General features: G+C 44.6%; 2 protein-coding genes and 3 long non-coding RNA genes across 12 annotated transcripts; 2 read left to right on the top strand and 3 right to left on the bottom strand.

The window, feature by feature from the left end:
* Positions 1-6,789: 6,789 nt before the first annotated feature.
* On the bottom strand, positions 6,790-9,002 carry LOC144313470 (uncharacterized). Its single transcript, XR_013379112.1, has 2 exons — positions 8,818-9,002; positions 6,790-6,851 (listed from the first exon to the last, which is right to left on the bottom strand). It is a non-coding gene; the product is annotated as an uncharacterized LOC144313470 (long non-coding RNA).
* A 14,213-nt stretch (positions 9,003-23,215) lies between these two features.
* SLC38A7 (solute carrier family 38 member 7) lies at positions 23,216-35,592 on the bottom strand. 8 transcript variants are annotated; one of them, XM_077898215.1, is made up of 12 exons: positions 35,531-35,590; positions 34,800-34,940; positions 32,860-33,281; positions 32,010-32,208; positions 31,638-31,782; positions 30,482-30,580; positions 29,835-29,892; positions 29,505-29,619; positions 28,052-28,199; positions 27,490-27,689; positions 26,616-26,670; positions 23,216-25,224 (listed from the first exon to the last, which is right to left on the bottom strand). In XM_077898215.1, the coding sequence occupies exons 3-12, from the start codon at positions 33,127-33,129 to the stop codon at positions 25,122-25,124; spliced, it is 1,392 nt and encodes a 463-aa protein (XP_077754341.1). In that variant the 5' UTR covers positions 33,130-33,281; positions 34,800-34,940; positions 35,531-35,590; the 3' UTR covers positions 23,216-25,121. The 8 variants fall into 8 exon arrangements, with proteins under 8 accessions (XP_077754341.1, XP_077754342.1, XP_077754343.1 ...); XM_077898216.1 differs by having other exon boundaries at positions 34,800-34,937; positions 35,531-35,589; XM_077898217.1 differs by lacking the exon at positions 35,531-35,590 and adding an exon at positions 35,269-35,524.
* Positions 35,593-39,504: 3,912 nt separating this feature from the next.
* On the top strand, positions 39,505-40,990 carry LOC144314278 (uncharacterized). Its single transcript, XR_013380112.1, has 2 exons — positions 39,505-39,863; positions 40,262-40,990. It is a non-coding gene; the product is annotated as an uncharacterized LOC144314278 (long non-coding RNA).
* GOT2 (glutamic-oxaloacetic transaminase 2) lies at positions 40,471-65,648 on the bottom strand. Its single transcript, XM_077898208.1, has 10 exons — positions 65,471-65,648; positions 51,961-52,117; positions 49,548-49,676; positions 48,094-48,153; positions 47,223-47,384; positions 46,892-46,996; positions 45,487-45,637; positions 44,806-44,971; positions 42,642-42,792; positions 40,471-41,705 (listed from the first exon to the last, which is right to left on the bottom strand). Exons 1-10 carry the CDS (start codon positions 65,557-65,559, stop codon positions 41,583-41,585), a joined length of 1,293 nt encoding a protein of 430 aa, XP_077754334.1. The 5' UTR covers positions 65,560-65,648; the 3' UTR covers positions 40,471-41,582.
* Positions 65,135-69,131, top strand: LOC144314277 (uncharacterized). The gene is made up of 3 exons (XR_013380111.1): positions 65,135-65,645; positions 66,991-67,329; positions 69,068-69,131. It is a non-coding gene; the product is annotated as an uncharacterized LOC144314277 (long non-coding RNA).
* Positions 69,132-109,011: the final 39,880 nt, after the last annotated feature.

Below are 109,011 nucleotides of genomic sequence, written 5' to 3'. Positions count from 1 at the left end.
ATGAGAAAACAAGAAAGAAGCTAGGAAGTAAAAGGAAAGGCCACACATCTCCTCTGGTTCATAAGTACTTTAGAACTATCTAAATGGATGCTTGCAAACAAATTGGAGCAGATCTAGGAAGCCTGCCTGGGATCTAGACAGATGAGTGAAACATAGGACAACTGACAGAATTCTGAGCTGGACAGAGTCTGTGACTCTGCTCTAATTTTTTGTGTCCTCCCTGATTATAGACCTACTGTTTGAAGTGATTACCTGTAAGCTGGACCATAAGCCCAAATCCTTTTTTAATTCTATTTTTAAGACTTTATTTGAGAAAGGGAGAGAAAGCAAGAGCAAGGGATAGGGGCAGAAGGAGAAGTAGACACCCCAGTGAGCAGGGAGCCCAACTTGGGGCTTGATCCCAGAACCCTGGGATCATTACCTGAGCCAAAGGCAGATGCCCAACAAACTGAGCCATCCAGGTGCCCCAGCCCAAACTCTTCATCTTTCACCCATCTGAGCCCCTGCCTTAGCAGATAGTTCATTTATTATTATAGACTTCTCAAAGAACTATCTCAGCCCCAATTTTAAACTTCACATTTTTTTCTCCCTTCCCCAGACTCAACTTTTTTTTTAAAGATTTTATTTATTTATTCATGAGAGACAGAGAGAGAGAAGCAGAGACATAGGCAGAGGGAGAAGCAGGCTCCATGCAGGGAGCCTGATGCAGGAACTCGATCCCAGGACCCTGGGATCACGACCTGAGCCAAAGGCAGATGCTCAACCACTAAACCACCCAGATTCCCCCCAGACTTAACATTTTTAACCTAAGATTCATCTCTACTATCATCTTAGGGACCTTAGAGATGTAAACTTATACCATATCCTGAACTTGGAGGTGGGAGGGGAGCAGTAAGTCTAAGGATTGTCCTCCAAACTCTTCAGCATTCCACATTTCTCTCTCTAAGGTATAAGTCCATCAGACATTTAATCTCTTCCAAATACAACATAGAGTCTTAGGAATCTGAGAAAAAAAGGACCCTGCCTTTAAGATGCTAACAGTCACTCTTTGGAGGAGCAAAAGATAAACCAGTTAATACGTAGTGAACAATTGAAGCCTGTATGTTACCTATAGAACAAATGGATCAAACATCTCAATGTTGGGACGCCTGGATGGCTCAGCGGTTAGGCCTCTGCCTTTGGCTCAGGATGTGATCCTGGACTTCCGGGATGGAGACCCACATTGGGCTCCTGCAAGGAGTCTGCTTCTCCTCCCTCTGCCTGTGTCTCTGCCTCTCTCTGTGTTTCTCATAAATTAAATAAATAAATAAATAAATAAATAAATAAATAAATAAATAAGAAACCTAAAAAAAAAAAATCTCAACATTGAGGGTGCCTGAGTGGCTCTGTCTGCCACACTTCAGACTCCTGATTTTGGCTCAGGTCATGATCTCAGGGCCATGAGATCAAGCCCCGCAGTGGGCTTACGTTCAGCCCAGAGTCCACTTACCCCTCTCTCTCTGCTCCTCCTCTGCTTGCACTCTCTCCCCCTCTCTCTTTTTCTAAAATAAATCAACAAACCTGAAAAAAAAAATTCTCAGGATGCCTGGGTGGCTCAGCGGTTGAGCATCCACCTCCGGCTGACGTCGTGATCCCAGGATCCCAGGATAGAGTACCACATTGGGCTCCTTGCAGGGAGCCTGCTTCTCCCTCTGCCTATGTCTCTGCCTCTCTCTCTGTGTCTCTAATGAATAAATAAAATCATAAAAAAAAACTCAGTGCTGGAAAATGTTCCAAAAGAAATACTTTTGTTGAAACTCTTCCAAGATACATACCTTAAACAAATGTAATAACCCCTTACCCAAAAAGGTGGGCTGAACAGCCAACCTGACTGACCCAAAAAGACTTCCTGTGACCAGAAATCCTTGAACTCAAATACACTACTGGGGGCCTGTGAACAGTATTTCAAAATGCATATCCTTCTTCATTCTTTTACTAAGTTCATTATTTTTGGTAGGTAAAAACTCCCAAATTCAGAACCCACAGGGAAAATAATAATCAAAGATCTTTAGAATAGGGCAGCCCTGACAGCTCAGCAGTTTATCGCCGCCTTCGGCCCAGGGTGTGATCCTGGAGACCTGGGATACATGCAGCCTGCTTCTCCCTCTGCCTGTGTTTCTGTCTCTGTCTCTCTGTCTCTCTCTGTGTTTCTCATGAATAAATAAATAAAATTAAAATCTTAAAAAAAAAAAACTGAGCTTTGGTAGCCTCATTTGCTCACCTGAAGGTAGGGATATGCCCATATTTGTCTTTGTAGCCCTGTGGTGCTTGGTCTGTTTTAGAGTAGTGAAAGATGAAAGAATGTACATGAAGAAGAAAGCATTTTGAGAAGGGTCTTAGTCCATTCACGCTGCTATAACAAAATACCAAAACTGAGTGGCTTCTAAACAACAGAAATGTATTTCTTACAGTTCTGGCGAGGGAAAGCAGACGGACGCCTTGCTGAGCGCAGAGCCCAACCCAGGCTGGCTGGATGTGCAGCTGGATCCCAGCACCCCAGATCATGACCCAAGCTTAAGTCAGATGCTTAACCCACTGAGCCTCCAAAACGCCCCAAATCATTTCTTTTTTTTTTTAATCATTTCTTTTGTAATAGGCTATTAATCATATACAATAGCTAATTCTGCCACCTGATGCAGACAATAGACACAAACAGAAACATCTGTTCAGAAAGGGGGAATGGGTAGAGATGTGGGAAAGTGGCTTTCAAATTTACCTTTACGTGATAAAGCCTCTTAAAGTGCAACCTGTGTTAAGGTTTACTCTTTCCAAGTCAATGTCAAGAATTTGGTCCTTCCCATCAGCTCTGGGAGGCAGGATATGTGCAAGAGAAGGTTTCCTGTCACTCTGCAGATGGGAATACAGAGACTCAGAAGAGATTAGTGACTCCATTGAGGTCACATAGCAAATTAGGGGCAGGACCTTCACTGGAACCCAGCAGCTTCTGGAGACTTCCAGGAGCGGGCTACTGTCTATTCTCCTCACAGGAACCTTTTTTGTCTTCCCCTTTCCTTCTCCCAGGTCTCACTATATTAGTGACAGCAGCATAGAGCTTTGGAGAAGGAAAGTGAGAGTGCATGGAAGGGGATGCACCCCAAAGGAAGCAGATTGGGTATACAGGGAGGAAGACTCCAGCCTCTGGGGAACCTTACCCACAGCTGAGGAAGAACACAAGAAGGAAGTGCTCTTCAGGAATATCTTGAATGTCTCCAGGGACCAAACCAGTTGATATTGGAGCGCTATGACACCTGAGCCCTACCCAGAAGAAAGAAACAATTATCTGTTTTTGTAGAGCAGTGTTTCTCAAAGTGTAGTTCCCTAATCAGCAGCAGCAGCAGCACCATCTGGGATATTGTTAGAAATGCACATTCCTTTATACTCCCGCTCAGACCTACAGAATCCAAAACCCTGGAGGGGGTGCCCAGTAGCACACACCCTCCTAGTGATTCTGATATGTTCAAAATTTTGAAAACCACTGCTCTAGAGTTAACATTTTATTTTTCTAAAAACATTTTATTTGAGAGAGAGAGACAGAGATAGCATGAGCTGGGGGAAAATTGAAGTAGGCTCCTCAGTGAGTAGGGAGCCCAACACAGGGCTCTATCCCAGGACCCTGAGATCATGACCTGAGTGGAAGGCAGACGCTTTCCTGACTGAGCCACTCAAGAGCCCTGAGTTAATTAACATTTTGTATAAACTTTTTTTTAAGCAGAAAAAGTAGTAGCTTTTTTTTTTTTTTTCTTATTCTACAGAGGCCTGGATAGAGAGATGGGACAGAACACTGGAGAAGTTTGGGGGTTTCTCAGGGAAGGTAGTGTTTGAATGAAGACTTGATGTCTCTAACCTCAGTCTTCCTAATAGTAGTCTCCGAGCTATGGGGCCTCTAACGCATCTACCTTCCTCAGTTCCCCAAACTGGAGCCACAGTGTTTGGGTCCCAAACCAGTCCTGAGGTCTCAAGCCAGGACTCTGGTTCTTTCTGACTGGGTCCTATTTGGCATCCTTCACTCACTGAAGGGGGACAAGCACCCCTGTCTACCCCCAGGAGGACCTAGCCCAGATGGAGTCCCAAGTCATCTCCCCTGTACAGGTTGTGGTGAGGCACTGGTGAGGAGTTGGGTGGCCCTACCTTGATTATGAGGAATGAGATCTCATATTGGGTTTTTTTTAAGATTTTATTTATTTATTCATGAGAGACACACAAAGAGAGGCAGATACACAGACAGAGGGAGAAGCAGGCTCCTTGCAGGAAGCCCAATGCAGGACTTGATCCCCGGACTCAGGATCATGACTTGAGCCAAAGGCAGACACTCAACCACTGAGCCACCCAGGTGCCCTGAGAGCTCATATTCTTTAAAGAAGCCAGCAGCCTATTTGTTCTAGTGCCAGGGATGGTGGGGGCTCACCATCTAGGAGACCAAAAAAGTGGGTAACTCAGCAACTGTGTTCTCTACAAGCTCTGCAAAGGGGTTTCTTCTTCGAGTAGTCCTCAGACCAATTGACTCCCATCTGGGTTTTCCGCCACAGTTATTGGCTCTGAGGAGATTGAGAGCTGGAGCCTCAGGTACTCCTCTATCTCTATAGCCACCACCCCTTGACTACCAGGGCAGAACTCTCATTTCTTCCACAAATAATCATTGATTAGGTATCCACTATGTCCTAGAATGTAGCTCGGAATAGTACAGGTGCTTGAGGTGCTGGTTGATGTTGCCCACAGACTAGCAGAGAAGCCAACTGTCGAAGAATTACAAGTGCATAAATGTTCATAAATGAGGAAGCACAGGGAGCTTTGGGGAGTCTACAACCCAATCTAGGGATTCAAGGGCTCTCTAAGGGTGTGCAAGGAGTAGTTTTCTGGATAGAGTGGCAGAGAGAGGATGCATCCCAGCAAAGAATTGAGCCTTACAGAGATGATACTGGCATCTTTGAACATCTTTGAGGAATTGAAAGGCCAGGAGAGATGGAGCTCAGGAGGTAGCAGGCTGCAGGTCTGCTAAAGCAGCCTTGGTCAGCCCTCTATCCTAAAGAGTCTGGGAGGAGTGCCAGGCTGGCTCAGCATGGGACTCTTGATCTCGAGGTAATGAGTTCAAGCCCCACCTTGGGTGTAGAAATTATTAAAAATACACAAACAAACACACAAAGAGACAAGCTAAGGGCTCTCAGAAGCCTTTGAAGGGTAGGGTAGAACAGGTGACATCCTAATATGGGCATTGTTTTAAGGTCACATTGGCTGTGCCCTGGAGAAAGGGTGGGTGCCCAACCAGAGAAGTTACTGGGAGACTAACCAGGAAGCTGCTGCCAATGCCAGAAGAGGGAGTGGTAGTGGTGAGAGGGAAGTGGGACCACCAGATATGTGGGAGGTAAAAGCATGGGGCTTTAGCAACTGGTGGGGTGTGAAAGATGAGAGAGAAAAAGTGAAGGATTGTGTGCTCCAGATGATTTCCCCTGTGAGGCAGGGAGACTAGAGGAGACTAGAGGAGTTTGAAAGCAGTGATGGTGGGTTCAGTTTGGGGATTGATGCTACCTGTGATTCACCCAAGTGAAGAGATTGAGAGGCCCTTGGGCTAAAGCTGCTGGAGATGGAGCTGGGAGCCTGACTTCTGCTGGGGGACTGAAGTCACCAACAAGAGAGCTGCAATGGGAGAGCCTTCAGAGAGCAGAGGGCCCAAGGCCCTGAGCAGAGCTGTCATGCTCCTGGTAGTGGAGGGAAGTGCTCTGGTGCCTGGCTGGCTCAGTCAGTAGAGCATGCAACACTTGATCTCGGGGTTGTGAGTTTGACCTCTACGTTGTGTGCAGATTACTCGGGAAAAAAAAATCTTAAAAAAAAGAAAGAAAGAAAAGAAAAGAAAAGAAAAGAAAAGAAAAGAAAAGAAAAGAAAAGAAAAGAAAAGAAAAGAAAAAAGGAAGGAAGGAAGGAAGGAAGGAAGGAAGGAAGGAAGGAAGGAAGAAGAAGAAAGAAAGAAAGAAAGAAAGAAAGAAAGAAAGAAAGAAAGAAAGAAAGAAAGAAAGAAAGAAAGAAAAAAGTTAGAGTCTAAGGACAGCGCAGCCCAGTAGGATGAGAACTAGTAGAAGCTAAGTAAGGTCACGAAAGCCAAGAGCATTGAGGGAGGCCAGCAAGAGCTTGTGCCATCCAGCAAGGAAGGGGTTGACAAGGCCTTGGGCTGTGTGACAGGACCAGTGGCAACCTTGGAGAGAACCATTTCTCAGAAGCCAGACTGGAGTGGGAGACTGGAGTGGGAGCTGTAGCTGGAATGGAAGGGAGAGTTTGGGTTTTTTTAAGATGGAGAGATTTGTGCACATTTAAATGCTAATGAACTTGTTTTGGAAAGAAGTTATCTCTCCGTTTTAGATAGCTGGAGGGACAAGGTCTCTTTCTTTGTTGTTGTTTTTTAAGATTTTATTTATTTATTTATTTATTTATTTATTTATTTATTAGAGAGAGAGAGAGAGAGAGAGGGAGAAGCAGAGACACAGGCAGAGGGAGAAGCAGGCTCCATTCAGGGAGCCTGACATGGGACTCGATCCCATCTGGATCCCGATCCCAGGTCTCCAGGATCACACCCTGGGCTGAAGGCGGCTAAACCGCTGAGCCACCGGGGCTGCCCTCTTTCTTTGTTCTCTGAAAGGAAGAAAGAAATACTTTGATTTCTCCAGCCCTCCTCTTCCTGAGGATTCTTCTCCAGGGCAGAAGGGATCAAGGGCTGCAGCCCTCCACCCTCACCTAGCATCCTCTGGGGCATCAGGTCCTCACCTGCTCCGGGGCCTCCACACACCTCTCCCCACTCAGGAAGTTGCAAGCCAGGTCAGCATCCCCTTTGTAGACAAAAGGGGACAAGGGTCACGCTCCCAGCATAAAGGGGCCATGTCACATACCACCACTGGGAATGAGAGCTAACCTGGAAGCTGCAGGGAGAAGCAGCTGGGAACTGGGATTCCCAGGGTCCCTCTTCAACCAGGAAGAATTTGCTCCTTGACATGGGCCTTCTCACCACCCCAGGATTATAGCTCTTTCTCACTTTCTCTTCCTGGACCCAAGGGCCCCCACCTCTGTGTCTTCTGCTTCCCTGCTTCCAACAGCAACAGGTGCCTCTCAACCATTTCTTCTTTCAATAAATATTGGAGTACTATGTCCAGACACTGTACATGTACTGGGATTGTAACAGTGAACAAATATCCTGCCCTCCATTTATATATTCATTCATTCATTGATTCATTCATTCATTATTTTTAGAGACAGAGTTAGGGAGAGTGAGAAAGAATCTTAAATAGGTTCCATGCCCAGCATGGGCCCTAGGAGGGGCCATATCTCACAACTCTTGAATTGTGACTTAAGCTGACATCCAGAGTCAGATGCTTAACAGACTGAGCCACCCAGGCACCCCCTGCCCTACAGTTAATACCTCTCCCCAAGAAAACCCCTCAATCTTGTTAGGTCACAGCCTCGTCGTCCTGCCTTTACTACTGGCTGCCAGACCTCAGGTTCACCGCAGGGTTCCCAGGCAGGAAGGGAATCTGGTTCAGCTGCAAGTACAGGGTGGGGCATTGCTGCATTCAGGCCCCCCAGGGCTGGAACCATTAGGAGGCTGGAAGCAGTGAATGTAGGAAGGGGTTATAAGGTAGAAAACCTCAGACATTCCCTCCCTCCATCACATTATTCCAAGCTCAGGCCCTCAAACTCAGTGTGTCTCATAGAGATATTCTTGGAATTCTACAAACTCTTTCTGTGTTTTATACTCTTGATCTGTTTCTGTAACTCTGTTCATCCCCTTCACATACAGACTAGTTTTTCCCCTTTTCTATACCTCAGAATCTCCTCTATAAAACAGAAGAGTTGGCTCAAAGGATCTTAAAATCCTTTCCACCTGGAACTCTTCTGTCACAGGAGCCCTTACTCTACTCTGTACTCCAGTGGGAGGTTCTCAGGAAGAGTTACCTGGGAAGGCAGGACGGAGAGGAGGGATGGCCAGGTCACTCCTGCATACCTGACTTTCTGCCTCACCATCACCATGCGATAGTCCCAAGAAATAAGGACACCAGAACATACCAGTTCCAGATGGGGAGTGAGCAGGGGGATGGACTCTGGAAAGGTGCCCCTGTTCCCTATTCCCACCACCCTGAGCACCACACCATCCTGAGTCCTTTCAGGCTCAGACCATGCTGTCCCACAGTCCAAGACTGCCCTGGCACAGAAGCACCCAAGTCAGACTCCTTAGAGTCATATTCCAGCTCTGCCCTATGTAGGGCAGCCTGGTCTGGTGGAAGCAGGTGGCACAGGCAGTGAAAGAATCCACCCAAGGCAGAACAAAAGAGATAGAAGTTTACCAAGTACACTTCAACAGTGCAGCAGGCAGGACAGCAAAAGAGAGATTGTCTGCCAGGAAGCAGTGGAGGAGGCTATAGCTAAGGGAGGGGAGGGGAAGGCATATGGAATTTCCCCTTTGGGTACCTGTGCCCGGTTATAAGTAGCCCATTGGTCAGCTAGGGCCTGTGGATATTTTGAGGAGGGTTGTCTGATGAACCTGTTTGCATTCAGCTCATTGTCCCTGTGGGCCCTTTGCCTCACTCAGCTTTCTTTTTTTCTTTTTTCTTTTCACTCAGCTTTCCACTGCTCAAGCCTGTTGCCTAAAATCAGCCTCTACATACCCACCTGACAGATCAACAATGGCAAATCTTTGGCATTTGAGCAGAGGTCTCATTTTTAGAGCTGCTGAAATGCTGGAAGGGGCAATGCTGGATGGGGCTTCCCTCCCCGGGGAAGAGGGGAGCATACTGTCCTTACCTAAATTTGTGGGTCCATCAGGGGTTCTGCACAGTTGTAGACAGAGCATGATATTATATTAATGTGCTGGTAGGTGTTTGAGTGAAATTCCTTGGTGGTGAGGTCCACAGTCTTTAGGGGGAGGAGATCCTCTAGTGATCTGGTCAGGAGTCCACTGAATCATCACTCCTATGTGAAGCTGTTGGATTCTAGAAGAGACACATTTAACAAAGAGAATTAAAGAGGGAGGACCAATAAGTAGGAGAACAAGTTTTGAAGCCTGGGATCCTAAGAAGGGAAGAAACCAGAATAGCCCTGACTCCTGACTAGGTTTCTTCCCAAGAAAACCATCTTTTGTGTTGCACGGTCCCAAAGGGAGGAAGCCAGTTGAAATCGAATGATGGACATTTTCTTGTATTTGTATTACAAAAAAAAGAGTTCCATGGAGGGGCCCTATCTCTTGATCTGGGACTTTGTTTGTTTGTTTGTTTGTTTGTTTTTTGATCTAGGACTTTGTACTGGGGCCAGGAAACGTAATATAAAAAAATGAGACATTTTTCCTTAGGCCTTAGGCAGCAGTGTGTGTGTGTGTGTGGTGTGAGATGTGTTCCTTTTTTTTTTTTTATCTTTTTTAAAATTTTTATTTATTTATGATAGTCACACAGAGAGAGAGAGAGAGGCAGAGACATAGGCAGAGGGAGAAGCAGGCTCCATGCACCGGGAGCCCGACGTGGGATTCGATCCCGGATCTCCAGGATCGCGCCCTGGGCCAAAGGCAGGCGCTAAACCGCTGAGCCACCCAGGGATCCCTGTACCTTTTTAAGAATACAGCCCAAGAGGAATGCCTGGGTGGTTCAGTGGTTGAGCAATTCCCTTCGGCCCAGAGCATGATCCTGGAGTCCCAGGATTGAGTCCCACATTAGTCTCCTTGCATGAAGACTGCCTGTGTCTCTGCCTCTCTCTGTGTCTCTCATGAATAAATAAATAAAATCTTAAAAAAAAAAAAAAAAGAATACAGCCCAAGGGCAAGTCCAAAGGAACAGAGGGGGTTTGTCCCAACATGGGGAAGATCAGCTATTGATTCTCAAAGGGGTGTTGCACTAAAGGGAACGGAGCTCCAACCAGTGGTCACAATTTCAGTCAGGGCACCCCACTGACCGAGAAAGGACCTTTTGCAGGGCAACTGACTCTTCCTAGGGCAGCCCACCAGCGGAAGGTCATGGTACATGGTAACTGGAATCCCTGCTGGTATGTCCCCTACAACAAGGAAGTGAGTACCATTGAGCAAACCAGGTCTGAAAAAGGAGGGGGACACTCACCACTCAGACACTTAGGAACATATTTTGCCAAGAGATCAGGGTGGCAGCTGGATCTGCGGAACAAAGGAGAAAAGGTGGGGCTCTACAGAAGCAGAGTGGCTGAAAGGCAGCCAGCATCAGGAAAGGGTTCCAACGGAGTCCAGGATGTGTGCAGATTCACCTTGGACAGACTGCTGCCGCCAAGGAAGCCACACACTGGAGGACAGAGGCCTTGGGAGGAATGGAGTGGGAGGAAAGGGGTCCTTCACCCTCACAGGCAGGGACAGTCCAATCTGCTCACCATGAGACCTCAGACCACACCTGGGAGCCACTCTCACCAGAGATCTTCAGTTGTCTGGGGAGTGGCAGGGTTAGACCACGCAAGGGCTGAAAAGAGAAAGAAGGAGGAAAGGATCCCTCCAAAGGGCAAGAGGGGGAAACCCTCACCCTTTTGGAGCAGTGGGTCTGGCGGGTTCCTCCTCGGACTTCACTGAGGAGTAGCTTCAGCTGGAGAATGTCAGTTCCCCAAGGAATACTAGAGTCAGTCAATGGAGAGGAAGTCTCCAGAAACTGCTGGAGAATCTGGGGGAAAGTCCCAGGATGGGCAGAGGGTTCCTGTGAGAGCCACCAAATGTGGGGGAGAGCCAATTGGGTGGAGGCAGGTGGCACAGGCGATGAAAGAATCCACCCAAGTCAGAACAAAGAGATAAAAATCTATCAAGTACACTGCAAGGGAGCAGCAGGCTGGATGGCAAAAGAGAAGCTGCCAGGAGGCAGTAGAGGAGGCTATTGGTGGGGAGGATGCGGAATTTCCTCTTTTGGCATCTGTGCCTGGTTATAAGTAGCCCATTGGTCAGGTAGGGGTGGTGGATATTTTGAGGAGGGTTGCCTGATGAGCCTGCTTGCATTCAGCTCATCGTCCCTGTGGGCCCTTTGCCTCACTCAGCTTCCCATTGCTCAAGCCTGTTGTGTAAAAGTGCCTTCTATACCCTAGGCAACCTTGTGCTAGGAGACCACCTCTCTAAGCTTCGGTTCCTTCACCTGTGAAATGATGGTAACAATAGCACCTGCGGTGGAGGTTCTTTGGAGGGTGAAGTGAGATGAAGTATGGAAAGTGGGATCCCTGGGTGGCGCAGAGGTTTGGCGCCTGCCTTTGGCCCAGGGCGCGATCCTGGAGACCCGGGATCGAATCCCATGTCGGGCTCCCGGTGGATGGAGCCTGCTTCTCCCTCTGCCTATGTCTCTGCCTCTCTCTCTCTCTCTCTCTCTCTGTGACTATCATAAATAAATAAATAAATGCTCTAAAAAATTAAAAAAAAAAAGAAGTATGGAAAGTGCTTAGTCCCAGGCACAGAAGTTCACGTATTCAACACATAGTCATTAGGTGCCTCCTGTGTGTGGCATTGAGAAGGTAGCAGCAAAAAAGTAAGTCCCTGCATTCACTGATCTTGCATTAAAACAGGGAGGGGCAGTGGATAAACAATAATAAATAAAGCGAGCTAGGGAATCAAAGGCTGTGAAGAGTAATGAAGCAGAACAAGCTGATGGAGTGACAAGGAGATGGGCACCTATTTTTGTCTAAGGAGATCTCTTTGAAGAGGATATGAACAGAGACCTAATGAGCTGAGGGAGGAAGCCAGGCAGGAATCTCATGGCAGAGGGTTCTAGGCAGGGGACCAGAAAGTGCAAAGACCTTTTTTTTTTTTCCTTTATCACTCTATTTCATAATGCTTTTCAGTTTAAAAAAAGTTGTTCAAAAAAAAAAAAAAAAGTTGTTCATCAGGGATCCCTGGGTGGCGCAGCGGTTTGGCGCCTGCCCTTGGCCCAGGGCGCGATCCTGGAGACCCGGGATCGAATCCCACATCGGGCTCCCGGTGCATGGAGCCTGCTTCTCCCTCTGCCTGTGTCTCTGCCTCTCTCTCTCTGTGACTATCATAAATAAATAAAAAATTAAAAAAAAAAAGTTGTTCATCTATGTGAACACATTTCTCAGATAATCAAATGATTTAACTGATTAGCTCTTTTATCTACATATTATACAATTTTTATTTTTTTAACTTATTTTTTGTACATTTTTTATTTTTCATTTTTTTAAATTTTTATTTATTTATGATAGTCACAGAGAGAGAGAGAGAGGCGCAGAGACACAGGCAGAGGGAGAAGCAGGTTCCATGCACCGGGACCCCGATGTGGGATTCGATCCCGGGTCTACCAGGATCGCGCCCTGGGCCAAAGGCAGGCGCCAAACCGCTGCGCCACCCAGGGATCCCTATTTTTCATTATTTTGTACATCTTTTTTTTTTTTTTTTTTTTTTTTATTTATGATAGGCACACAGTGAGAGAGAGAGAGGCAGAGACACAGGCAGAGGGAGAAGCAGGCTCCATGCACCGGGAGCCTGACGTGGGATTCGATCCCGGATCTCCAGGATCGCGCCCTGGGCCAAAGGCAGGCACTAAACCGCTGCGCCACCCAGGGATCCCTACATCTTTTAATTGGAGCTCGATTTGCCAACATACAGTATCACACCCAGTGCTCATCCTGTCAAGAGTCCCCCCCTCAGTGCCTGTCACCCAGTCACTCCAACCCTCCACCCACCTCCCCTTCCACTACTACTTGTTCGTTTCCCAGAGTTAGGAGTCTCTCATGTTCTGTCTTCCTCTCTGGTATTTCCCACTCATTTTCTCTCCTTTCCCCATATATCATGAGTCTGCAGGTGAGGCTGAGGCAGAGCTCTGGTGGTGGAGATGGTGGTAGTGGTGGTGGTAGTGGCCGTGGAGGAGGGGGACGAGAGGGATCGATTGGGAGATCACAGAGGAGCCAGGGCTGTGGGGCCCTGTTAGCCAGGATGAGGACCCTGGGTTTCCTCCTAGTAAGAAGAGAAGCCATCGAAGATTTTGAGCTGAGGATGATATGTGTTTTAAGACTATTGCAAGGACAAGAGACTATACAAAAGGAAGGGTGGCAGCAAAAATTTGTTTCAGAAAATCCAAGTTCAGATGCCAGCTGTTCGAAAAGCTAGTACTCAAGAGAGACAAGGTTTCTGTTTTGTCTTGCTTTGTTTAAGAGACAAGTTTTGATTGGAAAGGAATATGAGCTTTATTCAGGAGGCTGCCCACCTGGGCAAGACAAACTCTTGTCCAAAAACCAACTTTGGTATTATGCTGAGTGAAGTAAGTCAGTCGGAGAAGGACAAACATTATATATTCTCATTCATTTGGGGAATATAAATAATAGTGAAAGGGAATATAAGGAAAGGGAGAAGAAATGTGTGGGAAATATCAGAAAGGGAGACAGAACGTAAAGACTGCTAACTCTGGGAAACGAACTAGGGGTGGTGGAAGGGGAGGAGGGTGGGGGGTGGGAGTGAATGGGTGACGGGCACTGGGGGTTATTCTGTATGTTAGTAAATTGAACACCAATAAAAAATTAAAAAACAAACAAAGAAACAAAAAAAAACAAAAACCAACTTTGAGGGATCCCTGGGTGGCGCAGTGGTTTAGCGCCTGCCTTTGGCCCAGGGCGCGATCCTGGAGACCTGGGATCGAGTCCCCTGTCGTCGGGCTCCCGGTGCATGGAGCCTGCTTCTCCCTCTGCCTGTGTCTCTGCCTCTCTCTCTCTCTCTCTCTCTCTCTGTGTGACTCTCATTAAAAACAAAACAAAACAAAACAAAAAAAAAACACCAACTTTGACGTTTCTGCCTGGCCCAGAGATTTTTAAAGGAATTTTAGGGCAGTTAATCAGTAAAAGGGGAGCACAGTGGTCTGTCACACTTCTTGATTGCATGTGCACTCCATGGTGCCAGCTACAGATGTTATCTTGGTTCTCAGAGGTTCTGCATGGGGGGGGGGGGTTGTGTCAGAGGGTCTGGTTCCAAGTCCTTGTAGGAAACAATACATGATCTATAGATAATACAAAAAAAAAGGGGGGGGGGTAGTTAATCAATCACATGGGCTAAACATGCTTGCTAAAAAAAAGACTACAAAGGGGATGCCTGGGGCAGCCCTGGTGGCTCAGCGGTTTAGCGCCGCCTGGAGCCAAGGGCGTGATCCTGGAGACCCTGAATCTAGTCCCACGTCTGGCTCTCTGCGTGGAGCCTGCTTCTCCCTCTGCCTGTGACTCTGCCTCTCTCTCTCTGCATCTCTATGAATAAATAAATAAAATCTTAAAAAAAAAAAAAAAAACAATGGGGATGCCTGAATGGCACAATTAGTTGAATGTCCGACTCTTGGTTTTGGCCAGTCAGGTCATGACTTCATAGGTCATGGGATTGAACGCAACATCCACCTTGCACTGGTGTGGAGTCAGTTTCAGACTCTCTCTTCCTCTCCCTTGCCCTTCCTGCTCCTGTACACATGCTCGTTTTCTTTCTCTCAGTCTTGATATGCACATAATCTTAAAAGAAAAGAAAAGAAAAGCAAAAAAGAAAAGAAAAGGAGGGACGCTTGGGTGGCTCAGCGGTTGAGCTTCTGCCTTTGGCTCAGGGCCTGATCCCGGGATCCAGGATCCAGTACCCCATCAGGCTCCTTGCAGGGAGCCTGGTTCTCCCTCTGCCTGTGTCTCTGCCTCTGTCTCTGTGTCTCTCGTGAATAAATAAAATCAAGAAGGAAAGAAAGAAAGAAAGAAAGAAAGAAAGAAAGAAAGAAAGAAAGAAAGAAAGAAAGAAAGAAAGAAAGAAAGAAAGAAAGAAAGAAAGAAAGAAAGAAAGAAAGAAAGAAAGAAACTACTAAGTTTGGCCAGAGGGACCAAGGCAGTGGCTTCAGAATCACCAAATTAGGGGGAACCTGGGTGGCTCAGTCAATTAAGCATCTGCCTTTGGCTCAGGTCATGATCCTGGGGTCCTGGGATTGAGCTGCATGTCTGGCTCCCTGCTCAGTGGGAAGCCTGCTTCTCCCTCTTCCTCTGCCACCTCTCTGCCCTACTTATGCTCTCACTCTCTCTCAAATAAATAAATTAAATATATTTTTTAAAAAAATCACCAAATTAGAAGTGTATTATAATAGTCCAGGCAATGGGTGGTGGTGGATTGGACTAGTTGTAAAGGTGGAGAGAAGTGATACCTATAATAATTATCTCCAGACCACAGGGCATGGCTCTTCACCCTCTTATACCCCATCTGACCAACCACTTACAGTGTGGCCATGTGGAACTGGTATGTTCACAAGAGGTTGCTCCTGTTGGCAGCATCACACCCCTGGTAGCCATGTGCCCCCCAGCAGGGTGAGTAGAGGTGGAGGATGTTGAGGCAATGCCCTGAAGCATGCCAGAAGCCTTTAGGGCCCACAGAAAAGAGTCAGCCCAAGGGCTTCCCAGGGTTAAGGATAAAAACAAAATATGCTACACTTCTGGGAACAGGGTCCAATTACTTTGACACCCAATATAATGAGAATTTACAGTAGAGGACATGAGACTTGAGCTTGTGCCTTCTGGCCTCTCAGAGCTGACCCCGGGAACACCTGCATGCCATAACATGGGGAGCTGAAGGCACTGCTGCAACCCAGGAAGTTGAGTTCCAGGAAGAGAGTTCCCAAGTACCAGCCGGCTTTGACAAGCCAGTGAGCTCCATTCTGATCTAGGGGCTAGAGATTACTTTTTTTTTTATTATTATTATTTGGCTCATTCAGACAGCGGCAAAGGCTTTTGAGTCCTCTCATCCCACCTATTCCCGCTTTTTGTAGCTTTCCTTCTATCTCCACGTGGGCATGCGCAGCAGGAACTTTGCAAGTCTGCATGGCTCCCAAACTTCTTGGCAGGAATCTGAGCTAGAGTGGCCGGTAACTGCTCCTAAAGTGTTAATTCTTGTTTGAAAACCAAAGTTTGGTGACCTGTAATAGTTCCCTGTATATAGTAATCCTTTGTCAGAGGTCAAATGAAATTGTAAAAAAAAAAAAAAATATATAAGTAAGTAAACAAAACGGTGAGGCATTTCTGAACCCTGAGGCCCCAGCGTGAGCACAAGAAGCAGAGGCAGAAACACTGCTCAGGGGCACTCCTCTCCTCTGAGTTGTCACCATTCCTGGTAAAAGACCTCTTGCTCCTTATTTTGTTTTAAAAAAAAAAAATCATAGAATGCTGGGGCTCTTGGCTGGCTCAGTCGGTAGATCATGTGAGTCTTGCTCTCTGAGTCATCAATTCCAGCTCCACGCTGGGTGGGTAGCCTACTTAAAAAAAAAAAAAAAAAAATCAGGATGCCTGTGTGGATCAGTGGTTGGGCATCTGCCTTCGGCTCCAGTCGTGATCCTTGGAGTCCCGGGAATCCAGTCCTGCATTGGGCTCCCTGCATGGAGCCTGCTTCTCCCTCTGCCTGTGCCTCTGCCTCTCTCTCATGAATAAATAAATAAAATCTTAAAAAAAAAGTTTATATCAAATGCCAGTAGTCCTTGGTCCCAATTCTTCCCACCCTTGTCAAGTCCTATTCCCCGTAATCATCTCTTTTAAGCTGTTTTTCATGGCATTTATCGCAGTATTTTATTTTTAAAAACATTTAATTAATTAATTTATTTGCTATAATCTCTGTTCCTTCCATGGGGCTCAAACTCATGGCCCTGAGATTAAGAGTCACATGCTTTATTGACAGAGTCAGCCAGATGCCCCTTATCTAAGTATTTTATTGTATTTTTTTTTAATTTTAATTTATTTATGATAGTCACAGAGAGAGAGAGAGAGGCAGAGACACAGGCAGAGGGAGAAGCAGGCTCCATGCACCGGGAGCCCGACGTGGGATTTGATCCCGGGTCTCCAGGATCGCGCCCTGGGCCAAAGGCAGGCGCCAAACCGCTGCGCCACCCAGGGATCCCCTATTTTATTGTATTTTATTTTAAAGTAATTTCTATACCCAATGTGGGGCTTGAACTTACAACTCCGAGATCAAGAGTTGAATATTCCATCAATTGAGCCAGCTGGGCACTCCCCCTTGTCTCAATATTTTAAAACAATGTATTTATACTGCTATTTCTTTATTTAAAAATTAAAAGCAGTAACTATTGACTAAAGATTTAGTTTTCTTATACCTGTACCTTGAAGTCCTTTCCTCCTTTCTTAATTTTTTAAAAAAGATTTATTTATTTATTTCAGAGCGAGAGAGTGGGAGTGGGGATAGGGGCAGAGGCAGAGAGAATCCCAAGCAAACTCCAAGCTCAACATGGATCATGACCTGAGTCAAAACCAAGAGGCAATTGCTCAAACGAATGAGCCACCCAGGTGCCCCTATTTAATTTTATTTATTATTTTTTAAAAGATTTTATTTATTCATGAGAGACACAGAGAGAGAGGCAGAGACACAGGCAGAGGGAGAAGTAGGATCCACGCAGGGAGCCCAATGTGGGACCTGATCCCAGGACTCCAGGCTCATACCCTGGGCCGAAGGCAGGCACTAAACCACTGGGCCACCCAGGGATCCCCCAATTTTATTTTTAAATTTTACTTAAGTATTATTTACACCCAATGTGGGGCTTGAACATCATGAACTTATAACCCTGAGATCAAGAGTAGCATTCTTTACCTACTGAGCCAGCCAGATGCCTCTCTAATTTGGATTTTTTTTTTAAAGATTTTACTTATTTATTCATGAGAGACACACAGGGAGAGGCAGAGACACAGACAGAGGGAGGAGCAGCTCCCTGCAGAGAGCCTGATGCAGGACTCAATCCCAGGACCACGGGGTCATGACCTGAGCCAAAGGCAGACACTCAACCACTGAACTACCCGTGGTGTCCCTCTTCTTGGATTTTTAAAAATTAGGCTATCACACTTTTAATTTTTAGTTGCTAACTTTAATTTTGCTCCTTCTTTAAAAATTACTTATTTATTTATTTATTCATTCATTCATTATTTAGCAAGAGCTGGTGTGGGTAGGGAAAGGGCCTGAGGGGAGGGAGACAGAGAATCCCAAGTAGACTGCTGAGCACAGAGCCTGACCTGGGGCTTGATCTTATGACTGAGAGACCATAGCCCAGCTGCAAACAAGAGTTGGACACTTTATGAACTGGGCCACCCAGGTGCCCCTATTTTGCTTATTCTTTAAAGCATTCTTTTCTTGTTTCATAATTGTAATATCTCTTTCATTTTCTTTCTAACTTTTAAAATTTTATTTATTTACTTGAGAGAGAGCGAGCGTGAGTGGGGTGGAGGAAGGAGCAGAGGGAGAGGGAGATGCAGATCCCTGCTAGTAGGGAGCCCAATGTGGGGCTCCATCCCAGGACCCTAGGATCATGACCTGAGTTGAAGGCAGGCACTTAACCATTGAGCTACCTAGGCACTGCTATTCTTTTTAAATTTTATTCATGAGAGACACACAGAGAGAAGCAGAGACACAGGCAGAGGGAGAAGCAGGCTCCCTGCGGGGAGCCCAATGTGGGACTGGATCCCAGGATCTCAGGATCATGCCCTGATCCAAAGGCAGACGCTCAACCACTGAGCCACCCAAGTGCCCCTAAAGAGCTTCTTTTAACACTTCTTTCAAGGCAAGTCTACTGGCAACAAATTCCTTCAATTTTTGTTTGTCCATGAAAGTCTTTAGTTCTCTTTCATTTTTTTTATTTTTTTATTTTTTTTCATTTTTTTTTAAAGTAGGCTCCACATCTAGCATAGAGCCCAATGGAGAGCTTGAACTAACAACCCTGAGATCAAGACCTGAACTGAGACCAAGAGTAGGACACTTAACTGAGTCACCCAGCACCCTCTCCTTCATTTCTGAAGGATAATTTCATAGGATACAGAATTCTTTCAATATTTAAAATATTTCACTCCATTCTTTTCATGCTTATATGGTGTCTGAGGAGAAGTCAGATGTAATTCTTATCTTTGCTTTTCTGTAGGTATTCTCCCCACCTCCCTACCCAAACCACCCCCAGCCCTTTCAGGATTTTTCTTTAAAGATTGTATTTATTTATTCATGAGAGACGCACAGAGAGAGGCAGAGACACAGGCAGAGGGAGAAGCAGGCTCCTTGCGAGGAGCCCTAGATGGGACTCAATCCTGGGACCCCGGGATCACCTGACCCAAAGGGAGATGTTCAACTGCTGAGCCACCCAGGCGTCCTGAGGGCAGATCTTGTGAAAGAACACACCACTTTGCACATTTCAAAAATGGTTTCTTCTACTCTCCCCTCCTAGAAACTTAAGAGGATTATCTGGTGTTAACCATGAGAACCTGTAGAACTCCAGAAGGTAAAATGCACAAAAGTGAGTTCACTCCCATGACTGGGTCCCCTGTGTTTTTATCTCTCCGATTTGTGCACACTGAGCCTCCTGCAATTTATCTGTTATATTTCTGGTTTCCCTAAGCTCGTGCTGGTTCCTGTGCAGGTTTCTGCTGGTGAGTTCCTGCCCTGTACGTGTCTGTCATTGTCTCCAGTTTTGGGGGAAGTGGTGTGACCTGTAATCTGATATCTTACAGATTTAAGTAAACTTTTCAGTGTGTGTAGCTTTTTACTTGTTAGGATGGAGTGGCCACGCCCAAGCTTCTTATATGCTGGACTGGAAACATATCAATTTCATGTTTAATGGAAGAATGACTGAATGAGTCTTGTGCCTATTCCCTCCAAGGAAACACAAAGTGTTCCTTCACAAGACAGTGTCTCTGGCCTTCTTCCATGCCTACTGAATTTTGTTTTTCATTGTATCATAGCAGTGAATTATTACTAAATCTGGATTTGGAACTTCTAATCTATATCTAGCACATGAATCTACACAATTGGATTTTGTGATTATTTGGCCTGCTTCCCCCACTAAACTGGAGGACAGAATCTAGAGGTGGTCCTAACCCCAATATAGGGGCATCACTCATGGGTAGCAGGCAGCAGCCAAATCACCAGGACCCCCAGTGACTCAGAGTTCAGGAATCTCAGCTTTCCGAAGAAGACATTACACAGAGATGACCCCTATTGACCAAAATAAGAAACTGCAGTCATACACTCCTTCCATACAGGGAAATGATCCACATAACCCCTGCCAGCTTCCAGGCACTTCACATGTTATTATGCCATCTGTCCTTGAATTTACAATATTTACATCTACAAGGTGAGCACCATCACTATCATTCTCACTTTAGAGTTGAGAAAAACAGGGTTGAAATAAGTGAACTAATTTCATGAGTTTCTTTCTTTCTTCTTTCTTTCTTTCTTTCTTTCTTTCTTTCTTTCTTTCTTTCTTTCTTTCTTTCTTTCTTTCTTTCTTTCTCTTTCTTTTTCTTTTTTTTTTTTTATTTCATGAGTTTCCACAGTGTAACAAGCATTGCTAAGACCCACCCCAGGTCTGTCCTGAGGCTAAAGGCTTTGCTCTACCAGTCCCCTGCTACTGAAAGTGTGGTCCAAGGACCAGAGCATGGGCAACACTAGAGCATCAACAATACAGACTTCTCAGGGCTCCTGTGGGGCTCGGTCTGGTGAGCATCTGACTCTTGGTTTTGGCTTAGGTCATGATCTCAGGGTCAGGAGACTGAGACCTGAATGGGGCTCTGCGCTTAGCAAGGAGTCTAGTCTGCTTAGAGTTCTCTCTCTCCCTCCCCTTCTGCCTCTTCCCCACCTCATTCTCTATAATAAATAACCTTAAAAAAAAAAAAAAAACATCAATACAGACTTCAGGCAGGCTCCCTGAATCCACACTTGCTGAATTGGAATATGTATCCTAAGGAGATAAAAATTTTTATCTGTACCTTAAAGGTTGAGGAGTACTCTGACTCCCAGGAAGTGATAGAGAAATGCCAGTTTGCCTTCTTGAGGAGACACTGAGTTCTCCTATTTATTCTGTGAATGTGGATTTCTGGCTACAAAGCACTTCTGTCGTTTTTCATGTACTGTCTCTACATTGGCTCCTTTTTCCCCGGGAGGTAAATAAGGTCAGTGATTATCATTCTGATTTTAGAACTGGGAAAACAGAAGCCCAGAGGGGTGAAGCAATTTACCCCGAGCCACTAGTCAGCAGGCATCCCAGCACTTGACATGGATTGGCTTGGGAGTACGATCCAAGGGTTCCCAGATCTGGCATCGGCACCAGCAAGGAAGGGGACCATAGGTTCCAGAGCTTGCCTTCAGGGGTCAGAAACCACTAGAGAGGGCCTTTTGCTCACTTGTTTATCTATGCATGATGAGTGCTGAGTCCAATTTTGCTACCTGCATGTCCCTGAGCAAACTATGTGATAATCTCTCTTAGCCTTGTCTTCAGAGCTATTGTAAAGATCAAATGAGGAGGATGCAGGTGAAGTGCTGGCACAAGGTAAGAATGCACAAATATTTGTTGCTATTCAATCATTTGCTCCACAACTATAGGACACTTGCTTACTTAAGTGCCAGGCTCAAGGCTCTGGGCTAAGATACCAGATGGATACAAGTGTTCAAAAAAACCAAAGGCCCAAGGTTGAGTCCTTTGCCCCTAGGCAGCAAAATGAGACTTAGATGCAGTTTCAGCCTCCCCCAGAACTGTCTTAACTGATCAGTTAGGAATTTTCTGGTCAGCACCAAGGAGGCAATCTGTCATCTGGGCCTCTCAATCCCCCAGGGAAGATGAAGTAATCCACCTAAGCTCCCTGCCCTCCTTCCCTTTAAGGGAAGGTGACTTTGCCTGAAGCAGTCTGTTCTTTTCTTTCGCTAATAACCAGCTTGTCCCACTCCTCTTCCCATAAAAACCTTCCATTTTGCACAACTCCTTGGAGCCTCTCTATACTTGGATAGGATACTGCCCAGTTCATGAATTGCCTAATAAAAGCCTTATTAGATCTTCAGATTTACTCAGTTGAATTTTTTTTTTTCTTGAGAGAGAGGGGGTGGGGAGGGGCAGATGGAGAAAGAATCTTAAGCGGACTCCATGCTGAGCAAAGAGCCCACCAACCGATGTGCCGCTCCATCTCACAGCCCGGGATCATGACCTGAACTGAAATCAAGAGTTGAACATTTCAGCAACTGAACCACCCAGGTGCCCCTAATTTTTTTTTTTTTTTTAAAACAAGAAATATGCCCTTGCTCCCATGGAGCTTAGTGTAATGGAGGATATATGATCAAGTGCTTATAAGTAAGGTGAACAAGACTGGGAATGTCTTGAGTATCATGAATGAATGGATGATTGTTTGCTTTTAGCATAGACGTAACCTCTTCTTCTCTCTGTTCACTCAGAGAAAGTGAAACCAAACCTCAAGTTCTGGTGTCCAGAGTCCCGTGTGAGACATGGCCTGAAACTGTCTCACCCCTCTAACCCTTCAGAAGTACTGGGCCACTTCATTAGTATTTTCCCCCTGGAGAGTCTCCACTCCCACCAGGAGGGAAAGGGAGCATGGTGGGAGATAAGCTGGTTAAACTTGACCCTCCAGGCAAGTCTCTCCTACACTCACGTGATAATCCCACAGACAATGGCCACTTTTCAGTTCTTCAAATATCAAGTGCCGAATTCCAAATTCCTCCCCACAGGGCTTTTGCACATGCAGCTTCCATGGTCTGGAAAGGTTTCCCTATCTCTCTTCATTTAGTTTATCCCTACTCATCATCCAGAGGCCAGCTCAAATGTCACTTTCTCCAGGAAGCTTTCTCTCACTCCCCAAACTTCAGGCCCCCAAAAACCACATTCTGTATATTCTCTTCTTGGCACCTATCACAATTTGTAAGTGTGTACTTATGTGACCACTTGCTTAGTATCAGTCTTACACAGCAGTTTGAGAATGGAGCTGCATACAGCTGAGTATCTTGCAGCCCTGGAAAGTGCCTGGCTTCACAACCAGGACAACCAGGGCCTGCTTAACACATGCCTCTGAAGGGATGAGGGTGGTTGTTCAGGCAGGAGTCTGAAGCTCATCGCAGAATGTGAAGTCAGTGAGCCCTGCAGCATGGAGGCCAGTCTGAAGGCCTATGGTGTGGGGAAGACAGGAGGACTTGAAACAAGGCAGTGGCTGTGGGAGACCAGGGCAAACTGTCAGGTTGGCAGGTAAGGGCTGGTAGGATGTGCAAGAAAGAGGAGGCATCTAGAACCACTTGTATGCTCCCATCTTGGTGAAGGGAACATAGCAATACTCATGCCTGAGACAGGGGTCAGAGTCGATAAGGCCAAAAGTCCCCACCCCAACCCCTACCCCCGCAGCCTATTTTCCTGCTGTCAGTGGCTTGGATTCTGTCCCCAGCACCAGACATAGGCCACACAGCTCAGCAGCACAGCCTCTTTTTATTAACCACCCTCTCTGGTATGAATGCGTACAAGTAGAAAAGAAACAGTAAAATACCCTGGAGGGGAGGGCAGAGCAGGGGGCTCCCGAGGTTAGGCCAAGTGGCCAGATTCCACTCCTTTTCCTGACTGGTCTGTTTTGTGTGATGACTCCCCTCACATCCTCCATCCCTCGGCTGAAATCCAACATTAGGAAGCTGTTCAGCCCTGCTGACTGGACCATCCTAAGCTTGGAAGGGATGGGCACTGGAAGGGCCTGATGCTGAGTACAGGCTAAGAGAACACAGCAGCACTGGTCTGGCCCCAGGGGCTGTGGGTGGATCTGAGGAAAGGCAGGTCATCCAGTCTGGGAACTGAGCAAAAGTCTATCTGGCCACCAGCCAGCCAGCCAGCCTCTGCTTCTGCGATCTCACAGCCCTGAGTGGTGGGTGCTGGGTGGGGGTCCTGCTCACCCCTGGAACAGAGGTTTTGAGCAGAAGGGGCCAAGGATATGTTGGGAGTTCCAGGTGGAGGAAGCCTGATTCAATGCCTGGGATTGGTCAAAGTGAGCAGCCAAAAAGGGAAAAGTGGGACTGCAGACCTAGAAAGAAATGTCCCTCTTCTCCCCACCTGGGGCACAATCCATGTGTGACCTCAGTGTGATTGACAGACCGCTGAGGCCAAGCCTGGTGGACCTGTGATGCTGAGAAAGCTGGCAAGAGAAGGTCTTGCATACCCCCTACCCTCAGTCTTATGTGAGCAGGAAAGCCTGCACCAGAAAAATGGAGTAGGGAGTGAAGAAACGACGGAGGGAGGGAACAGACAAGATCTGGACTGGAAGGGAAACTTCCAGACTGTCATGACTACACGAAAATGTTGCCCAGTCAGTGACAACTCAGCTGTTCTTCTCTGTGGGCTATACTGCTAGGGTTGACAAGGAGAGGTGAGCAGAAGGCCAGCAGAAGAGAAGCAGTCAAAAAAAAAAACAAAAAAAAAAAAAAAAAAAGAAGAGAAGCAGTCACTGAAAGAGAAGTTATCAGAGAGGCTCACCTTGACACTGACCAGCCCAGCCTACATGGGTTTGAAAGGTTCTCAGACTTATCACCCTCCCTGTGTCTCTGAAGCATGGGGCACATCTGGAATCTGAGAGAGCAAAGTAGACTTCCTGCCAAGGGAAAAGCTAACTGAGGAGTACTCACAGCACCGTGGTGGCACGGTATGGCCCCTGGCCTCTGCTTCAGAGCCGGGCTGGCACCGTTTGTAAACATTAGACTTGATGATGTCTGGGGATAGAAGACGACAAGAATGCCTGGACTCTCAGGTTTGGGGAAAGAGGCCCCAGGCTGAGGTGGACGAGGCATGACTCTATCTACCTCTGTGCATCTGTATGACTTTTGTGCTACCTTTGGAAGCTGCCATCCCAGAGAAGCCACTGTTGGCCAAGCGGCTGACAAACTGGAGCAGGCACTGAGTCTCAGAGTAATACGCATGGTTCCTGCTCAGGACAGGCTGCTCTGAGGAGGATGGCGGTGGCCCTTTGCCCACACTCTTTCTCCAAAGGAAAGTCAAGCCAGGTTCTCTTTTCTGAGATGTTCTGACCCTCTTCACCCATGTTTTTCAGGCATGGAGAAGCTGAGAGCTGGCAGACAGGGAAGGTTCTTCTGTGATACGAGACCTCCTCCCTGCATCCTCACACTGCTGGGACCAGAGAGCAGGAGGGGAGCTGGGTTTGAGCTGTCCAGAGGTAAGAGGCCTGATTTCACTCCAAAACTGTCCCTGGAAAAGGATGTCCAGATGTCATCCCATCAGGAAAGGGGAATGATGCTGGACTCAGAGTGGTCCCACAGCTCTGAGAGATGGGCTCCTGGGTTCAGTGGCAAAGGCCATGTGTTGCCTGGGAGGCAGCTGTTACGCCAAGAGATCCACAAAGATGGCGTTGGTTGTGGTCTGGCCGAAGATGAAGGCTCCCAGGGTCACCAAGAGGATACCATAACTGACCAGCGCCCACCAGCTGTAGGGCAGAGGGAGAGAGGGACCTAGTCAGTCAACCTACCCTTGACTTTGCAGACTTCTATATATATCAATATATATCAATATATACATATATATATCAGTTAATTACTGTAATTACTTATCCCACTTCTTTACAATTAATTATTGTAATTATACCACTTCTCCTGTGGGTAGAGCACTTCCTACTTCTTTTTTTTTAAGCACTTCCTACTTCTAAGTGACTTTTCATATAAAGGTATGTGAGGCCAGGTGTGTAATCCCTAGACCATGGGCCAGAAGACCAAGACCTAATGGGATTTATTGACTGGTCATAGTAAGCCAAGGACAGAACCAGGATTAGAACACATGTCTTCTGATGGAAATAGGTTCAGGACAAAGCAGTTCACATGGAGTATGATCCACTTCATTTACAAAAGAAAGCAGACATCTGTAAATCTATGTATCAAAAACAGCAACAGGGAATTAAGAGGGTACAACAGGGCATCGAGATTAGGGTGACTTTATTTTTTTTTTTTAGGGTGACTTTAATTTTCTTCCTCAGACTTGTATTATTAAGGTTTTCTATAATGAATATTACTAGCACAATTTTTAAAAAAGCTTGCAGCAACCTGTTTTCAACCTCTGTACTATTCAAGGAAATGTGGATATTAAAACAATGTCATGTTTTTCATCTATCAGACTAACAGCAATTTAAAAGCCTGTTCTATACAGTACTGGCAGGGATGTGGAGAAGTGAGCACTCTGCTGCTAGAACTCTGACTGGTACTGCCTTTCTGGAGGGAAATTTGAACCCATGTGCAAAGTTAAAAATGAGCATTTCCCATGATCCAGAAATTTCCTTCAAAGAATTGATCCTACCAAGATCCTCAAACCAGGTGTGCCAAGATGTACATGTCTAAGAGTATTCATACATTCACCAAACAGAATCCTCTGCAGCCCTCAAAAAAGGGAAGAAGTGGACGGATCTTCTTGTGCGGACACAGAGTGAACTCCAAGACACATGGTTAAGTGAAAGAAAGCAAGTGGTAGAAAACTTTGGCCTGAAGCCATTCTTGGAAAAACCAAACTAGACACACAACCTCACATGCTTGTGTATACATACGCCTCGTTTATGTACACAAAGCTCTCTCAGGAGAAAGGATACAGTGCGGAGTCGGCTGTGGGGGCAAGAAGGACTTCCACTCTTTTCTCTAAAGTTCTTTAGTAGCAATTTGAACAGTTGGAAGCAGCATGTGCCACCTGGTCTTTTAAAACTGTATTTAGAAAACTCTTAGGTTTTTTAAGTATACAAGTTTCTTGATCCTTTCCTGTTTTAAGCCTCCCTGCCCCTACTGGACCATCCCTTGTCCAGCACCTCCCTGACAGAACCATAGATGTGCCCGGCTTTACCTGGCTGGCTTTACTTCTTCCATCTCAGAGAGTTTGGCTTGAATGAGGCACAGCCCTGGAAGAGAGGAGGTGGCCCCAAGAACTCAGGTGGGCTCCTTCACTCAGGCCCACCCACCCCCTTTACCAAGAGGTGGTGGCAATGAATGGACAAAGGCCTCTGTGTACTCGTCCAGATATTCCATCTCTGTCCTCAATCCACACACAGAGCTGGAGGCCTTGCATCTGCTCCTCCAGAAGAGGCCAGCATCTGACAGGCACCTCCTAGGCTGCACAGGAACCTCAGAGCTAACAGGGCAGCCGTGGAAGATGATATAGCAGTAGCCCCCACCATACCCGGGGCCCTTCCAGTTACTTCTAAGAAGTGGTCCCCCTGGCCCAGGCAAAGTGGCAGCAGCTTTCAAGCTGGCCTCTTGGAGAGGAATAAGCTGGGTATAGGCGGAACTCGTGGCTGGGCACACGGGACCACTTCCTTGGAGATCTGGCGGCAGAATCGTGTCTGAAACACAGGTCTCCCGACTTCTGCACCAGACCCCATGGCCATCTTGCCTATAATGGGCTGAACCAGCTCAACCCCTCACAGTCAGGCAGCAACAAGTATGTGCATGAAAGGTGATGAGTGCAGGCTGCACACCCAGACAGACCTGCATCAGAAAAGCTGTTACTCAATACTTGAGTATGTTAACTTCCTCCCATCTCACCAGCAAAGTGGAGATAACACCTGTAACTTCTTTTCAGGAGGGGCAGGGGTCAGCACAGAGCCTAAGTCGGGTGATTAATAAGCACTAGTGGTAGTTCTTCAGGCAGGAAAGCAAGGGAGGTACTGAGGCTGGGAGAGCCTGGGGGCCAATGCTGTGGGGGTACCGGGAGTGCCCACCTGGGAAGACAAAGATGAAGCAGGCGGCCAGGCCTCCAATGACCGAGATGACCTTGCCGATGTCAGGGATGAAGAGGGCCAGCAGCAGGGTGAGCAGGAACCAGACCAGCGTCTGCAGCACACGCCGCCGCCGCTCCCGCCCCACGTCCTCCTCCACCGGCATCCCCTGGTAGCGCAGCCATAGGCCTTCGACTACAGCCCTGCCCCCAAAGACAGTGGATCAGAGGCCCCTACCTCCAGCTCAGGGAGCCAGGCCTCTGAGTGGGTGGACTGGGGGTCTGGCCCTAAGCTCCCAAGCCTGTTTCCTGTTCTGTGAAGTGGGCCTGACAGGATTCTTCCGGTGGTTGCCACGGAGACTGGATGGGATGGTGGACGTGACACGCTCAGTGCCTGGCCTGGCCCCCTGGGAACTGACACTGATTCTCCTGAAAAGGAAGGGTCTGGGAACCCACAAGACTAGGTGTTCAGGAAAGGACTCACAGAAGGTCAAAGGACCATGTCCAAAGGGCTTTTGTGAGCCCTGAGAAGAGGAAGCACCCTATGGGGTAAGGAGGGAGCTCACCGCCCGCAGAAGTGCAGGATGGGGTAGGAGGTGAGCACGCTGAGGATGATGAAGGCGCGGGCAACAGCCACAGCCATGTCCTCTGAGGGGTAGGACAGGAGCACATCGGGATCCACAGCAGCCCCAAAGGTCAGGAAGCCACAGATGCCTGAGGACAGGGACAAGAGGGCTGGGCAGGAGCAACCCTGGTAGGGGAAGGGGGGGCGGCCATTCACTCCTGGGTGGCACACCAGATGGGGAGCGTCCTGGGGCAGCTCTGGAGGCTGGGACCCGAGGCCTCACAGCCCATCCGCACCACCACCTTTGTCATCTTGAGCTAGCCCAGCACGTTCTCGTTCCCGTTCCCGTGTCAGAGTGTCAACACTCATATTGTCTGCCCAGCCCTTCACACCTACATCCCCTCAGCGTTCAGGTCTCAGCCCAGACAGCCCTTCCTCAGAGAAGGTATCCACCCTGTGTGTCCACGATGCTCCTGACACTGGGCACTCACTCACATCACCCAGCTCTACTTTTCTCAGAGCACGCCTCTCTCTCTGCATTTTTTTTTTTTTTAACACTTGTTCACTGTGTCTCCCCAGCCAGAACACGAGCCCCAGAAGGACAGGGACTCTGTCTATTTGCCTCTTTGGCTCCTGGCTTTGTCTCCAGAGGTAGGACAGTGCTGGCCCCATTACACCTGCGGAAGGTCTTCTGTCCTGCTCTGTCATCTAAATCATTCCCCGCATGGCGCCCATAGCCATTTTTTGCTGAGACATGCTCCTGCTTGAAACGCTTCCTCTCTAGTTCCCCCGGTCCTCAGGCCCAATCGGACCTATCAGTCCCCTGTCTGGCCTCACTGCCTGCCACTTGCTCCCAACTCACTCCACTCCAGACCTTTCTGTCTCTGCCTCAGGGGCTTGGCATTTTCTGCCTGTCTGGAATGCTCTTCTCCTAGCCCTTCAGATTCTGGCTCTTTCTCACCACTGGGGCCTCCCCAGATGTCACCCCTTCAGAGAGGAGCCTTCTGTGAACCACTTTTTTCCTGCGAACCATGGCAGCTGTCACCACCTTTCCAGTCCCACTCCCCTGTTTGACTGTCATGGTGGCACTCACCACTGCCTGGAATGCTTTACTGATCCCTGATTTACTCTTGTAGGACTCTCTTTAGCTAGATTGTCAATTCCATGAGAGCAGAACCATGTTTGTCAATCTTCACGGCATCCTCCATGCTGGGAATAGTTCCTGGCACTTACTAGGCACTGACTGAAGCTGCTGAGTGAATGGATGAATATGTCTTTCTCATTTGGGCCCACAGAGGAGGCCCAAGGCAGCCCAGGGTCAAGCCAATGCCTATGGAAGTGTCTGATATGCTGGGAGTGCAGGGCTGTCCCCAGAAGAGCTGGGCCAGGGGACTTGGAGCCAAGAAGGGAAACCAGGAGCACTCCAAGCCCAGCCCTCAGAGGGGAGCACTCACCTGTGCCCATGTAGACAGCGAGGGCTATGACCATGGCGGCTGTCACCACTCCACCCCAGGTCTTCACCTTGGGCCGCTGCATGCTGTTAAAGACGGGCACACTGCTCACATGGCACTGTTAGGGTGAAGGTCATGGTTATGGGGTGAAGTGACCCCTTCCTCAGTTTCCAGAGGGAGGTACTTTGGGGACAAAGGCCACGGGGAAAAGGGACATGTCCCAGGGCCCTGACTCTTTCTTCCCAGGATGTCCCCATCCTCCCTGTAATGTGGATTCCAGCCCAGGGAGGGGGCAGTGAGCTAAGAGGACGACAGGAAACTTGCAACTGGCACCTGAAATCCGAAGCAGATGGTGGGCATAGCATTGAATACGGCTACCCAGGAAGCTGGCCTGTGGACAAACACATAAGAATCTGCTGCCTGTGAACCCCCCAGAGCCACCAACCCGTGGCTCGTTCCCGTATTCTTCACTCAGCCCACCATGCCCACTCCCCAACCACTATTCCACATGTTCAACCCCCCTAAGTCTGGAAACAGGGAGAGGGAGCATCTCCATTTCACAGGTCATTAAAGTGAAGCTCTGGAAGACCCTCCTGGGACCAAAATCTGGAATTTCTGGATCCTGCACTGGGGCTTTTGCTTCCTTTTCTCTTCAAAAACAGGATTTTTTTTTTACATGACAAAACAGATTTATACTGTATAGAAGATAGAGAAATTACAGATAAGCACAAGTTGTAAAAATGTCCAAGTTCACCACGGTAGGCTCCATAAGCAGGGGCCTAGTCTCATGATGGCTCATCTTTTGGATATTGGTGGCAAAGTCTCCCTGGGTCTGGACCTCTTGCCTCCTTCCTACAATGACCAATGGGTCAAGCTCTGGTGAGCTAACGAGGCCTGAGAAGAGCACTTGTGTGGCCTTTTGATGGTGGCCAGCACCACCACGGGCCCAAGAGGTGGGTTCCCCAGGGGTTCTTACCCACCTAGTCAGGATGTCCCCTGGGGTCATCTCTTTATCTGGCCAGATATATTTGATGATAATGATGGCAGTGACGTACCAGGTGCCCACGACGCTCAAGAAGCTGCCAGAAAGAATGGATTGAGCTTCCTCTTCTCCAGTGCCAGATGTTCTCTGACTCCACCCCAGGAGTATCCACCCTCAGCTCTAGTGACCATAGTGTCAGAATGAATTGGGTGACTATTCCAAACAACAATTATTTATTTATTTATTTATTTATTTATTTATTTATTTATTTATTTATTCCCAAACAACGATTTAAAAAAATGCACAAGAAATAGGTTTTAGAGGGGTGCCTGGCTGGCTCAGTCAGAAGAGCTTGTGACTCTTGATCCTGGGGTCATGAGTTTGAGCCCCATGCTGTATGTAGAAATAAATAAACTTAAAAAAAAAGAAATAAGTTTTAGAGAAACTGGTCACAGCTTGGAAGGAGCTAAGACCTCAAGAGGGGAAGAGACTAACATTTCAGACCATTAGGAAATGCACTGGTTCAGCTCCATAGCTCAGACGTCTGGGCTTCAAAGCACATCTGTTACTTTGATTAGTGCAGCCCACACTTGGTGACAGCTGCAAGCAGGGCCCTTGAGAACCAGGAGCCGTTGGAGGTAAAAGAGTTGAAGATTCAAATACTGGAATGTCAACATTAAAGGGGACCTTAGGAGACAGCTGAGTATGACCCTGTCAATTATGGATCACAGGAAACAGCTCAGAATTACACAGCTTTTCTGACTCTGAGCCAGGAAGCCAGTCCTTTCCCTTCATACCAAACTGCATGGAGCATGTGGCCAGGCTCAACGATTCCAAATGATCAAATATCCCACTCTCCCTGGGAAAACCACAGCCCTGGCCAGGAAGCTGCCCTCACACTCCTGATTATCATCTGTTCTTCCTTTGACAAGGACATCTGGAGCTGAGTCTCTCACTGATGCAAAGGGTCACTGTCTTGCTTGTTGCTGACACAAAAGTAAATCTTAGGCTGGAAGCCTCATAAGCCCTGGTCCACCCTGCCTTGCCCACTCTTGCTGCCCCCGAAGGAGAGGACTTCTCCAGTAGCACCTGAGTCTCTAGCTGCCTGTGATTAGAGCTTCCAACCGGCCCAGGTTGTGGTGGGGTCTCCGAACCTGGCATATTTCTGGAAGCCAATCTCTCTGGGGATGGAAAGGGGCAGGATGAAGAGGATGGCAGTGAGGCTGATGGTGAACTTTCGGTCTGTGTACCAGGGGCTGCCGCCGCCCCCCTCCGGCTCCTTTGCCATCACAGCTATAACTGCACAGGGAAGAAAGAGGGAACATCACTCCAGGCTCCTATAGGCTGTGACCCTCCTGCTCTGGTGAGCCTCAGGGCCTCCATCAGTCTAATGGGCTCAGCAGCCAGAAGGCAGGATTTGTAGAAGAATGCTGGATCCAGGCTAGGCCTTGGGCAGCTGTTCATGTCCGTTCCCTCCCCCCAGGGATCCCCAGGGTCGAGGGGGAGGTATTGATGGGGAGCCTCACTCTTGTCTTGTTGGTCCCCAATGATGATGAGGAAGGCGATGCAGGTACCGAAGGTGTAGATGGCAATGGTCACCTCACAAAGTACTCCTGTCAGCTTGCCACACACGGCCCATACCACCTCCTGGTAGGTCCTCTCATTGCTGGCCTGGGAGCAGTAGGCCAGGATGACGAGGCCGCTGATGATGAAGACCAGCATGCCCTGCAGGCAACACAGAGCCAGAGAGTGTGGGAAAGGCCTGGCTGCAAAGGGCAGCCAGGTCTTGTTCAGTATTTACCAGGCCAATGCCCAAAGCCAGTTTGGTAAAGGAGTCGCATCCTGTAGGCAACTGTACCAGATTGCTGGATGCTGCCGAGTTGAGGTTTTCTTTCAAAACAGAAGTTTTGTAGAAAATTTCGAACACACCCAAGATTTGACAGAATTGTATCATGAACTCCCATGCACCCATCACTCAGCTTCAAAAATAATCAATTCATGGCCTATCTTGTTTCTGCTATTTCCCCTCCCACTCTGAATTATTTGGAAGGAAATACAGGCTATGGAATTATTTCACCAGTAAATATTTTAGCATGTAGTTCTAACACATAAGGACCACTTTCTAGATGTAAACTACAAAATTAATTATGTAGTTGGTGTCTAAACTTCTCTGATTGCTGGGAGGCCTTCTGAAGCCTCATCTGGGCTCAGAGGAAAGAACACTGGAATAGATTAGTAATGTCTGCCAAGTATGAGGGTGGGGAGAGTGGTCACCTGTGTCACTGACCATCTTGGATGCAGCACCTCCCTTCTGAGGTACAGAGCCCTGGCCTAGCACCTGACCTGCATTTCCACCCTAAGGGCCAGCATACTCACCATCTGCAGCGTGACACCAGCTGCCACACCCCCTGCAGAGCTGAAGGCCGCGGGGAAGTTGAGCAGCCCTGCACCTAAGCAGGCATTGACGACGATAAAGATGGCCCCCACTGTGGAAGTGGTGCCTCTACTCAGGCCCTCAGGAGAGGCCTCCCCTTCGCTCTTGGGGGCTGTGTCCACACAGGGACTCTGCAGCAGACGGGCCCGCTCCCCAGAGTCCGTGCTCGAGCCCCACTCGCCAAGGTCACTGTTGATGCTGACCTGGGCCATGGCCCTGGGAGCCCTCTTCTCGCAGGGTCTGTGGATTTGGCCTCACAACCACATCTCCTGGGTAGCTGAGGGAACGCCTTCAGCTGGAGACCAGCACCAGCCTGTTTGGGACTATTATCCTAGGAGGCCTGTGAGCTCCAGCTCTTTTCAACCTAGATGGGAGACAGGTACTACCGTTATCCTGAGATGGGCACAGAAAGCTGAAACAACATTCCCAAGGTCAGATGGCTGAGATTCAAACCCAGGTGTCCCTCTGTGCAGAACACTGCAGTGGGTACCACAGTGAAGGGTGGCAGAGACAGAAATACATCCTCTGCAAATCCTGCTTGCTTCAGGCTTACAGACCCATATGGTCAATAAGACATAAACATTAAAGAGAGGGGTACTAACACTATAGCACTACAGAGAAGCAGGAGTATCGTAGACATATCTTATCTCATTCAGTCCTTACCACAGTGGTCCTTTTTCTTTCCTTTTTAAAAACATCTTATTTATTTATTCATGAGAGACATGGAGAGGGGCAGAGACATAGGCAGAGGGAGAAGCAGGCTTCCCGGGGAGCCCAATGTGGGACTTGATCCCAGCATCATGCCCTGAGCCAAAGACAGACAATCACTGAGGCACCGAGGTGTCCCATACCACAGTGGTCCTAAGGTTCATTGAGATTGTATAGCTGACCTAGGGTCACATATTAGCAAGAGGAAGAGCAGGATTTGGATCTAAATTTATCTGGCTTCCCAGCCTGTTTCCACTTCACAAGGTTGCACAAGAGCAGCCCTCAGCTAGAACTGTAGGTATTTTAAAAAAAGATTTTATTAATTTATTCATGAGAGAGAGAAAGAGAGAGAGAGAGAGAGAGAGAGAGACATATATATAGAGAGAGGGGCAGAGACACAGGCAGAGGGAGAAGCAGGCTCCCTGCAGGGAGCCCGACACGGGACTCGATCCCAGGACCCCGGGACCATGACCTGAGTCTAAGGCAGAAGCTCAACCACCGAGCCACCTATGCGTCCCAACTGTGGTTATTTCAGTGAATTACAGTCCAACATACCTCTTTCTGGTCCAGACTCTAAATTCTGCATAGCTTTCGAAGTCCTTCAAAATTCAAGGCTAATTCTCACTCTTCTCTTGCAGCACTGATCTAACCACCGCCCATCAGAGAGACATCCCTTTGATGCCCTCAATACATTTAGAATGGCTAATGAGAAGCTTAGGTAGGTAGTCAGATGCTTCCTATTTCTCCTTCTGGTGATGGCTGAACAAAGGTAGGAATCGTACACTCGTGAGAGGGAAAAGGAAGAGTGGGGGCGCTCTCAGACAACTGTCACCAAGGATGCAACCAGGGGACCCAGTTCCAGAGGAAATACCTCTCTGCTGCCTCCAAGTCCAGAAATATCAATCTGATGCCACAGGGCTTCCTCCTATGCAACCTGTTACCCAACCAGTAACTCAGCCAAAAAAATCAAAGCTGTGAGTAGTGGAGGTAGAGATTTGGGCTCCCAGCTTTCCATCTGGCTCCAAGGAGAGCCTTGCAAAGTCAGCACTCCCAGAGCTGTGAGACCTCCGCTTTCACCCCGCTTACATCTCAGACACAGAAGTCTCAGCACTGGTCCAAGAGCTCTCAGCTCTTCTTCCTCAAAACATCCTCAGCTCCACAACCCCCAGCTTACCTGCTTTTTCCACCTGATGGCCTACGGTGGAGGGTGAGTTGCTCCTTACAGGTCTTTCTCCCCAAAGATCTGGGATCTGATTTTCCTCACTTCCCTCTATGGCACCAATTTATTCTTTCTCAAAACTTCACCTAAAACCTGCTGTCAGCAGGAGGAAGAGTTTGAGCTGTTTCTGGGCTGGTCAGCAGAGTGAAGGGAACCGAGCAGCTCTGACGCTAACTCACAGAATGGGAGCACCAGATAGGTCAGGGGAACAGGCCCAGTGAAGGAAAAGGGCTAGACTAATGTCACAGCAGGTAGTTGGCAGAACCAGAACTAGAAGCCTGATGTGCACAGGCTCAGGCCAGAGCTGTAACCATTGCCGTGGGCCCCCGGAGATCCCAATCGGAGCGGGTTCCCTGTACAGCCGGGGGGCTGGATCCCAGAGATACGCGGGGTGGGCTGCATAGGGAGGTGGGTCAGGGCGTACCCGGAGGGTAGGATGCCCAGGCCCGAAGCAAGGCGACGGGGCTGCGGTGAGGTAAGCTAGGAAGGCGCTCTGGGACGCGATCCGGGCCTAGCACTAGGCGGAGTCAGTCGGTCGGGGCTGCGGCGGGGCCAAGCTGGCCGAGGGCGGGCGGGAGGCCGAGGACGCCTGGCTTCGGAGCCCTGCAGGGAGTGGGCAGGACCCCACCGCAGCGGGGGCCCCGACACTGAACGCTTCCACCCTCCACAGTCCTCCTGCCACCTACCTACAGCGCTTCACACCCGAGCCGGCGGCAGGGACACGTGAGCAGCCGTCACATGACCGCCGGGACTGCGGCGGCCGCGGGAGACGCCGGGAGTTGTAGTTTTCTGCGGCTTTAGTCTTGGACGGCACCAGCTCCTGCAATCCTCAACCCCACAGCATTGACCTGAGCCCCTCTCCGCGCCCAGATCACTATACAGATCACTATACTTACACTGTTAGTTTTTTTTTTTTTGTAAATTTGTATTTATTTATGATAGTCACACACAGAGAGAGAGAGAGAGAGAGGCAGAGACATAGGCAGAGGGAGAAGCAGGCTCCATGCATTGGGAGCCCGACGTGGGATTCGATCCCGAGTCTCCAGGATCGCGCCCCGGGCCAAAGGCAGGCGCTAAACCGCTGCGCCACCCAGGGTCCCCTACTGTTAGTTTTAATCCTGGTATCTTGGTCAAGCCAAACACTTCACTTTCCTCCTAGGAAGAGCATTAGAAGCTTTGGTGTCTGAGCAGTCTCATGAAGTGGGCAAACCTAATTGGCCTCCTTAATCCTTGTCGGTCTCCCTCCTTGCCTTCAGGCTCGCAACCAGAGACCCTGTAGTTTCTTTCACTGAGGACAGGGAAGGACCTTCTGTGCTGTGTGTTCTCTACTATGAGAAGACTGGTCTGAGTGTTGCCCAGGGCCTAGATTCTAAGTTTCTGAGGCATCTAGTTACTCATGTAAATAAATAGTTGCATGAAGGAATGGGTGTCCAGAGCCCTGGCTTCTGTTCTTGGCTCTGTGACACTTGCAAGTTGTCACAAAATCTTTCCAATGTACTAGGTCTGTGTTATATGAGAAGATGCTCTCCACTATACCTACCTGTCCATGTGTCAAAGGTCCTCACTAATGAGGGAACACAGGGAATGTCATAGAAACCCATCTTTTTTTTTTTTTTTAAGATTTTATTTATTTACTCATGAGAGACACGGAGACAGAGAGAAGCAGGCTCCATGCAGGGAGCCTGACGTGGGACTCGATCAGAGGTCTCCAGGATCACACCCCGGGCTGAAAGCGGTGTTAAATCGCTAAGCCACCGGGGCTGCCCCCCGTCTTTTTTTTTTTAACTGAAATTTTTATTGAGATCACTGTAGATTCATATGCAGGTATAAGAAATAATACAAGAGCTCCTATGTACTTGAGGGAGAAACAGGCTCCCCTCAGGGAGCCAAAGTGGAACTCAGTCCTGGATTTGGGGATCTCACCCTGAGCCAAAGGCAGATGCTCAACCACTGAGCCTTCCAGGCATCCCGCTCCTGTGTACTCTTTACTGTTTTCCTCAGTGGTGACATTTTGCAAAACTACAGTACAACAGCCAGGATGTTTTTTTAATTTATTTTTTATTGGTGTTCAATTTACTAACATACAGAATAACCCCCAGTGCCCATCACCCATTCACTCCCACCCCCACCCTCCTCCCCTTCCACCACCCTTAGTTCGTTTCCCAGAGTTAGCAGTCTTTACATTCTGTCTCCCTTTCTGATATTTCCCACACATTTCTTCTCCCTTCCCTTATATTCCCTTTCACTATTATTTATATTCCCCAAATGAATGAGAACATATAATGTTTGTCCTTCTCCGACACAGCCAGGATATTGACATTGACACAATCCACCAATCATATTCAGATTTCCTCTTGTTTAGGTATTTCGTTCTATACAGTTTTTTAAAAGATTTTATTTATTTATTTATTTATTTATTTATTTATTTATTTATTTAATTTATTTATTTATTCATTCATTCATTCATTCATGAGAGAGAGAGAGAGAGAGAGAGAGAGAGGCAGAGACACAGGCAGAGGGAGAAGCAGGCTCCATGCAGGGAGCCCGATGTGGGACTCGATTCAGGTCTCCAGGATCACACCCCGGGTTGAAGGCGGCACTAAACCGCTGGGCCACTAGGGTGCCCCCATTCTATAGTTTAAGCACACGTGTAGGGTTTATATACATCTGCACCACATTCAAGATACTGAAAGTTTCCCTTGCCATAAGGATCCCTCCTGTTGCTTTATAACCATACTCATCTTCTCCAGCAAAGCCACCCCTTCCATAACGCCAGCAACCACTAATCTGTTCTCTATTTCTAAACATTTGTTGTTTCAAAAATGTTATGTAAGAGGCTCAGTTGGTTAAGCATCTGTCTGGCTCAGGTCATAATCCCAGGGTCTTGCGATTGAGTCCTGCATTGGACTCCCTACTCCGCAGGATGTCTGCTTCTCCCTCTCCTTCTGCCCCTCTCTCCTCTGCTCCTGCTCTCTCTCTCAAATAAATAAAAACAAAAACAAAAAAAGTTATATAAATGGAATCTAACAGTCTGTAGTCAGGATTGGCTTTCTGTACTCGGCAGAATTCCCCAGAGACATGTCCAAATTGTTGTGTATTAACATGTATTTTGGGATCCCTGGGTGGCGCAGCGGTTTGGCGCCTGCCTTTGGCCCAGGGCGCGATCCTGGAGACCCGGGATCGAATCCCACGTCGGGCTCCCGGTGCATGGAGCCTGCTTCTCCCTCTGCCTGTGTCTCTGCCTCTCTCTCTCTCTCTCTCTGTGTGACTATCATAAATAAATTAAAAAAAAAAAAAATAACATGTATTTTATTACGGAGTAGTATTCCATGGTAGGTATATACCAGTTTGTGTAATCACTTGTTGAAGGATATATGAGCTATTAGGAAGTTTTTTAAACATAAGTAACTTTATTGAGCTTTATGCATTTTATAATAAAATTAGAGAGAGAGAGAGAGAGAGAGAGAGAGAGAGAGACGGGGAGAGGGGCAGAGGGAGAGGGAGAGAAGCAGATTCCCTACTGAGTGTGGAGCCTGATGTGGGGCTCAATCATGACCTGAGCTGAAATCAAAGGTTGGACACTTGGCACACCTGAGTGGCGCAGTGGTTGAGCACCTGCCTTTGGCTCAGGGCATGATTCCCTGGTCTGGGGAATGAGTCCCACATCAGGCTCCCTGTTGGGAGCCTGCTTATTCCTCTGCCCGTGTCTCTGCCTCTCTGTGTGTCTCTCATGAATAAATAAATAAAATCTTTAAAAAAAGAGAGAGGCAGAGACACGGGCAGAGGGAGAAACAGGCTCCATGCAGGGAGCTCGACATGGGACTCGATCCCGTGTCTCCAGGATCACACCCTGGGCTGAAGGTAGCACTAAACCGCTGAGCCACCAGGGCTGCCCTAATCTCAACATTTTAAATAAGACTGTCATTTTGAAAAAGTGGGTCTTTCAGGTTGCTAGATATAAATTTATCTATTTAAAAATAAACTAGTAATTTCTTAAAAAAAAATTCCTAAGCCTAGAAGGAAAAAAGTTAAAAATTTTTTTCTAGGAGGATGAATAAGCTGGGCTTTGGTTATTTAAATGCAAGCCTGAAGCAGTCTAGGTCTACTAGTGCCCAATGGCTGTCCATGGGGCAGCTATATATGAACCACCTAGAATGTTTTATTTTAAAAAACAGATTCCTAAGCCTTATTTCAGACATACTGAGTCCGCATGCCCAAAGGTAAGAACAGGGAACCAGTATTTAAAAAATCAATCCAGGTTGGGAACTATTATACTTTAAATTATAACAGAACAAAGGCATGATGACTATTCTGAACCACCTCCTCCATCATGTGCAAGAATGTTAACATCTTAGAGCCCAAGAAACATGGAAGGGGTAAAACAAACAGTCTGAACAGTGGGGAGAAGCATCAGGTTCACACCTATCAGGTCTGTTTTCAGTGAGGAATGGGACTTAGTCCAGGGCAAGCTGGTAATACATGCGTTTAAAAATAACAAGTCAGCAGGGTGGCTAAGTTCCTTTTTGGTTGAAGTCTTGGCAGCCAACTTTCAACCTACTGGCCCCAGACAAGGAGACTTAAAGCAGTTTCTCCCAACCTAATCAGTCCTTTTATGGACTACTGCTTTTCTTTTTAAGATATTTCCAAAGACACCCAGTAATCCAGTCTGTCTACTTCCTTTTACCACCTTGGTATTTCCATTAGCAATAGGAACACCCCCGCCCTACCCTGTGCACTGTGTCCCTCAGGGAGGGAGGAGAAACAAGAGCTCACTTCCCCCTCCCCCTCCAACTGTCACAACACCACAGATGGGGGATGGGCTCTGGGCCTGGCTCCTGTTCCACTGTGTGTCTGGCCAGGAGCCGTCCCTTCTTGAATGGTTCCTAGCACTCAGCAGAAGGGGACAGAATAACCTTGGGCAGGACTGATGCTAAGCAGATGCCACTGCTAAATGCTGACAGAACACATGACTTCATGCTAAAGGCTTCACACTGGCAAACTACTGTTTGCATCTTTCTGGTAAACCATTTTATTTTTTTATTTTTTTTTAAATTTTTTTTTGGTAAACCATTTTAAAACAACTGAATTAGTTGCTAACTTTTAAGTTTTAAGCATCAATAGAACCCCTTGAAAAACCAGGACTTCCATTTTATTTAAAGACCTTAAGACCTGCAGTCCTGAACATTTTCTTTCAGTGCTGTCACTTCCCTACTGCCCTGCAACACCAAGGGATGAAGGCTATGCACCAGGCATGATCTCCTATCTATTTCACATCACTTTCTACTTTACATTCATACATTCACTGCTTGTATTACCTACTTGGCTCTTGTAGACACCTAAAGTCGCCACTGCCCCTCCATTTCTTCACTGCTGCTCTATCTACAGGTTTCTTCACAGTATTTCATTTGACCCCACAGTGCAAAGGATCATACCCACATTTTCAACATCGTTGGACTGGACAAGCTGAATGGCAAGAAAAACAGAAAGCCATGGCTTTGGTTTACATTCGGAATAGTCACACACCTACTGGCTTACGGGCAGCTGAATAGACTGCAGATTTCTGGGACAATTGGCCACTCCTACCCACTCCCCCATTAAAAGAAAAACATAACAGAGTAGACAGTGGTGGGATCTACAGTAACTTTATTTTCAGAGAAACCAGGCTGCAAGAAGTCTACATGATTGGAGCAGATGGTGGTTATCTTTCCAAAAGGTGAAGCCTGAGTCCAGCTGGCAGCACACAAAGGTTAAAACCAAAGCCCAGATATCTGCTTTCCTGGTTCTGCCCTGCATTGCCCACTCATGATGTGAAATGCGAGACCGCACAACAGTACTGAACGAAGAGGTCCAACCAGGCAGAGGCAACATTCCGGCCAGGAGACAATCAATCATTGAAGAGGATGCTGATCTAAGAGCCATCACCTACTCTCTGCTATTCTTTGATGAGAAAGGTGAGGGTATGGGATGAGCAGTAAATTATATTCTTAGTTCTTCAAGTAAGTAAACTCTATAGGATAGGGCAGGTGGCCAATCAAGCAGTAGAACAGGATGAAAATCTAGGCTAGTTATAGATCTCTGTGCCTAAGGAAAAGAACAGAACTTAAAATGCCCAAAAGTACTGGGAAAAAAAAAAAAAAAAAAAAGAACCTTATTTCCACTCCCCCAAATAAGACAGGAAATAGCATCTTTTATTTTCCTCACTGCAGTGGCAGCAGACCTGCTGGTTTTTATGAAACATGATTTCTGTAATGAGGTCTGTTGATAAGCTTGCTCAGTCACAGGATGACAAACACGAGGCTGCCTGCTGATGTTAGAATGGGCTCTGCCCACAACACCTTGTAGGTGCTATTCTCATACTAGATCTACAGAGGTGCCCCAATACCGCTGGTAAGGGACTGCAGTTAAAGCTTCTGAAATATTGCAATGGTATGATCGACAGAATTTTTTGGGCTATGTCTTTCTTGTACATGTAAACTCTTTTGGAACAGCTGGAGTTAAAGGAGGGGCAGGAGTTTGGTTTTGAGCCCCAGAGTTTCAGACACCCACCACAGGTGCCTCTGCCCTATTTCACTACACCTTCTTTTCTGCAAAACACATTCAGTGGTTGAGTGTTAACTACTGTGGTTGAAAGAAAAGACCTGATTGCCACCATCCACCCTCCTCCTCTCTCCATGTGAATCTCACAACAGCAGAGGCCGTAGGCAGGAAGGTTGTCTCTGTTCCCTCTCACCAGGGAAATTACTTGGTAACCTGGTGAATGGCATGGGCAAGGTAGCCCACATTGCCAGATGTGACCCCTGCCACAGAGATGCGGCCATCCTTTGTCATGTAGATGGAGAACTCCTTGGTCAGCCTCTCCACCTGCAGGGAGACAGTACAAGAGCACATTTGAGGCAGGGGGATTTGCCTAGCCTGGTGCAGTAAAACAGGAAAATAACAGAAATGATTTTCTTGCTTAAACCCTGTTCCCAGAATTTGGTGGGCTAGTGTTGAGAGAAGGAAGAAAAAACTATTTTATTTTTTTTCAAAGATTTTTTATTTATTCATGAGACATAGAGAGAGAGGCAGAGACACAGGCAGAGGAAGAAGCAGGCTCCATGCAAGGAGCCTGATGTGGGACCCGATCCCAGAACTCCAGGATCACACCCTGAGCCGAAGGCAGATGCTCAACCACTGAGCCACCCAGGCATCCCAGAAAAAACTATTTTAAAGTAGGATGAGCAATTCTGAGGTGTGTATAGGTAAAAAAAAAAACCCTTCCGTCCAGCATTTCTAGAAACAATAGTTCCAGAATCCAGCTATGGAACAGCTTTGTCTATCAATATTCAGGCTCTTGCTTGCTCTGATATCACTTCAGAGGAGCAGCAAGGGTCACAAAAATGACCAAAACACACTCTGCTCAACAGTGGTTCGCAGTGTCATGGGAGATACAGAGAGGTGAATGACTAATAAACAAAAGAAAATGAGGGACACCTGGGTCGCTTAGTGTATGAGCATCTGCCTTTGGCTCAGGGCATTATCCTGGGGTCCTGGGATCGAGTCCTACATTGGGCTCCCTGTGATGAGCCTTCTTCTCCCTCTGCCTATGTCTCTGTCTGTGTCTCTCATGAATAAATAAAATCTTTAAAAAACAAAAAATAAAAATAAAGAAAATGAATGCTACACTCTTCTTTTACCTAAGAGGGCTGCAAAATGCCTGTTTTAAGTGTAATCTGAACAGGTGGGTGATCTATGAGGAATTCTAATTTGCCAGGACTGATCAATTGTTTAGCTGAGGAGAAAACAGAGCCCACTAACCTGTTCAGGCTTTAGTCCTGTGAAACAAAACATGCCAATCTGGTCAGTGATGTGCTGCCAATTGTGGGAGGAGCCCTCCTTCTTGAGGTTGGAGACCAGCTGAGTACGCATGCTAATGATGCGGTCGGCCATGCCTTTTACTTCCTGCAACCTGCAAAGAAAAAAAACAAAACCAAAAAACCCTGGGATGCAGCTCAATTTTGGACAAGCACTGACAGATAAGCCGCAGTTCACAGCAATTTTACCTTCCTTGAGGATTCCCCTAGTATGCTTTAATTCTTTGTCCTAGCCTAAGTCAAATGCTGTCACTGGTTCAGGAAATAAAAAGCTATTTTACAGCACTGTGCTCTATCAGAACACTATTTTGATCAGGCAGCTAAAATGACTAATATAACTGAATTACTAAGAAAGATGGGAAAAAAAAAAAAAAAAAAAGAAAGATGAGGGGTACCTGGGTGGCTCAGTTGGTCAAATATCCAACTCTTCATTTTGGCTTATGTCATGATCTCGGGGTTGTAGGATTGAGCCCTGTATTGGGCTCTGTGTTCAGCATGGAGCCTGCTTCGGATTCTCTCTGTTCCTACGCCACCCACCCTCTGCTTTCTCTCTCTCCCAAATAAACGAATAAATCTTAAAAAAAAAGGAATGAATGACCCTTTTTTTTTTTTTTTTAAGATTTTGTTTATTCATGAGAGACAGAGAGAGGCAGAGACACAGGCAGTGGGAGAAGCAGGCTCCCTGCAGGAGCCTGATGGGGTACTTGATCTCAGGACCTCGGGATCATGCACTGAGCCACCCAGGTACCCCCTTTTTTAAAAAAGATTTTATTAATTTATTCATGAGAGAGAAGCAGAGACCTAGGTAGAGGGAGAAGCAGGCTCCTTTTGGGGAGCCCAATGCGGGACTCAATCCCAGGACCCTAGTATCTCGACCTGAGCTGAAGGCACTCAACCACTGAGCCACCCAGGCATCCCCTTAGCAAATTTTTTATAAAAGGCTAAATTATAGGGATCCCTGGGTGGCGCAGCGGTTTGGTGCCTCCCTTTGGCCCAGGGCGCTATCCTGGAGACCCGGGATCGAATCCCGCGTCGGGCTCCAAGTGCATGGAGCCTGCTTCTCCCTCTGCCTGTGTCTCTGCCTCTCTCTCTCTCTGTGTGACTATCATAAATAAATAAAAATAAAAATTAAAAAAAAAAGGCTAAATTATAAATGTGTTAGGTCTTGTGGGCTATTTGCTCTCTGTCACAATTACTAAACTCTGCTCTATGGCACATAAGCAGCCATACATAATTCATCAAAAATGGGTGTAGCTGTGTGCCAACAAAACTTTGTAATAGAGAACAGACTAGATATGACCCAAGAACAGTTTGCCAACCTCTGATCAAATGTAAGGTTTTCTAAATTATGTGGCACCACCCATTCATATCTCATATATTCAAGGTAGTTGGATGCAACTGGCATTTAGAAAACATTAGAATATAATACATGAAGCCCAACTGTTGAATTTTTGACAAGCGTTTCAGTTACGTGTATGTTTTATAGGTAATGTGTGTTCAGGGTCATGATACAAAATATCTGTTTTATGTGGACTACAAGAGACTGAGTAGCTAAGAGCAAGCACAGATGCCAAGAGATTCAGACAGTAAGCCTAATAAAACCCCAAGATATCATGTTCTTTTTTATTTTGTTTTATTTATTTATTCATGAGAGACAGAGAGATATAGAGGCAGAGACACAGGCAGAGGGAGAAGCAGGAAGCTTCCATGCAGGAAGCCCGATGCGGGACTCGACCCCAGGACTTCAGGATCACATCCTGAGCCAAAGGCAGACACTCAACCACTGAGCCATCCAGGCGTCCCAAGATATGATGTCCTTAAAAAAGTTTTCCATGTAAGGCACTTCAATTTGAACTTCAGTTGAGGAGAGGGCAGATTCTACCTAACGTGGAGATGATGGAATAAAAAACCCTGCTGTTTCTGAATTACGTGTCTCCAATGTATTTATTTGAAAGGGCTAACAAAACGCACACTCCTCTCTCCTCTCTTCCCCTTCCACATGTAGAAGCTGTGTGATATTTTATGGCACTACTTGCTGATTATAAACAAGATCTGAAAGATCAGTGGCAGGAAAGGCAGATGGCTGGGGAGTGGCAATGTGCTTTTACCATTGTTTTCGCAGGTCAGGGCTGGTCAGGATGGTTGAGGCAATTCGGGCCCCATTGATTGGAGGGTTGGAATACATGGGACGGATCAAGATCTTCAACTGTGACTCCACCCTTTTAGCTTCATCAGCATCCTTGCAGACCACAGTGAAGGCTCCTACACGCTCACCTGAAAAGACACAAATAGATCTTCTCTTCTAGTTTTCCAATCTAACATGCTAAAGCAAATCACGATTCAATTTGCTAGGTTTTATGCTTCCATCAGAAGTGCCATAAAAATATGTTATAAATAAAAAGGTTTCAACAACCAGTATGGTAAATCTAGAGACAACAGGAAGTTTGAGTACTCAAAAGTCTCTTTTTATTATATCCATCTTCCTTTTTTTTTTTTTTTTTTTAATTATATCCATCTTCTTGGCTCGTGGAGCAGTCACTTTTTGTTTAGAGAAGCAGTCATTAGTTTTCTCTGCTGGAAGAATTCAGAGACACGAAAGAAGATGTGACTAAGATCAGTAAAATCCATGTCATCTTTTTTCTCTGTGTAACACACATACAAATGTGCGTGTGGACAGACACACAGACATCCCAGCCCCCAAATTGGTATCTCTGTGGCATCCTCTTCCAGCACTTCTTCAATCTCATCAGGACACACATCTCATGCACTGGGTGGGTCCCTTAGCTTACCGTATAAGCCCATGTTCTTGGCATAGGATTGGCAGAGACAAACATTAATGCCTTGTTCGATGAAGTGGCGTACAGCCCAGGCATCCTTGTTACCATCACCACTGGCAAAGCCTTGGTAGGCCATGTCAAAGAATGCAAAGAGATTATTTTTCTGGGAAAGAAAAGAGAAGAGCAAAGCTTTAGGGAGTCCCTCTCAAGATGTCCACATGCTTATTGGGACCATGTGTCCCTCACATAGTTAACACAATTTTTTCACCCCAGTGGCAATTTGGAGATGTTTAATTTTCCCTGAGTTAAGACATCATCATATATATTTTTACTTTGGTGGATATGGCCCCTCACGAAGACATTAAGAGAAGATACTCTTAATTGCAATCTTCCCAGAAAGCTGCTTGATCAATTGGGAAGCTATTTTCAGGCTCATAGGAATTTGGGTAATTACTCTGGCCCAGTCAACACAGGACCAGCATCAGCCTAATGTAACTTTGGCAGCCTCATCTTACACCCAGGACTCATGGGAACCATCTCATCTTCAGAGTGCTCTCTGAATGCTCTCTCTTTATTTTCCTCTGTTTAATTCTGTTTGTACTCCAGGTTTGACAGAATATTAAGAAAGGGAAACCAAAAGAAGTGAAAATGGGGACACAGGCAACAGGAATATTTTCCTTCTCTGGAATTTTTAAAGTAAACTCTCCCTCCAATGTGGCACTTGAACTCCTAACCCTAAGATCATAAGTTCCATGCTCTACAAACTGAGCCACCAAGTGCCCCTCCTCCCTTAAAACTGACTAGTGCCTTCTCTGACAGCTGATCCTTTGAATGATAATGGTCATGCTGAGAAAACAGGCAAGGATAGGAGACATGACAAAGTATATAAAGGACAAATAAGTAACCCTGACCAGGGCAAACGTAGGTGCTAATAACAGACATCCTGGGACCAGTGGATGCCCACTGTACAGGCTAACCAACCACAGAATTGATCAGAATTCCCTACATCCAGGCTGAGGAACAAAAATTACTTTCAAGCTGTTCACGTATCATCAATTAAGAACTGCGAATTATGCAGGGCGCCTTGGTGGCTCAGTCGATTAAGTGGCTGACTCTTGATTTCACTCAGGTTGTGATCTTGGGGTTGTGGGATGGAGCCCTGTATTGGGCTCTGTGCTCAGCAGAGTCTGGTTGAGATTCTTTCCCTCCTTCTGCCCCCTCCCCCCACTTACATGTACACTCCCTCTCTTCCTCAAATAAATAAATAAAAATCTTAAAAAAAAAGGAACTGCTAATTATGCAAGTAAGTTTTTTCCTGACAACAATGTGGGCTCAAGAGTAACTAATTCTCACCGTTCAGACTTTGCCCAGTTAAGCATCTCATAAGGCCAGTTACCAAAGAGAGAAGTTTCCTTACCTTCACCACTGTTGCTATTTCCTTCCACTGCTCAGGGCGGGGGTCTACTCCCGTGGGATTGTGGGCACAGGCATGCAGGAGAAGAACACTTTGCTGTGGCATTTTCTAAAGAGACAGCCAACAGATAACTTTGCAGCTCTGAAGGAGATAATTTACCTAAAGTGTCACAGGGTCACTATTTTTGATCAATAACAGATAATCTGAGATCTGGGAACTAGTTGATCCTCAGTATTTTAAGTCAGCTATTGAGACTCAGCTGTGAAACATCAAATCTCTGCAAGGAGGTTTGTTCCAGTTCCTTTACCCCTCTTGCCCTGAAAGTCACACTTACCGAAATGTCCTCTATAGCGCCTGTGAAATCAAAGCCGCACGTCTTGGGGTCATAGTATCGATAACCATGTAGCTGCATGCCAGCGTCCCTGAAGATTGGTGTATGGTTTCCCCAGGATGGTTTGGGCAGAAAGACATCTTGGCTGAACTTAAAAAATCTTTGCTAAAAAGTGGGATGAGACAGAATGGAAAAGTGAAGAGGAGGAAAAAGAAAGAGTTGATGTATTTTATTGAAGAAGACATTTTCTTTTCTTTTTTAAGATTTTATTTTTTCATAAGAGACACAGAGAGAGAGAGAGAGAGGCAGAGACACAGAGGGAGAAGCAAGCTCCATGCATGGAGCCCGATGTGGGACTCAATCCCGGGACTCCAGGATCACGCCCTGGGCTGAAGGCAGGCGCTAAACCCCTGAGCTACCCAGGGATCCCAAGAAGACATTTTCTTTACTGAAACTCAGCTTATCTCTGAGTGAGAGATAGTAATGACTCAGCAGCAGCACTGTGAGTTGGAATCCAGGCTCTGACAAGTAAATTCACTGTGTAGCCAAGGACCTACCTGTCTGGCCCTCACTTTCTTCATTTGTCAAATGGTGGGAGGTTCACCTCCTTCACAAAGATTAAATGAAGAGTAAAATAAAAGCTGGTAGTAACAGATGTGTATAACAAATTATATTTATTATTATTCTATCTTCCTTTTAATTTCTTCTAAGAACTTTCACTCTTCTTAGCCTGACTCCATTTATCAGACTCCATTTATCCATTTTTCCAACTTTGTGGAAAGAAGGCAGCAAACACACATGCAATAGGAAACCCCATCATCCTCAACTTCTGGACTGTCTTACATCTTTCTCCTAAAGGAATTTCCAGACTCACCAGAAAACTGGCTCCAATCCTCAATGCCCCTGTTCCAGAAATGGTCTGCACGGTGACATACTGAAGGAGAGACAGCATGGTCAGTAACATGGGGCACTCTCTACAGGCCCACAATGAACAGAACCAAGGCCAGGCCCACGGAGGCACTGTTCTGTATAGTCAGTCCCCTTCCTTCTTCAGAATCTGAAGACAATGTTCCAAATTGTATTTGGAAATGAGCGAGAATGGCACTATTGTTTCATTTCCCCATTTCCTAAGAGATAGACCGACTCTCCCTGTGAGTCCTCAAACAAACCTCTCTTTAGTTGCCAACACCCTTGCTGATGGAGAAGCTAACTCCTCATGGCTTATTGTCAGTATCATACTGTATTATATGACGAATCATCACCCATGAGAAAAGGCTGATTTACACAGAGAAAAGAAGACACTAAGAACAGTCACTATATTAAAATATTCCAGGGGCAGGAGAAGAAATGGAAGAACCTAACAAACTCTTTACCAAACAAAATTTGTCTCTACAAACTTTGCCGTGACAGAAATAAAAACCTAATTGTGGGGACAACTGATTGGCTCGCTGGTGGAGCATGGGACTCTTGATTTAAGGGTTGTGAGTTTGAGCCCCACACTGAAGAGATTATTTAAAAAATAAACTCTTAAAACAAATCTAACTGTGGATCTGATAATACTAATAATTCACAAAGGCACAGCAACTTCTGGAACAAGCTGATGTTATTTTAGCTAGATAGATACAGATTAAGCAAAAATTATGTAATCTGTTTATAAGAAGTCTATGTTCAGTGACCTTTAGGGACATCTTTCTTCTACAATAAGAGGGTCACCAGGGAGATAGGAGGAGATGCTAGGAGACACTTGTGTTTCCCCCCTCATTGCTGCATGATGCTCTCTGGACCAGAGAAGAGGGAGGCAGCAAGAAGGAACCATGGTCTGCTCTCAATGTCCAAACTGGCTGTGAAAGGGCAGCAGAGCAGTACCAGACTGGTCTTGTCCCCCAGAGCCCTGCCTGTGTGCTTCTTCCATCTAAGCTGCAAGCTGAGAACTTTAGGGTAGCAGCTAATTATTGGCCTAAAATTGGGCATAGTCTGGCATTTCTAAAACATATTCAGTGTAAAATGAGTATAAGCACACACAGAGCAATGTCAACTCTTCAGTCAAATTATTCTTCCATTTCAGGATTACTGCTATATTTTTGGAATTGGTTATATGAAATCTTTGATTTAATAAGTGCCATCTTACTTCCTAAAGAAGAGATATTAGCAGTAGTGTGGTCACCTCAAAACAATCATTGCAAAGTGATATCTTTATTTATTTATTTAAATTATTTCAAATTTGTTAAACTGTTAAATTTAAAATTTAAAAACAGACTACAAAAAAAAAAAAAATAAAATAAAAAAAATAAAAACAGACTACATGATGCCAGAGTCTGCTCTGCTTACCCGGCTACTTTTCAACACTTCATTGTTCTCACCCAGGGCTAGTTCTGCAGATGCCTTACAAAATTCAGCAAGTCCAGCAATGGGCAGGTATTCTTTGTCCAAATTTTTTGCAGCAATCTGGGCCTCTGCCTAGAGGTGAGAAAGGTTTCCTCTTAGTTTCTTCTCCTTACATACAATTACTCTGATTAATATTTAATGTTTTATAAATTCAATTTATATATTAAATATAAAGGAAGTAAAGCCTTGTTTTTATCTGGAAATACTGTCCAAGAAAAAAGGATAAGTAGTACACCTGAAACTAATATGACATTGTATGCTAACTAAATGGAATTTAAATAAAAACTTGAAAACACATACCAAAAAAAAAGATATATATATATAAAGTAGAATACTTACTATTTTATATTGTAGAATAGAAATATTTGTAATTTTTATTTTTTATTTTTATTTTTATTTTTTATTTTTTTAAATTTTTATTTATTTATGATAGTTACAGAGAGAGAGACAGAGGCAGAGACACAGGCAGAGGGAGAAGCAGGCTCCATGCACCGGGAGCCCGATGTGGGATTCGATCCCGAGTCTCCAGGATCGCGCCCTGGGCCAAAGGCAGGCGCCAAACCGCTGCGCTACCCAGGGATCCCAATATTTGTAATTTTTAAAGTAATATTTTTTCTTTTACAACTAGGTTTTATATGGATGAGTACGCAATGTTCTCTTGGTTAATATGAAATATAAAATGGCATTCTTGGAATGCTCAAGAACAAAGTTTATGAGCAATGCTTTAAAGATATAGTAAAATCAAACTAAATACATAGAAAAGAAGTATTTCAAGATATATGCTAGTCTAAGAATGTCAAAGAGTTACTAGTAACAGCCACATCTCTTAATGCTTTGGAGACAGGTGTGCTGTCCCTTATTAGCTATGTGACCCTGAGCAAATCAGTAACCTTCCTGAGCTTCAGTTTCTTCACCTGTTGAATCGGAGAACAAACTGTTGCTATGACTCTTACGGTTGGGTGAAGACCTGATGAAGGAACATAGAGCAGTGTGTGGTGGTATTCCAGCTTATAAAATAGCTAATACTTGTCGAGTACTTGATACTGAGACCAGAACAATTCCTGCATGACTTGAGACACGGGAGCCAGCAATTTTTTTTTTAATTTTTTTTTTTTAATTTTTATTTATTTATGATAGTCACAGAGAGAGAGAGAGAGGCAGAGACACAGGCAGAGGGAGAAGCAGGCTCCATGCACCGGGAGCCCGACGTGGGATTCGATCCCGGGTCTCCAGGATCGTGCCCCGGGCCAAAGGCAGGCGCCAAACCGCTGCGCCACCCAGGGATCCCAAGGGAGCCAGCAATTTTTAATGGGTTTTCTCATCATGATTGTTTCTTGTTTCTTGAGTCCTTTTTTCTATTCAGAGAGTTCTACAGATGACCCTTAATCTATACACTTAAAATTTCTTCTTTCAGGGGTTTATTCAGCTCATTTTCTATTACTTCAGTGGCCTGAGCCATGAGGGCCTGAGCCAACCTGCTGCAGGGTGGTGAAGTTCAGATTATGGAGTGCCTTACCTTCACCCAGAAGTATTTTTTTTTAAGATTTTATTTATTCATGAGAGATACACAGAGAGAGAGAGAGAGAGAGGGGCAGAGACACAGGCAGAGGGAGAAGCAGGCTCCATGCAGGGAGCCTGACACAGGACTTGATATCGGGACTCCAGGATCATGCCCTGAGCTGAAGGCAGGGCTGAGCCACCCAGGCATCCCACCCAGAAGTATTCTTTTGTAACTTTCACTCACTGTGCCCAGTTCTGCTGTATGGAGAATGATGCATTGCCACCTCACTTTTGGAAATGACAAAGAAGCATTCATATTATCAACAGAGGTGGTGTAGATGGAAAGGAAACTGTTCTAAGGGGATTAATTATTTAAAGTTACAGTGATAACCAACAGAAAGACTACTGAAAAAAATACAACAAAAATAAAGCGTATTACTCTATAGCTCAATAGGAAGAGAGGACAGAGCATGCCTGTGTAGGAGAGCTTATTAAGGCAATCAACACGAGAGAAATGGAAAATAATGGCAGTAACCCTCCTCCACAAAGGGCTATTCTTACCACCAAGAAGCAATGTTTAAATTGTCAGTCCTTTTGTGCACCCTCAGGATTAAACATGACGATGTATCTGCTTACAGATAACCACATAAATTCAATCTTGAAAAAGACCACATAGTTACAATATGTCACTTTTGGGGCTAAGGAGACCATAGCCCAGATGACCTGAGTGATTCGAGAAGTTAATGCCAGGACTAGAACCCAGGTCTCCGGACTCCTAGCCCTGCACTCTTTCTGCTACTCTTCAGGAGCTTCAGTTTATCTCTCCCAAGAAGGCAGGGACAGATGGCAAACTCACCTTCCGGACACTAGGGAGCACATAAGGCTTTCCATTATCATCCCGATAGGCGCCAACTCCCAGATTCATCTTTTTGCTGTTAGTGTCTCTCTTAAAGGCTTCTGTGACTCCCAGGATGGGGTCTGGAGGCCCCATTTCCACATGGGTCCACCAGGAACTGAAATGGGAAATAAAAGATGTGAGATACAGTAGCTAGACTTCCAGGGCCAGAGACAGCTCAGATCCTTCAAAAATCCATTTCAAAAAAGCACTTTACAGAGGAGTATGGGAGACCAAATATTTGCAAGTGCAACGAGGAGCAGGAGGGAAATACCCCAATCACCCTGGGAGGACAGGGTGCATGTATAGACTTTCAAAGCAGTCCAAACCTGACTCAAATTCCCAAAGACTATTTCACATAATGTGGCTGTGAGAAACTGAGGGTGGTAAGAGATGACCAAAAGAAGGACAACTGTAAGAATATTATATGACACCCTCTCGCTCCCCAAAGGTATTTGGGTTGTACCCTGTTCTCAAACTTATTAAAGGGTAGCATTTGGAGAGGTTGTTAAAAACATAGGTTCTTGTGTCCCATCTTGGATATAGTGAGAACATGTAGAGTCATTAAAGTTTTTTTTAGGGGAGGGGGCAGGTTGATTAAGTGGAATGACACGAGTAGCCTTGCAGTTTTAGAGCCCATCTGGTTGCAAAGTAGGGTACTAAATGCAGAGTGGTAAGAGCAGATGCAGAAGGATCACTGGTTCATTACTTGGCAAAAGAGATAGAGATGAGGGCCTAAACCAGGACAGGACAGGAGGGGGTATAGAGGAAGACAGAATTTTGAGGTATTTAGGAATTAAAAACGAACAGGAACTAGTTATAACATCCTGTTGTTACTAAGTTAAAATGCTTACTACTAAGTTAAAATACTAGATGTTATTCTACATGTATACGAGTCATGATTTTACCTTAAAAAATTATCCCTTAAAAAAAATTATCCCTTTGCAGACTTAGGGGGTCATCCACCTGGGCCAGGTGAACTTTGTTGCTAGGGAAGTATACCTCATCTTTCTTGGTGCCCTGAGGTAATTTCAAGAGGCAACAGACTTTATTTTTTGAAAGATTTTATTTATCTATTCATGAGAGACACAGAGAGAGGCAGAGACATAGGCAGAGAGAGAAGCAATCTCTCTGTGGGGAGTCTCCCCTGATGCAGGACTTGATTCTAGGACCCTGGGATCATGACCTGAACCAAAGGCAGATGCTCAACCACTGGGCTACCCAGGTGCCTCAACATATTTTTTTTTTTTTTGAAAAAATTATCTTCGTTCTTTTTAGAGAAAGAAGGCGGCGGTGGTGGTGGAGGGAGAGAATCTTAAGTAGGCTCCATGCCCACCACTGAGCCCAACATCGGGCTTGATCTCATGACCCTGAGATCATGACTTGAGCCAAAATCAAGAGTTGGATGCTTAACTAAGCCACCCAGGTGCTTCCCAAAATTATCTTTATTACAAGTAAAATATACAGCTGCCTAAACACGGCTTCCTGCTGTGGGGGACAATTATTGGCTCGTATCTTTCCTGCTTTTCCTGATTCAAAAAAACCACTCTTAGGACCGGGCCCCATTTTCCATTCTCTTCTCTTCCTTTGGAAGAGAAAGGTTACGAAGGGTTGTCGAGTTCTCAACTTTCAAGAAGGCAATATGGAAAAGGAAAGGATGTCACAGCCCTTTGGTCCAGTATTATGCCCAGGCCCATCCCTCAGTATTTGTTGATGCCAAAGAGATAAGCCTCATGGAACTGGGGTAGTTTAAGCAGCAGTAGGCTGAGCAATGAGGCTGTGTTGATGAGGAAGTGAACAGCATCATACTTGGTGTAGAAGTAGGCCAGGAGATAGAGTACAATAGGAGAGATGCTGAGAAATTTGAGGGAAGAGGTAAATTGGAGCTTGTAGTCCATCAAGGAAAGCCAAACCTTTCCTTGGTTAGGGGTGTCAAAGGGTGTCCCTTTCACTGTATATATTAAAAAGACATAAATAGCCAAGTTATGGATGATATTGGTCGGGGTCCAGACAACACGAATGCTGAAGGATAGCCCTGACTATTCATCACTCGAGTGTTAGGGTTTACTTGCTGTGTCCTGCTGGCTTCAGAAGCCCTTCCGGCTGGAGGCACGGCACTCACTTCCATACCTTCAGTCTCCAGGGAGCAGTCCGAGGCAAAAGAACTTTAAATAAATAACTTTCTCTGGTTCCCCTCCTGCTACTGACTGGGGGCTTTGTTTCCAGTTTACCAATGGCCAATTGGCTAGTTTTCATTGGCAGCAATGATTGTGAATCTGGTTTTATGGTCTGACCATTCAGTAAACTCTGAAAATGGGTAGTAGAGATCTATTCTCTGTTGGGTGAGAAATTACACATAATCTGGTTTGACTTTTGTTTGTTTGTTTTTAAGATTTTATTTATTCATGAAAGACACAGAGAGAGGCAGAGACATAGGCAGAGGGAGTAGGCTCCATGCAGGGAGCATGATGTGAGACTCGATCCCAGGACCCTGGGATCATGACCCGAGCCAAAGGCAGATGCCCAACTGCTGAGCCATCCAGATGTCCCGACTTTGTTAATTTGAAGCTTAAATCAAGAACTTTGCAGCTCTGGGGTGTTTGGCTGGCTCATCAGCAGAGCACACGACTCCTGATTTTGGGGTTGTGGGTTCAAGCCCCAAGTTGGGAGCAGAGATTACTTAACATCTTTTAAAAAAAGACTTTTGCAGCTCTTTTTAATATCATAGCTGTGAGGTTTTTGTTTATTCTAGGCCTGTGACTGAAGTTATAGACCCGAAGAGCTGTAGAATCTGTGTAATTCAGAAAGGTTTTGTTTACCTCTGAGTGTCTGATGTGAAATGTTTTCCAGCTCTGTAGGGTACTGATAAATTGGGATCATAAAAATCGTAAACATCCGACTTTTATTCTCAGGGTCCTGAGTTCAAGCCCTGTGTTGGGCTCCATTTAAAAAAAAAAGGTGCTCTGTTCTGGTTGTATTATAGAGATTGAATTTCTAGTACTTTAAATGTGCTAAAGTTTTTTTCTTTAAAAAAAAAAAGAGATTTTTTTTTTTTAATCTTATTCATGAGAGACACACAGAGAGAGGCACAGACACAGGCAGAGGGAGAAGGCGGCTCCATTCCATGCAGGGAGCCTGATGTGGGACTCAACCCTGGGTCTCCAGGACCACACCCCGGGCTAAAGGTGGTGCTAAACCGCTGAGCCACCCGGGCTGCCCTAAAGTTTTTTTTCTTAAACTCAGAAATGTTTAAAAAAAAAATTCAAGTTCACATCAGTGATATAAACCTTTGAGACTAGTTTAACGGATTTAATCAAAATAGCTAGGTCTTTTATTTATTCATGGTAAGTATGATGTAAGCATACATTTTATTCTGTGTGGCTTTGTTTTTCCTAAACTTATATTGGTTAACTGATACTATAAGCTAATATTATTCCTATACAATGTTTAAAATTATGAAAAATGTAAATTTGTGTTCAGCTAATTATTATTCTGACATATTTTTACCTCACATTTGCCAGAATAGCTAAAATCAAAGACCCAAAAACAAGCATTGGCTAGGATGTGGAAAAAAAAAGGAACCCTCATGCACTGCAGGTGGGAATGCAAGGTATAGCAGCCACTATTGGAAAGAGTATGGCAGTTTTTCAACAAATTAAAAATAGAGGGCACCTGGCTGGCTTAGTCAGTAGAGCATGCAACTCTTGACCTCAGGGTTGTGAGTCTGAGTCCTATGCTGGGTGTTGAGATTACTTAAAAAAAAAAAAAAAAAAAAAAAAAAAAAAAAAGTTAAAAAAAGATTAAAAATAGAATAACCATAATATCCAGTAATTCCACTACTGGGTATTTACTCAAAGAAAGCAACAACAAAAATAATTCAAAAAGATATATGCCACCATATGTTGTTTGCAACATTATTTACAATAGCCAAGATATGGAAGCAACCCGAGTGTCATCTATCCATAGATGAATGGATAGAGAAGATGTGATATGATGGAATATTACTCAGCCATAAAAAAGAATGAAATCTTACCATTTGCAACAACATGGATGGATCTAGAGGGTATAATGCTAAGTGAAATAAGTCAGAGAAAGGCAAATACTGTAAGATTTCACTCCCATATGGAATTTAAAGAAACAAAACAAATGAGCAAAGAAAAAAAAGAGACAAACAAAAAACCAGACTCTTAAATACAGAGAATGGATGGTTTGCAGATGGGAAGAGGTGGATGATGAGTGAAACAGGTGAAGGGGAGTAAGAGTACACACACTTTTTTTTTTTTTAAGATTTTATTTATTTATTCATGAGAGACACACACAGAGACACAAGACACATATGTAGAGGGAGAAGCACGCTCCCTATGGGAAGCCCAATGTGGGACTCAATTCCAGACCCTGGGATCACGCCCTGAACCAAAGGCAGATGCTCAACTGCTGAGCCACCCAGGCATCCCAAGAGTAAACACACACCTTGGTAAGGATTGCCTATCATACAGAATTGCTGAATCATTATATTGTGCACCTGAAACTAATATAACACTGTATGTTAGTTATACTTCAATTAAAAAAATTTAAAAAGTACATTTTTTGGGGAAAGATTTTATTTATTTTTTGGTGGGGGGACTGCACACAGGTGATGGGGAGGGGCAGAAGGAGAATGAGAAGCTGACTCCCTGCTGAGCAGGGAGCCAGACTTAGGGCTTGATCCCAGGACCTTGGGATTGTAACCTGAGCCGAAGGCAGATGCTTAGCTGACTAAGCCACTCAGATGCCCCTTTTCTCTTTTATTAGTAAATTATTCATTCATTCATTCATTTTGTAGTAGACTCCACACCCAGCATGGAGCCCAAGATGGCCCTTAATTCACAACCTTGAGAACAACACCTGAGCTGAAATCAACAGTTGGAGGCTTAACTGGCTGAGCCACCCAGGAGCCCCAGTAGGTTAAATTTTTTAGAACATTTTTAGATTTACAGAAAACTGAGTAGCTAGTAGAGTTCCCAACACCTGCCCCTCAATAGTTTCCTATTATTACTAACATTTTATATTAGAATACATTTGTTATAATTAATGAGCTGATAGTGACACATTATTAAAATTAAATCCACAATTCATTCAGATTTCTTTAGTTTTTACCTAATGTCCTATTTCTGTTCTAAGATTCTATCCAGGATACCATATTGTGTTTACTTGTTATGTCTCCTTAGGCTGCTTTTGGTGGTGGCAATTTCAGACACCCCTTGTTTTTGATCACTTTGACTGTTTTGGGAAGTACTGGTCAGGCACATTGCAGGACAACCCTCTACTGGACTCTGATATTAATTTTTTTTAAGAAAAATTGTATTTATTTGACAGAGAGAAAGAGAGATAGCACGCCCGCACAAGCTGGGGGAGTGGCAGGCAGAGGGAGAGGGAGAAGCAGGCTCTTCACTGAGTAGGGAACCTGATGTGACGCTTGATTTCAGGACCCTGGAATCATGACTTGAGCTGAAGGCAGATGCCCAACCGATTGAACCACCCAGGTGTCCCCAAAATCTTGGATCAATTATAAGTTAATCATTGGCTACCTAGATGATTTCTTGGTAATCACCATGCATAATTTTTATTTCTTATTTTTATGTGTGCTAGGAGGCTATAGCTTTGGGTCATTTTATTAAAATTTTTTTGGGTTAAACAACAGAATTTTATTTTCTCACAGTTCTGGAAACTAGAAGTCCAGAGCTTTGGGTCATTTTAGTGAATATGTTCTTTGTTGACTATATATATATATATATGAAAGTATTAAAGGGATATACTACATATGGGTGTAGAAGCTGAACTATGTGAGTCCACTAGTCTTCTAAAATGTCTGTGTAGGATTGACATCAATGCCTTCCCCTCAGTTTGTTGAAATGGAAGTTACTTTAGTTAAAAGTTATTATTAATGAGTGGCTGAGACTATACTTGGATCAAATGTGACAGAAATGCAATTTTGTCTATGTTTTTGTTTTTCAAGGAAAAAAAGTTATGTAGTCCTAAAGCAGCAGTCCTCAAACATTTTGGTCTTTAGATCCCTTTTTACTCTTAAAACTTGTTGAGGGCCTGAAACAACTTTTATTTATGTAGAGTATAACTACTAATATTTACTGTTTTAGAAATTAAAACTGAGAAATTGGTCAATACTGCATTAAAGTATCAGTTTGTTGCAAATATGAAAGACCATACAAGGACAAAACTTGGAAAATGAAGTTTGTCTTGATTCATTAGAATTTAGTCTGAAAAGAAACTATGAAATGTGTTAACATTTTAAAAATGTTTGCCGTCTTCCTTGGTTTAGTGATTAATGACTTTACCTTTAAAGATTTTTTAAATTCATTTGAGAGAGAGAATGAGCACAAGCAGGGGTAGAAACAGGGAGGTGAAGAAGCAGACTCCTCGCCCCCATTGAGCTGGGGGGCTCTATCCCAGGATCTGAAGATCACGATCTAAGCTGAAGGCATATGCTTAACCATCTGAGTGACCCAGGTGCCCCTTAATGACTTTACCTTTAAAACAAAAGGTTAGGGGATCCGTGGGTGGCTCAGTGGTCCTGGAGTCCCAGGATCGAGTCCCAGGATTGAGTCCCATGTCAAGCTCCCTGCATGGAGCCTGCTTCTCCCTCTGCCTGTGTCTCTGCCTCTCTGAGTCTCTCATGAATAAATAAATGTTTTTAAAAACAAAACAAAACCCACAAAAGGTTATTTTTTTACCTTCTGTGTAATCTGCCTAGATAGTAGAGATTCTTTGTTAACAGAATACTTCTCTATGCTTTGTTGACTCTCTTACGTCTAAAGAAAAAACAAAAACAAAAGTTCCTCACATATGAAAGGGTTTTAAAGTCATGTTGTGTTTAATTTTAATGTTTTTCCATTTCTTTTTCTTTTCTTTTTTTTTAATTTATGATAGTCACACAGAGAGAGAGAGAGAGAGGCAGAGACACAGGCAGAGGGAGAAGCAGGCTCCATGCACGGGGAGCCCGACGTGGGACTCGATCCCGGGTCTCCAGGATCCCACCCTGGGCCAAAGGCAGGCGCCAAACCACTGCGCCACCCAGGGATCCCTGTTTTTCCATTTTCATAGGTAAACAATGATTAATTCTCAACCACTCACAATATTATTTTAATCAAGTGATCAAATATCTAACAATTTTTTTGAATTAGCCTTCCCAGATTGAATCCTAAATATAGCAAACAGAAAACTTTCAGGTTATGTTTCACCTAGAACTACTTTGAGACTTCTAAGAGGGCACGGAAGAAGCACCATCTTTGTTTCTAATAAACAGTTTCTTGGGCAGCCCCAGTGGTGCAGCGGTTTAGCACCGCCTTCAGCCCGGGGTGTGATCCTGGAGACCCGGGATCGAGTCCCATGTCGGGCTCCCTGCATGGAGCTTGTTTCTCCCTCTGCCTATGTCTCTGCCTCTCTCTCTCTCCATGTCTGTCATAAATAAATAAAAAAAATATTAAAAAAAAAAAAATAAAAAAATAAACAGTTTCTTGGCAGCAGTTAATGTATCAACTGAGGTTTTTTACCTCAAGGTAAATTACTGTTCTGCAAAAAAGATTATTCTACCCCTTTTCTTCAGGGCAAATAAGCAAAAAGCTTTTTACAGTTTAATATTATGGAAAACAAAGTCTTTATGATCTCCTAAATTAATTATTGAGAATGTGCTATCTGCTAAAAGCTGGGAATGTAGAGTAAAACCACCCCTCCCTACCACATTAGCCCAGTGGGACGACCCGTAGGGAGTCCTAAACAATGCAGGCTAGAGTGTGTGGGGGGTGATGTACAGTGATAAGGACAGGCTCAGAGCACAGAATATTATTTTTCAGAGCCTAAGGACAGGACCTACTAACCTGGGGGAGGGGAAGAAAGAAAAGCTTCAGGAGGCTTCCTAGAGGAGGTGACATATGAGGTGAGTGCTAAGGATGACAGGAGGAAAAAGGCATTCCCAACAGAGGCATAAGAATAAAGGCTAAAGGTGAAACAGACCGTGTGTGTTGTGTGTGGGGGGCACTCTACAGTGACAAGTGGAAGCTTGGGAAGCAAGGGTCCAAATTACCCAGGTGAAATAGCTCAAGTTTTTTTAGTAATCATTTATCCAATCTCAAGCAATCAAACGTTTTAGCACAGCACAGTGAAAGTTCTCTCTGCTTATCATGCTGACAAGCTCAGCGAATTATTTAGATTTTTTTCCTCGAAAATGGTTCCCTTGTTGAACTAGTCAGTGACCAGTCAGCACTTGTACACTTCACTCCTCCATAAGGCACACTGGATAGCTCAGCACAGCATTAGAGTTAAATTTATGCTCTTCTGACATGCTAAAAACTACCTCAGCATTAGTAGCTGTAATTGTCACACACAGTTAATTCTGTTATTGAAGGGTAGATTATTCCATTTTTGGATTTCCCAGGCATTTATTTCTTTTATTAGCTTGCCTTAGATAATGTCACACTGCATGGATTTAAATAACAGCTCAGCTGTATACCAGCTTGGGGGAGGGAGCACAGGCAAGCCAGTTAACTTCTAAGTCTCAACTTTCCTGATCTGAAAAATGAGGGCATAAGAGTCCCTCTCCTACAGAGATGTTATAAGGATGAAAGGAGTTATTTTTTAATTTTTTATAATAAATTTATTTTTTATTGGTGTTCAATTTGCCAACATACAGAATAACACCCAGTGCTCATCCCGTCAAGTGCCCCCTCAGTGCCCGTCACCCATTCACCCCCACCCCCCGCCCTCCTCCCCAGAGTTAGGAGTTTCCCAGAGTTAGGAGTGAAAGAAGTTATTAAATCTAAAACACTCAGGGCCTGGAGCAGAGTGAGCGCTTGATGTTAGTATCAACACTCCTAAGTTATTACTTGTATGTTTTCATTTATAACTATAGTGCCACTAGTAAGGTGTCTGGTGAGGCAAATATGTAGATAATTCAAGAAGCATATGGTCATAACTTTATGACTAAATACAGGTCTTTCTTGCTTTTCAATTACTTCTACTTAGTTTTTTTACAATCTTATAAGACATTATTACCATTCTTCCCCCTTACTAGCTCTATTGCCAGGACTCAAAATCTCCCTCTTTTTTCATTGTTGTAGGCTGCTTAGTTTTTCCAGTCTCTAAGCAAAAGTAAGAAAGATACTTTGAAGTGATTGCTGAACTGGGCCTGAAGAAAGCTTCCTTTATTTCCTACCCACAATTCAGACTCTGAAAACATGTAGCCACTTGCCACTGATGAGTGAAAGGAATACTCTGAATGTCAAGGACATATAGAAAACTTCCAGTAAGCAATTATCATTTTAAAAAAGATATCTCTGGGCACCTGGTTAGCTCAGTTGGTTAAGCATCTGCCTTTGGCTCAGGATGTGATCCCGGTGTCCTGGGATCAAGTCCCATATCGGGCTTCCTGCTCTGCAGGGAACCTACTTCTCTGTCTCTGCCTCCCTCTCTCAGTCTTTCATGAATAAATAAAATCTTAAAAAAAAAAAAAAAAAAGATATCACTGTTTCTAAGGCCTTTAATCAACAATGACAAGACTTGGAATGCCTGGGTGGTTTAGTGGTTGGGCGTCTGCCTTTGGCTCAGGGGTGATCCTGGGGCCGGGGATCGAGTCTCACAGTGGGCTTCCTGCATGGTGCCTGCTTTTCCCTCTGAGTGTGTCTCTGCTTCCCTCTGTATGTCTCTCATGAATAAATAAGTAAATAAATATTTAAAACAAAACAAAAACAAAACGAAAAACAATGACAAGACTGCTGTCCCAAGGACGGAAGGCACCATTCTTTTTTTTTCTAATCTTTTTTTTTTTTTTTTTTTAATATTTTATTTATTGGGCAGCCCCGGTGGCTCAGCGGTTTAGCGCCGCCTTCAGGCTGGGGTGTGATCCTGGGGACCCGGGATGGAGTCCCACGTCGGGTTCCCTGCATGGAGCCTGCTTCTCCCTCTGCCTCTCTCTCTCTCTCTGCCATGAATAAATAAATAAAATCTTTAAAAAAATTATTTATTTATGAGAGACACACAGAGAGAGGCAGAGGCACAGACAGAGGAGAAGCAGGCTCCATGCAGGAAGCCCGATGTGGGATTCGATCCCAGGACTCCAGGATCATGCCCTGGGCCGAAGGCAGATGCGAAGCCGCTGAGCCACCCAGGCGTCCCTAAATAAAATCTTACAATAAATAAATAAATGAATAAATGGAATAGTAATAGATGAACACAAGATGGGACAAAAATGATGCTGGTAACCTGTGGCCTACAAATGGATTCCTGCCAATGTACTTTGGACTTAAGAGCAAAGCCCGGTCATTGAGCAATGTTGACTAGCAAACGAAAAGATGTTAGATACAAACTATTCAGATAAGCCTTTCTAATTCCTTGCATTTTTTTCTGGGAACTTGTCTGGTGCTTTATAGTTTAAAAAAAATGCTTTCCCTCACATTCTTATTTTAAAATATGAAGAGAAGTGAATTAATTTGCTCGTGATCACAGAGCTAAATATGGCAAAGATGATACTACAATTTTGATCTTCTAACTACTGGCTATTATACCACTATTGCACACTGCCTTTCTAAAGGGTCTCATGATATGCCTTCACTTATTTCCCTAAAAACTAATCAGGATAATTAAGAACAGATCATTATAAATCAAGATATATTAGCATATTTCCCTTTCTTTACTGACCTGGGACTAAGCCTGATTTCATGTCACTATGTTTTCACAGCACGGTCAACCAGAAAAGGTTAAATGTTGAGTGTTTTCTGTTTAAAACGTGCAGCTATGGGGATCCCTGGGTGGCTCAGCGGTTTAGCGCCTGCCTTTGGCTCAGGGCGCGATCCTGGAGTCCCGGGATGGAGTCCCATGTCGGGCTCCCAGCATGGAGCCTGCTTCTCCCTCCTCTTGTGTCTCTGCCTCTCTATGTCTATCATAAATAAATAAATCTTAATAAAATAAAATAAAATAAAATAAAATGTGCAGCTAAATGGGGGCGCCTGGGTGGCTCAGTGGTTGAGTGTCTACTTTTGGTTCAGGGTGTGATCCCAGGGTCTGGGGATCGAGTCCCATACTGGGCTCCCTGCAGGGAGCCTGCTTCTCTCTCTGTCTCTCATGAATAAATAAAATCTTACAACAAATAATACAGCTAAATGAAACATTTGAACTTAAGAGTTCCATTAAAATGACTCAACACCAGGCAGCCTGGGTGGCTCAGCAGTTTAGCGCTGCCTTCAGCCCAGAGCCTGATCCTGGAGTCCCGGGATCGAGTCCCACATTGGGCTCCCTGCATGGGGCCTGCTTCTCTTTCTACCTGTGTCTCTGCCTCCCCCCTCCATGTCTCTCATGAATAAATAAAATCTTAAAAAAAAAAAAAAGACTCAACACCAATTAAGTATTTTATAGGATTAACCCTCAGTTCTTCAGAATGCTGACTGCCAAGATTGAATTGTATAAAAATGGGCTGTTTAAAAAAATAAAGAAATTTCAATTAGTGGAGTTTACTTTAAATAAACTTTAGATTTTGGTAAAGATCAGGATGCTTGTGTGGCTTAGCAGTTGAGTGTCTCCCTTGGTTCAGGGCGTGATCCCAGGGTCCTGGGATTGAGTCCCACATTGGGCTTCCTGAATGGAGCCTGCTTCTCCCTCTGCCTGTGTCTCTGTCTCTCTCCTTCTGTGTCTTTCACAAATGAATAAAATCTTAAAAAAATATACTTTGGTCAAGATCACTTCTACAGTGGCAGCAGTGAAGGTTCTCATTTCCTTGTTGTCGGAAGGGTTACCTGTCATGGCCAAATATGGCAGCTGGCTCTATCACCCAATCATGTATCATTGCTTAAATCTGAACAGCATCTTCTCAGCTGTAGATGCTCAACTACTTTAAGACTTTACAGCAGTGAGCAAAGTCGTTATGGAACTTACATTCTCATTGTGAAAAGACTGAAAAGAAAAATGAGTCAGCCACTCAAACTCAAAGAATGACTAAAAGGTCACACCCATAGGGATATGCACCAAGCACTTTAAGTAAAGCTTTAGGCCACCCAGCCAAATCTATAAAACAATAATCACTTTTAAGACCACTACAATATTGCAAAACTTTCTCTTGCCCATAACTTTAGGCACCCCTTTCTCTTCTCCCTAATTCTGGTCCACTAGGTAGGCTGGCTTAGAGAGCACACCTTGAAAGAGTGCCAAGGAGGAACTAAATCAGGGATAGACAAAGTGTGAAAGCCCAAGCAAAACTGTACTGCCAAGAGTGTGAGGCTGTGTAAAGGACAAACTGTTCTGCCGGTTGAGGATGACAGGCATACAATCAAGGCACACAGAACAGGCCAGGGCTTTGCTCCTTGTAATCAGTATCTGGCCCGTGGTGGGCTGGAGACTAGGCTCCTCATTAGGTGGTACTTAAAGCATACAGTCTCAAACTGCCTTCTTGAGTCACTTAATCGCCTGGCTTGGGTCTTCACTAGGAAGGAATTACTAATTCGTTTTAAACTCCATACTTTCTTATTGCAACACTTAGCACAGTGTGAAGTTACATATTTGTAAATGTCTTGAGTGACACCCGTCACTCGTTCACCACTGCCTCTATCATTTGGCCTAGCACCTGGCTCTGTGAGACTGTGACGAAATATTTAGTAAATGAGAGCACAGAGAGGTGGAGAGGAAGAGCGGTGACTTCCCTATAGTCAAACAAAAAGGAGGTGAACTACACCTTGAACCTTTTCCATGTGAAGGCCACATGGTCCAGGGGTCACCGGGGACTCTGGTGGTAACACGGGGGAGGGGGAAGGAGGGAGGATGCACGCACCAAGGTCAGGGGATGCAGAAGCGAGAGCTGGGCCTGAAAGCCAGGGCCCCGGGAGCCTCCCTGCCCTGTACTTCCTTTCCCGCGGCCCACGGCCAGAAGCACGCCGCGGCCCTGCAACCCCGCTCAAGCCCGCGGGAGGCCACGACAGGTGAGCCCCGCCGCGCGCCCCAGGGCAGCGCACCAAGGGCACCCGGCCCTGCGCGCCGCAGCCAATCCGCGCAAGGCAGCCTCGGCGGCGCAGCCAATGGGCGCCAGGCCGGCCGGGCACCGCAGCCGCGAGAGCCTTCCCCTCGCCACCTCACCCCACCCCCCGTCCCCCGCCCCCCGCCCCCACGGCGCCGAATCCGCGTCTCGTGACCCCCCAAACCCTGAATGGGAGTCCGGGTGCTGTAGAGGGCCGCAGACTCGGAACCCGGGGGAATGCGCTGGCACGCTGTCCTGCGGTCCCGGGACAAGGGAGGGGAGGGATGGGGATGTAAGACCCCGAGGGTCACTTTGAGGCGCCGACGCTCAATTATCAGCCCCCACTGAAGCCGAGGGGGTGTCAGAGAAAGTGTGTGTATGGTGCCTGTGCTTGGGGGGCTGGGGGGTAGATGCCCTGGGGCGCCGGCAGCCCGGATGGGCAGGCCCGTCGTCCCCAGCTCCGTGTCCGTCTCCCCTGCTTACCTGGCTCTCGCAGAAGCCGCACCAGCGAGGCCTGGGTGGAAGGCGGCGGCGACCCCAGACAGGACGCGGCCGGAGTGCAACAGGGCCATGCTGGGCGGCGAGAAGGCAGTGGGCAGCGGCACGACGGAGCGCAGGCCGGCGGGCGCAGACACGCAGGCGCGGGCTCCCGCGGGAGGTAAGGACAGCGACTTACCCGGGCGGCTAGAGCGGCCGTCCGCCGGCGCGAACGTCGTCACAGCGCACCCTGGCGGCGGGGGCGCCTCGGCGCGGCCGCCGCCTCTGAGCCGCGTGGGCTCGCCCGGGAGTCGGCTCCCCCAGGGCCACGTGGTCCCGGAGAACTGTGACCCTGCGTTGTATCGCGGTTCGCAGCGCCTGAAAAGCTTTGGTTTAATCACGACAGACCCGACTGTAGAGGTAGCAGCTATTATGCCAACTCGAGAGCTGGGAAAATATATACCGATGTAGGTGAGAGTAATTTGCCATCTGCCGTACAGCCAGTGCCCAAGGTGGCCAGTCCTCAGACTTTAGCAAGCTGTTTCCCTAAGTGCAAATCACCCACCTTCTTCCTGAATCTTTCTTTATCCCTGGTTTGTAGAGGATAACAGGCCCATCTCGTGGGGGTATTTGTGATGATTGAGATTAGCCGATTATGTCTAAGAACGGCCTGGTGTAGTAGCGCAAGATGATGCATGGTTTTTTGTTTTTGTTTTTAATTTTTATTTATTTATGATAGAGAGAGAGACACACACACACACACACACATAGGCAGAAGGAGAAGCAGGCTCCATGCACCGGGAGCCCGACGTGGGATTCGATCCCGGGTCTCCAGGATCGCGCCCTGGGCCAAAGGCAGGCGCTAAACCGCTGCGCCACCCAGGGATCCCCAATGCATGGTTTTTAATGACAAACTTGTGTTTGTCAGTCAAATCCTTACAGTTGTGTGTGGAATGGAATGAAACAGTTTTAAAGGAAAAAGTGAATAAATTTGAGATATCAGAACTAGAATGATTCAAACAAGTCAGCTCTCAAGAATGGCTGTTTCTCGGGGATCCCTGGGTGGCACAGCGGTTTAGCGCCTGCCTTTGGCCCAGGGCGCGATCCTGGAGACCCGGGATCGAATCCCACGTCGGGCTCCCGGTGCATGGAGCCTGCTTCTCCCTCTGCCTATGTCTCTGCCTCTCTCTCTCTCTCACTGTGTGCCTATCATAAATAAATAAAATAAAATAAAATTTTAAAAAATGGCTGTTTCTCAGATACTTCTCTAAACCCCAAATAGAACCGTGTCCCTTGCCAATTTAATTTGTCTTCTGTGGCATCTCATTGCCTGAGGTCATATTCTAGGCCCTTCCCAGCCCAGCCCCAAGCGACTGTCTCAGATTCATCTGCTCTCTCCCTGACCTCAGCCTGTGCTCCCATAGGCCACAACTTTCCATTCCACTACTAGATTAGCTTCCTACAGGTGCTCTAACAAAATGCTACAAACTGGATGGTTAAAACAATGGAAATTTATTCTTTTACAGTTCGGGAGGCTAGAAGCCCAAAATCCAGATGTCAGCAGGGTTCGTTCCTTCTGGAGTCTCTGGGATAGGAATCTGCTCCCTGCCTTCTTCCAGCTTCTCGCAGTTGCTGGCAATCCTTGCCAGCAAGCAGGTCCTTGGCTTATAGACACATCACTCAATCTGCCTCTGTTTTCACATTGTATTTTTTTTTTGTTTTGTTTTTGTTTTCACATTGTATTATCTCCCTGTGTGTATCTCTGAGTTTGTTCTCCTCCTCAAGGACATGAATCGTATTGGATCAGAGCCTACAGTGACGGTTTCATCTTATACATCTGCAGAGACCCAGCTTGCAAATCACAGGTACCTGGGATTGGAACTTAAACTTATATTTTGGGAGAATGCATTTTGACCCATAACAATCACTATCTTAAGATCCAGCAATTTTACTTCCAGGTATAGCCTTCGAGACCTCAAACATGTATAGGATATTAGTGAGGCAATGTTCATAAAAGAAAAACACAAGAAACAGCCAAGTTGCTCATCAATAGTTATATAAATGTGCTCTTATAGTCATGTGATGGAGTGCTATAGAGCTACGTGTAAGTGAGCTCAAGCCTCAAAAACATAAAAAAAACAAGTTGCAGACTCATTTAGGTAAAATTTTATTTTATTTTTTATTTTATTTTTTTTTTTTTTCCATGGGTAAAATTTTAATATAAGCAAAATCATTTCATGTATTCATTTGTAAATGTATGTAAAAGTCTGAAAAAAACATACACCAAGGATACATTTCAGTACAGGAGAGTATAGGAAGGTGTTTGCCCTTATGGAGGGAATGACACAACTTTGTCATATTTGCTTCACAAAAAAGTTACAAGTAATATTAACAATGGTCATTTTGGGTGTATTTGTTATACTGTTCTCTTATATATATATTTAAATATAGGGATCCCTGGGTGGCGCAGCGGTTTGGCGCCTGCCTTTGGCCCAGGGCGCGATCCTGGAGACCCGGGATCGAATCCCACGTCGGGCTCCCGGTGCATGGAGCCTGCTTCTCCCTCTGCCTGTGTCTCTGCCTCTCTCTCTCTCACTGTGTGCTTATCATAAGTAAATAAAAAAATAAAAAAATATATAAATAAATATATATAATATATATAATAATAAATAAATATAATAATATATATAAATATATATATTTAACTTTCTCATATGACAGCTAATTTGGGTTACTGATAGGAAAGATAGATGGAAAGGGACAACCCTTATGTGATAGGGAGACTAGGTAGAAAGAAGGCTGAGTAATCCAGGTAAGAAATTCTGATTGTTTTTTGTTTTTTTTTTTTTTGAAATTCTGATTGTTTAAGTTCAAGTGGAAGTAGTAATGTTGGACAAAAGATTACAGATCTGGGCCATATCACAGAGGCAGATAAAAGGGGGTTAGTGATTACATGCAGGAAGAGGTGGAAGGGAGTTCAAAGTAACTGCCAGTATATCAGTTAAAATTGGGGTTGTCTGGGGAGCCTGCTCCTCCTTTTCCCTCTGCTGCTCCCCCTGCTGCTTGTGGTCTCTCTCTGTCAAATAAATGAATACAATCTTAAAAAAACTAAAAAAATTGGGATTGTCTTAAGTAGTAGAGACCCCAAATAATTGGCTTAAATAAGATAAACTTTACTTCTTTGACATAAAAATCTAGAGATAGGGATGCCTGGGTGGCTCAGCAGTTGGGCTGCCTTCAGCTCAGGGCATGATCCTGGGATCCAGGATCGAGTCCCACATCGGGCTCCCTGTGAGGAGTCTGCTTCTCCCTCTGCCTGTGTTTCTGTGTCTCTCATGAATAAATAAAAAAGAAACTTAAAAAAAAAAAAATCTGGAGATAGGTAGCCCAGGGCTGGCATGACATTTGTGCCCACAAAGTCCTCAGGAACCCAGGTCCTTCCAGCTTGTGAACCCACTCTCCCTAGGTGTGGCCATCACCCAGTCTTCCTAGGTGGTAGCAACAACTTCAGCTACATGTCTCTACTCTGGGCAGGAGTCTCAAGGAAGGGACCAAGACAACAGTGCAAAGGGTTCACACTAGCTACCTTTTAAAGGAGCTAAGGGATCCCTGGGTGGCGCAGCGGTTTGGCGCCTGCCTTTGGCCCAGGGCACGATCCTGGAGACCCAGGATCGAATCCCACATCAGGCTCCCGGTGCATGGAGCCTGCTTCTCCCTCTGCCTGTGTCTCTGCCTCTCTCTGTGTCTATCATGAATAAATAAATAAAATCTTTAAAAAAAAAAAAATAAAGGAGCTAAGAGGAGGAGGCAAACATGGCAAAGATCAGATGGAGAAGAGGGAGCCAGGGAGGGCCCAGGAGGGAGGGCTCAACTCTAGCTGTGGAAATCAGACATCTCATCACCATGGATTGACAAAGCTTTGCTGGAAAATCAATAATTCCTCTCAACCAAAAGCCACATGTTCTCTACTCCAATCCTGTTAAAGTTGATGCTTATTGAACTCTAGAAACTGAAAGGTTTTCAGAGCTCATTTGGGACAGTGCTTCTCATTCTGTGATGTGCATCAGCATCACAGAGGGATCTTGTTAAAATGCAATATCTGATTCAGCAGACCATGGGAGGGGCCTGCAATTCTGTGCTGCTGCCAGTGGACCACATTTTGAGTAGCACATCTAAACCATACCTCGCCAGCCTCCCCCCTGCCCTTTTAAGATTTTATTTATTCATGAGAGACACAGGCAGAGGGAGAAGCAGGCTCCATGCAGGGAGCCCAATGTGGGACTCAATCCTGGGTCTCCAGGATCATACCCTGGGCTGAAGGCGGTGCTAAACCGCTGAGTCACCCGGGCTACCCTCTCGCCAGCCCTTCGTAGATATTACAGGAAGCTGTGTCTCCAATGCAGGCTTCCTGCTACATATATGGAAAATCTGAGGCCAGAAGAGGGAAGTATTGTCTAAGGTTGCATAGCCAGCTGGAGTTTCAGACTGGACTCCAAAGCACAGATGAAGGGTAGATCCCTTTTACCGACTTCAGCACCAGTTACAGATATTTGGGAGGGTCCTCAGCCTGTTCCCAGCCCTGAGTCAGCCCTTTGGTAGCCTGTTCAGGAATCCTCTAGGGCCTTCTGCTCCAGGCCCAGGCTATAGGATAGATGCTGTGGGTCAGCCCTGAGGCTGCAGGGAGAAAAGAGCTGGTTTCCCTTGTCCAGAAGACTGAAGATGCTGAAAGAAAGGGAGAGACCCACACAGACTCATGGCTTTTTTGGGGAGCCCTGTTATGATCAACACCTGGGGGATCAATACCTCTTTTCAGTGGAAAGAGGGCCCGGGGGATCTGAGCAGCGCCTCACAGCATCTGATACATAACTGTGCATATAAAGTCAATAAGGAGAGAATACTTGAAGTGTGTATGTGTGTCTGTGTGTCTGTGTGTGTATAACTGTATATGAACATGACTGTCTTTAGTGTTTATGGAAGGCATACGTGGGCACTTGGGGTGATTGTATTTGAGTGTGACCTTGTGTTTGGCATTTATGTGCATATGTGGAAGTATGTGGTGTGTGTCTCTGCAGATGTTTATGTGTGTGCCCGTTTGCATGTGGGTATTCAGTGTGTGGGAGTGGTGGGGAGTAGTTGTATGCCAGCTTTCAGATCCATCAGGCAAGAAGTTCTGTGGCCCCCTGTTCCTGAGGAGGACAGAGGAGGCCATCTGGGTCAGGGTGGGGGATGATGGGCTGCCTCAGCGGCCTCGGGTGGAAAAAGAGTGCTGGTGGAGAGGGCCACGGTTTCTTTGGACTGACCAGGGTCTTTTGGATCCTCATGACTCTTATGCCCAGCCTGCCCCAAGAGAAATGCATAGCCTCAGAAGAATAGCTTGGGGGATGTCTGCGTGAAGACACTTCCCTGCCACGGTCAGCTTTCTCCTAGCAGGAAGCAGGAGGAGGTAGTTTCTGGTGACTGTGGCCCTCCTCAGAGTGGGAAAGCATCTCCTGAGCTCCCATAGAGCATCCTGTTCTCTGATCAGTGGACCCTCTGGAAACCTCTCCCACTGGCTCACAGAGTATCTGCAAACACTTTTCTGCATATGTGAAATTGCTCTGGAGAAGTACCTCCACCCTTCTCCATCTGATAACTCTAAGGATTTTAATAATGATTGAAAAATACTTTACTAATGGTGTCCAGCTGTGGCTCCCCTGCTGTGCAGCCCTTTTGTACAGGTATGTCTTGATTTCCCTTGGTTCTGCTTCACACTCAGACTTTTCACTAGGAGGAAAATCATACAGTTCCCCTGTTTACTTGGAACCTGGCAGCTGGAGCTGTGGGTTCTGGACTAGCTCTGGGCTGGTGCTGGCTGCTTGCTGTGAGGGGGGGCAGACCAGCACATGTAGCAAGGAGCAAAAGTGTGGGCAAGACAGAGCCTTATAAGTGCTCAGGGTGTGCAGGTTTTAGGAGCCCCGAGTGGAGAGTGGTTACTGCTGGCTGGGGAACCAGGAGAGGTGACGGGGAGGAGATGGCCCATGAGTGGGACCTTGAATAAAGAGATGTTTCAACATCATCGTCTGTGCGTTCTAGCTCTCAGTGTCTGGGAAGCCAGGGCTGGGACATGTCTCCCCCCACTCATATGTGTGTCAGCTCAGTTCCCAGGCAGTGAAGTGACTTACCTAAGCCCATACAGAGCACCTGTGACAGGACCTAGCCTTTCAGATAATTAACCTGTTGTTATTTCTAATCAGTTCCACCCTTTCTGGCTGCCTATGCTGGATCTACTCTGCCCTGCCCATGGGAGTGAGGACTAGGCATCAGAGCCAGGGCTGAGATATATAAGGGTCTAAACACATTCCACACACAGATCCCAAATATGTTCTGCTCCTCTCTATCCCAAGACCGGACATGCTCATAGTTGAGTCATTTTTAAAATTTATCTACCTATTTTCTTAAGCCAGAAATCCAAGAGACGTCCTTGATCTGGCTTTCCCTCACCTCCCGTATTCCCTACTACTACTAAGACATTTATTCCTCACAATGATGCTGTGAAGTTGGCACTCAAAGTCCATAGCCAAGGAAGGCCGAGCTGAGATTCAACCCCAGCTTTCTCCTTATTATGGGAAGTGGAAGCTGCCTGCCTTTTGTCATCCACATGACCAGCACAATAAGCCCTCTCTTGAGTCACACCAAAAACTACTCACTTGACTCTAGTTTTGTTCCTTCTATACATTCTCCATACAGTAGCCAGTGGGATCCTTCTGAAACATATGGCCAATCATAGTCCCTGTCTTGCTTAACGCTCTTCAGAGGCTTGATATAGAGTCCAATTGCTTTCACATCCCCCTTGAGAGGCCTTACAGGATCTTCCTCCCATGGAGGGAGGCTTCCTTCCATGCCGCAGACAATGCCAGTGCTGCACCCACATCCCTTGGGTCATTGTACTGTCTTGGTGGCCCCTGCACCCCATATGCCTTCACTCTCAACAGTCAGCCATTATGTGCCTAGACTCATATTAGCTAGCTGAGGGGACATGGCAAAAAAGCCCAATTATAGAAAAGAATACGTTGCATCTGTCCATGAGCATCTTAAAGGTGGAAACTGTGATTTCGGGTTCTCTAAGTACAGTAGCAAATGTAAACACAGGTGCTACTTCAGAAGAATGCAGAACAGAGCCAGTTAGCCTGGGATGTTAAGAAAAATTACTTGGAGGAGGAAACACTTAGCCTGGTTCTAGAAGAATGAGGAAAAGTTTATTAAGGAAAAAAAAAAAAAAAAAAAGAAGGACATTACCAGGATGATGGAGGAGCACTTGTCAAGCCTGGAAGATACCAGAGGATGAGGTAGATAGACAAGGTCTAGATGCTCCCAGATATCACAGCATGAGTTGGGGAGAGGCAAGAAATATCCCACCAGCAGCTTGACAAAGTTCTCATGGCAAGATTATCATTTTACAGGGAAAGAAAGTGTCTGAAGCCCAGAGAGACTGCATGACTGGCTCAAGGTCACAGATCAGTAAAGTCAGAGCCAACCAGATCTTGCTTGATCCTCTCTCTGCAAGGGCAACTTAAGGGATTCAGACAAGCCCCAGGCCTCATGCAGCTCACAGTAGAGAGGGCAGGGAGAGGGTGAAGTCAGTGACCTCAAAGCCAAGGCTGGAGTCTGCACTGGGGGGATATTCTTTGTGCTCAGTGGTTAAGAGGATTTGAGCTCTGCAACACAGTTCAGAAAGTAGAAGCCAACGTACACGTTCATAGCATTTAGTTCCCCAAAAGTGAGCTGTGCTTAATCATGCTAAGGCCTGGACAGAACCACACAGCAAAAAGTGTGGAGGCCGAGAAAATTAAGGCCATTCCACCTCAAGTTTAGCATTAGCACAAGTACAGCCATCTCAGGTCCCTGTGAATAAGAGCTGAACTTTACAAGAAAAACTGCAGAATGCCTTGAAAGAGAGTCCCATATCAGAAAGAAAAACAGAGCTCAAAACGCCCTTGACAGAGACAGAAAGGAAAGGAAAGGAAGGAAAACAGATCTTAAGAAACTCCCCTACCCTTTCCCCCATATCAGAATGAAAAAATTCCTCTACCCCTTCTGAAAATCCCCTTGACCAGCCCATAAAAACTCAGCTATAACCTACCTCGGGGTCCAAGTCCCTGCTCTGCTGTGTCAGGTATACTTGGACCCAAGCTCAAGCTTGTTAATAAACCCTCATGTATTTGCATCGGTGTCGGCTCCTTGGTGGTTTCTCAGATTCACGAACTTGGGCACAAAATAAGAACAAACTTGAACTTCAAACTTGAAACCATTCTTTTGCCTTAACCTATGTGTTAAGCTATGTGTCTGGCCCTGCTTCCAGGCCCAGTGTAGCTTTCATTCCTTTTGAAGGTTGAAGTGAACTCTTTTACACAACTTAAATGAGTGTTTTTGTCATTTTAAAAAGATGGGAAATTATTAAAAAATGGGAAAATGTCAGGATCACAGCAATCCAAGCCACTGATTTGGTGGACACAGACTGTTCCCAAGACTGGAGAGAGCATTTCCCAAAGAATGAGAGTGATCTCAGTGTGGCATTGACCGTGAGAGGTGTGGAGCAGCTGTGTTGAAAAGATTCAGATGGGCTTGAGCTATTCCCATCTCCAGCTTTGCTTGTTGGAGGCTCCAGAGGCTAATGCCTACTGAACAGGTCCAGAAGGCTGCTGCTGCAGAGGGCTGTAGTGATAAACCATGAACTTGATGCATCAGAGAAAAAAAAAAAAAGCCATTTCTTCAGAGCAAAGCAACAATCTCAATTTTTGCATGAGAACACAGGAACCACTTAGCTCAACTTCTTCACTGTCAAGATGGGGAAAAAACAAAAAAACCCACAAGATTTGATAAGGAAGATGACTCACTTCAAATCAGGAGTGAGTTCAATGGTGTAGGCAGAATTAGAATACAAAGCTTCCAGATTCCAGGCCATCATTCTTATTGGATTTAGCTGTTTAGGAAGCAGGAAAAGGCTTTATGGTTACAAGTCCCACCCCCACCCCCACCCCCATCTCGTTACTAAAGAAACGGCTTCCCAGGAATGGTGCAAAAACAAAGGATGTTTGGTGGCAGTAAGAATGTTGGAGAGTTCATTTGTAAACTTCCAATTTCACTGTCGTCTTTGTGCACTCGCTGATGGGGTGTGTGTTTTATTGATGTGACTATGTATATAGACCTGTTTGTTGCCTATGTCCTGTGATTTAGGAGTAACAAGTGTGGTTCCCATCTGCAAGAACACCTTTGCCACTCATACCTGAGGTTGTAACTACAGAAAGAGACATTAAATATGGGTAAGTGATGATAGAGAGGAACAAGGTTGTTGACCTTTGAAAGAACCTCAGATCACGTGGTCCAGCATTTTCTACAATACAATCCATGGGCTGATAGTTTGCTGTCATGAGGAAGAAAGATCCTGTGGTCAAATCACATTTTGGAAACGTTGGTTTAATTTAAATCAAACAGGTTTCTTTTCTGCAGGGCTCTCTCTTTTTACTCTATGCCTTATAGATTTTCAGGGGAGACTTGTAAGATGCAAAATGTCCCAGATGTCTGTCCACAGGGCCCTTTTATCCTCCAGAATAATCTCATGAGTCAAATGCTTCTAGGAAAGCATCTTCTAATTGTTGACCTTTTCTAGTGTCCTAATTTTGCAGATGAGAGTACAAAGGTCTGAGAGAGGGATGACCTGTCCTGGGTCACAAAACTGGTTAGTGATGAGTTAGAACAGAACTCAAACTCATATTTGCAGACAGAAATCCAAGAACCAAATCTCTTTTTTTTTTTTTTTAAGATTTTATTTATTTTTTTTATGAGAGACACAGAGAGAGAGAGAGAGAGAGAGGCAGAGACATAGACAGAGGGAGAAGCAGGTTCCTTGCGGGAATTTGATCCCAGGAGCTCCGGGATCATGCCCTGAGCCAAAGGCAGCCGCTCAACCACTGAGCCACCCAGGTACCCCCCACCCAAATCCCTTTCTTGTTGTCTACTGTGCCCCTAACTTTGTGTCTTTAGTAGAGTGATTAATAAAATAAGGCACAATGACTGACAATAATTAAGTGCGTTATTCACATAGTTTGATTAAAACCCTTAAGGGATAAGCATTGTTATTACCCATTTTACAAAACATTAAGTTAGAAATTGTGGAAGGTCTGAGATTTTACCTTACTTGCAAGCTTACAAATTGACCTGGCACAATTTTATATACATATATTGACAGAAAACATGAGACCCCTAGATCAGTGACACAGATTTATTATAGCAAAACCAGGAGCTAGTGCAGCACTTCTCTATGCTCCAATTCTGTGGCGAAATGCGATGAAGGCCGGTTGTTAACTGCACATCACACAAGAGAAACCCTAAAATTAGGAAACTGATGACCTGTCCCCTCTGGAGAGAGAGATTACTCATTACCCTGGAATGTAAGCAAATCTCCCAGGGGGAAGAGAAGGCTTATGTTTCCTACTCTGGGACATCTCTGGGGAGGTAATATCCAAATCTCTCAGGAAGGAACATATTTCTAGCTTCCAAGGTTTTTGTTATTCAAACACATCTTTGGCTCAAAAGGCTCAGACCACGCAGAAAGTGAGAATTCCAGGGAGTCTTGTCTCCCAAGAACAATGTGGAAATTGAAGCATAATGTGCAAACTATTTGACCTTGCACAGATGAAAGTCCTCGGAAGATAAATTAATGAGTGAATGACCTAGGGAAAGCACTTTCTACTACAGATGTAGAATGACCACCTTTATATATTTTCCTGATAGCAGGTAATAATAGGGGACAAGGGAGGGGTAAAGGTGTGTAAGTGCCTTGCAATCATTGCCAAAACCCTTCTATCAGAACTGAATTCAGGAGGTTTTCTGACATTCACAACCAGGTCTGTAACTCAGGCACATGACCAACACAATTTATGGATGACTTTTTTTTTTTTTTAATGATAGTCACACAGAGACAGAGAGAGAGAGAGGCAGAGACATAGGCAGAGGGAGCAGCAGGCTCCATGCACCAGGAACCCGACGTGGGATTCGATCCCGGGGCCCCAGGATCGCGCCCTGGGCCAAAGGCAGGCGCTAAACTGCTGCGCCACCCAGGGATCCCTATGGATGACTATTTTGCACAAAATAGACCACACTGGCCTTGCAATATAGCTTCCCTGGAAACCTGGCTAAAGCCTGAGAGATACCATGCTAGCCATGAGGAAGGCCATCCAGCTAGCCTTAATGTCAGCTTCCATTGTCTCTTTTTTTAAAATTGAGATATAATTCACATGCCATTCACACCCATAAATGAGCCATTTTATTTATTTATTTATTTTTATTTTTATTTTTTTTAAAGATTTTATTTATTTATTCATGATAGTCACAGAGAGAGAGACAGAGAGGCAGAGACACAGGCAGAAGAAGCAGGCTCCATGCACCGGGAGCCCGACATGGGATTCGATCCCGGGTCCCCAGGATCGCGCCCCAGGCCAAAGGCAGGCGCCAAACCGCTGCGCCACCCAGGGATCCCAAATGAGCCATTTTAAAGTGTACAATTCAATTGTTTTCAGCGTATTCACAAGATTGTACACCTGTCACCACCTGCTAATTCCAGAACATTTTCATCACCCCAGATAGAAACCCCCAATCATCAGCAGTCATCTCCATTCCCTTTCTCATCATACCCTCATATGATGTATGTCTTTGTGTTGGTTCTCTTACTAATTTTCCAAAGTTTACTCATAGTAAACATACATCCACACCTCATTTCCTTTTGAGGCCAAATAATATTCCATTAGTTGATGGATGTTAGGTTGTTTGCACTTTTTGGCTATTACGAATTAATGCTGTTATGAACATTCATGCACAAGTTTTTGTAGGATCATGTCTCATTTTTCCTGGATGTACACCGAAGAATGGAAATGCTGGGTCATATGTTTACTCTATGTTTAACTTTTTGAGGAACTGTCAGATGTGTTCTGCAGTGGCTCCACCATTTTATATTCCCACCAGCAATGTAAGAAGGTTTGATTTTTTCCACATCCTTACCACTTCTTTTTTTCCAAAAATTGTGGCCTGTCTCGGTGGGCGTAAAGAGGTGCCTCTTATTGTGGTTTAGATGTGCATTTCCTGGATAATGACAGTTGAGCATTTTTCCATGTGCTTATTGGCCATTTGTGTATCTTCTTTGGAGGTGTCTTTTACCCAGTTAAAAAGTTGATTATTTGTCTTTTTATTGTTGAGGTATAAGAATCTTTTATATGCTCTGGATACTCGGCCTTATCAGATACATGATTTGCAAATATTCTGTGGGACATCTTTTCACTATGTTGATGGTGTCCTTTGAAGCAAGCATAGAAGTTTTAAATTTTGATGAAGTCTAATTCATCTATTTTTTCTTTTGTTTCTTGTACTTTTGGTGCTGTATCTAAGAAGCCATTCCCAATCCAAGGTCACAGAAATTTATCCTTGTTTTATTTTAATAGTTTTATGATTTGAGCTTATATTTAGGCCTTTGATCCATTTTTTAAAGCTTTTATTAATTTATTTGAGAGATATACAGAGAGAGCACAAGCTGAGGGTGAGACAGAAGGAGAGGGAAAGAGAGAAGCAGACACCCCTGTGGAGCTTGGAACCTGATATGGGGTTTGATTCCAGGACCCTGAGATCATGACTTGAGCCAAAGTCAGATGCTTAACTGACTGAGCTGGTGAGGTGCCCCATTAAAAAAAAAAAGATTTTATTTATTTATTTGAGAGAAGGGCTGTGGGGGAGAAAGATTGGGAGAGAAAGCAAGAGCAGGGGAAGGAACAGAGGGAGAGAGACAAGCAGAGTCTGCACTGAGCATGGAGCCCAATGTGGGGCTCTATCCCATGACTCTGAGATCATTACCAGAGCTGAAATCGAGTCACTTAACTGACTGAGCCACCCAGGTGCCCTACCTTTGATCCATTTTGAGTTCATTTTTGTGTATGATGTGTAGTGGGGGTCCAGATGCATTCTTTTGTATGTAACTCTCCAGATGTCCCAGCACCATTTGTTGAAAAGACTATTCTTTCCCCATTAAATGGTCTTGGCATGATTGTGGGAAAACAGATGTTCATAGATGTATGGGCTTATTTCCAGGATCTTACTGTTCTTCTATTGCTCTATATGTTTATTTTTATGCCAGTAGCACACAGTCTTTACTTCTGTAGCTTTGTGGTAAGCTTTGAAAATAAGTGTGAGTCCTCCAAACATTCTTTTTGTGATATTTTGGCTATTTTAGGTCCCTTGAATTTCCTTATGAACTTTAGGATCAGCTTCTCAATTGCTGCAAAGAAGCTAGCTGAGATTTTGATAGGGATTGCACTGAACCCGTTCTGTTAAATCAGGTTGGGGAGGATTGCCATCTGAACAGTATTACACTTTCTGATCCACAAAGATGGGATTTAAATCTTCTTTAATTTCAATAATGTTTTGTAGTTTTCAGTGTATAAGTCTTGTTCTTATTTGATTAGATTTGTTCCTAAGTATTTTATTCTTTTTGATCTATTACAGGTGAAATTATTCTCTCAGTTTCACCTTTAGGTTGTTCATTGCTGTTGTATATAGGAACATAGCTACTTTTTTATATTGATCTTGTATCTTTCACCTTGATGAATTTGCTTATTAGCTCTTATAGTGTTTTAGTGGATTCTTTGGGGTTTTCTAAGTATAAATTCCTGTTATGTATTTCTGATCTGTGTATCTTTATTTCTTTTTTCTTGTCTAATTGCTCTGGTACTAATTTGTACAATTTGAATAGAAGAGGGAAGAGTGGACATTCTTGTCTTGTTCTTGATTTTATAGGGAGAGTTTTCTTTTTTAAAATTTTTTAATTTATTTTTTATTGGTGTTCAATTTACCAACATATAGAATAACACCCAGTGCTCATCCCATCAAGTGCCCCCCTCAGTGCCTGTCACCCAGTCACCCCCACCCCCCGCCCACCTCCCCTTCCACCACTATAGGGAGAGTTTTCATCCTTTCACCATTAAGTATATTTTTCAAAGATGCTGTTCATAAGGTTGAAGAAGCTTCCTTCTATTCCTGGTTTGTTGAGTTTCCTTCTTTCTTTTTTTTTTTTTTTTTAATCATGAAAGGGTGTTGGATTTTGTCAAATGCTTTTTCTGAATCAATTAAAATGGTGCTGTGGTTTTGTTTTTATTCTGTGGATATGATCTATTACATTGATTGGTTTTTGTGTGTTATTTTATTTTTTAAATAATAAATTTATTTTTTATTGGTGTTCAATTTGCCAACATACAGAATAACACCCAGTGCTCATCCCATCAAGTGCCCACCTCAGTGCCTGCCACCCAGTCATGCCCACCCCCCGCCCACCTCCCCTTCCACCACCCCTAGTTCATTCCCAGAGTTAGGAGTCTTCCATGTTCTGTCTCCCTTTCTGATATTTCCCACTTATTTTTCCTCCTTTCCCCTTTATTCCCTTTCACTATTATTTATATTCCCCAAATGAATGAGACCATATAATGTTTGTCCTTCTCCTATTGACTTATTTCACTCAGCATAATACCCTCCAGTTCCATCCATGTCGAAGCAAATAGTGGGTATTTGTAGTTTCTAATGGCTGAGTAATATTCCATTGTATACATAGATCTTCTTTATCCATTCATCTTTCGACACCGAGGCTCTTTCCACAGTTTGGCTACTGTGGACATTGCTGCTAGAAACATTGGGGTTGTCCCGGCGTTTCATTGCATCTGTATCTTTGAGGTAAATCCCCAGCAGTGCAATTGCTGGGTCGTAGGGCAGGTCTACTTTTAACTCTTTGAGGAACCTCCACACAGTTTTCCAGAGGGTTTTTGTGTTTTAAACTGATCTTATATTCCTGGGATAAATATCACTTGGTCATTGTGTATAATTATTTTTATATGCTATTGGGTTCACTTTGCTAGTATTTAGTTGAGAATTTTTTTTAAGTCTATGTTCCTAAAAGAGACTGATCTTTAGTTTTCTTTTCTTTTCTTTTTTTTTTTTTTTTGTCATGTTTTTATCTAGTTTTGGAATCAGGGGAACAATATTGGTCTCATTCAATGAGTTAGGAAGTGTTAGTCTCTCTTTATTAAGAAGTGTCTATTGTTTCCTGAATGTTGCTGAAGTATTTTGGTCACCAAAGACTTCTTGGAATCTGAAAATATCTTATATCCTTGCTCTTGACTTTATGATCTTGTCTAATAGTGGAAAGACATCAGTATTTAAAGTCAGAAGATCTAGAATTGGAACCTGCTTCTACCTTACTGTTATATGACCCTGAACAAATTGTTTGAGAAGTAAGACAATCATTACCTTTATTATCACTATCTTTTATAGCTCCATAATTTATTGGCTATTTATTATGAACTTTATATGCCTTTATTGTCTTTAAAAATTTCACAAATGTATGGGGTAGCTTGTAGGTAAGGAAATGTGGTATGAGGAGCCATACTTTTTTTTTTTTTTTTTTTTTGAGGAGCCATACTTTTAAATTTGTGAGCTTTGGCAGATGGTAGGCCTACAGGTTTTTTTTTTTTTTTTTTTTTGAGATTTTATGTATTCATTCATGACAGACACAGAGAGAGAGAGAGGCAGAGACACAGGCAGAGGGAGAAGCAGGCTCCGTGCAGGGAGCCTGATGTGGGACTCGATCCAGGGTCTCCAGGATCACACCCTGGGCTGAAGGCGCCACTAAACCGCTGAACCACCGGGGCTGCCCTAGGCCTGCAGTTTTAACTGAGGTAGTCTGACTCCAGAGGTGACAGTTTAGTAACCAGTTGCTAAACTTTGTTGAAGTTCAGGCATTCTGTGTGTGTGTGTATTTGGATGCATATATGTGTGCACGTGCATGTGTGTGTGAATAAATTCTCCCCTATTTCACACAAGCCTATGAGAGATGCAATATCATTATCACTATAAGTTAAAGAGATTGATGTGACGCCTGGGTGGCTCAGGGGTTGAGTGTCTGCCTTTGGCTCAGGTCTTGATCCTGGGGTCCTGGGATCGAGTCCTGCATTGGGCTTCCTGCAGGGAGCCTGGTTCTCCCTCTGTCTATGTCTCTGCCTCTCTCATGAATAAATAAATAAAATCTTTAAAAAAAAAAAAGAAAGAAAGAAAATGGGGCAGCCCGGGTGGCTCAGCGGTTTGGCACCGCCTTCAGCCCAGGGCGTAATCCTGGAGACCTGGGATTGAGTCCCGTCCGGCTCCATGCATGGGGCCTGCTTCTCCCTCTGCCTATGTCTCTGCCTCTCTCTCTCTCTTTCTCTCAAGAATAAATAAATAAAATCTTTAAAAAAAATGTCTCCTTAGTATTTGGCAAAATTCTTTAATTTGACTGCATCTTATTTGTGAAAGGAAAAACAATGTGAGTGACACTAAATTCTCTTCAGAGAACTGGATATTCTTGGTTTTCTCCCTCCCCTATTATAGGAAAAGCTCTGACAGTAGGAAGAATGGGGTTTGGAATTAGGCAAATTTGGCTCGAATTTCATTTCTATCACTGGGTACTCTAGGGCAAGGGAGAAGTGCTAAACTGCAGTGAGTATCAGTTACCTGAAATTTAAAAAAGGGAATACAGTTACTTCACAGAGCTTTGCATGGGGAATTGCTCAATAAACATCATCAGTAAATCATTCGTTTGTGGTTTCCTGCAGTCCTTGGAGTTGTGCAAAGTACAACCCCCTGGTTGACCTTGGAGGCTAATAAATCCTGTCATGGAAACTGTTGTTTAGTATGCTGCATTTTTGGTGACTTCTATACTTAAAATAGGAAGGAACAGATGCAAGATCCCTCTGAACCTTGAGATTTGGTGGTTAAGAAGTGGTTTTTTCAGCTTGGACATTGTGTGTGTGTGTGTGTGTGTTTAAAATAGCAACACCAAAAAAAAAAAATACAATACAATACAATACAATACAATACAATAAAATAAAATAAAATAAAATAGCAACACCTGTGTAGTAGGTAACAGTGCAGGAGTGCAGGGTCTGTGTGTAGCTGTGAAGGTGTGGAAAAGACTGCCCCCTATCAGGAGATGTTTTCTGAATCAGCCTTCTGCCCCCCCACCCCCCACCCCTTTAACAGGACACAAGGGATCAAGGACCCTCTAGTGTTCTGTAAACATTCTGCACCAAGTAGTGCAGGAATGGTCTTGGTCATGGGCGGCTGCTGCCATCTCCTGGTGGAAGTCTCAGAATGCCCCACACAGGAGCAACCTTTAGATCCTAGCAGCTGGAACACAGGACTCCTGCTTCTCTGACTCTAGCCTCACAGACTACCCTCTTTCCCTTTTTCCTTTGCTCCCCAGCCTTTCCTCCCCAGAGGAAGCTTTTCTAGTCCAGGAGGAAGCTTCTCTTATGCTCTATTTCTTCCTTTAAAAAGATTTTATTTATTTATTAATGAAAGAGTGGGAAGAGAGGCAGAGACACAGGCAGAGAGAGAAACAGGCTCCATGCAGGGAGCCCAATGTTGGACTCGATCCCAGGACTCCAGGATCATGCCCTGGGCTGAAGGCAGCACTAAACCTCTGAGCCACCCAGGTGTCCTTCTTCTATTCTACTTCTAACCAAGTAGCCTATATTGGAGTTCTTAAGAGAAACAGAATTTGTAGGGTCTATCTATGAATTTATGCATCTATCTATAGATAATTGTTTATTTTTAAAAAATTTAAAAAATATTTTATTTATTCTTGAGCAACAGAGAGAGAGGCAGAGACATAGGTAGAGGGAGAACCAGGCTCAGGGAGCCTGATGTGGGACTTGATCCTAGGACACTGGGATCACAACCCTAGCCAAAGGCAGATGCTCAACCACTGAGCCACCAGGTGCCCCTCTACAGGAGTTTATTATAAGGGATTGGGTCACACTATTAGGGAGGTAGAGAAGTCCCATAATCTGACATCTGCAAGTTGGAGGCCCAGGACAGCAGGTGATACGTAGTTCCAATCCAAGCCCAAAGTCCTGAGGACCAGGAGAGCCAATGGTGCACATCCCAGACCTAGTCTGAGGGGAGCTAGTTGGAAAACTGGGGGAGCTGATGATGTAAATCCTGATCTAAGACTGGAGGCCCAAGACCCAGGATTGCCAGTGTCTGAGGGCAGGAGACAGACATGTTTCAGTTTAAGCAAAAAGAAAATTTGCCCTCCCTTCACCTTTTTATTCTATTCAGGATCTCAGTGGACTGGATGATGCCTACCCACATAGGGGATAAAAATCTGCTTTGCTTAGTCTACAAATTCAAATGCCAATCTCCTCCAAAAAACTCTCACAGACATACCCAGAAATGTTTCACCAGTTCTATGGCTATCCCTAAGTCCAGTTAAAACAACATATAAAATTATCCATCACAGGGGTGCCTGAGTGCCTCAATCGGTTAAGTGTCTGCCTTTGGCTCAGGTCATGATCCCTCCCAGGATCCTGGGATAAAGCCCCACATTGGGCACCCTGCTCAGTGGGGAGTCTACTGCTCTCTTTCACTCTCTCTCTGTGTCTCTCAAATAACTAAATAAATTTATTTATTTATTTATTTTTATTTATTTAAATAAATAAATCTTAAAAAAAATTATCCACCACATATTCCTAATGTGCTCATACCTCTGATTCCTCTTCTTCCTATGGCTTAAAATTTAAGTAAAAGTATCAAGAGTATTTGCAACATCTCTCTGATTTCTGCTCTGGGTTGTTTTCCCTTTTAGGCAATGGTGATATGACCCATTACTTGCTTGTGTCCTAGGAAGTGAAATTGGGAAAGCATACCATAAAGAGAAAATATCTCAAAATATTATTCTGTTGTGTTTCTCCATCTGGCAAATTTTTATGGCAATGATAGTGGCCTGAATGTATATCTACCTTGACTTTTGATCAAAATTCTAAAATAACCACTATGACTTTTTCCATAGTGGAGCAGCTGATAGGTCAGAAAAGCAGGTGAACACTAGAAAGTGTGTGTGTGTGTGTCCACTGGGGAGGGTTGGTTTGTGTCACAGTTAGATGGTTCAGGTACACAGTTTGTTTCCTCTTGGGTTTATAAAGGACTGGGAGCTGGAGAGCCCTGGAAATGAGGATTCTGGGATTGGGGTCTTTTTGCTTTGGCTGCCCGCCCATAGAGCCTATGAAATTCTCAAAACCTGCTCTCTCTCCATCTGCCTTCCAAAAAGACTGTAAAGTGACAAGGCTTATTTACCTGTGGTGTTCCATTCCTACCTACCTGTTGGAACCACCCCTCACAGGTCTAATTATTTTAGAAACACTGGGCATGACACAGGAACTTTATTTTTTTTATTTAAATAATAAATTTATTTTTTATTTTTTATTTTTTTAATTTTTATTTATTTATGATAGAGAGAGAGAGAGAGAGAGAGAGAGGCAGAGACACAGGCAGAGGGAGAAGCAGGCTCCATGCACCCGATGTGGGATTCGAGCCCAGGTCTCCAGGATCGCGCCCTGGGCCAAAGGCAGGTGCTAAACCGCTGCGCCACCCAGGGATCCCAATTTATTTTTTATTGATGTTCAATTTGCCAACATACAGAATAACACCCAATGCTCATCCTGTCAAGTGTCCCCCTCAGTGCCTGTCATCCATTCACCCCCACCCCCCACCCTCCTCCCCTTCCACCACCCCTAGTTCGTTTCCCAGAGTTAGGAGTCTTCATGTTCTGTCTCCCTTTCTGATATTTCCCACTCATTTCTTCTCCCTTCCCTTCTATTCCCTTTCACTATTATTTATATTCCCCAAATGAATGAGACCATATAATGTTTGTCCTTCTCCGATTGACTTATTTCACCAGCATAATACCCTCGAGTTCCATCCACGTCGAAGCAAATGGTGGGTATTTGTCGTTTCTAATGGCTGAGTAATATTCCACTGTATACATAAACCACATCTTCTTTATCCATTCATCTCTCGATGGACACCGAGGCTCCTTCCACAGTCTGGCTATTGTGGACATTGCTGCTATAAACATCGGGGTGCAGGTGTCCCGACGTTTCACTGCATCTGTATCTTTGGGGTAAATCCCCAGCAGTGCAATTGCTGGGTCGTAGGGCAGGTCTATTTTTAACTCTTTGAGGAACCTCCACACAGTTTTCCAGAGTGCCTACACCAGTACACATTCCCACCAACAGTGTAAGAGGGTTCCCTTTTCTCCGCATCCCCTCCAACATTGACACAGGAGCTTTAAAGACAACTTTGGAATCCTCCTTCCCCTTCTAGGCATTCTGGGAATTTTAGACAATTGAAACTTCTCCATCATGTCTTACCAAGGCTTTGTCTGCTCTCTCTTCCTTCTTTCTGCTGACAACCCAAATATGGCCCAAAGGTTTTAAATCACTGGAGAAATGCAATGATCTTTTAAAAAGATTTATTTATTTATTTATTTATTTATTTACTTATTATTTATTTATGACAGAGAGAGAGAGAGAGAGAGAGAGAATAAGTGGCAGGGGCAGAGGAGAGAGAATATGAAGCAGACTCAGTGCTGAGCACAGAGCCAAACATGGGCTGGATCTCATGACCCTGGGATCAGATCTGAGTTGAAACCAAGAGTCAGCTGCCTTTTTTTTTTTTTTAAGATTTTATTTATTTATTCATGAAGGAGACACAGAGAAAGGCAAAAACATAGGCAGAGGGAGAAGCAGGCTCTTTGCAGGGAGTGCAATGCAGGAGTCGATCCTAGGACCCCGGGATCACAACCTGAGTGAGCCAAAGGCAGGTGCTTAGCCACTGAGCCGCCCAGGTGCCCCAAGATTTCATTTTTTTGATGGCTGTATATATATATATACATATATATATGTGTATATATATGTGTATATATATATATATATATATACACACATACATATATGTATACATATATATGTATCCCACATCTTCTTTATCCATTCATCTGTTGATGGACATCTGGGCTCTATTGTGGACATTGTTGCTAAAAACATTGGGGTGCAGGTGCCCCTTCGGATCACTAGATTTGTATCTTTTGGGTAAATCCCTAGTAGAGCAATTGCTGGGTCATAGGGTAGCTCTATTTTCAACTTTTTGAGGAACCTCCATACTGTTTTCAAGAGTGGCTGCACCAGCTTGCTTTCCCACCAATAGTGTAAAAGGGTTCCCTTTTTTTTTTTCACATCCTCACCAACACCTGTCATTTCCTGAGTGGTTTATTTTAGCTATCCTAACTGGTGTGAGGTGGTATCTCATTGTGGTTTTGATTTGTATTTTCCTGATTCCAGGTGATGTTGAGCAGTTTTTCATGTCTGTAGGCCATTTGTATGTCTTCTTTGGAGAAATGTCTGTTCATGTCTTTTGCTTATTTCTTGATTGGATTATTTGTTCTTAGGGTGTTGAGTTTGATAAGTTCTTTATAGATTTTGGATACTAGCCCTTTAACTGATAAGACTATGCAAATATTTTCTCCCATTCTGTCGGTTGTCTTTTGGTTTTGTTGACTGCTTTTTTTTTTTTTTTTCTGTGCAAGAACTCTTTATTCTAATAAAGTCCCAGTAGTTCATTTTTGCCTTGGAAGATGTGTTTAGCAACAAGTTGCTGCGGTCAAGTTCACAGAGGTTGCTTCCTGTGTTCTTCTCTAGGATTTTGATGGATTCCTGTCTCACATTTGAATCTTTCATCTATTTTGAGTCTGTTTTTGTATGTAGTATACGGAAATGGTCTGGCTTAATTCTTCTGTTTGTGGCTGTCCAATTTTCCCAACACCATTTGTTGAAAAGACTGTCTTTTGTCTTTTTTTTTCCATTGGATATTCTTTCCTGCTTTGTCAAAGATTAGTTGACCATAGAGTTGAGGGTCCATTTCTGGGTTCTCTATTGTGTTCCATTGATAATATGTGTCTTTCTTTGTGCCGGTATCATACTACCTTGATGATTACAGCTTTGTAATAGGGCTTGAAGTCTAGAATTGTGATGCTATCAGCTTTAGTTTTCTTTTTCAATATTCCTCTGGATATTTGAGGTCTTTTCTCATTCCATAGAAATTTTAGAATTATTTGTTCCAGCTCTAATGAAAATTTTTGATGGAATTTTTATAGAGATTGCATTGAATGTGTAGATTGTTCTGGGTAGCATAGACATTTTCAACATTCCTTTTTCAACATTCCTTTAGCTATTCAGGGTCTTTTCTGGTTCCATACAAATTTTAGGATTATTTGTTCCAGCTCTGTGAAAAAAGTTGATGGTATTTTGATAGGGACTGCCTTGAATGTATAGACTGCTCTGAATAGCATAGGCATTTTAACAGTATTTATTTTTCCAACATGACGATGGAACTTTTTTCCATTTCTTCGTATCTTCCTTAATTTTTTTCATGAGTGTTTTATAGCTTCCTGAGTATAGATCTATAGATCCTTTGCCTCTTTGGTTAGATTTATTCCTGGTGTTTTATAGTTTTTGCTGCAATTGTAAATGGGATTGACTCCTTAATTTCTCTTTCTTCTGTCTCATTGTTAGTGTATAGAAATGCAACTGATTTCCATGCATTGATTTTGTATCCTGTCACTTTGCTGAATTCCTGTGTTAGTTTTAGCAATTTTGAGGGTAAAGTTTTTTTTGGGTTTTCCACATAAAGTATCATGTCATCTGCAGAGAGTGAGAGTTTGACTTCTTTGCTGATTTGGATACCTTGTATTTCTTTTTGTTGTTTGATTACGGAGGCTAGGACTTCCAATACTATGTTGAACAACAGTGGTGATAATAGACATCCCTGCCGTGTTCCTGACCTTAGGGAAAAAGCTCTCAGTTTTTCCCCATTGAAAATGATATTCGGAGACGCCTGGGTGGCTCAGCGATTGAGCATCTGACTTTGGCCCAGGGTGTGATCCTGGAGTCCCGGGATCGAGTCCCACATCAGGCTCCCTGCATGGGACCTGCTTTTCCATTTGTGTCTCTGCCCCTCTGTGTGTGTGTGTCTCTCATGAATAAATAAATAAAATCTTAAAAAAAAAAGAAAATGATATTCACTGTGGCCTTTTCATATATATGTTTCCTCTATCCCTACACTGTGAAGAATTCTAATCAAGAAAGGATGCTGTACTTTATCAAATGCCCTTTATGCATCTATTGAGAGGATCATGATTTTTGTCCTTTCCTTTATTAATGTAATGTATCACATTGACTGATTTGTAGTTGTTGAACCACCATTGCAGCCCAGGAATAAATCCTACTTGGTCATGGTGAATAGTCCTTTTAATGTATTATTGGATCCTATTGGCTAGTATCTTGATGAGAATTTTTGCATACATGTTCATCAGGGATATTGGTCTGTAATTCTCCTTTTTGATGGATTCTTTGTCTGGTTTTGGAATCAAGGTAATGCTGGCCTCATAGAAGGAGTTTGCAAGTTTTTCTTCCATTTCTATTTTTTAAAGAGATTTTATTTATTTGAGTGAGATAGTGATTGAGAGAGAGAGAGAGAGAAGAAGAAGAAGAAGGAGGAGGAGGAGGAGGAGAAGAAGAAGGAGGAGGAGGAGGAGGAGGAGGAGGAGGAGGAGGAGGGGAGGCAGAGGGAGAAGCAGACTCCCCATTGAGGAAGGAGCCTGAGGAGGTCGATCCCAGGACCCTGGGATCATGACTTGAGCCAAAGGCTTATGCTTAACTGACTGAGCCACCCACGTGCCCCTCCACTTCTGTTTTTTTGAAACAGCTTCAGAAGAACAGATATTAATTTTTCTTTAAATGTTTGGTAGAATTCCCTAGGAAGCCACTGGGTCCTAGACCCTTGTTTAATGGGAAATTTTTTTTAAAAAAAGATTTTATTTATTTATTCATGAGAGTTAGAGAGAGAGAGAGACAGAGAGAGACAGAGACAGAGACACGGGCAGAGAGAGAAGCAGGCTCCATGCAGGGAGCCTGATGTGGAACTCGATCCCTGGTACTCCAAGATCACGCCCTGAGCCGAAGGCAGACGCCCAACTGCTGAGCCACCCAGGCATCCCAATGGGAGATTTTAAAAAAATTATTGCTTCAATTTCTTTGCTGCTTATGGGTCTGTTCAGGTTTTCTGTTTCTTCCTGTTTCAGTTTTGGTAGTTTTTTTTTTTATTTTTTTTTAATTTATTTATGATAGTCACAGAGAGAGAGAGAGAGGCAGAGACATAGGCAGAGGGAGAAGCAGGCTCCATGCACCGGGAGCCTGATGTGGGATTCGATCCCCGGTCTCCAGGATCGTGCCCTGGGCCAAAGGCAGGCGCCAAACCGCTGTGCCACCCAGGGATCCCCAGTTTTGGTAGTTTATACATCTCTAGGAATGTATCCATTTCTTCTAGATTGCGTGACATATAGTTGCTCATAATATGTTCTTATAATTGTATTTCTTTGATGGTGGTTGTGATCTCTCCTCTTTCATTCATGATTTTATGTATTTTGTTCCTTTCTCTTTTCTTTTTTTGCTAAGTCTGGCCCTGAGCTGAAGGCAAATGCTCAACCACTGAGCCACCCAGGTGTTCCTCTAATTTTTTTTAATAATAAATATTTTATTGGTCTTCAATTTGCCAACATACAGAATGACATCCAGTGCTCATCCCATCAAGTGCCCCCCTCAGTTCCCGTCACCCATTCACCCCCACCCCATGCCCTCCTCCCCTTCCACCACCCCTAGTTTGTTTCCCAGAGTTAGGAGTCTTTATGTTCTGTCTCCCTTTCTGATATTTCCCACTCATTTCTTCTCCCTTCCCTTCTATTTCCTTTCACTATTATTTATATTCCCCAAATGAATGAGACCATATAATGTTTGTCCTTCTCCGATTGACTCATTTCACTCAGCATAATACCCTCCAGTTCCATCCATGTCGAAGCAAATGGTGGGTATTTGTCGTTTCTAATGGCTGAGTAATATTCCATTGTATACATAAACCACATCTTCTTTATCCATTCACCTTTTGATGGACACTGAGGCTCTTTCCACAGTTTGGCTATTGTGGACATTGCTGCTAGAAACATCGGGGTGCAGGAGTCCCGGCGTTTCATTGCATCTGTATCTTTGGGGTAAATCTCCAGCAGTGCAATTGCTGGGTCGTAGGGCAGATCTATTTTTAACTTTTTTTTTAAATTTTATTTATTTATTTATGATAGTCACACAGTGAGAGAGAGAGAGGCAGAGACATAGGCAGAGGGAGAAGCAGGCTCCATGCACCGGGAGCCCGATGTGGGATTCGATCCTGGGTCTCCAGGATCGCGCCCTGGGCCAAAGGCAGGCGCCAAACCGCTGCGCCACCCAGGGATCCCTATTTTTAACTTTTTGAGGAACCTCCACACAGTTTTCCAGAGTGGCTGCACCAGTTCACATTCCCACCAACAGTGTAAGAGGGTTCCCCTTTCTCCACATCCTCTCCAACATATGTGGTTTCCTGCCTTGTTAATTTTCCCCATTCTCACTGGTGTGAGGTGGTATCTCATTGTGGTTTTGATTTGCATTTCCCTGATGGCAAGTGATGCGGAGCATTTCCTCATGTGCTTGTTGGCCATGTCTAGGTCTTCCTCTGTGAGATTTCTCTTCATGTCTTTTGCCCATTTCATGATTGGATTGTTTCTTTGCTGTTGAGTTTAATAAGTTCTTTATAGATCTTGGAAACTAGCCCTTTATCTGATAGGTCATTTACAAATACCTTCTCCCATTCTGTAGGTTGTCTTTGAGTTTTGTTGACTGTATCCTTTGCTGTGCAAAAGCTTCTTATCTTTATGAAGTCCCAATAGTTCATTTTTGCTTTTGTTTCTCTTGCCTTCATGGATGTATCTTGCAAGAAGTTACTGTGGCCAAGTTCAAAAAGGGTGTTGCCTGTGTTCTCCTCTAGGATTTTGATGGAATCTTGTCTCATATTTAGATCCTTCATCCATTTTGAGTTTATCTTTGTGTATGGTGAAAGAGAGTGGTCTAGTTTCATTCTTCTGCATGTCGATGTCCAATTTTCCCAGCACCATTTATTGAAGAGACTGTCTTTTTTCCAGTGGATAGTCTTTCCTCCTTTATTGAGTATTAGTTGACCATAAAGTTGAGGGTGCACTTCTGGATTCTCTATTCTGTTCCATTGAACTATGTGTCTGTTTTTGTGCCAGGACCACATTGTCTTGATGACCACAGCTTTGTAGTACAACCTGGAATCCGGCCTTGTGATGCCCCAACTGTGGTTTTCTTTCTTCTTTTTTTTTTTTTTTTGTGGTTTTCTTTTTTAATATTCCCCTGGCTATTCGGGGTCTTTTCTGATTCCACACAAATCTTAAGATAATTTGTTCCAACTATCTGAAGAAAGTCCATGGTATTTTGATAGGGATTGCATTAAACATGTAAATTGCTCTGGGTAACATTGACATTTTCACAATATTAATTCTTCCAATCCATGAGCATGGAATATTTTTCCATCTCTTTGTGTCTGCCTCAATTTCTTTCAGAAGTGTTCTGTAGTTTTTAGGAGAGTTGCTGGTTCTAATCCAGCCCCTATCCACTCTCCTTTTCTCACTTCCAAAATATTTTACTTTTTACTTTATGGTGAGATCACTCTCAACTGGTTCCCACAAACTCTGGTAAATCACCAAATTTTCCACATACCTTCTGGCTTTGCTGATGCTTTTCTTTATTTGGATTGTGCCACCCTTTTTTCCCCTTAGATGGTTTTTATCCATTCGTTTAGGTTCAACATACATGCCACAACCAAAAGCTTTCCCTGAAACCCCAGATATTACTCCCCTTCTTTTTTTGCATAATATCCAGGGCTCTACTATGAAATGTCATGATTGGGCAGCCCCCGTGGCACAGTGGTTTAGCGCCGCCTGCAGCCCGGGGTGTGATCCTGGAGACCAGGAATCGAGTCCCACGTCAGTCTCCCTGCATGGAGCCTGCTTCTCCGTCTGCCTGTGTCTCTGCCTCTCTCTCTCTCTCTCTCAATCTGAACAAATAAATAAAAAAAAGAGAGGTCCTGATTGTATGATTAATTTGTACACCAAACTATGAGACTATCAAGGGCAAGGACTATGTTTATTTCCAATGAATCTTTGTTTACCCAAATTTTAGCTCTCCACAGATAAGTATTTGTTTAACTGAACATATCCATATAACAACTTCATAAAATACTGTGGAATTAGCTGAAATGGCAACTCCTCTCTTTTGAGTTCTTCTTTAAAAATGAAACAACAGAAAAAACAAAGACACTAAGCATCTGCAATGTGCCAACGCTGAACTGGGTGCTGTGGGACTGGTAATGACACCATAATATGAAAACAGTCGTAAGATTCTTAGAAAATACAGTATGAAAATACAGTCTTTTGATAAAAATCCAAAGACAAGACGCAAATAGATGGGTAGGGGAATTCGCAAAGGGATGATATTCATTACGTTCAGTACACCAAGATCTGTGAGATTGGACCCTGAGGGCTTAAAGCTCCAAACAGTTTCTCCCAAAGAGAAGAGCAGCAGTATGAACAGGGCCCTGTGTTCTGCCTTTTGCTTGGATTCTTTCCTTTTATGCCATGATAGCATCATGGAGTCTCTTGCTCACTAAGAATTCCACAATGGCCACCAAACATGTCGTCTTCATCATGAATAGAGCTGGCATAGGATGGTAGGTTCACAAACAACATCAATAACCGCCAAAATGGGGAAAAGCTAAAGGAAAGTATCACCACGGAAACAGATGGTCAGATATTTAAAGTAGGTATCTGTGAGTATCCAAACATTAACAAAAGCATAAAAAACATGTAGAGTATACTTGGAGCAGTTATCATAGTACCTTGGGAAGAGGAAGTCTTCACGGTGAGTAAGTTATAGCTTCCTCAGGACAAGCCTATAAGGTAGGTGCATTCTACAAACAAGGAAACTGAAGCTCAGAATGTTCAAGGTTACTACTCAAGGTCACATACCAGTGTCTTTTAGACTGCAGAGTGTGTGTTCTTTTCATTACACTGAGCTCTCTGCCCAGCCTGCTGAATTATCCTACACAGGTAATAGATTTCTCTCCTGATCAATACTACCTATTATCACAAGGTATGCCTGGTCATTATTGATTCAAGCATAGCTTTAAAACGTTCACACACACACACACACACACACACACACACACACACTGGCAGAGGCCTGCCTTGCTTGAGAGGGGAAGATGACCCAAGATACATCCATATGTTCTATGTTTTGATCTATTTTGTGTCTGGCCTGATTTTCTGCTGCCCAGGCCTGATTTAGTCCTGCGAGCATCCTTGCCAGGCTGTCCCAGGATGGTATGGAAGAAACACAACCCGAGGAGTTATATACACAGATTGCCCACATTCTCCTACATAACCAAAAGCATTATGGATATCAGGAGATTATATGCCGGAGGCGGGGCAAGATGGCAGAAGAGTTGGGTCTCCAAGTCACCTGTCCCCACCAACTTACCTAGATAACTTTCAAATCATCCTGAAAACCTATGAATTCGGCCTGAGATTTAAAGAGAGAACAGCTGGAATACTACAGTGAGAAGAGTTCCCGCTTCTATCAAGGTAGGAAGACGGGGAAAAAAAATAAGTAAAACAGCATCCAAGGGGGAGGGGCCCCGCGAGGAGCCAGGCCAAGGCTGCAGGGAGTGCCCCCAGGAGAGGAAAGCCCAGTCCCGCAGAAGCAGGAACTTTACCAATCTTCCCAGATGGAAAGGCGCTCGCAGGGAGCTCGGGCAGGATCCCAGGAGGGGCAGTGATGCCCTCGGGATCCCAGGGTCACTAACAGAGGAAGTGCGAACCGGGGGAGAGTGCTCCACACACTGCGGGCCAAGCTCCCTAAAGGGCTGGAGCGTGCGACTGGCGGGGCCTCGTGGAGCAGTTCCGGTGGAGGCTTAGGCTGGGGCTCCGTGCAGAGGGTGCTGTGCTGCCCCAGAGTGCGATTCCAGTGGTGCAGGCCCTGGAGCCCAGGGTACGGAGGGACACAGCCCAAGATCTGGCGGTCCCCCCGGGACAGGAGGAGGCCGGGAGGACACAGGACAGCAAGGACACTCCTGCCGCCGGTGGCCCCGATCTGTGCAGATCAGTGCCCCCCCGCCCCTGGAGCATCCAGGCCCCTGTAGACTGGGAGACTGTAGTAGTACTGCTGGAGCTGACTCCAGGGCTGGAGAGCTGGCGGCCGCCACTGTTGTTGTTCCTCCTGGTGTCACCTTGTGCCTGGGACTGAGCAGGGTCGCCAGGGAGAAGGGGCCTCACAGGATAAACAGCTCCCACTGAGCCATGCACCTGGCAGGGGGCAAGGCAGGTCCCCAGATGCACACACCTGAGAACCAGTACAGCAAACCCCTCCACCAGAAGACCCATTGGAAGGACAGGGAAAGAGCCAAGTTCTTGACCAAGCATCACTGGAAAGTTCCAGGGGAAGTCGAGGGACTTACAGTATATAGAATCAGATGACACCCCTCCTTGTTTTCTGTTTCTTTCCCTCCCCCACTTTTTAAATATTTTTCCTTCCTTTTTCAGGTACAACTTGTTTTTAGCCACTCAGCACTGAGCAACATGATTAGAAGGAAGAACTCACCACAAAAGAAAGAATCAGAAACAGTACTCTCTCCCACAGAGTTAAAGAATTTGGATAACAATTCAATGTCAGAAAGCCAATTCAGAAGCACAATTAAAAAGCTTCTGGTAGCTCTAGAAAAAAGCATAAAGGATTCAAGAGACTTCATGACTGCAGAATTTAGATCAAATCAGGCTGAAATTAACATCTTCATTTTAGATCATTATCAGAAGCTGCGTGAGAGGCAAGTGGCAAGCTGTAAGCCTGGAAGGCTTGTCTCCGAGTACAGTCAGCGCTTTAATGGAACCTCCACACCTAGAAAGATGCTAGGTCTATCAACTTTTTGAAGGAAGCTACTTGAAAGTTGGCTTCAAGTCATACATTCTTCTGAGAGTTGAAGGGTCATGGCAGGACCCTTCTGCATCCAAACAGCCTGTAGACTTAGCTTCTTACATCCCTATTTTAGAAGCTGGTAGAAGGTGTGTGAGAAGAATGTGGAAGTTGCAGGCCCACAAGTCTGGTGTATCTGAGTTCAATACAGCAATTTCCTAGTAAAATGCTCAATATGAATTGAGCTAGATTCTAACTTCCATAGTTGAGAGGCTAGCGGAAAACTGGCTTCAAGGCATACTTACTTCTGAGAGTTGAGCCAGGGCCTGTCCCTCAGAGTTCCACACTGGTGGAGATTTAGTTTCTAATATCATTTTAGATGCTTGTTAGAAGCAGCATGAGGATCAAGAGGAAAGCTGTAGGCCTGGTAGGCTTGTGTCATCGACTTCAATACAGCTTTTTTTTTTTCAATACAGCTTTTGTCATGGAAATTCCTACCCTAGAACGGAGTTGGGCTCTAACTCCCACCAGATCCAGACTAGCTGTAGGTACTATTCAAGGCATACTTATTTTGAGCTGAGCTTATGACCTGTATCTCCCCTATGTTGACCGCCTCTACACATAGCTACCAACATCCTAACGTACGATGCCTCACAGAAGTTGTGTGAGAGGAAAGTGAAAGTTTCAGGCCCAGAAGAATTGTGTCTCCATTGCTGAATAGCACAATATCCTAGGAACATCCTCCCTTAGAGGGGAACTAGATTCTGACTGCCATCAATGAGAGGCTAGTTGAAAGCTTACACCAAGACATGCTTACTTCTGAGATTTGAGCACATGTGCTATCCCTCGCAGTTCCACACTGCCTGTGGATTTGGTTTCTAACATCCATATTTAAGATGTTGTCAGAAGCAGCATGTGAAGCAAGTGGCAATCTGCAGGCATGGAGGGCTCTTGTCCCCGAGTTCAATACACCTTTTGCACTGGAAATTCCTTTTTTTAAAATAATAAATTTATTTTTTATTGGTGTTCAACTTGCCAACATACAGAATAACATCCAGTGCTCATCCCGTCAAGTGCCCCCCTCAGTGCCCGTCACCCATTAATCCCCACCCCCCACCCTCCTCCCCTTCCACCACCCCTAGTTCGTTTCCCAGAGTTAGGAGTCTTTATGTTCTGTCTCCCTTTCTGGTATTTCCCACACATTTCTTCTCCCTTACCCTCTATTCCCTTTCACTATTATTTATATTCCCCAAATGAATGAGACCATATGTTTGTCCTTCTCCGATTGACTTATTTCACTCAGCATCTGACAATCATCGAATCCTTTCTACCCTCCAGTTCCATCCATGTCGAAGCAAATGGCAGATATTTGTCATTTCTAACGGCTGAGTAATATCCCATTGTATACATAAACCACATCTTCTTTATCCATTCATCTTTCGATGGACACCAAGGCTCCTTCCACAGTTTGGCTATTGTGGACATTGCTGCTAGAAACATCGGGGTGCAGGTGTCCTGGCGTTTCATTGCATCTGTATCTCTGGGGTAAATCCCAAGCAGTGCAATTGCTGAGTCGTAGGGCAGGTCTATTTTTAACTCTTTGAGGAACCTCCACACAGTTTTCCAGAGTGGCTGCACCATTTCACATTCCCACCAACAGTGCAAGAGGGTTCCCTTTTCTCCGCATCCTCTCCAACATTTGTGGTTTCCTGCCTTGTTAATTTTCCCCATTCTCACTGGTGTGAGGTGTGTGATATCTCACTGGTGTGAGGTGTGTGATATCTCATTGTGGTTTTGATTTGTATTTGCACTGGAAATTCCTACAGTAGAATGGTGTTTGCTTGGAACTCCCATAGGAGCAAGTACACTCGTAAGCTGGCTATAAGACACACTTTCTTCAGAGAGTTGAACAAAGGTGTTGTCCCTGGCAATTTCACAGTGCCGTGGATATAATTTCTACTATCCCATTTCAGATGATTGTCAGAAATTCTGAGAGAGCTAAGCGGTAAGTTGCAGGCCTGGAAGGCTTGTGTCTCCGAGTACAGTGTTTCAATGGAACCTCTTCACTGAGAAAGGTGCTAAGTTATAACTCCAATAAGAACGAATCTAGTTGAAAACTGGCTTCAAGACATACGTCTGAAAGGGAGACAGAACACGAAAGACTCCTAACTCTGGGAAACGAACTAGGGGTGGTGGAAGGGGAGGTGGGCAGGGGGTGGGGGTGACTGAGTGACGGGAACTGAGGTGGGCACTTGACGGGATGAGCACTGAGTGTTATTCTATATGTTGACAAATTGAACACCAATAAAAAATAAATTTATAAAAAAAAAGACATACGTCTGAGAGTTGAGCTGATTGCAGGACCCTCCCGCATCGTGACAGCCTGTAGACTTAGTTTCCGACATCCTTATGTTCGATGCTGGCAGAAGTGTCCAAAGCACGTGGACATTGCAGTACAGCAATTACCCAGTGACATGTTCAGCAATTACCCAGTGACATGTACAGCAATTACCCGGTGACATGTTCAATGAGAGTGGAGCTAGTTCTACCTCGCACCAAGGAGAAGCTAGCTGAAATCGGCTTGAAGGCATACTTACTTCTGACAGTGGAGCCTTCCTGTTGTCCCTCCCAGTTCCACACTGTCTGAGGATTTACTTACCAACATCCTCATTTTAGATGCTTGCCAGAAGCAGCATGAGAATCAAGTGGCAAGCTGCAGGCCTGGAAGGCCTGTGTGTCTGAGACAAGATAGCTTTTTGCCTTGTTTAATCCTACCACACAATGAAGGTAGGCATTAACTGCCATAAAAGCGAGTCTAGGTGTAAGTTGGATTCAGGGCATACTCCTGTGAGTTGAGTTTATCACCTGTACCTCCCCCATTCTGTATACCTATCTTCTAACATCCTCATGTTTGATGCCTGAAAGAAGTTGTATGAGATGCAGGTGAACTTTGCATGCCCAGGTGTCTCTTGTCTCTCTGTGTAATACAGCAATTTCCTAGGAGCATCCTCACTTACAGTGGTGGCAGGTTCTAACTGCCATCAATGAGAGGCTCATATAAAACTGGCTTGAAGTCATACTTCCTTCTGAGATTTGAGCACATGTGCTGTCCCTCAGAGTTCCACAATGCCTGTGGTTTTAATTTCTTTTTAAAAGATTTATTTATTTATTTATGATACATATATATATATATATGGAGGGGCAGAGATACAGGATGGAGAAACAGGCTCCATGCCGGGAGCCCGACGTGGGACTCGATCCCGGGACTCTAGTATCGCTCCCTGGGCCAAAGGCAGGCGCCAAAATGCTGAGCCACCCAGGGATCCCCTGGATTTAGTTTCTAACATCTTTTTTTGAGATGCTTATCAGATGCTGCGTGTGAGGCAATGGGCAAGGTGCAGACATGGAGGGCTCTTGTCTCCAGTTCAATAAACCTTTTGCAATGGAAATTCTTCCAGAAGAATGGTGTTTGCTTATAACCCCATAGGAGCAAATATACTGGTAAGGTGGCTACAATAAAGACTTCCATCAGTGTTTTATTTATTATTTATTTATTTATTTTTCTTTCTTTTTTTTTTTTAATTTATGATAGTCACACACATAGAGAGGGGGGGGGGGAGAGACACAGGCAGAGGGAGAAGCAGGCTCCATTCACCAGGAGCCTGACGTGGGATTCGATCCTGGGTCTCCAGGATCGCGCCCTGGGCCAAAGGCAGACGCTAAACCGCTGCGCCACCCAGGGATCCCCCATCAGTGTTTTAAAGTGATATGCTTTCACAGGCAATTGAGCACTGCCTGTGGATATAATTGAACTCACATACACGTGACTACCAGCCTTTCACTTCCACATACTTTTTACATAAACCCTGCCCGCATCTAATATAAGGATGTTAGAAGCTAAGTCTACAGGCAGTCAGGATGCGGGAGGATCGTGCCATGAGCTCAGCTCTCTCAAGTAGTTGCCTAGAAGGCAAATTTTGAATAAAATTTCGTTTTATTCAAGTGTAACCTAGCAGCATCCTATGGGAGGAAGTTCCATGAATACTGGTCTACTGCACTCAGAATCACAAGCCTTCCAAGCCTGCAGCTTGGCACTTGCCTCCCATGAGCTTCTAACAAACATCTAAAATGATTGTTAGAAACTAAATCACCAGGCAGTGTGAAACTGTGAGGCAAGTTTGCTCAACTCTCAGAGGTAAGTTCCAATTGAAGAGAGCATTATAGTGAAATAAGTCTATAGGAGAAGGACAAACATTATATGGTCTCACTCATTTGGGGAATAAAAAAATTAGTGAGAAGGAATAAAGGGGAAAGGAGAAAAAATGAGTGGGAAATATCAGAAAGGGAGACAAAACATGAGAGACTCCTAACTCTGGGAAACGTACAAGGGATGGTGGAAAGGGAGGTGGGCGGGGGGCTCTTAGGGGGGCACTTGATGGGATGAGCACTGGGTGTTATGCTATATGTCAGCAAATTGAACTCCAAAAAAAAAAAAATCAGAGCATTAAACTAGTCTGTCTTTTATGGAAGTTCGTGTCTAGTTCCAATATAAAAGGAGATGTTCCTCTGAAATCGCTGTACTGAGCTCAGAGAAACAAGTCTTCTGGGCCTGCAACTTCCACTTGCCTCTCACACAACTTCTGTCATGCATCGGCCATAAGCCTGTAAGAAACTAAGTTTAGAGGCATTCAGGATGTGTGAAGTACAGGCATAAGCTCAACTCTCAGAAGTATGTATGCCTTGGAGGCAGATTTAAGCCAGCCACTCATTTATAGCAGGTAGAACCTACCTCCATTCTAATTGAAGATGTTACTTGGAAATTGCTATTTTGAATTCTGATACAATATCAGAATTCTGATACAATATCAGGCCTGCCGCTCCCACATGCCTTTCACACCATGTCTGCCAGCATCTAACATAAGGATGTTATGAGAAACTATGTCTATAGGCAGTTTGGATGCGAGACCGTCCTGCTATGAGCTCAGCTCTTGCATGTAAGCATGCCTAGAAGCCAGCTTTCAACTTCTTCATTCTTATTCGAGTCAGTGCATAGCAGCATTCCAGGTGAGGAGGTTCCATGAATACCGATCTACTGCACTCGGAGTCTCAAGCCTTCCAGCAAGCAGCTTGCCACTTGCCTCCCACGAGCATCTAACAAACATCTAAAATGAGGATGTTAGAAGCTAAGTCTAACAGGCAGTCAGGAGGTGAGAGAGCCCTGCAATGAGCTCTTCTCTTACAAGTGAGCATGCCTTGATACCGGCTTCAACTACCTTCGATCTTATTGGAGACAGAATATAGCAGCATTCTAGGTGAGGAATTTCCATGAATACCTCTCTACCCCCTCTCGAAAACACATGCTTTTGAAGTCTGCAGCTTGCGACTTGCCTCCCAGGAGCTTCTAACAAACATAAAATGAGGGTGTTAGAAACTAAATCTGCAGGCAGTGTGGAACTGTGAGGGACAGCAAGTGTGCTTAACACTCAGAAGCAAGTTCCTCTTGAAGACAGCTTTCACCTAGCCTCTCATTTCTGGAAGTAAGATTCTAGATCCAATGTAAGGGAAGATGATCCTCTGAAATCTCTGTACTGAGCTTGGAGACACAAGTCTTCTGGGCCTGTACCTTCCACTTGCCTCTCACACAACTTCTGTCGTACATCGAACATAAGCCTGTTAGAATCTATTTGTACAGGAAACCAGGATGTCAGAGGTACAGGCCATAAGTTCAACTCTCAGAAGTATATATGCCTTCGTGGCAGATTTCGGTTAGCCACTCATTTATGGCACCTACCTCCATTCTAATTGAAGATGTTACTTGGAAATCACTGTATTGAACTCGCATACAGATGACAACAGGGCTGCCACTTCTACATGCTTTTCACCCAACCTCTGCCAACATCTAACATAAGGATGTTAGAAGCTAAGTCTACAGGCAGTCAGGAGGTGTGAGAGTCCTGCCAATGAGCTAAGCTCTCACAAGTGAGCATGCCTAGAAACCCACTTGCAACTAGGTTCATTCTTATTGGAGAGAGAATGTAGTGGCATTTATGAATACCGGTCTACCCTACTCGGAGACAGAAGCCTTCCAAGTCTGCATCTTGCCACTTGCCTCCCACGAACTTCTAACAAACATTTAAAATGAGGATGTTGACCACAGCTTTGTAGTGCAACCTGAAATCTGGCATTGTGATGCCCCCAGATATGGTTTTCTTTTGTAAAATTCCCCTGGCTATTCGGGGTCTTTTCTGATTCCACACAAATCTTAAAATAATTTGTTCTAACTCTCTGAAGAAAGTCCATGGTATTTTGATAGGGATTGCATTAAACGTGTAAATTGCCCTGGGTAACATTGACATTTTCACAATATTAATTCTGTCAATCCATGAGCATGGAATATTTTTCCATCTCTTTGTGTCTTCCTCCATTTCTCTCAGAAGTGTTCTATAGTTTTTAGGGTATAGATCCTTTACCTCTTTGGTTAGGTTTATTCCTAGGTATCTTATGCTTTTGGGTGCAATTATAAATGGGATTGACTCCTTAATTTCTCTTTCTTCAGTCTCATTGTTAGTGTATAGAAATGCCATTGATTTCTGGGCATTGATTTTGTATCCTGCCACGCTACCAAATTGCTGTATGAGTTCTAGCAATCTTGGGGTGGAGGCTTTTGGGTTTTCTATGTAGAGTATCATGTCATCAGTGAAGAGGGAGAGTTTGACTTCTTCTTTGCCAATTTGAATGCCTTTATTGTCTTTTTGTTGTCTGATTGCTGAGGCTAGGACTTCCAGTACTATGTTGAATAGCAGTGGTGAGAGTGGACATCCCTGTCTTGTTCCTGATCTTAGGGGAAAGGCTCCCAGTGCTTCCCCATTGAGAATGATATTTGCTGTGGGCTTTTCGTAGATGGCTTTGAAGATGCTGAGGAATGTTCCCTCTATCCCTACACTCTGAAGAGTTTTGATCAGGAATGGATGCTGTATTTTGTCAAATGCTTTCTCTGCATCTATTGAGAGGATCATATGGTTCTTGGTTTTTCTCTTGCTGATATGATGAATCACACTGATTGTTTTACGAGTGTTGAACCAGCCTTGTGTCCAGGGAATAAACCCTACTTGGTCATGGTGAATAATTTTCTTAATGTACTGTTGGATCCTATTGGCTAGTATCTTGTTGAGAATTTTTGCATCCATGTTCATCAGGGATATTGGTCTGTAATTCTCCTTTTTGGTGGGGTCTTTGTCTGGTTTTGGAATTAAGGTGATGCTGGCCTCATAGAACGAATTTGGAAGTACTCCATCTCTTTCTATCTTTCCAAACAGCTTTAGTAGAATAGGTATGGTTTCTTCTTTAAACGTTTGATAGAATTCCCCCAGGAAAGCCATCTGGCCCTGGACTTTTGTGTCTTGTGAGGTTTTTGATGACTGCTCCAATTTCCTCCCTGGTTGTTGGCCTGTTCAGGTTTTCTATTTCTTCCTGATCGAGTTTTGGTAATTTGTGGCTTTCCAGGAATGCGTCCATTTCTTCTAGATTGCCTAATTTATTGGCGTATAGCAGTTCATAATATGTTTTTAAAATCGATTGTATTTCCTTGGTGTTGGTAGTGATCTCTCCTTTCTCATTCATGATTTTATTAATTTGAGTCTTCTCTCTCTTCTTTTTAATAAGGCCGGCTAATGGTTTATCTATCTTATTAATTCTTTCAAAGAACCAACTCCTGGTTTTGTTGATCTGTTCCACAGTTCTGGTCTCAATTTTGTTGAGTTCTGCTCGAATCTTTATTAACTCTCTTCTTCTGCTGAGTGTAGGATCTATTTGCTGTTTTTTCTCTAGCTCCTTAAAGTGTAAGGTTAGCTTTTGTATTTGAGTTCTTCCCAGTAGTGGATGGATGCTTGTATTGCGATGTATTTGCCCCTCAGGAACTGCTTTTGCTGCATCTCAAAGATTTTGAAAGGTTGTATCTTCAATCTCATTAGTTTCCATGAATCTTAAATTCTTCCTTAATTTCGTAGTTGACCCTTTCATCTTTTAGCAGGATGGTCCTTAACCTCCACGTGTTTGAAGTCCTTCCAAACTTCTTGTTGTGATTTAGTTCTAATTTCAAGGCATTGTCTGAGAATATGCAGGGGAAGATCCCAATCTTTTGGTATCAGTTCCGATCCGATTTGTGACCCAGTATGTGGTCTATTCTGGAGAAAGTTCCATGTGCACTTGAGAAGAATGTGTATTCAGTTGAGTTTGGATGTAAAGTTCTGTAGATATCTGTGAAATCCATCTGGTCCAGTGTATCATTTAAAGCTCTTGTTTCTTTGGAGACATTGTGCTTATAAAACCTGTCGATTGTAGAAAGTGCCACATTCAAGTCACCACGTATAAGTGTATTATTATCTAAGTATGTTTTAACTTTGGTTATTAATTGATTGATATATTTGGCAGCTCCCACATTCGGGGCACATATACTGAGGATTGTCAAGTCCTCTTGTTGGATAGATCCTTTAAGTATGATATAGTGTCCCTCTTCATCTCTCACTACAGTCTTCGGGGTAAATTTTAGTTTATCTGATATAAGGATGGCTACCCCTGCTTTCTTTTGAGGACCATTTGAATGGTAAATGGTTCTCCAACCTTTTATTTTCAGACTGTAGGTGTCCTTCTGTCTAAAATGAGTCTCTTGTAGACAGCAAATAGATGGGTCCTGCTTTTTTATCCAGTCTGGAACCCTGTGCCTTTTGATGGGGTCATTAAGCCCGTTCACGTTCAGAGTTACTATTGAAAGGTATGAGTTTAGTGTCATCATGATATATGCAGTCCTTGTTTTTGTGGATTGTTCCACTGGACTTCTTCTTAAAGGGGAATTTTAAGAGTCCCCCTTAAAATTTCTTGCAGCGCTGGTTTGGAGGTCACATATTCTTTCAGTTCCTGCCTCCTTGGAAGCTCTTTATCTCTCCTTCCATTTTGAATGAGAGCCTTGCTGGATAAAGTATTCTTGGCTGCATGTTTTTCTCATTTAGGACCCTGAATATATCCTGCCAGCCCTTTCTGGCCTGACAGGTCTCTGTGGAGAGGTCTGCTGTTACCCTAATACTTCTCCCCATAAAAGTCAGGGCTTTCTTGTCTCTTGCTGCTTTAAGGATCTTTTCTTTATCTTTGGAATTTGCAAGCTTCACTATTAAATGTCAAGGTGTTGAACGGTTTTTATTGATTTTAGGGGGGGATATCTCTATTTCCTGCATCTGAATGCCTGTTTCCCTTCCCAGATTAGGAAAGATTTCAGCTATGATTTGTTCAAATACATATTCTGGCCATCTGTCCCTTTCGGTGCCCTCGGAAACCCCAATTTAATGTAGGTTTTACTTCCCCGGCTGTCACTTATTTCCTTTAATCTATCCTCATGATCTTTTAATTGTCTCTTTTTTCCCCAGTTTCCCTCTTTGCCATCAACTTGTCTTCTATGTCACTCACTCTTTCTTCCACCTCGTTAACCCTCATTGTTAGGACCTCTAGTTTGGATTGTGTATCATTTAATTGATTTTTAATTTCTGCCTGATTAGATCTAAATTCTGCAGTCATGAAATCTCTTGAGCCCTTTATGCTTTTTTCTAGAGCCCCCAGTAGCTGTATAATAGTGCTTCTGAATTGGCTTTCTGACATTGAATTGTAATCCAGATTTTGTAACTCTGTGGGAGAGAGGACTATTTCTGATTCTTTCTTTTGAGGTGAGATTTTCCTTCTAGTCATTTTGCTCAGTGCAGAGTGGCCAAAAACAAGTTGTATTGGGAAAAGTAGAAAAAGAGAGAAGAGAAAGAAGAAAAGAAAAAGAAAAAAAGAAAAAATAGAGGAAAAAGAGAAGAAAAAAGAAAAAGAAAAGAAAGGGAGGGGAAAGCAATCAAAAATCAAAAAACAAAAAACAAGGGGGAGTATCTTCTGTTTCTGTATACTGTAAATCCCTCGACTTCCCCTGGAACTCTCCAGTGCTGCTTGGTCAATAATCCGTTTTTCTGCTGTCCGTCTAGCTGGTCTTCTGGGTGAGGGGTCTGCTATGCTGATTTTCAGGGGTTAGCACTTGGGGGAGCTGCTCAGCCCCCTGCCTTGTGCAGGGCTCAGTGAAAGATGTTTAAGCTGTTTATCCGATGAGGCCACTGTGAGGCTCAGTGGGGGTTGTTTATCCTGTGAGGCCCCAGGAGAAACAACAGTGGCATCGGCCAGCTGTCAGGAGCACTGGATTCAGCTCCCGCGGTAACTACGGAGCTCTCAGTCTACAAGGGCCAGGATGCTCGGGGTTAGGGCCGCTGATCTGCACAGCTCTGGGCCACCTGGAGGCTGGAGCGTCCTTGCTGTCCTGTGCCCTCCCGGCCTCTGCCTGTCCCGGGGGGAGCGCCGGATCGTGGGCTGTGTCCCCGGCGCCCTGTGCTCCCGGGCCTGTGCTGATGGAATCGTGTTCCCGGCTGCGCAGCCCCTTCCGCCTGGAGCCTCTGCCGGAGCCACTTCTGAGCTGCTCCCGGGGCCTTGTTGCCCCCTCCGCCCAGAGCCTCCGCCCGAGCCACCTCTGTGCTGCTCCTGGGTCCAGCCCTGCGCGCGCTGCAGCCCTTTAGGGAGCTCAGCCTCGGGGTGTGGAGCCCTCTCCCCAGGGCGCAAGAGCTCTGTTAGTGTCGCAGGGAGCCTGAGGGCATCCCCGCCCCTCCTGGGGTCTTGCTCCAACTCCCTGCGAGCCCCTTTCCATTCCGGAAGTTTGGTGAAGCTCCTGCTTCTCCAGGACAGGGCTCTCCTGTCCTGGGGACACTCCCCCCGGCCTTAGCCCGGCTCCTTGCGGGGCCCCTCCCCCTTGGATGCCTTTTGTTTCTTTCTTTTTTCCCCCCGCCTTCCTACCTTGATAGAAGCATGAACTCTTCTCACTGTAGCATTCCAGCTGTTCTCTCTTTAATCTCAAGCCGAATTCGTAAGTTTTCAGGAAGATTTGAAGGTTATTTAGGTAATTTGGTGGGGACTGGTGACTTGGGGACCCTACTCTTCCGCCATCTTGCCCCGCCTCTCTGTATATTGTTTTGTATTTTGTTTTCATTGCATTTTGCATTATTTTTTCCATTTAATATATTTTAGTTAACCTAATATATTCAAATTATTATCATTTCAACATGATATAAAAAAGTAAGGAGCTCTTTATATTTTCTCTCACTAAGTCTACCAAATTGAGAATGGACTGTACTCTTACAGCAGATCTGAGTTTAGATAAGCTGTATCCCAAGTGCTCAGCAACTGTAAGAGTCAAGGGTCTGCCCTGCTGGATAGCACAGATGTAACTAGTACAGTTCCTGTGGTCACCCAGGGGTGCCCAGTCCCCCAGCTCACCCCAGAGCTGTGGTGGGATCCTCCCCTGATGGGTTCTTAGGTCTGCCTAGAAGTGCAGCCAGAAGCAGCAGGTGGGACCCAGCTGAGCACATAACCTGGCACCCACAGTGGCCAGCCTCATCCACTCCCCTCGCCACCCCCCCCCCACACACACAGAGCCAGGGATTGGCATCCTGCTACCCTCACCACTCTTTTATTTCATTATTGATACAGAAGAAACATTTATGCTTATGTTGGCAATTTAATGGTCTTCTAATATTCCGTGGAATTGTGTTACCTGCTCTTAATTTTTAAAAATTTTATCAGAGAGATAAAGCCAGAGCAAGTGGGAGGAAGAGGCAGATGGGGAAGGGAGAGGGAAAGAATCTCCTCACTGAGTGGAGAGCCTGTCCCTGGTCTCCATCTCACGACCCCATAATCATGACCTGAGCTGAGACCAAAAGCTGAAATGCTTAAACAGCTGAACCACGCAAGTTCACCCCTGTTCTGAAATTTTTCCACATGCATTTCTTTTGGGGGGGGGTTGGGGCTATAAAGTTTAAATAGGCATCTTTATGCTTGAGTCTGTCTTCACATTTTAGTTTCTTATGATAGATTTCTAGTGGCAAGTTACTAGAACAAGATATATATAAGCTTCTTGATACCTACTGCTAAAAGGTTTCAAAAGTTCCTCTCAATAGGAGACTTTTTCTTTTTGGTAATAATTATAACTTTACAAACTATTAAATATGATTTACTCAGATTATAGCTCTTATACAAAATGTGAGCTACAGAAGAAGGGAACCTGATTGTGAATGCTTTTTTTTCCTCTCCATTCTTTTCTGTTTCCTGTTAAATCAAGGATAATCTAACGTTTGGCAGAAGCTTCAACAAACTAATACTTTTCTTGTAGGATATGGACCACTTGGATCACTAATGAGATGAAGGAAGAAGAGCCCATTGGTGGAAAAAAGTCAGAGGATGAAGGAATTGAAAAGGAAAACTTAGGAATACTAGAGAAAATTTGGAAGACTCAAAGGCAAGACCATTTCAGTGTTCGTATGTGCACATATATAGAACCTGGACTTTGGGGATTGAGTAATTATTGGTAATAATTAATGTAAAACTGAGAAGATCATTAGGATAACAGTCTAAGCTGCCCCCTCCACCCTCTCCTCTGTTGTACATTCAGCCATGTTTTGTTTACCTGGTGGATTTTGTTGTTGTCATTGAAGTTCCTCATCTGTTGGTAGCTTTCTTCCATGCTCCTGTGCTTTTTACATGCTTGGAAGTAGCCTGCTAATCACTGTATATTGCTCCTTTCCAGCCTGTTTTTATGCTTACTCTTCTGTGAGATCTGTATGTTTAAATTCAGTGTCTTCTGCAAAGTACAGTATAAATTCTTCCCCACCAAGGTACCATCTGATCTGTTGTGCTCTGTGCAGCCAAAAGTATTTTTTTCTTTGACTAAACATCTCTTTAATGTGAAGTGGCATGGGGCGTGAAATGAACATTGAGTCTGTTAATAAACACAGCTGTGTGGATTCAGTTTCCTAAACGCTAAAATATGGATAATACATTTGTTTTAGCTGATGGCTGAAGAGTAAATGAGAAGGATGCATATAAAATGCCCAAAGTAGGGAAACATGTACAAGTGCAGTTATTTGCCTCAACACTTCTGACTCACATACTGCCTTCCATTAGAGCTATTTATCCAACCCATGACATCTGAGGACTTTTGCTTTAGACACAGGTTCTCACAAACCAGGATTGAATCACTACAGAGCAAAATGCCAGATGTTGTCAGGAGACAGATTGGTCTCTCTCCTTCCATCTTACTGTATTAATTTAATCAAGATCTTTTTTTTTCTCTTTTTAGAGAGTAATTTAGCTCTACTTATCTTGATTACTTAAAAATTGTTCATAGCATTTAAATTAATGATTACTGTACCTTCTCTTGTGATTGCTTTCAGTTTGTATATTATATTCAAAATGACTATGAATTATTGAATGTTTCCGCAAGAGAGACACTAAGCCAGGGACTCTACCTTCCCATTTAAGCTTTGTAACCACTTTATGAAATATTGTTCCTATTTATATGTGTGAAACTAGGGTTGAAACCAGTTAAGTAATGTATTCAAGGTCACAAAGGTAGAAAGTAAAAGCATTGTGAATCTGAATGACACCCATTTCCCAAAGTGTAGTGTGGACATTAATATTTTAAATTTTACATGATCAGGTCCTTTTTAAATTAAGGCATTCTAAAGGTTTTTGTTTTATGAGAAATAGTTGCACTCATATTCAGTCTTAGAATTAGACATTGGTACATTTTTGTTTTTAAAAAAATTCCAACATGGAAAAGAACTGAAACCAGTTGCATGCAAGTCCAGCTTGCATTATTTTTCTTGGTTTCTTAATAGGTAAAGTAGGCATTCAGGA

This window comes from Canis aureus, chromosome 5 (genome assembly GCF_053574225.1).
Source record: "Canis aureus isolate CA01 chromosome 5, VMU_Caureus_v.1.0, whole genome shotgun sequence".
In the NCBI taxonomy this organism is placed as follows: domain Eukaryota; kingdom Metazoa; phylum Chordata; class Mammalia; order Carnivora; family Canidae; genus Canis; species Canis aureus.
The sequence above is the reverse complement of the archived record's forward strand: the minus strand, read 5'-3'. Positions and strand labels throughout refer to the sequence as shown.

Excerpts from the sequence above, each read along its gene's own strand:
- GOT2 (XM_077898208.1), bottom strand. The coding sequence starts at position 65,559 with ATGGCCCTGTTGCACTCCGGCCGCGTCCTGTCTGGGGTCGCCGCCGCC. Across the intron at positions 48,154-49,547 it reads AAGTGTTGAAAAGTAGCCGG|TATGTCACCGTGCAGACCAT; the intron begins GTAAGCAGAGCA and ends TCTCTCCTTCAG. Across the intron at positions 44,972-45,486 it reads CAAGAACATGGGCTTATACG|GTGAGCGTGTAGGAGCCTTC; the intron begins GTAAGCTAAGGG and ends GTGTCTTTTCAG.
- SLC38A7 (XM_077898219.1), bottom strand. The coding sequence starts at position 33,129 with ATGGCCCAGGTCAGCATCAACAGTGACCTTGGCGAGTGGGGCTCGAGC. Across the intron at positions 28,200-29,504 it reads CGCTGTCTACATGGGCACAG|GCATCTGTGGCTTCCTGACC; the intron begins GTGAGTGCTCCC and ends CCCTGTCCTCAG. Across the intron at positions 25,225-26,615 it reads GAAGAAGTAAAGCCAGCCAG|CTGGTGGGCGCTGGTCAGTT; the intron begins GTAAAGCCGGGC and ends TCTGCCCTACAG.